General features: G+C 38.9%; 3 protein-coding genes and 1 pseudogene across 3 annotated transcripts; 3 read left to right on the forward strand and 1 right to left on the reverse strand.

Moving 5' to 3' along the window:
* Positions 1 to 20,075: 20,075 nt before the first annotated feature.
* Positions 20,076 to 49,197, forward strand: AKNAD1 (AKNA domain containing 1). The gene is given in 11 exon segments (XM_024742131.1): positions 20,076 to 20,251; positions 20,253 to 21,048; positions 23,094 to 23,133; positions 23,654 to 23,802; positions 23,899 to 23,961; positions 28,515 to 28,648; positions 36,392 to 36,548; positions 42,121 to 42,206; positions 45,788 to 45,885; positions 48,828 to 48,950; positions 49,046 to 49,197. Coding segments are annotated over 11 exon segments (1,974 nt in total).
* An 862-nt stretch (positions 49,198 to 50,059) lies between these two features.
* Positions 50,060 to 53,561, forward strand: LOC112397829 (protein AKNAD1-like). Its single transcript, XM_024742107.1, has 4 exons — positions 50,060 to 50,063; positions 51,433 to 51,514; positions 52,564 to 52,663; positions 53,402 to 53,561. The coding sequence occupies exons 1-4, from the start codon at positions 50,060 to 50,062 to the stop codon at positions 53,531 to 53,533; spliced, it is 318 nt and encodes a 105-aa protein (XP_024597875.1). The 3' UTR covers positions 53,534 to 53,561.
* A 3,362-nt stretch (positions 53,562 to 56,923) lies between these two features.
* On the reverse strand, positions 56,924 to 112,587 carry STXBP3 (syntaxin binding protein 3). Its single transcript, XM_024742095.1, has 19 exons — positions 112,444 to 112,587; positions 101,766 to 101,815; positions 101,066 to 101,147; positions 97,327 to 97,403; positions 94,643 to 94,721; positions 93,301 to 93,401; positions 88,481 to 88,635; positions 84,882 to 84,972; positions 81,951 to 82,075; positions 79,313 to 79,408; positions 79,120 to 79,177; positions 72,953 to 73,018; positions 71,798 to 71,878; positions 70,768 to 70,906; positions 70,370 to 70,476; positions 69,725 to 69,817; positions 67,058 to 67,143; positions 59,180 to 59,328; positions 56,924 to 58,280 (listed from the first exon to the last, which is right to left on the reverse strand). The coding sequence occupies exons 1-19, from the start codon at positions 112,490 to 112,492 to the stop codon at positions 58,186 to 58,188; spliced, it is 1,779 nt and encodes a 592-aa protein (XP_024597863.1). The 5' UTR covers positions 112,493 to 112,587; the 3' UTR covers positions 56,924 to 58,185.
* On the forward strand, positions 59,983 to 61,548 carry LOC112397815 (60S ribosomal protein L37 pseudogene; annotated as a pseudogene).
* Positions 112,588 to 117,383: the final 4,796 nt, after the last annotated feature.

Raw genomic sequence — 117,383 nt, forward strand, 5'->3', positions numbered from 1 at the left:
TTAAACATAGAAATAAGTTTATCTGTTTATATATTTTTAAAAAGCACTGTGAAATAAATGCAGAATTTGAGACATTCTATTAGCCAACTAGCCCAGACTCTTCATAAACATCGTCAGGAAAAACTAACCAAAAAAAGTACGTGAATCTTGATGGAGTTCTAAATGAGAGGGAGACAGGGGAAAGAGAAGAGAGAAAGAGAGAGAGAAGGGAGAGACTATAAAAGACATTTAAGAAACAATTGGGGAAATTTGAATATAGGCTGTGTATTAGATGATATTATGGAATTACTGTTATTTTTCTCAGATATGGAATTATGGCTATATAAGGGAATTTATTTTTAGAAGATGCAAGCTGAAATATTTAAGGGTAAAGAGCCATGACTTCTGAAACTTATATTCAAATGGCTCAGCAAAAGACAGAGAGAAATACAAACCAAATATTAACAGTTGGATCTCGGTGAGGATGTATGGGGATATATATATGTATATATATACTATTCTACTATTCTTGTACTCTACTATTCATGTATTATTATTTTACCTTTTCTAGAAATTTGGAATTTTTCAGAATAAAAAGTAGGGAAGAAAATCACTCTGTAGACTTCCATTTCTGACAGTTAATGAAATAGATACCTTGTCCAACTCAGACTGAAAGCAACTTAAAATGCTTTTAAATATTAAAAAAAAAAAAGAAAATGTATCAATGAACTAGCATGAAAATAGGATTGATTACTCAGAAGCTAAGAACTAGTAAAAGAGATAAGTAGAACCCTGAAGTCAAGCTTTTTCTTGGCTAAATCAGATGAATTTGAGTTTTAGCTGTCATGGTCTCATGAGGCATGGAAAGAAGGGACAAAGGCCAGGTTCCTGCCAACGTGAGGAATCTCATAAGACACTCCACACATAAAGCCAGGATCCCCCAAAACGCCTCTTCAGCCTCTTTCCAGAAGACTACAAAAGGAAATTGCCTATAATCAGCCTTAACATAGGATGGAGGGGGAAATATCTCCTCTGAGATTTTTTTTTTTTAACCAAAGGCAATAATCTTCTCTACCTGAGTTGTCTGAAAAACTCAAGCACATAATTTACCTTAAAGTGGTTTCAGGTTGGTGATGCCCGCAGGCAGCTGGCAAAGGTAAACCAGGTCACGTTTAGAGAAATCCAAATGCTATAGGCTGAATGTTTGTTTCCCTCCCCCAAATTCATATGTTTAAACCTAATCCCCAGTGTGATGGTATCTGGAGATAAGGGCTTTGGGTGGTGATTAGGTCATAAGAGTGGAGCCCTCATGAATGAGATTAGTGCCTTTATAAAGGAAACCCCAGAGAGCAACTTCACCCCTTCCACCATGTGAGAACACAGTGAGATGATAGCCCTCTATGAACCAGAAAAGGCACACTCACCAGACACTGAATCTGCCAGCACCTTGATCTTGGGTTTCCAGGCTTCAGAACTGTGAGGAATAGATGTTTTAAGCAATGATATTTTACTTTACAGTATTTTGTCAACCCAAGTTGACTATGACACCAACTTAAGCCAGACCCCAAACATTTCCACAGAAAAACTTCCAAGAAATATGAACTCTCAATCAAATCAGAAATCATACAAAGAGAGAAGGCGTCTTGTACAAGAATTAGCAGGAAAAAAAAAAACCCCAAACAAACAAAAAAACAGATAACAGAATCAAACACATAAAGACTTTAAAACTGGAATAGATCACAGTCATAGATTATAAATAGTCATAGACTATAAATAAGTATGTTTAATATAAAAGAAATAAAAGATTGAAAATATAAATAATGAAGTTCTGTAAAAAATGAATGGGCAGGTTTAAAAACAATCTAGACTTTAAAAAAATCCACAATAATTAGAATTTAAAATTCAATGGGCAGGTTTACCAGTAGATTAGACATTCTGAAGAGAGAATGAGCAAATTGGAAGATAGAACTGAACTAAATTTTTTATATAAAAGAGAATCAGAGGATAGACTGAGAAGATCTAACATGTGTCTGATTGAAATTCTAAGATGAGAAGAGAAACAGACAACACTTTCAGCAAGATTTTTTTAAAGAATAAAAGAAAAATATTTACACCTAGACATGAGATAATGAAAATGCAGAGCACTGAAAACAAAGTAAAACCAGCGAGAGAGGGCTCCCCTGGTGGTGCGGTGGTTAAGAATCCACCTGCCAATGAAGGGGACACGGGTTCCAGCCCTGGTCTGGGAAGATCCCACATACCGCGGAGCAACTAAGCCTGTGCGCCACAACTACTGAATCCTGCGCACCTAGACCCCATGCTCTGCCACAGAGAAGCCACCGCGGTGACACGCCCGCGCACCACAACGAACAGTAGCTGAATATCTTTGATATTACAGTCAGAGAAAATGACTGTCAACCTAGAGTTATTTAACCAGTTGAAATATCTTTCAAAAATGAGGATGAAATAAAGGCATTTTCAAGTAAACAAAAACTGATTTTGCCATCACAGACCCTCACTGACAGAAGCTATATGGGTTCTCCTTCGAGAAGGAAAATGATCTTGGATGGTTAAAGATGCAGGAAGGAAATGGCGACCATATTAAGTGGTAAATAAATAGATACATATAAACAACTATTAACTGATGTCATTGCTCTATCTTGCCTTGTAAACTCATTCAGTCATCTATTCAATAACACATATGTTGAAATGCCTATGGTGTGCCAAACATTACTAGATGAATGCCCTGGTGTTGACATAGGCTGACTTGACCATTTTCCAGTGCCTTGAAGAAGGGAGAGAGCAATGAGTGTGCATAACCTTAAACCTGCTGGGTTGTTAGGATAGATCAAGCTTAGCTTCTTTTTTGAAAAGCTGAAGCTGGGCGGCTGGACTTTTCTCTGAGTTATAAATGACACCATTGAGTCAAGACAAATTTGAATAACCCGGTGGATGATGCTTGTGGCTTCCTTTTCCAACAATTCTATCAGAGAATAACACTGCTCCCTTGACTGAAAGAAAGTCAGAATGTTGGGTGTGATAAAAAGGAACGAAACTGAGTTATTTGTAGTGAGGTGGATGGACCTAGAGACTGTCATACAGAATGAAGTAAGTCAGAAAGAGAAAAACAAATACCGTATGCTAACACATATATATGGAATCTAAAAAAAAAAGGAACAAAATGGTCAGAAGAACCTAGGGGCAAGACGGGAATAAAGATGCAGACCTACTAGAGAATGGACTTGAGGATACGGGGAGGGGGAAGGGTAAGCTGGGACAAAGTGAGAGAGTGGCATGGACATATATACACTACCAAACGTAAAATAGATAGCTAGTGGGAAGCAGCCACATAGCACAGGGAGATCAGCTCGGTGCTTTGTGACCACCTAGAGGGGTGGGATAGGGAGGGAGGGAGGGAGGGAGATGCAAGAGGGAAGAGATATGGGGACATATGTATATGTATAACTGATTCACTTTGTTATAAAGCAGAAACTAACACACCATTGTAAAGCAATTATACTCCAATAAAGATGTTAAAAGAAAAAAAGAATGTTGGGTGTGGAGGTTCCTCAGCAAGAATATAGACTTGGCAGCTCTACCTTTTGGAGTAAAAGAGAAAAAAATGAAGGGGAAGGAGGTTTCCAAAGGAATACCTAAGAAAAGGGGCATGGGAAGGAGACCTCAAAATGCAGGGGAAACAACCTATTAACAGGCTTAATCTTTGATTTGAAATGGAGAATGAATCAATCAGTAATAATAGATAAGATTAATTGATGCTAAATATGCACCAGGCATGGTTCTAAGCACTTTACTTGTTTAAGGATTATACCTGGACCCTGACTGATATAAGGACTAAATGAATTAATACATGTAAATTGCTTAGGACAATGCCTAGTGCATAATAAATGCTAGATAATTTTTGCTATTACTATTATTTTAATCAATATTTCATCTCTACAACAACCCTATGAAGTAGGTACTAATATTATCCCCATTTTACAGACTCTTAGATTGGCTTCCCTAGAACCAGATCCTGAGACAGACATTTAGATCCACATGATTTATTGAGGGAGAGATCTACAGGAGGCACCTGTAAGGAAAGGAGTGAAACAGAATAGGGAACAGAAAAGAGCTGAGCAAGAATAACTCCAAGGAAATCTTAGCCTTGGTCTGATTCATAGACAGAGGGCTCTAGAGTCTAGAGCATAAACCTCACCCACTTTAGAGAAGGGTGCTAGCTTTTAGTTCCCCTGTATCGGGATGGGCTGAAATGTAACTTCCCCAGGTATGGCAGCTCCCTCTAGGGCAAACTCTAGAGAGAGGAGGGCAGCTGTAATCCTTAGTAGCCAACCTCACAGCAGCTGGGAGATGTGTATTCAGTAAAGGGCCTCTGAACAGGGCATCTAAACAGCATCCACCACAGCTGGTAAATAGCCGAGCCAGTGTGTCTCTCCCTATACTGCCTCTTGTGAAGTCAAAAGGAAAATGATAAATGGAGACATATGTGACTGACAAAGGGTTAGTACTAAATACTTATTATTTAAAGAGCTCTTACAATGAAACAACCCAACAGAAAAAAAGGCAACAACCTGATAGAGAGGCAAAGGACAGGGACCAACACTTTACAATGGAAATTCAAGGAACCACAATGAGCCCACATGTGAACTTCAGCTTCACTAGTGTTTCAATAAATGCAAATTAAAACAATGGGACACCTTTTTTGCCTATCATATTGCAGATTTTAAAGAACAATAATACTGTCGGTGAGGGTATGTGAAATTAGTCCTTTCACGTGCTGCTTTTGGGGCGGGAAATTGGTATTACCATTGTGGAAGATTTTGTAATACATATCAAAAACTTCAGTACCTCTTGACCAACCAATTCCATTTTTTAGGACTTTACCTACATAAATGATCGGACAAGTACACAAAATAAATGAACCAGATGTTCATCACATTCATCAGAGTCATTTGTAAATGGAAATATTAGAGACAACTTACATGTCCAGAGGATTGGTGAAAACAGTTCTTGTTAATCCATATGATAGAACATTATGCAGCCATTAAAAATGATGGCTTAGGGACTTCCCTCCATGCTCCCAATGCAGGAGGCCCGGGTTTGATCCCTGGTCAGGGAACTAGATCCCACACACATGCCGCAACTAAGAGTTCTCATGCCACAACTAAAAGATCTCACATGCTACAACGAAGATCCTGCACGTGGCAATGAAGAACACACGTGCCACAAGTAAGATCCAGTGCAGCCAAATAAAAATAAATAAATAAATAAATATTGTTTTTAAAAGTTGTTTGTTTAAAAAAAATGATGGCTTGGGCTTCCCTGGTGGCACAGTGGTTGAGAGTCTGCCTGCTGATGCAGGGGACACGGGTTCGTGTCCTGGTCCGGGAAGATCCCACATGCCGCGGAGCAGCTGGGCCCGTGAGCCATGGCCACTGAGCCTGCGCGTCCGGAGCCTGTGCTCCGCAACGGGAGAGGCCACAGCAGTGAGAGGCCCGCGTACCGCAAAAAAAAAAAAAAGTAAAAGAAAAATGATGGCTTAGATATACACTGGTTGACATAGAAAGATATTCTCAATGTATTGGATTGAGTTATTTAAAGAGCACGTTATAAAACACTATAAATATTCAAATGTTCTAATCCATTTTACAATGTGTTCATTACTTTTTAGTTACTTTTGTAATAAAATAACTAGTCGTATTGTGGATAATAGATAAATGAGCAAAGTACTGAGATAATTCACAAATGAAGAAATAAAAATGGCCAATAGGGACTTCCTTGGTGGCACAGTGGTTAAGAATCCACCTGCCAATTCAGGGGACACGGGTTTGAGCCCTGGTCTGGGAAGATCCCACATGCCGCGGAGCAAGTAGGCCTGTGCGTCGCAACTACTGATCCTGAGCTCTAGAGCCCGCAAGCCACAACTACTGAGCCCACACACCACAGCTACTGAAGCCCGTGCGCCTAGAGCCAGTGCTCTGCAACAAAGAGAAGCCACTGCAATGAGAAGCCCGCACACTGCAGCAAAGAGTAGCCCCCGCTCGTGGCAACTAGAGAAAGCCCGCACGCAGCAACGAAGACCCAGTGCAGCCAAAAATAAATTTAAAAAAAAGTCAGTAAACATGAAAAATGTCTAACCACACCAGTTATCAAAGTACTTCAAATTAGAACAACACTGAAATTATTATTATTATTTAAATTGTTGGCTGCACTGCACAGCTTGCGGGATCTTAGGTCTCTGACCAGGGATCTAACTCATGCCCTTAGCAGTGAAAGCATGCAGTCCTAACCGCTGGACGGCCAAGGAATTCCCCGAAATTATTTTTTAATTGACAAAGATTTTTAAAATGTTACTGTTTAGTGTTACAGAGTATATATCAGTATATCACTCCCAGGTTGCTAATGAGAATATATGCCTTTCGAAACTAATTTGGTATACATGTTAAAAGCATTAAAATATTTACACTCTGTCCTAATACTTTCCCACATAAGACTCTATCCAGAGTAAATAATTTAAAATACAAGGAAGAATGTTTACTGTTATGCTATTTTAAAACATTGAAAAATTGGATACAACGTAAATGTCTGTCATTAGGGAAATGATAAATTACAGTATAGCTATAGGGTGGATATAACCATTTTAAAAAGGTACTTATTTCAAAGTTTTTAATAACATGGGGAAATCAATGTTCAATGAAAAAAACATGTTGCAAAATTGTATATTATGACCCCAACTATGTAAAAAATGTTTAATAAACACTAGAAAGAATTATCCTGAAGCATTCTCTTTACACTTTTCTCTACTTTTCACATTTTCTATAGTAAGTAGAAAAACATAAAGGAATTTTTTAAAGTTTAAAAACTAAGAAAAGTTACCGTGGATTTGCATATCCCCATCCCCCCATAAGCGTGCCTCTCTGTCATTTCTTTCTGGTGGCTTTGTATAAAAAATACTTAGGGGGCTTCCCTGGTGGCGCAGTGGTTGAGAGTCCGCCTGCCGATGCAGGGGACATGGGTTTGTGCCCTGGTCTGGGAAGATCCCACATGCCGCAGAGTGGCTGGGCCCGTGAGCCATGGCCGCTGAGCTTGCGTGTCCGGAGCCTGTGCTCCGCAATGGGAGAGGCCACAACAGTGAGAGGCCCGCGTACTGCAAAAAACAAAAAACAAAAAAAACTTAGATATGAAATGGGATTAAGTGATTAGGAGTAAAGGGATAACAGAGAGGTTAGGAATTTGGTGGGGTGAGGGAATCCATTCTACATTGGGGTGACTAACCATTCCTGGATTGAGGGGGTCTCAGGATGCAGAACTATCTTAAGTCCAGGACAGGAGTTGGTAAAGGCAGGTGAGCACGGCAACCTTTAGGGCTTGTGGAACAAAGACGGTAGGTGTACGAAGCCTGAGAAAGAGAAGCAAGTAGTTCAGGGCTTTAACCAGGAAACAGCTGTGTTCTTTTACAGGGTTAACTTTTGGGGTTATCTAAAGTTGAGATGGTCGGTATCACAGCTTAACAGCAGATCTGGATGCTGCCTGTTAGCAAAGCAATCAAATGCTCTTAATTCACATGGTGTCACATGTGAAAGAAGTTGCCCAATGACACTTATTTACTACCCTACTATTCCAAAGGTCACTTAGGAGGGTGGATTGCTTAGAAAGGAAGCGAGACTCTCTTTCAACTCCCTAGCAATCTTCCATGTGTCTGACTTCTAAGAGTCTGTCTGCCTCCAGGATAGTATGCATTACTCAGATGTTCTCCTCTGAAGATAATAACCACTGTTTTATGACGTTATTATCAGTTTTAATTATGGGATTGCAAATGTGCCCAGAGGTTCCCTTTGAAGACAGAATCATGCAAATCTAAACGATATCTGCTTAGAACTCTTTCTACCTTAGTAGCTAGACTCCAACTCAGATAGGTGTCACTGACCCTTCCCAAAGCATTGTTTTGTTTTGCATCAGTAGGACCTTGATAGGACCCAGAACTCACAGTCACAAGGGACTAAGTTACTTTTTAGAGGTGCCCTACTTCCCAGCTAGCTCAGATTCCTCCCAAGAAGTCAGGTGTTGTCATCCTACGGATACTTGCCAGCTTGCTTGCTGGAGGGATTGTGCAGAAAAGAGCAGATCTTTTAAGAATATTGAGCAACACCACCACGTCAGCGTCTACGAATTCTCTTCATTGCTTTTTACTCACCATCAGTTACAATTGACCACAGGCTTTCTTTAAGATGTTCATGAGTTCTCAGAGTCCCTCAAACCCATTTAGATGGCTTATTCATGTCTCCTCTCTATCCAACTAGGTATAAAGGCTAATTTTTAAGTCCAGTTTTCTTAATTAAACTTCTATACTTGTATATCCTTCCACTAGGGAAGAGGAGGAAGAGGGAAGAAAGACTGGACAATCATTGAGTACCCCCCCCCCTGCCGTGTCAGACACTGAGCAAGCCACTCTATATACTTATCTCATTTAATCCCCACAAATGCCCTTTATCTGCATATTGTGGATGAGGAAACTGAGGTTCAAATCACTTTGAAAAGTTAATCAAGGTCCTCATTTAACAAGGAGCAGAGCTAAGAGTCTGGTTTTTTTTTTAAACACGTGTGCTCTTTCCCCTCTCGTCATACAGCCAAATAGGTCTTTCTCCCTCTCTCCCCTCTCCTTTCCTTTCTTCTCCTGGTCCCCTTCTCTCCCCACCTTCCTTCCACCGATATTTTATAATTGTGATAAATGCCATTAAAGATACACAGAATGCTCTGAGGGCTTATATCACGAGAACCAGAACTAGTATAGGAGATGAGGGAAGGTTCTGCAGGAAGAGATATGCTAAGAGATGGGTAAGAAATAAGCAGGTAGAAAGCAGGAAGGTGGGTCAGACACTTTAGGCAGAGTGAACAGCATGAGGGGAGGGCCCCAAGGTGGGAAGGAGACAGGGTATCCGAGGAACAAAAGAAATGAAGTGGGCTTCCCTGGTGGCGCAGTGGTTGAGAATCTGCCTGCCAATGCAGGGGACACGGGTTCGAGCCCTGGTCTGGGAGGATCCCACATGCTGCGGAGCAACTGGGCCCGTGAGCCACAATTACTGAGCCTGCGCGTCTGGAGGCTGTGCTCCGCAACAAGAGAGGTCGCGATAGTGAGAGGCCTGCCCCCCGCGATGAAGAGGTGCCTCCGCTTGCCACAACTAGAGAAAGCCCTCGCACAGAAACGAAGACCCAACACAGCCATAAATAAATTAATTAATTAAAAAAATTTAAAAAATAAATGAAGTGCAGAGAGTAGGAGGGCTGAGTGAAACTTGGTGGTCGGCGAGGCAGATGGGGCCAAGGGGCGTGAATGCTTGTAGCTGGGGGAGAGGACTCTGGTCCTTCACTGAATGTACCTCACACTCACCTATCTGAAGCACTAAGGAAGAGGAGTATTTTCAGTCTTTGTTGAGAAAGCACTTTCTGTCTTTAGAGTAGTGTTTCTTAATGAAAGCCCTATCGGCACTAGATGTGATTAATCTTCTATGTACAGGACTGGTTGTACTTTGCTTCCAGGCTGGTCTCCAAGTAGTAAATGCCAGCAGCAACTTCCTCCCCCCTAGTCCAGGCACTGTGATGACCCCAAACACCCCACAGATTTCTGGAATCCTCTGGATTCCAGAGGAGTAGTCCTGCCTCCTACTGAGAACCATTGCTCTAGTTTGGGCTGCAAGAGTCACTGCCACCAACTTCATGACCATGATTTATCCCTTCGCCCATCAACATCCAAACTTCTCTTTTGCTGGATGTCCTTCCTACAGACACCCTAATGGCTCTGAGGTTTGTCTCCATGACATACTGTGAGCATTTTAATTCCATGCAGTAACTGTTGACTCTGTTATATGCCAAGGTCGGGAGTACAGACAGGCTAGTGACATAGACAGACGGGAAACAATTACTTACCATACGGTGGGGAAAGTGCAACTAAGGAAGCTTGCACAAGGGACGGGGTTGGCAGAGGAGGAAGTGATGACCTCTCCTGGACCAAGAGGCCAGGGAGGAAGGGCATTCTACAGGTGGAGAGGGCAGCAGCACATTTTATGGAGACATAGAACACCTGGTGAGCTTGGCAGCTATAAAGAGCTTGGCATAGTTGAAGCATGAATTTCAAGTCAAGGTGTGGCAGGAAGACAGGTTGAAGAGGGAGGAAGCCACAGCTCACCAGGGGTCTCATGCGCCATGCTAAGGAGCTCAGATAACATGCAGAAGAAACTCCCCAATGTGTTATACTTGCAAATCTTCAATCATCCTGAAATGATAACATCTGAATGCGGTGTTTGAGAATTTTCTGAAGAGCTATATAGATAAGGTCACAGCAGTGTGGTGCAGTTTCTCTCTGGCTCTATAACCTCATTTACGAAGTTCTTGTGTGCCTTGGTAGATTTTGAAGTTTCTTTTCATGGAGTTTTTAAAAACAGCTTTATTGAGCTACAACTGGCAAATAATGAACAGCACATACTTGAAGTGCATAATTTGTTAAGTTTGATGTTTAAATGGCATACGTACGCATCTGTGAAACTATCACCTCAATCATCATATCCATCCATAAAAATTTCCTCATGCTCCTTGGAAACCCCTCCCCTAACCTCCATCTCAACTCCAGGCAACCACTGATCTGTTTTTTGTCACTATATATTAGTTTGCTTTTTTTAGAATTTTATATAAATATGTGCTCCTTTTTTTTTTTTTTTGGTCTGGCTTCTTTCAAAGAGCATAATTATTTTCAGATTCATCCACATAGTTGCATGTATCAATAGTTATCATTTTTCATTTTTAAAAAACTTTCCACTTTTGAGGTATGCCCTCCTACAGTATTTACTATATCTCAACAAATTTGCTCCATGGAATAACAAAGCTCCACATTAGGAGGGGCTTTGGGGATAATAATCCCCCCTGGAGGTACAAGATACTGCTTGGGGAAGAAATGATGAGGCATAGATTCTAGTTTTCTAAGAATTCTCCAAAATGTAAGAGTACTGTGATAAGCAAAATAATGGTACCCATAGATGTCCACATCCTCGTCCCTGGAACCTGTGAATGTACTACTTTACATGTCAAAGGGAACTTTATAAATGTGATTAAGTTAGGGATCTTGAGATGAGGAGACTATCTTGGATTATCTGAGTGGAACCACTTTTGTAATCACAGGGGTCCTTGTAAGTGAAGAGGGAAGCAGGAGAGTCAGAGTCAAAATGAGATTTGAAGATGCTGTCATGTTGGCTTTGAAGATGGAAGAAGGGGTCACAGGCCAAGGAATGCAGATAGTCTTTAGAAGCCGGGAAAGGCAAGGGAATGGATTCCCCCCTAGAGCCTCTAGAAGGAATGCAGCCTGCTGACACCTTGATTTTAGCTTGGTGAAACCCATTTTTGGACTTCTGATCTCCAGAACTGAAAGATAAGAAGTTCGTGCTGTTTTAAGCCACAAGTTTGTGAAAATTTGTTAAAGCAGCAGTAGGAAACTGATACAATCACCAATACTGTTAAAAAAAAAATAGAGTCTGACCACTTCTATTTCCTCTTCCATTCTGTGACATGTGGTCTGATAGGAGAGGAAGCAAGTTGGATTTGGAATCAGACTGACCTATCCTAGCTGCTCCTCTGAGCTCATTTCCTCATCCTAAAGGAGGGATGATACAGTATTTATCTTTGTGGGGGGGGCCTGGAGAAAACTGATGAGAGGATATATACAAAGGGCCCAGCACATAGTATGCCCTCAATAAACATTCACTTTCTTTACTTCCCACCTAGTACTTGAATCCAAGGAACTAAATTCTCACTGCTAGTGACCTGCTGCATAATTCTGGCTAAACTGCTTCTTCTCCTTCAACCGACTCCATGAGGTTAAAGGGAGATACTTATTAAATCTCCGAGAGTGTTTTTATTAAGTCTCAGTGTTTATTAAGTCTCTTAGAGTTTGTAATGTGGCTAGATACTCCTGGTTAAAAAGCATTATTTAGATGCAAAGTGCTGTTATCTTTTGAGCAGGTAATTATTTCCGGTCCTAAATTGTTTAGCACTGTACTGAGGTTCCATCTGAGATGATGATATTGCTTGCGAGGGTGAAGAGATACCTCACCTGAGTGTTGTGAGTCTTAATTAATGGTTGTTTATTAAGCCTACACAAGCCTATCATAAAAGGCTAAATGTTGAGTATTATTTACTTTTTATATGTTTACCACTACCAGTATTTTAATATAGCAGCTAAAACTGTCCAATAAAAGTTGGCATTCTGGTGTTGGATTAGGTAATATTCATTTTACTTGGGGGGAGTCTAATTGATTACTATTTAAAGAGCTTTGTGCTTTTTATAAGAAAGGGGTTAGGGGGCTTCCCTGGCGGCGCAGTGGTTGAGAGTCTGCCTGCCGATGCAGGGGACACGGGTTCGTGCCCCGGTCCGGGAAGATCCCACATGCCGCGGAGCGGCTGGGCCCGTGAGCCATGGCCGCTGAGCCTGCGCGTCCGGAGCCTGTGCTCCGCAACGGGAGAGGCCACAGCAGTGAGAGGCCCGCGTACCGCAAAAAAACAAAAACAAAAACAAACAAACAAAAAAATATGTCCTGCTGTCCCCAGAGCATGAAGTGTCTGTATGAGGTATAGAGAACTATTGTTAAGTACTCAGTAAATGTTATTTGACTACAAGTATGTTTAAACCATAGAACAAGGGCGATTATTTTTCTACATGTTTAGATTATCATCTTTTCATAGTTTTCAATGCCATGTATATTTCCTTTTCTGTTAATTCATGTCCTTTGCTCTTTGGGGTCATTTCCTTATTGATTCAAATGATCTGTATTATAAAATACTTGGAAGTACAAGAAAGCATGACCAAGGAGTCATGATTAATTCCTGCCTTATCCTCACCTACCTTCACAAACACAGTGCCAGATTCTGTTGATTTTTCCTCCAAAGTATGCCTTATGTCTTGAAGACATACATTTCTTTCATCTTCACTTCCATCACCCATGCTAGCTCCCTTTAGCTTCCCCGGTACACAGAGGTTTTTTTCATCTTCCAGTCTTTGCATACATTTTCCCTGTGCCCAGAACACTCTGCCCCAACTCTTTGCATGGCTGGTTTTACATCCTTCGGGCTCCATCTTGAAAAGTATGTCCTCAGAAAGCTCTTTCCTGCCTATCCTATCTCAGGAAAGATTTCCTTCCTTTCTCACATTCTTTTCCTATCTTTCATAGTAATTATCACCATTTATAATACACAATATTCTAAATCCTTTGTACATAATTAATGAATTAATATTTGTAAAGTGCTTAGAACAGTGTAAGGCACATAGTAAGTACTATATAAGTGATGATTTTAAAAAACAACTCCTATGATCTTCACAACCCTATCTGTGCTATTAATGTCACCTTTTTACAGCTGGACAAACTGAAGAACAGAGAAGTTAAGCAACTTGTCCAAAGTTGCACAGCTAATAACAGAGTCTAGCTACAAACTCAGTCTGGCACCAAAATCTACACGCCTAACCATTTTCTATATTTCCTTTTCAGTCCACGACCTAGCACAGTGTTTTGTACCCACTAGGTATTTTCAATAAATATCTGTTTAATAAATGAAGGGACAGCTCTAATAATAAAATAAAATTTACCTGTAATCCTACCACACAGAGATTTGGGGATTTATCCTTTAGATTTTTTTTCTAATGCAAGGTTAGACTTTTTATCAAAATCATAACTTTCAGAAACCACTTTGAGGAGCATAGATCAGGCATTGGTGTACAATATATTTGACATTTTATTCATTTCCTAAAATATTCTGGCCCTTCTTATCTCTAGGCAGAGGTTGCCAAACTCAAGCTAGAAAGTTTAGGGAAAGGATGAGGTATTATACTTCTTTAAATCAAGCGTGTTTTGAAATTTGTGGTAAGAATTATTTTTAGAAAATCAACTGGCAGGAGTTTTCTAAATGTTCCCAAAGCACAGCAAAGGTCCATTGTTTACCATACAAATCCAACAATCTATGATGATTACCTGGCTATGTCAGTGGGAAAATTGGATAAAAGGACAGCACTGACCACCAAAGGGCAAGAAAAGTAAGCAAAGGCTGCTGGTAAAACACCAAGAGGAAGCTTCTCCATACACTAGTTTACTCAGTCTCAAAAAATTTTTTTGTTCTTTTAAAACAGTTTCAGGATAGATAACTTGTAGCAGCTGGTCATCAAATTTGCGTACACTCATGGAAGGCCTACATTGCTAAGACTGACTATGAATAATACATCTATCGGCTCTCCAGGGAGGATTGGATTGGTTTATTCTCCTTCACAGTGTCTTCCTACTGCCACTCAACAATAGCTGGATGAAGCCAGACCGTCGCCCTGAATGGTGTGTGGTTACAGTCACAGACACTGCATTTGTGGGCACCCTACATTTCTGAGATAGAGTTAGCTGATAGAATTACCAGAGTGTAATCAAATGCAGTCATTGCAGAGGGAGCCTTCTATCACATTACCTCTGAACATATTTTAATCTAGAAACACCATACACTGGATACAAAATCCATGACTACCTGACCTCTGGGCGTGGCCTAGGATATACTACTCTAAGCCATCTCCTATTTGCTTTCATGGGTAAATAGAAATCTTGAGCTAGGAACAGAGGGAGAGAATTTGAAAATTAAAACAGAGTCAAAGTCAGTATTTTTGAAAGCTCTTAAAAGAACAACAACAGCAACAAAAAAAAGACAAGTTTAGATCACATCAGAGGTTCCCTATGTAGTCTTCAAAGCTGATTTCTTACAGTCAAAGCTACCCAGAAGAAGCAGGCACAGCATGATCAGGTTTTGCTCTATTATTCAATTGCAGCCAACTTCCAACTATTAAAAAAAAAAAAAAGAAAGATGATTTAGAATGACAGGATTGCTCATCTGTATTTCAAGGTCCTTCAACCAGTTTACTCCTTGATGTCCAGAGACCCCAAGATGGAGGTGAGTTTCTATTGCTACCATTGTCGTTTTATCTCTTCGTGTTGACTGCAGCATGTGTTGGTTGAAGACTTAGAGCATATTGATTTATGGGCACGAAATATCATTGGATCATGTACTTGAAGTTCCTCACTGTAATCTAGTCACATTCTTAATGACACACACAAAAAGGAGTAAGAAGATTTTGGATTGTTGAATCACTGTTTCCAACAGTCAACTCCTATCTATTATCATTACAGAAGGTAGGGTTGATCTTAGAAGAGTGGGGTTCAGGACCTGAGTGTTAAGTTCTTTAGTGGAAGGAGGCAGGGAAGCGTTGGTGGCAACAACGCCTGTTTTCTCCTCTGCCTTGGGGCCAGGTGCACCCTGTTGGAGGCTAGCAGAGATCTAAACACAGAAGAGAGGGTATTGGGGATGAGGCTAAGAGACTGTCACAGGCACACAGCCCCACAGTTTTCCTTTGAAGATGGAAACAGTCCTCTGATACATAACATCATATATACCATCTGTATTACCACTAAATGGGCCTGGTAGATAGAACAAACATCACCTACCAGCCAGAAACAATGATTCGCTGACCATCTTTGGTCTCCAACCACCAAGGAGTTTTGGTTTATCCATCTATAGACATTCTTAGTTGAATCCATCAGATTTGCAGTCATCCCAGCCGTGGTTATTTTCTTCTCTTAAACTAGGCATATTAGCGAGGTTAGGCCAGTACCTCAGCACCAAATTTGGACTTCATAATAAAGTAAACCACACAGGGGATAGAGGTCAGCATGGTGAGCACTTTGCTGTTCATCCCTATTCGGGGCCCAGACTGAACTGTTTCCACAGGGCCAGGTCGCTGTGATGTGCTGACCTCTTTTGCTCAAAGTATTCACTCTCAGGGTGATTTGTGAGCTGCTGCTGAGCGCGTAATGGTCAGGACAGCTGCAAAAGCAGTCATGGCCCCAAATATGTTCACCTGAACTCAGTAAATCAAATTGGGTTCTATAGAAAAGTTCTGTTGGGTTCTGACTGGAACCTCTTAGGATTCACCTTTGGATTCTAAGATGGAGCTGAGTATTGATATGGGAAGATGGTCTAGTTGCTTCCAGCTACCTGTAAGGGGCCCATGATGATTCTAAGGATGTAGCTTGTCCTTTGGCAGAAAAAATCCTTTTAATATCTTGCAATCACACACAAAAATAACTATAATAATAACAGAAGCTGTTTTCCTGTGTGTAATGAGAGCGTTCTTCAAGCTTCTACCTTGTCTTGGTGGTTGCTCTTTTTTCTTTTTCTTAAGAGTCATGGCAAAAATTAAATTTTATCAGTTTAAACAGAATGATATTTTAGAAATTAAAATCTGGCTAACAAAGGGTCTTTTCTTCCATAGCAAGAATTGCTCCACAATGAATATCTCAAGATACAAAGAAGGCATGAGGATGAGTTTCAGGCTATAGCTCGGGTCGTTAAAAGTCCTGCAAAACTAGAATTCATCTTTCTTTTCTCTTTTCTCTGTAGGCATTTAAAGATGCTTTTTCCCCTCAAAAATTAGACAGCTTTAAAAAATTAAAATATATTTGACATACAACAAGGTGTAATTTCAAGGTATACAACATGTTAATTTGATCCATTTACATATTGTAATATGATTACCATTTTAGTGATAATTAGACCTCTATCATGTTACATAATTATCATTTTTTTTAGTGGTTGGGATACTTAAGCTCTAGTCTCTTAGAATGTTTGATGATTATAATACAATATTGTTGTCTATACTCATCATGCTGTGCTTTAGATCTCTAGGGTTTATTCACCGCTCCCTGCAAGTCTGTACCCTTAAACAACATCTGTCTTATCCCCCCACCCTCCATCCCCTGGTAACCACTATTCTACTCTCTGTTTTTATGCGTTTAGCTTTTTTTAGATTCCACATATAAGTTATACCATACAGTACTTGTCTTTCTCTGACTTATTTCACTTAGCACAATGTGCTCAAGGTCCATTAATGTTATGGTAAATGGCAGGATGTCCTTCTTTCTCATAATATATATATGATATCTTCCATACCTGCACCCCAATGTTCATTGCAGCACTATTTACAATAGCCATGACATGGAAACAACCTAAATGTCCGTTGACAGATGAATGGGTAAAGAAGATGTGGTACATGTATACAGTGGAATACTACTCAGCCATAAAAAAGAATGAAACAATGTCATTTGCAGTGACATGGATGGCCCTAGAGATGATCATACTAAGTGAAGTAAGTCAGAAAGAGTAAGACAAATACCATACGATACCACTTATGTGTGAAATCTAAAATATGACACCAATGAACTTATCTATGAAACAGAAACAGGCACACAGACATGGAGAACAGACTTGTGCTGCCAAGGGGGAGGTGGGGGAGGAATGAATTGGGAGTTTGGGATTAGCAGATGTAAACTATTACATGTGGAATGGATAAACAACAAGGTCCTACTGTATAGCACAGGGAACTATGTTCAATATTCTGTGATAAACCATAATGGAAAACAATATGAATAAGAATGTATATATATGACATCTTCTTTATCCATTCATCCATTGATGGGCACTTAGGTTGTTTCCATGCCTTGGCTATTGTGAACAATGATGCAATAAACATGGGAGAGCAGGTATCTTATTGATATCCTGTTTTCATTTCATTTGGGTATATATCCAGAAGTGGAATTGCTGGATCATATGGTAAATCTATTTTTAATTTTCTGAAGAACTTTCATATTGTTTTCCATAGTGGCTGCACCAACAGTGTACAAGGGTTCCCTTTTCTCCACATCCTCGCCAACATTTGTTGTCTCTTTTCTTCTTGATGATGGCCATTCTAACAGGTGTGAGGTGATAGCTCATTATAGTTTCAATCTGCATTTCCCTGATGATTAGCAATGTTGAGTATCTTTTCATGTACCTGTTGGCCATTTGGACGACCTAGATAATGTTCTTTGTTTTGTTTTGTTTTGTTTTTGCGGTACGCGGGCCTCTCACTGCTGTGGCCTCTCCCGTTGCAGGGCACAGGCTCCGGACGCGCAGGCTCAGCGGCCATGGCTCACGGGTCCAACCGCTCCGCGGCACGTGGGATCTTCCCGGACCGGGGCACGAACCCACGTCCCCTGCATCGGCAGGCGGACTCCCAACCACTGCGCCACCAGGGAAGCCCAGACAATGTTTTATCTAAAATTATTTGGTGATAGTTTTCACGATCAAACAATAAATTCATTTCCAGGTAGATTTTTAAAGTAGTTTTAAGGCTCCTATAGAGATCATGTCTCATATATGCCATTTATTCCTTTATCCTGTAAATATCCCACAGATAAAGAGTACCTAGCCTTGACACCTGGGCATTCTTCAGCACTCCAACACTGAGACTGTTTTTCTCATTTTTAAGCTACCATAATTGTTTGCTCACTCTGTGCTGAGCACTGTGCCAAGAGCTTTAGATCGCTTATCTCATGTTCATCTAGCAATCCTGTGAGCTAGGTATTATTATTCCTATTTTTCAGAAGAGGAAACTAAGACTCCGAAAAGTTAAGGAACTTGCCTGATGGCACAGAGCTAAAGAGTGGAAAAGCCGGAATTCAAATCCAGGTCTCCCAACGCCTGCTTCCCCTCTGCGCTTTTGACTTTCCTGGGAAGCATTTCCCTTGTTCTTCACATTCAGCTGGAGTAGCCTGTAATTTTGTTCATGTACCTCACTTTACAGTAAATATTAGACTAGTAAAGTTATCCTGCAGTGATGATGATGACGATAATTCTTCTTTTTCTTCTCTCTTTCTCCCTCTCACTTTAAACAAAATATTTTTATTTGAGTTCTCTAACATTGGCATATATCTATAAATTCAAATTTTTGTACAATGTTTTATAGATATCTTTACCACATTTAGTGTTTACTCTTTTTTTTGCTTGGAGAATTAATCTTACTTTTTTGTCAAACATATTGCTTTAGCATTTTAGGTTATATAATAAAGCAGAAGTCCACAGACTCATAAAAATTTAGATGGGGAAGAGGCCCTCAGAGATCTGTTCATCCAACCCCATCATTATATGGGCAAGGGAGGCCAGCCAGTGGTTGTGGGTCCCTTGGTTGAGTCAGAGCCTCAGTTACTCCCTTAAAACTGGAGGTAATTATACTACTTCTAAAAAGTTGTCCCAAAAGTTTGCAAATCAAGAAGTGATATCTAAATGGATGCTTTAAATTTTATTTAAAAGAATAAAAGACTCATACCAGATGGCAGCTGGTTTTGCTCTGAACATTTTCAGGAGTATTGCTGAGACACGCTGCTACCACCAGACTGTGGCAGCTTGACAGGACTGCTCAGAGCAAGGCAGCCTCTTGAACTGGGTTCTGCCTGGGTTCTAATCAGAAGAGGGATGCTTGATGGCAGATTGGCCTCTGGGTGTTCAAAAGACCTTTTGGTTCCTTGTTCATATTTCTGTCAGTCCTTCTCTGCCTTTCTCCAATATACAAGGGAAAATCAGAAGAAGGGGATCAGAATGTCTGGGAGGACAAATGAAAAAGCGCCAGAACAGAGTAGGCTGGTGGTTTGTTTGAGTTGAGTCTGCTTTCAGTGCCACACAGAGGCCCATCAGTGATGTGCGGACAAGTGACAGCCGTGGTACTTTAAAAAAATCAATCCTTTACTTGCATTCCAAGCTCCTATTTGGGGAGAACAAATTTCAAATAGTACTTCCTAAGAGAAGTTGGTAAATATTTGGTCATTAACTAGAGACCAATGTCTCCCTCAAATATTAATGAATAAAAAATTTAGCCCCCCTCCTTTCTAATTCCTTGCTTATATACCACTGATTATGTTCATGTAGGCTTTAGGATGAGTTACTCTTGGCTGTGCTTCCTGCCTTCATGTTTATAACTGCATTTCTCTAAACGAAAAGCATCCATTTTGTTCCGGCATAGACACTAGGATAAGCATGTTTTCATACGTTAAATAAATTATATTTAATAATGAGGCTCTTTTTGTTTTGCACAGACTAAGACACACAACGAAGACAATCAATGAAAACCAGAAGGTCTGCTGCTACAATTAAGAACATCAAGACCAGGCAGCAACCGATAAAGGAGGTCAAGCTGCACATACATGGATGAAGCCGATTTCCCAGAAGATGCAACTTCTAAGAAACAGGAGGATTTGCCTTATGATGGGGACTTCTCCCAAATTCAGATGTACAACGATTACAATTTTAGCTCAAAATATGACATCCTTGATGTCTCAAATCAAATGAATTTAACAGAAGAGGACCTTCAAGAAAAGGCCACACAGAGAGACTTGCAGAAAGGCAGATAAGGCCATGACTTTGGATAAAACAACTGAAAATGCTGTCAGCAAAAAATATAATAAAGAGAATCAATGCACCATAAATCTTCATATTCCATCTAACCAAGGAGACCCTTCAAAGTCAAACATTCCTGATATTTTACTCTATCATCTTTGCAAAGAGGAATTCTCAAAAGGTCAAGGCATTAATTGTGAAACTCTCCCAGAGATCTCTAATGCTGACAGTTTTGACAGAGCTATTATTAAAAACATTATTTTGCAGCATGTTACGAATTCTTGACCAACAGAGCAAACCTCAGAACTCACTGACCAACTCAACTCCAAAAGCGATGGTGAAAACAGCAATAAGCCCAGGTGTTTTCCAACTATGACAGAAGAAAACACCTCTGATTTAGAAGATCCAGTCGCTGCTGGAGAAAGCAACTATCAGGAAAATTCAAATTTTTTAACTAAAATCAAGAGTCCAGGTGATAAAGAAAAAAGTTGCTAAGGGCAGACACCCCAGAAACAGCAGGCTGAAAAAGCAAGTTCAGGCAACAGGTTCAAATATGGCCAAGGTCAAGTTCATTACTGGTTCTCTGATTCCTCTAAGGTTGCTCCTAAAAATAACATAATTGACAAACCACTTACAACTGATAAACAAGCCAGCTTTTCTCCTAAATTGAGAGATAAGTCAGCTATTGTGCAAGATGTTTCAGAAAGCATGTCTAGATCAAACGGTGTTGAAAAACAAGAGCAGAAATGGAAAACTCCTGAAACTTCACAACAGATAGAGGTAAGTGAAAGCTGTCTCCAGCAAACATATAAGCAGGGCCGCTGCTCATCTATGTCAGTGTGGGTCTCTGGAGGGTGCATAGAACTGAGTTGTAGGTCTGAGGTTCTGGGTTCCAGTTCTGGCCCAATACCTTGACCTCTCAGAATCTCAGTGGGTCTTCTCCTGAGAAGAATCAGGGGCTGAACTAACAACAACACATAATAGAATAAAATCCAAGTTCTTCAACCTGGAATTTGCGTTTCCCCGTTTTTCATGTCATCCTACCCTTCTAAACTAAACTCCCCCCTCCCACCCCAGGAGTCATCCTTAGGTACCTGGCTGGCCCTGCCCTCTCTGAAATCCTGCCTTACGTGGAACATCCCACTTCTGCTTACCAAAGACCTGCTCATTTTCATGGTCTCCTTCAATTCCCCACTGGCCACAAGACTTTTCAGAACCCCCTAGTCACCGTCTTTCCCAACCTTGTTTGTTTAATATTCTGTCAGAGCATTTATCTCAGCCCGCTTCGGACCCTAACGATTTAGAAACATCTGTTCCTTCCACTAGATTTGAAGACTCTGGAGGCAGCCACCTCATCTTCATCTTTCCTTTGCCCAAGTTCCCCCAGAGGCCTAGCGTTCTGTTTGTACATATTATGTCCTTGGTTATGAATGCTCAATTGGACTGAATTAAGATCTTTAATAACACGCTTCAAGATTGTTATATTGGTGACTATTTAGTACAAAATTTTGCTAATGTTTACTTTATACTATTTCCCCTTTCCCCATCTTCCCATCCTTTCACCCACCTTCCCAGCGTGCTGACGCTCAGGATCTCATTGATTGTTTGAGGTTCAATAGTTAGGGAAGTTCACAGTAATGGTCAAAGTAAACACTGTAGCTCTCTGGCACTTTGCCAGGACTGTATGATCTTTCCTTTAAGCATTCTATGAAGGGCCCCCTGACTGAACGTTCTCTGCCTATTTCCATTTCCACCTCTTTATGCTTCAGCTGCCTTCCCTTTCAGCTGAACGTTCTGGGGAGTTTGAGCAGAAGCCCCCACCCCTGACACACACACACATACACACACACTGGGAGCCAGCAGCCCACCTGGCCTCGACTGGGACGCTTCTCTCAGTCATGGAGAAATCTGCACCCCTGTGACACTGGGAAGTCTCCACATTCCTCATTCTGCTTGCAGGAGAACGCCCCTCGGTGGGCACAGTTCTCAGTGCCCTGTGGTTAGTAGGGGCAGAATGAATATCAAGTTCATCTGTCTCTGGCAATAGGAGCCTGAAGCCAGGTGTCTGATTTTCTCTCATCCTGTCAATTCAGGTTGGAGAACTGGACTCTATAGGTTCCACAGCCACCATATAATTGAGATATTCATAATAACCACAGTCCAGTTTGACCACTACAGTAGCTCTCTGGCACTAGCGTGTTTGTGAGCTGTGCATGTTGGGAACAATGGGAAGACCCTCAAGGTGAATCACTCCGGAATCTGAACTCTTATCCAGTTAGCCTGTGGTGAGTAGAAAAGGACTGTGAGAACAATCACTATCTTGACACATCTTGGAACTTAACGCTTACTGTTATTATTCTCTGGAGTGTGGCTACCATGCGTCTAAGTGTTAGTGAGAGCGCCAGCAATAGAGCCGGTGATGAGATCAACAATGGTCCTTTGTGGAACCTATGGTCTAGCTGTAGGAGAAATATGCGAGTATTCCTCGTAATAGTAACAAACATGATAGTAGTAACAGCTAACATAAACGCTTACCATATGACAGATACTATGGTAACATTTAATTCTCATCACAGCACTATGAGGTAGGTTCTATTACTATCCCCATTTTACTGTTGAGGGATTTGAGGTTTACAATGATGAAGTAATTGCTCTGGGTCACCTGGCAGATAAGTGTCGGAGTGGAATTTAACCTTGGCATCAGGGCCCCAGCTCTTGACACAACTGGGTGGCCTCCATGAGGACCAGAGCACATCGAGTCATCCTGAGTAATGGCGTCATGATCACTATCAACAGTCACGTTTTCTTATCCTTTAAATATGCAGATGGAGCCCATGGTACATATCCACCAAGAACATCTTGCAGGTACTAGCATTTTAGAAAATATTTATTTATTTAATTTTTGGCTGCATTGGGACTTCCTTGCTGTGCGTGGGCTTTCTCTAGTTGTGGTGAGCGGGGGCTACCCTTCGCTGTGGTGCTTGGGCTTCTCATTGTGATGGCTTTTCTTGTTGTGGAGCACAGGCTCTAGGCGCACAGGCTTCAGTAGTTGCAGCACGCGGGCTCAGTAGTTGCAGCTCGCAGGCTCTAGAGCACAGGCTCAGTAGTTGTGGCACACACTCTTAGTTCCTCCAAGGCATGTGGGATCCTCCAGGACCAGGGATCCAACCCACGTCCCCTGCACTGGCAGGCAGATTCTTAACCACTGGTCCACCAGGGCAGTCCCAGTACCAGCATTTTTAAACCTCTTTGATTTAGATATACATTTTGAAAAAAAAAATTTTTTAAATAGTGATTGGTAGTGATTGCCACAGACTTCTGTACTTCATAAAACTGCAGTGCAGCTGAGATGAATGGTAACCAAAACTTATTCTTTCTTACATAGGAATAGAATCTGAGACAAGTCTCTCTAAGATGCCATTGACTTCTCAGAAAGGCCCTTCCTCAACTTCTTCTTACACATTTCACACGATATCCCAAGGGAAACAGATGTGTCAAAAGTTAAAAGAACAGACTGATCAACTGAAGACTAAAGTAATACTTTTAAACCTTATTATGAAAGATAGAAATAACCAAATTCAAACGTAAGACACTATGCCCTTAACGAAATATTGCATTTTTTCACTGCAGGTACAAGAATTTTCCAAAAGCATCACACGGGATTCTCCCTATCATTTGCAAGATAGGAGGCTGGTAATAAATTTTATCAAGTTTAAAAAATCTTCTTAGGGAATTTGACATGGGAAAATACAAATGACTTTATAGTATCATGTTTTCTCTACATTGATGGGGATAGAAATGCTCTGGTAAGAAATGCTTTGCTGAAGATGAAACTATCTTTATGTTACAGGGACTAAAAGAGCTTAGAGCTTTCTGTTTCTATATGTATTTAGCCCTTTCTCCTTCTCAGGGGATCTATTACTTATGGCTGTTTTTCCTCAGCAGTCATCCCATAATAAATATGAGACCATGGTAAGTTCAAGAGAATAATATGTTAGCTGTTGTAAAGGGCAAGCACATCCAGATTTGATGGGTCCTGGGGGATACAGGCTATAAAAATCGCCAGTATCTGGCAACTCAATATGTAAAACTTTGAAAACTTAAAATTAATCTTGAAGCCATGCTCTTCAGATCAAAACCTTTGACTTTCGCATCCTTGCTTGTTGTTGCATTTAATCAAATCATTAATTTATGTTGTAACCATAGCCTTGTTCATCAGCGTCAGGGTCGTGGGAAGTGGGGGTGAAGCATGGCAGTGGGGCAAAAAGCTGAGACTACTAGAACCAGGGGTGTGTGAAGTTGAAGATGTAGTTTAGGCCATTGGGTCAGCAGCAGGACAGATGGCCAGAAGTCCTGATATAAAGGACACGAGTAAAGCTCAGGGCAGTCTGTGCTTCAGAAACCAAACAGTATAGACAAAAACTAGGAGGAGGCAAATGTTGAGACACAGTTCATTATTCTTTCACCATAGTAATTAAATAACTCATACATTCATTCGACAGCATTTGTGGGGTACTTCCTATGACTCAGACTCTGTATCAGGCATTACGAATTTGGAGATGAAGAAACATTTCTTTTTCAAGCCACTTATCGTCTCCTAGGAACAGACCAGTAAATCAACAAGTAACATGCTGCTTGGGAAAGGTTACATATGATACTAATGGCAGCACTGAAGAGGCTCACCCTTGCCAGTGAGACGGTACTTTAGAAGGCTTCCTGGAAGGGACTTCTGAGCTGGGCATGTAGGAAGAATATGGCAGAGTAAGGGCAAAGGTGTATTCCAGGAAAAGGAATCAGCAGGTGCAGTGGCACAGGGACAAGAAAGTGCTGAGAGTGTGAGGAACTGTGTGGCAGTGTAATTGACCAGATGGAGCTCAGGGGGAAGGGAGGAGACTGGAGAGGTAGATAAGGACTACATCATGAAAAGCCTTTACACCACGCTAAGGAGCTTAGATTAATTTCATCTTGAGGTGGAGCGATGGGGCAACACTGGAGGATTCAAAGCTGAGAAACAGCAAGCACCATGGGGGCAAGACTGTAGGGACAGAGATCGGCTAGAAAGCCATAATCCAGGTAACAAGTTATATGAAGTCCTAAAGCAAGGCTGGCAGTGAGGATGGAGAGGGCACAAATCCAAGAGTTTAAGGAAGTGGTGGCAGATTGAACCAGGTAAATAAGAGAGGAGGCTTGGATGCATTCCAGATTTCTAGCTTGGGTAACCAAGGTCAGGAATAAAAGTGGAGGATCCAGTTCAGAATGGGTGTGCCAGGTAGGCAGGAGGCCAGATGTCACGTTCAGTTTGGGACATTTTGAGGTACCCATAAGACATCCAGTTGGAGAGGTCCAGTAGGCAATTAGAGCAATGGATCTGAAGCTCAGAGGAGTTGTTTGGGCCAGAAATGTCAATTTGGGTATAGTTTTATGTTGAAGCTGTGGGGTATGGGCGATTGCTCAGGCAAACACGCAGAGTAAGCAGTGAAGAAATCCAAAGATAGGATCATAGGAAGCAGAACCAGGGGCAGGTAAAAGAAGAGGGGTCCTCAAAGGAGATCGATGAGGAGAGACTCAAATGGTCGAGGCAGACCTGGAAGGGGCAGAGCTATAGAAGCCAAGAGAAAAGAGGGTTTTGAGAAAGAGGGAGTGGGTCACACCATCAAATCTTCAAGTAAGGAAGGTAAGCAAGATGTGCATTGGATTTGGCAACTGAGAGGTCATGAGGGAGCTTGGCAACCCTGATTTCAATGAAGTGGTGGTTCTACAGAAGCCAGATTGCAGGAGTTAAGGAGTGAATGATAAAGGAGATCTCCTAAAACCCAGGCTTTCAGAAACTGGGGGAACATAAAGTTTTAAAAGGCCAAGCAAAGCAGAGGAAACTGGTTCAAGGCATTACCCTTCTTGAGGAAGTTTCAGGAAGTTTCTTCCTATGTTAGAGAGTATGTGGGGATTCGTGTCGGGACTGAGAGAAGAGGAGAGAGGTGACTCCTTAGGAAGGTGACTCCTTAATTCCGGGCCCATCTGGTTCAGTGAAGGAAGGCCAGACAGGGCTAAAACTAACTTTCTCAGGGTGAGCAGCACACGGAGAAAGCATTTGGATTTTGCAGCAAACATCCTGGTTCTATGTGTTGATTGTACAAGCTTAGACATGTAGCATGTCTTCCTATCTTAGTTAAGAGAGTTAAAGGAGGTACATTTATGGCAAGAAAACTATGCCCTATCTTCTTCTGAACACAATTAAAATTCCAAGATCCCAAATTATAATTAATAATTGGCTTGCTTCACTTTTCTCTTTCCTTTGAATACCTAATTCCTTCTCATGGCTTTAACCACCATTTTCATGCTACCAATTCCTAAATTACTAGTCCTCACTTCTCATCTGGAGCTCCAAATGTTTGTGTTGATCTTCCTTTGGATCTCCCACTCTTACCAAAAATTCTACCTTGCCCAACATTGACATCTTCATTCAAACTTGTTAGCCTTTCCAAATTCCTCAGTTTCATCAGGGGGTTCACATTCTTCCCACCTCCCACAGTAGAAACCTTTCAGTTTTGTCTGTGATATTTATAGTATCAGTCAGGGTCCTGGCAAGAACAAGAAGGCTTACTCCAGTGGAGTTACTGAGGAGAGTTTAGTAAGGCATTATTTTACAAAAGCATGGGCAAGGTTAAGGGAAACCAATAAGGGATAGAAAGCATCTCATGGAAGGAACAGTGGGGCAGAGGGATGGAGGAAGAGCAGATAATGGAGCATAATAAGAGGAGCAGTAGCTGTAGGGGTAGCTGACAAGTTCTGCAGCTTTTGATAGAGACACAGCCAATCCATGATGATACAGACAGGAGGAAATCAAGGAAATAAAGACCCTACCTCATCCTTCTTCAGTTCCTCTCTCCTGCTGTTGTCTTCCATTGGCTGAAATCAACCAAAGCCAGAGGCATGGGAGCCTATTGATACAGTCCATTGAAGGCCAGCCTCCTGGCTGGGGCACAGAGAAAGTTGGAGGGTGGATCTGGGGTGAGGAGAAATGGAAAACATCTACCACACTTGCCATTTTTTATACCCGTATAGCCAGTATGCTTCTAAACTTGTTTGTTTATTTTAATAATAGAACTAATAACAATGAAGATGAGAGCTACCATCTATTGAGGGTGTACTATGCTCCTGGCACTAAGCATTATCTCATTTAATTTTTACAATATGAGGTGAGGGCTATTATCTCGAATCAGAAAACTGAAACTTAGAGTTCAAGGTGACTAAAATCATACAATTAGTAGGTGACAGTCTGAACTTGAACCCTGGTGTGTCCGATTCTGTAATCCCATGATGCAGTATTCTTGCCCTTGGCAATCTCTCTCCAATTCATCCTTTCCTCTCCATTTTCACGGATACTGCCTGATCCAAGCCCTCTTGAGTCCTTTAAGCCTGACTTAAGTCTCACTTCTTCCATTGAGCCATAGCAAAGTATTCCATCCCACAGTCTGTTTTCCCAACTGGAATAAAATCCCTGAGACCAGGGACTGTGCCTGATACAGCTTTTGTGTCTCTCACACTTTTGGCCCAGGACCAAACATGGGCAGTGCTCATGGAATGTTTAGTGACTGGGGCTGCAGGGCTGCAGCCTCTGTGCATCGAGATAAGACCCTGACCTGTACAGTTTAAACATTCATCTGCATGAGGCTACATCTGGAAGACCCATTTGAAGCTTTTGACTAAACTTCCCGATGTTCCGTCCCCATTTCATCCCCCAAGCGCCATAGATTCAATCCCAGGTCCTCTAATCCCAGGTCTTTTCTAATATCTATGTGACTTCTGACATACTTCCTAGAGCCCCAATTTCCTCCTCTATAAAACTGGGATAATAAATCTACTTTGCCACATTTACAACATTGATGCGTGGATTAAATAAGATAATGAATGGAAAAGTGCTCTATGAGCTAAAAATTATTCTGCAAATATGTAGGAGTATGAATGTCCCATTAACAAAAATTTAAACACCTCCAAGTGGGTTCTAGGAGAGAAATCAGAAGTGACCATATTTTTCAGCTATGTGCTATGAGGTGTCATAAATGCTGAGATGGGTCTTGGGTTGTCTATATTTTAGATGTCAGACTCTGAAACAAAACAATTGCCAGGAGAAGGATGATGGCTTTGTTTTGACACTACTGTGGGGTACATCCTCATTGTGTTTTGAGGAAAAACAACTACACACACAGGCTTACCTGTGAATGATTCCAGTGACTCCACTGTTACAGGTCCTCGAGAAAATGCAGGGACACCTCGAACTGCTGGAATAGGAGTTTCTGGCCAATAAGGAGAAGCATCTGACTTTGAAACAGCAAGTCCACAAGCATGAATCCCCAGCTGTCGATGAATTTGATCCAGAAAGGTGAGGCTTAAACTGTGTAAGGTGGAAGGGTCAGAGGTAATCTCCTTCAGGTGGGATTCTGTTGCGGCTGATGGCTTAGTGCTTGGAGAGCCATTGGTCTTGGGTCAGCAAAAACTGTGCTCCCATTGAATAAGTGTCACCCCATGCAACAAGCAGTACGGAATTCCTGCTATGTGTAAGGTCCTGTGCAGGGCACTGACACAGATAGAGTGCCCCAAATGAACAATGGTCTCCTGGAGGAGAGACATTGTGCCACCACCTTGCATTTTGTTGGATGTCATTATAATTGGTTCTGAGACTCAGAAGAGTACAAGAAACTCTAGAAAGGCTCACGTGTTAACCCCAGAGGACCCTCTCCTCTCCAAGCTCCTCCTGTCCTGTCCTCTCCTTCACCCCACTCTTGCCTTTATTTCCCCTGCCTGGTTCTTCTTTTCTGTCCCTCTTTTTCCTCATGCACAGACAATTCCAAAGAGACAGCAGGCAGGAATGAATCATTGTTACATTGGTTAGTGTTGGAGTAAGGGACACACAAGTCCTGATAAAGGCAAAATGTTAAGGCTTGAAGTCAAATGATTCCTGAATTAATTCACATTAGAAACTTGGGTGCATAGTCATATTGAATGAAGATTCCAGCTGGCCATTCTGATGGCACCATGCCCCTCTCTTTCCAATCTAAATAATTTTAAGATGTAGTCCAGGACTCAAGGCTAGGATTGTTTCCATATAATTTCCTGGGATGAATTTAAAGAACCCATTTAGTAGGCTTAATATTTGTAAGTTCAGCTCTTTCTATTCATAGCATTTTAACACGAATTCATTCTTGATGCCAAAATATTTTAATGGTTTATATTTTGGCACTAGCGTCCTGAGATATTACTTCTTCAAAATGAATGAAATCTCTGTCTATTGTTATTTCAATACTGAGTAATTAGACAGCAAGGATGAGGTTTTAATATTGATTTTTTTTCCCCAAAAGGCTTTTTTTTTCTTGGAAAAAAGGATCTCCACATGCTTTCACTATTTGTTTAAAAACTAATAGAGTAAGGATATTTATTTTCCAAGAAATCCCACTTGTTTTGGCAGTCGTCTTAAAGACAGGCCTCTGTGCGCATTAAGACCAAAGTTATGCAATGCCTTATTTATATCCTAGTTACACCCACACTGTGCCTGGCCCCAGTATAAATCAAAAGAGTTTCAACTGCAATTATATCCCATATACAGGAGAAGCTGTCAGCACTGGGGCAAGGGAAGGACTCAGCCCCTCCCAAAACTCACCTCAGAACTGCCTCAGAGCAAAGTGTGCTCAGCTCCTCTTGTTCTCAAATGGGCAAAATGTGGCAAAGAGCAGAACCTAATCCAACCCTTGAGGTCGTGGTGTGTCGAGAACCTTCTAAATGATGGGTCCAAAGGCTATTGTTGATGGCTTTCTGTAAAGGAAAGAATTGTGCAAATTAATTGGCTAATTGCTTAAGTCAGCTATTGTGCTCTTATTAAAACCTTCTTATTATTGCCTTTGAAAGGTAATATTCAAAAACATTGTTTGGATTTCATGTATCTTGTTTGTCAGAATGTAGTCTGATGGTCATTTGATTCTTTCACACACTAGCACCAGAAGCCAAGGAGTCAAGGAATGGGGTTCTGCCTCCATCAATCCCTCCTCCCTGATACTATCAGCATACACTCTTGTCTTCTATTTTACAGAAAAGATCACAAATTCCCTCAAGAAATGTCTTTTCTCCACCTCCAGTTCTGCATGTTTTCACCTCCTCTTTCTTCCTTCACTCACCTTCCAACCTCTCCAGCCTTGGTCCTTGAGCCTATTTCTTCCTGCTACCTTGAGGCCTCGCTCCATCATTTCACCTCCTTTAAATTTTCAGTCTCTCCTTGTCACCTGATGAATGCCCTTCTGCCTGCCAGACTAGAACATATTTTCCTATATTTTACTTATCAGTCTGGTTTTCCAGGTTTAGATCTTTGTCCCACCACTCACTGAATAGGGCAGCCTTTCCCCACTGGTAAAAAGCCACTTTTATCATATACAAAACCCCCATGTGTACATGGGATTGGATCTATCCTCCCCATCGTTCTGTTTCTATTTCTACATTAACCACATAGTTCTAAATTACTATAGGTTAGTGTATATTTTTAAATGTTTCTTCTTTTAAACTTTCTTTAGCTATTCTTGTACACTCTTCTTACTAATAAACTTTATAATCAGCTCAGCAAATTTCTTTTTTTTTTAATTGATAGAGTCACTTTTATTGAGAAACATAGTTTTAGGAGCCAAATTTCTTTAATAAAATTCCATTTGAATTTTGTTTAGGATTTTTTTAAATTTACAGATCAGTTCAGGAAAAATTAAAATCTTTGCAATGAGTATTCCCATCCCATTCCCATGGAAACATCCCCAGCATGTTTTCTTCATGTAGATTTTACATGTTTTGTCTAATTTGTTCTTAGCTATTTTATACTTTTTCTGTGTTTTTTTTTTAAGAGTCAAGATTATACACATACCTTTTAAAAAATATTTATTTGGCTGCATCAGGTCTTAGCTGCAGCACGTGTGATCTTCCTTGCGGTATGCGGGATCTTTCCCTGTGGTGCATGGGCTCTTTGTTGTGGCACACGGGCTTCTCTCTAGTTGTGGCATGGACTCTAGGGAACGCGGGCTCAGTAGCTGTGGCATGTGGGCTCTCTAGTTGTGATGCATGGGCTCCAGACCGTGGCAGGCTCAGTAGTTGTGGCACGCAGGCTTAGTTGCCCCACAGCATGTGGGATCTTAGTTCCCAGACCAGGGATCGAACCTGCGTCCCCTGCATTGGAAGGCAGATCCTTGACCACTGGACCACCAGGGAAGTCCCTCTGTGCGTTGTTAATAGATGTTTTCTCTAATCCATATACAGGAAATAAAGAAAATTGTATGTTTAACTTATACGGGGCTACCTGACACAATCTTGTTCTTACTATTTCATTGATTTTCAGTTGACTGTCTTAGTTTTTAGGTATGACAATCAGAAACAAATAATAGTTCCCCTCAACTTCGCTTTTCCCCTTAAATATTCATACATTATATCTTTTCTTCAAACCAACTTTTCTATATCACATTTCTTTTTATTGCTTTATTTCATTTGCTAGGTTTTCCCAAAAAACATTGAATAATACTAGTGAAAATAATCATTCTTGTCATGTTCCTAATGGTATTGGGAATTCTTCCAAGTATAATGACTGCTGTAGGTTCAAGTAGATAAGCTTTTATCGAGAAAGTTTCCATCTATTCCTAGCTTACTAGAATTAGATATTTTTAAATTTAGGAAAAAGATTAATCAAATGGGGTTTAGAAATCTATTTAATCTCCTTTATGAATCTAGTGAAATATATTAATAAATATCCTAATGTTTATCAATAGAATCAGTTGGGAAAATTTCCCCTTTCTTTTTATGTTCCGGAAGAGTTACTTAAGGTCTTTGGTAAACTTACCCATAATCCCACTTGGATTTGGTGCTTTTGGGGGGGCAAAACCATAAAACCCCTAGAACATAACATAGTAGAATACCTAGATGACCTTTGTTATGGTGATGGTTTTTGAGATGCAACATCAAAGGTACCACCCATGAAAGAAATAATTGATAAGCTAGACTTCAAATTAAAAACTTCTGCTCTGCAAAAGACAATGTAAAGAGAATGAGAAGATGAGACACTTCTTGTAAAGGACTGTTATCCAAAATATGCAAAGAACTCTTACAACTCAACAGTAAGAAAAAAACCCAATTAAAAAATGTACTAAAGATCTTAACAGACACCTCACCAAAAGAAAATATACAGATGGCAAATAAGCATATGAAAAGATGCTCCGCATCATATATCATCAGGGAAATGGCAAATTGAAACAACAATGAGATACCACTACACACTATTAGAATGCCCCAAATCTGGAATGCTAAAAACACCAAATGCTGGTGAGGATGTAGAGCAATAGGAACTCTGCTTTATTGCTGGTGGGAATGCAAAATGCTACAGCCAGTTTGGAAGATAGTTTGGCAGCTTCTTTCAAAACTAAATATACTCTTACCATATGATCCATCAATCATGCTCCTTGGTATTTACACAAAGGAGATGAAAACTTATGTCCAAAAACATGCACATGGATATTTCAAGCAGCTATATTCAGAACCATCAAAACTTGGAAGCAACCAATATGTCCTTCAGTAGACGAACTGCACTAATTAACTGTGGTCTATCCAGACAATGGAATATTATTTGTGCTAAAAAGAAATGAGCTATCAAGTCATGAAAAGACATGGATGAAACTTAAATGCATATTACTAAGAAAGAAGCCAATCTGAAAAGGCTACATGTTGCATGATTCCAATTATGTGACATTCTGTAAAAGGCAAAACGGGCAAAAACAAAAAGATCAGTGGTTGCTAGGGGTTAGGGTGGGGGAAGGTTGAACAGGCAGAGTACAAAGGATTTTTAGGGCAGTGGAAATACTCTGTATGATATCATAAAGGTGGACACATGTCATTATACATTTGTTCAAACCTATAGAATGTACAATACTAAAAGTAAATCCCAATGTAAACTATAGACTTTGGGTGATTATGATGTGTCAATATAAGTTCATTAATTATAACAAATGTACCACTCTGGTGGAGATGTTGATAATGCGGGAGGTTATGTATGTGTGGAGGCAGGGGGTATATGGGAAATCTCTGTATCTTCCTGTCAGTTTTGCTGAGAAGCTAAAACTTCTCTAAAAAAAGGTATTAAAAAATTATACCACTCACATTCTCTGATCACTGGAAATTAATAATAAAAAGATAGTAAAAATCTAATCAGAAAATTTTAACACTCATCTAAATAATTCTTGTGTTAAATAGGAAATAAAAATGGAGGTTAGGAATAATCTACAAGTCAATAATAAATGAGAAATTAACATGAAAACCAATGTAATGTAGCTAAAGCAGTACTCTGAAGAAAATTTATAGTTTTAAAATGCTTTTATTAGGGGTGAAATTTCAAAACCAATAAACTAAGTATTCAAACCAGGAAGGCAGAAAAATAACTGCAAAATAAACCCCCAAAAAGGAAGAGATTCATAAAAGGAAGGAGAAATAAATGAAATTTAAAATAATTTGATCAATAAAACATTTTCTTTGAAAATATCTATAAAATAAACCACTGGAAAGTCTGACTGAAAAGCATAAATAACATAAAGAATGAGAAAGGAAAAATATCAGAATAAAAATTTTAGATCAAATGGGATTGGACAACTTCATATCAACACAGTTTAAAATGTAGATGAAATGGACAAATCTCTAGGAAAATATAAATGATTAAACTCTACTCAAAAAGAGGTAGGAAATCTGAAAAGACTAATAACCAGACAAAAATAGAAAAGATTGTAAACAGTCAAACCCCCAAAAGGTACCAAATCCAAGTTGGACTATGGGTGAGTTCAACAAAGACTTTAAATAACTCTTATGGAACATAAAAAGAAAAGGGAAAATTTCCCAACTCATTCTATACATAAACATGATCCTTCTATTCCCAGTCTATGATCCATTTTGGGCTGATTTTTGTGAAGAGTGTAAGGTCTGTGTCTAGATTCATTTTTTTTTTTTGCACATGGATGTCCAGTTGTTCCAGCACCATTTGTTGAACAGATTATCTTTGTTCCGTTGTATCACCTTTACTCCTTTGTCAAATAACAGTTGACTAATTTTGTGTAGGTCTATTTGTAGGCTGTCTAGTCTGCTCTTTGGTCTCTCCACATAAACTTTATTTTTTAAAACATTTATTTTATTCTCTTGGTTGCGTCAGGTCTTAGTTGCGGCATGTGGGATCTTTCATTGTGGCACAGGCTTCTCTCTAGTTGTGGCATGTGGGTTTTCTCTCTCTAGTTGTGGCATGTGGGCTCTCTAGTTGAGGCATGTGGGCTCAGTAGTTGTGGTGGGCTTAGTTGCCCCACATCATGTGGGATCTTAGTTCCCTGACCAGGGATCGAACCCAAGTCCCCTGCATTGGAAGGCAGATTCTTTACCACTGGACCACCAGGGAAGTCCCCATATAAACTTTAGAGTCAGTTTGTCAATAGCCACAAAAGAAGTTGCTGGGATTTTTACTAGGTTTGCACTGGATCTATAGATCAAGTTGGGAAGAACAGATATTTTGATAATATTGCATCTTCCTATCCATGAACATGGACTATCTCTCCATTTATTTAGTCCTTTGATTTCACTCATCAGAGTTTTGTAATTTTCTTCATAGAGACCTTGTGCATATTTTTTTAGATTTATACCTACATATTTAAGTTTTTTTGATCTTAATGTAAATGGTACTATGTTTTTAACTTCAAATTCCACTTGTTCATTAAAAGAATATAGGAGGGCTTCCCTGGTGGTGCAGTGGTTGAGAGTCCACCTGCCGATGCAGGGGACACGGGTTTGTGCCCTGGTCTGGGAAGATCCTGCGTGCTGTGGAGCGGCTGGGCCCGTGAGCCATGGCCGCTGAAACTGTGCATCTGGAGCCTGTGCTCCGCAACGGGAGAGGCCACAACAGTGAGAGGCCCACGTACCACACACACAAAAAAAGATTATAGGAAAGTGATTGACTTTCATATATTAACCTTGTACCCTGCAACCTCACTATAATTGCTTATTAGTTCCAGAAGTTTTTTTGTTGATTCTAATTTTCTACACAGATGATCATGTCATCTGTGGAGAAAGACAATTTTATTTCTTCCTTTCCGATGTGTATACCTTCTCTTTCCTTTTCTTGTCTTGTTGCTTTAGCTAGGACTTCAAGTACAATGTTGAATAGGAGTGGTGAGAAGGAATATTTTTGCCTTGTTCCTGATCTTAGTGGGAAAGAACTGGTATAATTTTTAATGTTTTGGAATTTGTTGAGATTTTTCTTTGTGGAGTAATATGAGGTAATTTTTTATAAATTTAATGAATTTGAGGATAATTAATTCTTTGGGGGCAAAATATATATTTATATATGCATGTACATATATACACATATACCTATATGTACATATACCTATGGATCAAGCTTGTTAATTAAGTTATTCAGATTTTTCATATCATTCTTTTTCAGTTGATATAAATCACTATTTTCCTAGAATCATAGCTCTTAGAACTGTAAGGGACTTCAAAATAATCAGATCCAGATAAGCAAAGTATTGTTATCTCATGTTATAGTTGAGACATTGGAGGCACAGAAAGATTAAGTGATTTGCCAAAGGATACACAGCTAATGAATAACAAAATGAGAATTAGAAATATAGAACATGATAAATATAATTAGCACTACTGTACGTTATATATGAGAGTTGTTGAGAGTAAATCCTAAGAGTTCTCATCACAAGGAAAAAATTTTTTCTTATTTCTTTAATATTTTATCTATATGAGATGATGGATGTTCACTAAATTGTTGTGATAATCGTTTCGTGTTGTATGTAAGTCACGTCATTATGCTGTATACCTTAAACTTGTCCAGTGCTGTATGTCAATTATATCTCAATAAAACTGGAAGAGAAAATTGAGTATTAGAGCCCAGGCCTTTGCAGTGAAACTATAAACAGGATGCCTGTCAGGGAAGGTGTCCATTATCCTTCCTGTCTGAAGATAGACGGCATTAAAAATGTAGATCGATGTTATTATATTCAAGAACTGTTGTTACTAATTAGAATGTTGACTGCATACTCAATAAGATGCCTGTGTGTTTATATTTACCTAGAAAAGTAGAAGGTGAAATCTTCACGTTGGAGATGCTACTTGAAGATTTTAAAGAGAAAGTTAATAAAGGCAAATATACTTCAGCTGTCTCTCTTCCCGTGAGTTCTCAAATCAACCTGGATGACTTGTCATCCACATCCTCTCCATCCTCAAATGAGGTAATATAGCAGCCTACAGCCTAATTTCATGCCAAGAAAAATGGTTTTTATGTATTTATAGAATCCTAATTAATGGAATCACTGAACTCTATCTTAACATTTCATGAAAATTTAACTTTCCAAAGGCCTATGAATCATATTATTTAAAGTAGAACCAGCTTTTAAGAATTAGAAGCTATTTCAAGTGTTGGTTTTTGAAATATCTTATTGGTTTAGGATGTAACAATGCAGCTTAAACTGATGAACTGCTAAAGAGCTATTTCTTCTGGATGAATAGTAACATTTTTTGTAGATCTTCCATGCCTGGAAGAAATAATTTTTCTTCTTAATAGTTTTGTACTATTTCTGCTACATAAAGAATAACACACTCAGTGAAAGAACCATTTCTCATGAGTCCACTTCTACATTTTCTTTCTCTCAAGTTAAATTCTTTTGGATTGTCTACATATGCAAAACCAGGAATTCAAATCAATTACCAGTGTCTTTCTATAGTACTTTTTGTAACCTCAACTATCAGAACATTTCAGAATACATGAAAATTCTGACAAATGGAATCATCTGGATAATTGCCTTAAATTGACTGTATTTGAAGACACAGCCCATGGTGTTATTCAAAACTTGAATAGGTTTTTGTCAGAGTTTAGGACAGGATATTGAAGATTATATAAATGTTAGCCCTTCCAAACAAGTATGTTTGCCTCCTCAAAACCCTTACCTGCCTGGCAAAATCCCATTCATTCAAGGCCCATCTTCAGAGTTAGCCCACTAACTCTGAAGGTTAGTTATATAACCTTGATGCATAGCTGCCCACTCCAGGCAGGATTCTTCATCCCAGCCTCTGTGCCCCCATAGCATCATGTCTCATTTGTCCTTGTGCCTTTGTACCCATCTTTGTAGCCCGAACAACTGACTGAATGCCTGGTATAGAGTGAGTACTCAGTATAGTAAACTCTGCACAACTGTGGATTTAACAAATGATCCCCAAGGTTCGCAGCTGGTTCTCTCTCTAGTCCTGAACCGAAATTAGCTTCAACATGGTGTGAGTGAGCCTAGCGAGGCAGCCCAGGCTCCTGCTCAGCACTCCCCTCAGATCTGGGTTTGCTCTTCTTAACTGGCCCCAAGTGTATAGCAACTGTTTTGAGATGATGAGGACTCTATAACTTCGTGATAAATAGCCCTGAAAAGAGAGTCTACCTCTAGTATTAACCATTCATTCAGTAAATATTTCTTGCTAAATGCTAGGCTCTTTTCTTGGTATTGGGGATACAATATAAACAAGGTAGACAAACCACCTGCCCTCAAGATGCTTACATTTCCATGAGGGACACATACAACAAACAGATAAAATTAACGTGGAATTACAGAATGTTAAAAGTGCTATGTAGGTGCAAGTAATAATGCATTCCTTAGGACTGTGAAGCCAGACTGCCTGGGTTCAAATATCAATATGAGCTCTGTCATTAATCAGCTTTGTGACCTTAAGAAAGTTATATAAACTCTCTGTGCCTCAGTTTCCTCCTGTATAAAGTGAGGATAATAATATCTGCCTAAGCTTCCAACTCCTTTAGCAAAAAGTCTTTGCAAACTGTAAAGGTCTGAGCCAACGGAACTATTATGTCTACTATAATTTTGTCATTATCATTTTAGACTCAGGGGTTTTTAATTCCATTATTTCTAATTCCTTTATAATGAAATATCTCAAAGCTGGCCCCCAGACCAGCAGCATTGGCTTCACCTGGGAGCTTCTTAGAAATTTTAATGATATTATTAGGATGTTTAAATGAGCTAATATACGTACTTAAAACAGGGCCTGGCTCACAGTAAGCACATTACCTGGGTGTTAGGTACTGTGACAATTAGGTGATGGGATATGACCAAAAGTAACTCACAGTGGGAGGGTAGGGTCAGAGGTGAGATCTGAATGGAGTACTGGGGGATAGGAATGAGGTAGCTAGGTGAGGAGTCTGGGGAAAGGGACTCCAGGCAGGATGTGACGGTGCCTTAGGGGTGATGTGGAAATGCAGAACCCATTTTGAGTCACCTCCTGTGCAACAGCAGCCCTAATGGCAAGTCCCTCTATGCAGCTCCCCAGTTACCCAAGGAGCACCCTGGCCGTCCTGCGTGGCGCCGGGGCCATGTGGGTGAGAGGGGACAGGGCGCCGCCCCCCCCACCCCCACCGGCACAGACACAGGAGGCCCCCTCTTCCGAGGAACTTGACAGGCTGGTCCCACAGCCCAGCAAAGAGGGCAGCGACGGGCCCCTCCCGAGGGTCCGAGAAGGGAGACGTGGACTTGGACCACCGCTTCCACCTCCGGGAGCCTGGCTTCCTTGGGGGCCCTCTCTCCGTAGAGACGCCCAGGGGAGGGAGGGTGGGAAAAGGGCAAGTGGTCACTTGGTCCCACTGTCCCAGGAGTGCTGAAATTAAATTCCCAGTGACTCTTTACCAGATTAAACAAAACCCAAATAATCCCCCAAAGTGGGGCGCCCAGGTAGCTCAAGAACTGACTCTAAAATTCAAACTGCTTTTTTAAAAAAAAAAAAACTAGACTAACCAGATCAAATGACCATGAGGTTGTCTTCGGCTTCCGGAGTAACGTCCTGCAGCCCCGTCCTGGCCCTGCTCAGTTCATTGCCTTGGCTCTTTAACCAACCAGTATGGCTGAACGTGACTCTGAAATTGGCATAATTAAGATCACTTGGCTCTTATACTAACCGGCGCCCTGGGTGTTAGTGCTGGTGAGAGCTGCCTGTATTGCTAACCCTCTCCACTCTTTCAGAACTCAGGAGAAACCTGCCTGAGGTACCTGTTCTAGATCAGGGCTTCTGCAACTGCAGTCTGCCGTGGACTCACCTGCAGATCTTACTGAAACGCTGGCTTTGATTCAGTAGGTCTGGGGTGAGCCTGCAATTCTGCATTTCTAACAAGCTCCCAGGTGATGTCAATGCTGCTGGTCTGGGGACCACACTTTGAGATGATTTCATTATAAAGGAATTGGAAATACTGGGATTAAAAGCCCTGGGTCTAAAATAATAATGACAAAATTATAATAAGCAATAAACAGTAATAATTCTGTTGGTTTGGAGTTTTGCTGTTTGCATAGACTTTTTGCAGAAGAAAAATTGGAAGCTTAGGTGAAGAGATTTGCCCAGTGCAAATGACAGGAGACACTGGATCCCAGGTCTCCCAGTTCAGGCGGAGGGCACCCCCCCTACATTCTGCTAATGTAAATCTGCCTTAACTGTGAAGTGCGGAGATACTCCCTGAAGGCCCAGAAGTAATAAAAGGAAACACAGGGGAAAAATGAAGCAAAAAAAAAACCTCATTATTTTTTAAATTATAAAAGTGATACAGGCTTATTGCAAAAAAATCAGAAAATAGAGAAACGTATACAGAGGAACATTTCACTGACAGAAAAGCCATTGCCAATATTTTAGGGTATATCTGGTCTTTTTTTTTCTCTGATACACATAAACATTTTTACAAAAATGGGATCATACATGTATTGGGGGCTTTTTAAAGAATTTTTGATGTGGACCGTTTTTAAAGCCTTTACTGAATTTGTTACAATATTGCTTCTGTTTTACGTTTTGGTTTTTTGGCCGAGAGGCATGTGGGATCTTAGCTCCCCGACCAGGGATTGAACCTGCGCCCCCTGCATTAGAAGGTGAAGTGTTAACCACCGGACCGCCAGGGAAGTCCCCATACATGTATTGTTTTAGGATATGCTTTTTACATTTAACATTATATCGTGGGCCTCTCAAAAGTTATTGAATAAACCTACAGCTTCATTTTTAAGGACTGCATTGTATTTCATTGTATGGGTGTACCCTGATTCATTAAACCAATCCCTTATTGATGGACATTTAGTTTTTTCCACTTCTTTGATATTAGAAACACTGCTTCAGTAAAATCATTTTATATGCAAACCTTTGGCCATAGTTGATTAGTTCCTTTGAATAAAAACCTAGGATTGCAGTTAATGGTTCAAAAGATACACAGTGAAAATTTGGATAAACTGGCCTTTAGCAAAGTGGTGCCCACAACAGTGCCTGGGAGTGAAGGTGACTTCCAACCTGAGCCAAACCAGGGTATCTGTTTTCTTTTTCTCTCCAACCTTTGCTAAAGTGATAAATGAAAACTGATGCCTCATTGTGTTAATTTGTATTGCTTTGACTATTTGTGAAATTTACCCATTTTCTTATGTTTCTTGGCCATTTCCACCACCTCTTTGACAATGTCAACATTTCAACTAATGTTTGCAAAACTGAAACCACAGTAAATCTTTTTAAGAAAGGCAGACAACTTGGAAAATAGTAAGAGCAAACACTGTTCAGGATTAAGATTTTTATCATACAAAGTTGCTCGGACAAGGGCACGAAGGAGCAGTAGCTCTGTGGTTAAGGACACAAGTGTATGGGGAAAGGCTCAAATGCCAGCTCTGCCACTCACTCTGTGTGACCTTGACGAGCTGCTTAAATTCTCTGAGCCTCAGATTATTCATCACTAAAATGGGGACGACATGCCAGGATGGTGGTAAGGGATAAAGGAGGTGATATGAGAGGTACTTGGCACAAGGAGCAATCAACAAATGGTGGTTTTTATGAATAAGAAAAACACTGAAACCCTCCAAAAAATTAATGGATAAAAGATTAGAACTAAAAGTCACAAGCAGGATATACAACCAATAAATAAACATATGTGGAAATGTTTATCTCCTTTAATAACAGAGGAAATGTTAACACAGGGAGCCACCCCTACTTTTTAAATTAACAAGAACATCTTCAAGGGATAACTCCTGATGCAGAGGAAGGTGTAGACAAACGAGCCACCAACGTTGATGGCGGCTCTGTAATTCGTACAGCTTTGGTGGAAAGCAATTAGGCCACACGTATCATCACACAAGCGCTTTCACAACCTCCAACCCAGACATTTCCTAAGGAAGTAATTCAAAATATAGAAAAAGCTGTCTGTACAATGCTGCTTATTTCTCACTATTGTTTATAATGGTGAGAAAAGTACGTTTATTTTCTGTTTACATAAAGGGTAAAACCATAGTAAGGGTGGTGTCAGCCTTTTCAGTTCCACAGTGTGATTTTTGTGTGTGTGTTAAACAGGGACATGTAAACAATCATTTAGGCCTCTAGATAGTCCCTAAACCTTGTTTTAATTCATAGTTGAATACATTGCTTTGGAAAGGCTTTTAGATTCTGCTAACCAGTGGTCAGATTGAAGGATTTAAAAATCATCTTAAATTGGTTCATCCTCTGGTGGAGCTTGGTGTAATTTGAAACTAAAGGAAAGAGAAAACAGGGTGGGGAGAGTATTCTCTCATCTGTACTAGATTTTTAAATGTCTGGAGAAGGAAGGAAGTCAAGGCAGGGTGGAAACTTTCTTTCTCTAAGCCCCAGGCCGTTACAGCACAGGCCCCACTGAGCCAGAAATTAGAGTGGAGGAGTCCTGAGATGGTGAGTTTGGCGGGGTCCGCGCGGCTGGCTGGGCCGTGCCTGTGCAGCCGAGGGGTGAGTCACTTCCTCGGTCGCATCCACATCTGTGTGTGCTCTGTGGTGCAGGAGGAGCCTAACAATGCTTCGGGGAGGCAGGACAGCGCAGAGACGACCGGTGCAAGCTGTGCCTTCTGCCACCGGGTCCTTGAATGGTGAGGGCTTCCAGCTGCTAAATTCCCAGGGTGGGTGGGAGCCGGTCTTGGGATAGTAACTCCAGTGAGGATGGGCATCAACTAACTGAACAGGTGCAAGCAGCCACGGGCCAAGTTATAGAATCGCAGCTCTCAGGGCTGGACACGCAGCCCGGTCTCCCTCCCAACTGACAAATCCCCGTAGCAGCGGCTCTCAACTGCAGAGAGCATCAGCCTTACCAGGGGACTTGAAAATAATGCACATGCCTCAGCCCCACCTACTGTATCAGCCTCCCCGGGGTGAAGCCCTGGTGGGAATCTTTTTTTAATATTTATCTATTTGTTTGTTTGTTTGTTTTGGCTGCGTTGGGTCTTCGTTGCTGCGCACGGGCTTTCTCTAGTTGCGGTGAGCAGGGGCTACTCTTCATTGTGGTGCATAGGCTTCTCATTGCGGCGGCTTCTCTTGTTGCGGAGCACGGGCTCTAGGCGCGCGGGCTTCAGTAGTTGTGGCGCACGGGCTTCAGTAGTTGTGGCGCACGGGCTTAGTTGCTCTGCAGCGTGTGGGATCTTCCCGGACCAGGGCACGAACCCGTGTCTCCTACACTGGCAGGCGGATTCTTAACCACTGAGCCACCAGGGAAGCCTGGGTATCTTTCTTTTAAATCTGCCCCAGATGATTCTGATAGGCCTCTTGGTTAAGAATCACGACCACAGCGTATGGAGAGTGGTTTGGCCTTTAGGCTCCCTTTGAACCTTGCCCACGTGGGAGATTATTATACACCATTGTGTACCAGCTCGCAGCCTCACTACTCTCTCCTCACAATGAATGAAAACTTACCCTGTTGGGTCCCACCTCTGCCCCCCAATCCCACCGGAAATAAGCCTAATCCTGTGTCCCAGGGTTTACTTCTCCACATCCCTCAGCAAGAAATCTTCCAGAGGTGACAAGCTGTAAATCGGGTAAAAAGCTGTAGATGTGAAATCCTAAGGAGAAATTCTTAATGGTTTTGAAACACTCTTTGGTCAGCTGTTAGCCCACATGGATTCAGAATCATTTATTTGAAGCTTCTATCAGTCAGCAAGAGGTGCCTCCTCCAAGCTTGAGAGGCACTGTGGACTGGAGCCAAAGCTTGGCTAATTGACCTTAGGAAGGTGGAGAGGCAAGGAGGGAGGGGCTGTTTAGCCACCACTATTACCTGAACATAATGGATTCTAATAGAGGCAGATGACAAGGTCTGAAAGACTGAAGTTCCCTGTTGGAAAGCATGCCAGCACGGAATGGCACTTGTCATAAGGGTCCTATTGAGTTTCTGCCCTCTAAAAAAAGAAACAGCATGGTTTTGTGGTTAAATATCTGTGTGTCATCTGGTGTGGACCATTATTTTAAACCAACATGTCCATCATCAGCTTTGACTCTCCTTTCAATACAAAGGTCACAAATGATGCCAAATCCCTGAGTCATCCCAGACCCACTATTTTTTTTTTTATTGAATTAAAACCTATGTTTTGGGCTTCCCTGGTGGCGCAGTGGTTGAGAATCTGCCTGCTAATGCGGGGGACACGGGTTCGAGCCCTGGTCTGGGAGGATCCCACATGCCGCGGAGCAACGAGGCCCGTGAGCCACAACTACTGAGCCTGCGCGTCTGGAGCCTGTGCTCCGCAACAAGAGAGGTCGCGATAGTGAGAGGCCCGCGCACCGCGATGAAGAGTGGCCCCCGCTTGCCACAACTAGAGAAAGCCCTCGCACGGAAACGAAGACCCAACACAGCAAAAATAAATTGATTAATTAATAAACTCCTACCCCAAACGTCTTCTTAAAAAAAAAAGTCTTTAATAATAATAAAAACAACAATAATAAAGGCATTTTAAAAAAAAAAACCTATGTTTTGACTTTTTTTTTTAGGTTTTAGTAAGTATAATAAGAATAGTTTGACATTAAAAAAACGTTTTGATTAAGCTTTCAAGGTACTAAAGATTTCTCTTCCAAATTCGTAGTCTAGACCTCACAGAACTACTAAAGTAGCAAGACAGGGACTGGTGTTCTAGACTACATTTTCTCTTTTATAATGAACAAGATGGAAGGCAAAACACAACCAAGTGTAAAATCAGATCTAACAGTAAATCAGCTGCTGGGGTGTGATGTGGCGATATGCATGATTTATAAATTGAAATCTTGGTAAACTATATCATCCCTGAGGAATTAACTGAACAGAGGGCTATATATACTCTTTACTCTTTTAGAAGATTAGCTCTCTCTCAGATGGGATGTGTTCTTTATTTAGCCTACTGATGTACGTACTGTTTGAAGGATATTTATATATATGCAGATAAATAACATATATACTACGTGTAAAATGCTTATCCCTTTATGTCTGATGCAGAATTTTGGATTTAAGAGTACACTTCAGCTACTTGGTCTTGTTGAAAAACTGTCTTCTCAAGTAGAACCACCCTTAACTGTTTTTGGCAAGAAGATTTTAGTGCACAAAGAAGTTTAAAAGAGGCAGAAAAAGAAAGTCATGTGTTGGACTAAACTCACTTGAGTGCCATCCAAGTTTTCCACTTTGGAGAGCAGATGTTCAAATGCCCCAGAGGAGGAGGGTGGAGACAGAAAATGAGGTGTGAGAAAATATGTGACTCATGAGGAGAGCATATTTTTCCAAGAAGAGGGAAAGGGCCTGGCTTCTCAGCCCCCAGCCTCACAAACTCCAAGAACGGCACCTCTCTCCACCAGCAGCAGGCCCAGGCACAGTGGGACATGCACATATTTGCAAGCAAGGCCTGAGGCTCAAACTCCATCCCCGGGAATCAGTCTCATTCCTGACTCACTGGCTACATCCAGGACATCTTGGGCTACATCCAGGACGTCTTGGGCACGGTGCCCTCCAGGCTAAGAATGAGCAGCGTTCCCTAGGGGCTATTATAGTATTCTAGGGGCTGAGCTAGAGCTTTCTTAAGAATTGCTATCAACAAAAATTCCTTTGGAGGAGTTAGAATTTCTGTGAAGGAGGGAGACAGAAGCTACAGACAAGTTGGAGGAAGTGTCCCGGTAAATGACAATCGAAGGGCATCTTTCTGATGCCCCCTGGTGGCCTTGCACAGCTAAAATTAACCCCACATGCTCTCATAGCCTTTAGCCCCGTAGACACTGGACAAAATCCACCTTGCTGGAATTTTCGGATCACTCAGCTTGTGCTTATGGATCCAAAGCCACGTGATCTGGTATTGACATGTAGTACAGCTTCTTCCCGTGATAAGAACTGATTTTGAGACAATGAATTAAACTCCAAATTTTATAATTCCATACTTCAAATTTCTATATTGTTTATGTGTATCATGACTAGATATTATCCTCAGGGAAACAAAACAGATTTACTTTTAATGTTTGGTATGCATGTTCTTTTCAGGCCAAATTGTGCTGGGTGCACTTTCTCATGGGGAAGCTCTCAAACAGGCAGGCAGAGGGATAGCTGTGTTGAGGATGACATGCATGCATCCTCCATCATTCCAGGCTCTGACATAAGAAATTTCACATTTCAGTTTTACCAGACCTCTCACTATCGCTATTAGCAGTATACTAAAAGTTTATACACCTTTTTTAGGAAGCAAAAAATGGAGAAAAAAGGCCACAGAGGAATCAACCGTGGAAGGTATCCTGTTGCCATTCAAGACAAGGCACGGCACCCAGACTCAGTTCTCGGTAAGTTGAGGGGTCTGGGGCCAGTCGTCATGATCCCTCTCCTTGGGGTCCACTCACTGCCAGCAGACCATGTGCCACGTCAAATAGCTTTACTTAGGCTAGGGTGTTGCACGTTGGTTATTATTGTTGCAAAATGTAAAGAATAATGAATTGATTCAAATGAGATGTGGTCAAGCAGGGTGAAAGTGCCCACACCTGTCTCTGCCTGGAGTCACAGGACTCCGTGACTCAGTCACGAGGCGGCCTCAGTTCTGCGTGGCAGCCCCCCAGCATGACCCATAATCTGCACCTTGGGAGCTCCCCCGCCACGGGACAGTTGCTGCTGACTTGTCCATACACATTTCATAGGAGCAAAGAAAGTTAGAGTGGGGAGCAGACCCAGAGAGCACCAGTGCATGGAATCCAATGAGATTTAGTCATAGGGGCCCTTCTCCAAAGATAATTTAAGCAGAAAAACATCCCCTGGCAGGACTGCCCTGGGTGAGGAAGAGGTGGAGTTGAGGCCTGCTGGCTTAGGTAGCTCCTGAGAAGAAAATCAGCGGCCGAGCCTAATCTACCCAGTTTATACAGCAGGAAGCTGGGGGCCAGAGAGCTAACCAGGCTTGCTTTTTCCTTCAACTCAGTATTCTTCCTGTTATGTCACATTTGGTTCTATTTCTTCTCTGTAGATGACACATTTTCTAATAATAATAGTAGGTTTAATCGATCGAACACTTACTGTATACCAGACACCAGAGCAGAGTAGAGATTTTCAAAGTGCGGTCAGAGGGCCCCCGGGGGGCCGGGAGGTCCTCTCTTTTCTGTGCACGAACAATATTTCAACAGACTGAATGGAGATACAGCTATAAAGTCCAGCTGCCTTCTGTTAAGCTAGATGTTTTAGAAATTTGCCAAAACGTAAAACACTGCCATTTTACTCACAGACTTTTTTTCAAAAATAGCTATTTTTCATAAAAAATGTTATTTTGTGAACATGAAGTGATTATTACTGTTTTTAAATGACAAAGTATTTTTTAAGTGCTTCAGTTTAAAATTCTAAAAAAAAAAAAAGCTTTGAGACTGCCCATTTAGTCTTAGGAAAATCTGAATGATTCTACACAGCAAAAATGACTTGAAATTTATAAATACCTCTCTACCAAGCCACATTCAGTTGACTGAATGTTGTATGACAGCTCTTCTCCAATGCAAGGGGAGGGTGGATTTTTACTACAGGTATAAAAAATTTCATATATGATAAAAACTATAATAAGCAAAAGCTCTTTAGGGTTCTCAATTTTAAGAGTGTAAGTAAGAGTGTTCTGAAATTAAAGAACTGAGAACGGTTGACATATAGTGTACATCACTTGGCTATCATAATACCCCTGTAAGGTAGGAATTATTATCTTTATTTTATAGATAAGTAAATGGAGGCTTGGAGAAATTAAGTGACTTGCCAGGGTCAAAGAGCCTGGTGTGTTATTTATTGCTGTGTAATGATGTATCACAAACCTTAATGGCTCAAAACAACAAACATTTGCTATCTCATAGTTTCTGCAGGTCAGGAATTTGGGAGCCATTTAGCTGGGTGGTTCAGGTTCAAGGTCTCTCATGAAGCTGCAGTCAAGATGTTGGCCAATACTGCCATCATCTGAAGGCTTGACTAGGGCTAGAGAATCTGCTTCCAAGATTGTTCACACACATGGCCACTGGCAGGAGGTCTCAGTTCCTCACCATGTGGACCAAAAGGCTGCTTGAGTGTCATTAAGACAGGGCAGCCAGCTTCCCCCAGGCAAGTGATCCAAGAGAAAGACTGAGATGGAAGTTTCAATGTCTCTTATGACCTAATTTTGGAAGCTATACACCATTGTTACCACTTTATTCTATTTGTTAGAAGCAAGTCACTAAATTGTGAGTTGTCACAATCAAGGAGAGAGGAATTAGGCTCTATCCTTTGAAAAGCATGTTAAAGAATTTGTGGACATACTGTCAACCAACATAGCCAATAAGTGGCAGAGCCAGGCTGCAAATCAGGCCTATCTGAACCCATGTCCTTTCCCCTGTACAACACAACCTTCCCAGGGTGTAGCTCCTTCTTCCTCTATTTGTAATTTCCTTGACTTCTGGATTAGAAGGCATTCAATGACCATTGACTGAGATTTGGGAAAGAAAACATCCTCCCTAGAGCTCATTCCATTTGTGATTTACACTTTGGAAGTTAATGTTACAAATGAGTGTAATCATGAGTGCAGCAAGGCAGGTAGCATTGGCAGAAGCTTTGTCCCCAAGCCTCGCCTCTCCTGGAGCTAAGACGTTGCTTGGACACCCAGGTGTGATGTGCTCACCTGCCGGGCCCACGCTCCCATACTCTGGCCTAACCTGGAGAACTCCACTGCCCACAGCCTACCGAATAAGACTCAGACCTGCACCGGACACACATGCTCTCTACTGCTAGCCTCTCTGTGGTACTGATGAGGGCAAAGCTATGATTCAAGTTCCCATATGGACTTACGAATGTGATGTGAGGAAAACCGTCTTTCCAATTGCCTGGATGACAAAACACAAGCTCTTGGCCACCACAGGGTCTAAGAAGAGAATGTGGATGTATCAGGGCTAATCTGGAAAAATAACTACAAATGCAAGATCGTCTGATAATTCAATGGACGAAATTCTCACAGATTCAGACATTCAGAGGACCTTTACTAAACACCTACATGTGCTAGGCAAATCTTAAGACTTTCCTATCAGAACTGTTATCTATCAAAACATCTCTCAGTTGTCATAAGGGGAGTCCAAATGTCACCCCTAGGATGGCAACCCCCCTTGGTAAATTTCCCCTTGGGGAAATTGAACACTCTGGGGCCTAATGCATACCTTGCACGATCAGAGCTCTACTCTCCAGAGCATATTTTAGGACTATAATAAAAAAAACTCACACTTCCTTTGTGTAACTTGGGCTTTTTCAGGTTCTGATACAGGACTCAGCTGCTATTCTGCTTCTGGGACTGGACTGCAGAGTAATAAATGTGAGAACTGCAGCACTAAGATTCATAACTCCCAGAGAGTCTGCGGTAAAGCATTATCTAAAGGTGAGAGTGACTGGGCCGCATCAGAAAACAAGGCATAAATGGGGTCAGCTGTCGCTCCCAGGCAATGAGTTGTATTTTTAATCTTTTTTTTTTAGAATTTCATTACATATTCAACACCCCGGGACAAAATTTCTTTAATCACAGCAAAAGAAGTGCCTTTGCCCAGCTCCGCTATTTAAATGAAAATAAAAATTCTTCACCTTGTAAGTACATCTCCTGCAAGATCCCATCTTTGTACACAACCTAATCTCCCTGCATGGGAGACCCACATCATACCAGCCACTGCTTCCATATGGGGAGCCCCTGCCCTGTTTAGTCTGCCGCCAGGTCTCTAGCACTCATCTGACACTTGCACATCCAGTCCGACACCTGGATGGCAAGAGGCTGGGCTGGGACTGGGAGATACGCAATCCTAGCAATAAAGGACTTTGAAAGTTACTAAGTGCTATACCAGTGTAAGTTGGTAACAAGTCATAAATATTTGCTGAACAAGTAACTGACTGAATAACTGCCACTATTGTTATTATTCAGAAGGGGCAAAAGCTTTAGATCTATCCCCACTAAAATTCAGCACATAAATAGACTATTTTACACTCCTTAAACATCATATTGCTAATTTCAATGCAAAATTTTGCTGCCTTTGGAACTAAGTAAAATCCCACAAACATTTATTTATAAAGATGAATAAAACATGGCTCCTTGGGCTTCCCTGGTGACGCAGTGGTTGAGAGTCCGCCTGCCAATGCAGGGGACACGGGTTCATGCCCCGGTCCGGGAAGATCCCACATGCCGCGGAGCGGCTGGGCCCGTGAGCCATGGCCGCTGAGCCTGCGTGTCCGGAGCCTCTGCTCCGCAGCGGGAGAGGCCACAACGGTGAGAGGCCCATGTACCGCAAAAACAAACAAACAAAAAAACATGGCTCCTTCCTCCCAAGGAGTTTACAACCTATTGAGAGAAAGGAACTCCTACCCAAATAAGGAAAGTTCATGGAAAAATGTGATAAGAGCTAAGAGCACAGAGTGTACTAAGGGAACACAAAGGAGGGAAGGGAACACCCTTGTCTTGCTTCTGAACGACAGCTGTGTCTGGTTCTCTGACATCCTTTCCTCATGGGTGAGTTCATACCCTCAGAGTGCTTTCTCTCCATCACTGGGGACAGGGCACCAGAGAGAATGTTTCTGATCTTTTACAACTGCCAATGTCTAAGACTAAAGAATGGTGTTTATCTGGCTGACCTCAGCTATGTCTCCCCTACTCACCCCCGGCTGCCAGATCCTCCAGTTGGATGTGTTCTGTTGAGACGACAGTCCCTGCAGAAGCAACAGGCAGATTTCTTTACTATCGCCTTGGTTTTGGGGTCTACAGCCCACGAGACCTCTTATTCCAATATACAAATGAAGAAAGCAACTGAGTCACTTGAAATGTGATCTTGAACTCCATTAGTAAACATATAGTGGCCAAGAGGGTAGAAGTCCCAGGGAAGCTTTTGCTCGGTGTTAGACAGGAACCTCCAGAACGGACAGAAAATGGAGCGGGCTATTGCAGGAGGTTGTGAGTCCCACCCGTAGACTGAGAGACAATGTACTTTGTCAGGATGTTGTAATCTGTAGACTATGAGAACTGGACCAGATGACCCTATGACCCTTTCCAACTCTGAATTTCTATGTTTCAAATAAAATCCACAACTATATTTGGAGGTGAGCAAGGGGTTAAGACTGAGCTCATTAGTGCCTCTGTTCGTCATGACTTAAGTCTGGGTACAGCATGACTAAATTTGGACTTTCTGACTTCTGCCCTGCCCTCTGTGTCTCTCCCTGTTCCTTTGTCAAATAGGACCCTCCTGAGGGGGAGTGAAGCCAAGCTACTAGAGAGCAGTGGATATGACAGGAGAATGAAGGAGAAAGAGGGGAAGATAGAGAAGAGAGGAGGAGAGGCAAGAGAAGGGGGAGAAGAGAGCCTCAGCGACAGAGAAGGCAGATTTGTTGGCTACTGACTTTCTTCTCTTCCTTCCCCTGGTGTTCTTCTTGTCTTCCATGGTGACATTTATCTTCTCTGTTTAGTCTCTATTTTCTGGAATTGTCTTAGTAACATAATTTAGTTTCTGACTCCTAGAATCCTTGCTCCTAAAGTGGAGAGGACTTCAGAAATCCACTCAGTTCAAACTCTTGGAAAATATTATCCCTCCATTTGCCAGATGAAGAAGTTGAGCCCGTAGACATGCCCAGGTCACACAGCTAGCACCAAGGGAACCTAGAGTCCTGGTCTCTTGTCTGCTAATAAAACTCCTTTTAAATGTTGAATTTCTTTTCTTGAATTCAGAATACTCGATGGCTATTTTCCATGTTCCCTAGTTTTATTTACTTAGTAAAATTTTATGAAAGATTTCATTCATATAGAAAAGTTCAGGGAATGATACCCATATATCCACCATTTGGAGATCATTTTTGATGCTCTGAATCTGATCACAGCTAACATTTTTCAGCTCATTCAAAACGAAAATGGATCTGTTTCCAGAGTGCAAATTCAAAATCCTCTCATGATGAATGTGAACTCATACCAGGAGAGTAAGTATGATTAACAAAATTGCTACCCATTGTTTGCATGCATGCAATACACTTAGTGCATTAGATCACCTGCCCAAGATCACCTAGATCATAAGTAGTAAAGCCAGGATTCAAACCTAAGTCTGGCTAATATTTCAATCATTCAGTTATTCATTCAACAAATACTTGAGTGTCAATAGCAGGACACTGCGCAGGTGCTGAGGACACAGTGACAAAGTCAACTTCTGTCCCTGCCCTTACTTTTTTGGTAGAGGAAAAGGGGGCATACAGAGTGCTATTACCTAATTTGGGGGTTTAGGGAAGCTGACTTCCAAAGGATAAGTATGAGTGAAGTAGCAAGGGGATGGGGGAGTAAGAGAGAAGAACATGCCAGTCTAAGAGAGCCTTCTGGTGTGGAAAAGCCCTTGGCAAGTTCAGGAACAATGTAGCTGGAGCCTAAAAGAGGGAGAGGCGGTGGGGGAAAGATGGGGCAGTGAGATGAGCAGGGCCAGGCTGTGCAGGGGCTTGTCAGCTGCATGAAGGATTTCAGACTCTTAGGTATAATGGGAAGCCAATGAGATTTTTTAACCAGAGTGTTTTTTTAAAGTTTTCCAGTGTTTTAAAAATCACTCTAACTACTAAGGGAGAGGGAATGGATTAGAGGAGTCAAGGATTGGAGCACAGAGACCAAGTAAGAGGCTAGTACAGTAATCCAGGTGGAATGATGGCAGCTTAGCCAAGGGTGGTAGAAAAGGAAAGAGAGAAGTCTAGTATTCAAGAGCTACTTAGGAGGCAGAATCGACAGTGTAGCTGAGTGGCCAGAGTTCAGGCTGTGTGGAGTCACACTCACTCAGTCTGAACCCCACTACTCACTACCATAGTGCAGTGCAGTGTGTATGAATGTAGCCACTGGGGAGTTCTTGGGTTTGTGTCTTGGTTGTGTGTCCTTGGGCAGAGGGAGAACAAACTCCTCGCCCCCCCCACGCCCACACACACACAGCCACTACTGAACCACAGAGTTGAGGATGGCACTTTATACAAGTATCAATGTGCTTTTGCCTTTTTTACAGTTCAGACCTTGCTACACCCTCACCCCATTCCCACTCCTGCAGGATTTCTGAAAGCACATTCTCAAGCAACTTTACCGGTATCGAAGAAACAGAATCTGAGGTGAGGACTTAGAAAAAAACACTCTGGAATCTTTGCAGCTTCTAAGTTTGGTCTTGATGACCACAAAACTGATGGCTTTTAAATTATTATGAGAGCATCAGAAAATGCTCTGCTAAAACAACTTGTGCTCAGCACTAACATAAAGACAGCCTGAGCAGCCACATGGTTTGTATTATTCCTAAATTGGTTCCAAGGGATATTTCCTGGAGAAAATGTTTTTTGGGTGGTGCCTCAGCTACAGGATTCCCCGGCGCAGACCTGAAGGCATGCCGCTCACAAGTTTGTTCCAGGGACACTGGGGTTAGAGCTATCAGTAGATTCCTATTTTCAATCAGGTTACTTTCAAATGCTGCCACAGCATGTGCTGCATCCCTGGGTGCCCTCTCAGTGGTTATGGCCCCTAAATCTCCTTCAATGCCCCTCCCCCCAAGAGCTTTTCTTCTTTGTCACGGATCTCTTTTTCCACAGCAGGGAAACAGCCCAGCAGGTTGCTGACTTCACCCTCTGATTCATGCTCGTCAGTCACGTGTTGGTCTTTTTTCTGTCCCTTTCTCTACAAAATATATTCCATCTCAGACTGGTTTCCTAGGAAACCAAGCCTCAAAAACAGAAATAGACTGGGTGGAAAACAGAATACTCCAAAAATTCCACTTTGCAATGTTCAATAATGAGGGAACCCAATTAACAGAAGCAGTAGTAAATGTATGTAACTAAAACGTGTGGACTTTTCCTCTGTAGATTTTAAACTCGTCTTTGGATCATGCCTTAAGGACAGCAACCATTTTGAAACAAACTACTGATCAAATGATTAGAACTATTGCAGAAGATCTTGCCAAAGTAGAGAGATGGAGGAACAGACTGAAATACTAGTTTGACTCAAGGCAACCAAGGATTAAAAAAAAATGCAGAGAAAACTTGGTCTTCACCCCAAAAGTATTTTACTTATTACACAAACTTATGAAGATGACTTTCTAGAGAAAACACCAAAACTGCAAGAAATGGGGGACACAATGTGCTAAAATGAAACAAAAAATGGACCTCTGATTCTTAAAAATCAAAATCAACACATATTTGCTTAAAAATAAATGTGTTATTCCTAATTCATAATAAAAGAAATCAAAATAATGAAATATACTTTTACCTATTAGTGTGGCAAAAACTAAAGTTTGAAAGGAAGTAAAAATGTGCTTCAGAGATAGTAAATCGTTTCAGTTAGGAGGAACAACGAAAAAAGTCTTTTTCAGGGTCTTGATACCAGAATCTGTAACTGCTCATTCTACCGAGGGTGGAGTGGGGTAGGGAATCAGCTTATAGTAGGAATTTATGTGTGATGACCTCTTATGTCTTCAAATCCAGTAAGAAATTTAGGAAACAAAGGGTCTCTCCAACTCTAAGCCTAAAATGTATGTGAAATTTGAGGCCTAAAATGTAGGCCTCAAAGGATCTCCTATCAGTGTGATAGGGCAGAGTGATCACTGAGGTGTGAAGTGACTGAATGAATGGACCAATGTTTGCTGTCATCACACTCTTAGCTCCATTTGTCACAGGGCATTGGATTACTATGAATCTCTGTTCCACACATGTACTAACCCTGGACAGATAGTTACCAAGGCATACAAAGATCTCAGATAAAATGCAGACACCAAAAAATTAACCCTCTCACTGGCAATGTACTATTCTCATGCTCAGTCTCAAAGAGAGCTGTTTGTTAGACTGGTGGTTGCCAAGGGGCAGGGGGTTGGGGGAGGGATGCAGTGGAAGGTTGAGGTTAGCAGACGTAAGCTTTTACATATAGAATGGATAAACAACAAGTTCCTACTGTATAGCGAAGAGAACTATATTCACTATCCTATGATAAACCATAATGGAAAAGAATACATTAAAAGAAAAGCATATATATGTATAACTGAATCACTTTGCTGTACAGCAGTAATTAACACAACATTGTAAATCAACTATACTTCAATTAAAAAAAAACAGAGAGCTGTTTATTAATGTCACCTTTCCTCTCCACATATACATGTCATCCAGGTTAAATTGTATTACCTCTCTGTGCCTTTTGTTTTTCTCAGCTTTAAAATGGAGATGATAATAGTGCCTATCCTCACAGGATTAAATGAGAAGACTGAATGAGGTAATATAAACACTTAAAAACAGTGTCTCACATATAAAGCACAAAGTAAGCATTTGCACATTATTATTTTACTATCATTACTTAGTAAAATATCAAGTTCTAAAATTAAGATATCAAAAACAGAAACTTTCCTATATATAAAAAAATCCAGGGCTTCCCTGGTGGCGCAGTGGTTAGGAATCCGCCTGCCAATGCAGGGAACACGGGTTTGATCCCTGGTCCGGGAAGATCCCATATGCTGCAGAGCAACTATGCCCGTGCGCCGCAACTATTGAGCCTGCACTCTAGAGCCCGCGAGCCACAACTACTGAAGCCCGCGCGCCTAGAGCCCGTGCTCCGCAACAAGAGAAGCCACCGCAATGACAAGCCCGCACACTGCAACGAAGAGTAGCCCCGGCTCGCCGCAACTAAAAGGAAAGCCTGCGCGCAGCAATGAAGACCAAACGCAGCCAAAAAAATAAATTAATTAATTAAAAAATATCTGTTTGAAAAGCATAATAGAAGATCCAATTCACATGGAACCACGAAAAATATTATGGTGATATGCAGGATCTATATAAAGAAAATAATGATTCTTAAGGTCATATTTTCCCTAAATTAACCTATAAATTTACTGTACACCTAATGAAAATATCAAAATAACTTTTGGTATTAACGAGACTAACGTTCATTTTTAAAAAATGTAATACCCAGGGAATTCTGAAAAATAACGGTAATTTTGGTATGGGTGGAATAGAGATTACGTCCACATATTAACATACCATGAATCAAAATAGGAAATAAACTGGGAGCCTGGGACTGACATATACACACAACTCTATATTAAATACATAATAAGGACCTACTGTATAGCACAGGGAACTCTACTCAATAGTCTGTAATGCCTTATATGGGAAAAGAATGGTATATGTATAACTGATTCACTTTGCTGCACACCTGAAACTAATACATTGTACATCAACTATATTCCAATAAAAATTTAAAAAAAATAGAGAAAAAGAGATACAAACTATAAGTCAATAAAACAGAATCCAGAAATAGACCAAAATACAAACTTAGTTTATGAGAAAGGTAGTATTTCAGTTCAGTTGGGGAAAGAGAGATTACCCAAAAAAATCTGGTATAGTATCTGACTATTTAGAGAGAAATAAGGATGGATCTCTGTTAAATACTGTATCAGTCAGGGTTCACGGGAGAACAGAAACTCCTCTAGATATTTCAAGAAGTGTTTTAACACATAGAGAATTAAGTCCTTAAAAATCATGGAAAAAGCTGTAAGGGCAGAAACTAGGGGCCATATTTTCAGATTCAAGGTCATATCACCATCTGATCCAGAGAACAGGAAGTTAATGCCACCAGTTGCCACCAGCATTGCCTCATACCCATGAAGCAGGTGAGAGACACTAAAATGTGGAGTCTGGTTGCTACAAACAACTCCTGTCGGCAGCAACTTGCTTGTCCATTGGCACAGCTGCAGCAGATGGCCTCTGCCTCCCTTCTAACTTCAAAACTTGACCAAATGCAAGTCGTTGGCAGAATCTAACCTGTTCAGAACCCCACTTACCTTTGAGTCTGCAAAACTTCCTTTTTAGCTTTCATCCCCTGTGGTATGGAATGGGGAGGCATGGGACATAATGCCAAGTGCTAAGAGACAATATCTAGCACACATTCTCATACTAAAACCAATTCCAGATGGATAAAAGAGTTACCTGTAAAAAATAAAATGAACCTATCAAAATGCTCTAGAAGATCGATGGGTGAATTTACAATCTCAGGTGCAAAGATATTTCTAAGTACAACATAAATTTGCAAGCCACACAGGAAAAGTGATGGATTGATCTACATAAAAATTTTATTTTTTTAGTATTTATTTATTTAATTAATTTATTTATTTGGCTCCATCAGGTCTTAGTTGTGGCACGCGGGATCTTTAGTTGCTGTGTGCGGGGTCTTTTTAGTTGTGGTGTGGGGGATCTTTTAGTTGCGGCATGCCAACACTTAGTTGCAGCATGGCAGCATGTAGGATCTAGTTCCCTGACCAGGGATCGAACCCAGGAGCCCTGCATTGAGAGCGTGGAGTCTTAGCCCCTGGACCACCAGGGATGTCCCTACTCAAAAATTTTAAATGGTGATATCTATCAGTATTTTAAATGCACAAATACTTTAGACAGCTATGTCCTTGCTAGAAATTTATATTATAGAAATATTTATGTAAGTTTGCACAGGTAGGTACCCAAACAATGCCGCATTATTTGTAAGAGCAAAACTCTGAAGATGAGTGATATATAAATTACAGCCCACTCTATGATAGAACACTATGAGGCCAGGTAAAAGGAGAGATTTGAAATGAAGATGTTCCCTTTGTGTAACACATGTGCACACATATCCTTACATTATCCAACCATATACAAAGATTACATTATTATTTTCCTAGGTCAAAGAGAGTTATCTTGGTGGGAAGATTATGATGCATTCTTTTTCTTCTTTGTAATTCTCTGACTTAGAACTTTAAAATTTCCTAATTTCCCCTTCCTCCCTGCCAAAAAAGAGAGATAATTTTTGTAAGTATATATTTATTTTCTCTTAGAATGTTCATGATTATTTTTGTTTGCTAATTTAAACATACATTATTCAGAATTCACAAAATTGTGTTCTTCAGAAGTATCTAGCAACAGTATATGCTGTGAAATCATTCTATTCCTATTAATGACTAAATTACTTTACATATAAAAGAAGTTATGAATTTCAGTTGAAAGAAAAACTGCACTTATAGGAAATCATTCTATCATACATACAAGTTCACAGTTTTTACTTTTACAACCTTTTAAAATCATTCTTTCCCAAAAAACTATACTTCAGCATTAGACAGATAAGTATCTAATAAGTAATTAGTATGTACATAGGTGGCTGTGAAAAATTACCCATAACTGTAATATATTCTGTTCCAAAGCTGAAAATATTTCCTTTTAGAAAGCATTTTAACATTTCTTCTCATCATCTATAAAGCAGCAACAATATTTAAATTAAAAATGGCAAATCCAGGGCTTCCCTGGTGGCGCGGCGGTTGAGAGTCTGCCTGCCGATGCAGGGGACACGGGTTCGTGCCCCGGTCCGGGAAGATCCCACATGCCGCGGAGCGGCTGGGCCCGTGAGCCATGGCTGCTGAGCCTGCGCATCGGGAGAGGCCACCACAGTGAGAGGCCTGCGTATCACAAAAAGGCAAATCCAATGATATGCAATCATAAACAGTCCCTTAAGAAATATATTTGAAAAGTCATTATTCCTTAAAATATTTACATTTTTTAAATTACATGACAGCCACAATGTCTTGATCTACTTTAGTTGATCAAATTAATAAGAATCTCCAAATCCCTCCCCCGCTAAAATGTTATTCATCTTTAATAAAGGAGGCTTTATCCTTGGGTTTATTCAGCATCTTTATATCATCCAACAGCTTTTTGGGTGTTAAAATATGCGTGGAACCTGGTAGAGGAAAAGAGAAATTTTCAGAGGCCAGCAGTTAAATCAATTTTCCTTGGCTAATTATATTGTCCTGTCCTTCAAATATGCAAAGGGCAGTAGCTTGGGGCAACTTAAAATTTCTATAGGATGCCTTCCTGAAATCTGCCTAAACTACAGTATTTCAATCCTTCCTCTTCATTGAGCACACTCAGTAACCCTTCAAAAACACTGCCCACTCCTAGAGCTTTGTCCACTTTGTGCTATATATTGATAAACTGAAGACAAAAACTGGAGGTTAGTCTGTCCTCCTGACAAAACAGCAACAGGCACTGTGAGTTCAGTCACAGAGAACTGTTAAGCAGTGCCGCAGATGGAGGCTTGGTGTATAAACGCGGCACCTCCATGGGTCAGGAGAGTTTCAGTATCAGTGGCTTTGACTGAAATTCTTAAAACTAAATTCCATACAGGCCTGGCCAATGTCAGGTCCACAGACAGAAAAAATTTCAAAATATTTCTGTAATAGAAATGTATGTTTCAAAAATTATTTAATCATGAGGGCAAGAAAAGGATAGGATGTAATATTTTAAAGGATATATTCTTTATGTAATATTTAGAATATTATAAAGAATATATATAATATATAATACATTATATAATATATATTATAAAGATTATAAAGAATATAATATTTCTGAAGCTCATTCTCTCAAAATCAGAATTTTAATAAAAAAAAAAATCAAAAAAGTCAACCAGGAAAAAACTCTGGTATATCAGATAAAACACACTATGATTTAAAAAATACTTTTTTGCACTCAACAATTTAGTCCTAAATGTAAATTACAAGATAAAGTTTTACATATATATTTTTGCATTTAGAGTTTGTTTTAAAAAAACAGAAAAGAGGAAAACACAAGTCTTACCAATAATAACTTCACAGGATTTATGTGCCTGAGATACTTCGTAAGCACAACGCATTTCAGAGTATGTAATTCCTCCGATTACAAAAACAATCAGCTTAGACCCATTTTTTCGATCCTCTAAATAATTAGCTCTGGGTTTCTGCCGAGCACTAAAAAATAAACACAAACACATTAAAAGTATTTCCAAAGCCATACTGCTTTTAGTCTTTTAAAAGAGTCCAACTCAAACAAACTCAAATTTGGCACCAGCTGCATTGATTTTAAGGAAATGACTTAACTATGGTATGACTGGAGCATCAAGGGCCAGGCAGGACAGCCCCGCTTTAAGTTCAATTTTGATCTACAGAGTTTGAACAAATGACTCATAATCTAGCTCAGCACTTTTACCTATAAAATAGAGCTAAGGCCCTGTCTTATTTATTTCAGATAAAGACACAGTATACCTGAAAAGTCTATGACTTCCTGAAGTTAAAAAAGCGGGGGGTGGCATTGAGACAACAGGGTTTTAAAGACATAGAGGGGGTGAGGGAGGCACAGGTGCTGCTTTGGAGCTGAAGTGGTACCAGAACGTCCCTTGCTGGAACTCTACTAGTAAAGTATGATTATAGGAGATATCGAACACATATCTGCACTCCTGTGGTCACTGCAGTATTATTCACAATAGTCAAGATATGAAAACAACCTAAATGTCCATCAATGGATTTAAAAAATGGTATATATAGAGTGGAATATCATTCAGGCTTAAAAAAGAAGCAAATTCTTCCATTTGCAACAACATGAATGAACCTGAAGGATATTATGCTAAGTGAAAAAGGACAGACTCAGAAAGACTGCATGATCTCACTTATATGTGGAATCTAAAATAGTCAAACTGCTCTTTGGTCTTGGCGGCAGAAGCGAGATGATGAAGGGAACGTCATCGTTTGGAAAGCGTCGGAATAAGACGCACATGTTGTGCCGCTGCTGTGGCTCTACGGCCTACCACCTTCAGAAGTCGACCTGTGGCAAATGTGGCTATCTTGCCAAGCGGAAGAGAAAGTATAACTGGAGTGCTAAAGCTAAAAGACGAAGTACCACCCGGACTGGTCGAATGAGGAGCCTAAAATTTGTATACCGCAGATTCAGACATGGGTTCCGTGAAGGAAAAACACCTACGTCCAAGAGGGCAGCTGTTGCAGCAACCAGTTCATCTTAAGGACTTCAATGACTAGTCGCGCAATAAATGTTCTGGTTTTAAATAAAAAAATAAAATAAAATAAAAAAGCCAAATTGATGCAAGTGGAGGATACAATGTTGGTTGCCAGGGAATGGGTGGAGAGGAAAAAGAGGCAATGTTGCTCAAAGGGCACAAAGTTTCAACTATGCAAGATGAGTAAGTTCTAGAGACCTAATGTACAGCATGGTGACTACAGTTAACAAAACTGTACTGTATATGTGAAATATGCTAAGAGGATAGATCTTAAATTAAGTCTTTATGCCACAAAAGAAGGAAAAGAAAAAAAAGGAAATTATGGATATATTAACTAGTTTGTGGTGATTTCCCAATGTATATGTATCAAAACATCAAGTTGTATACCTTAAAAATATACGTTATGAAGTCAATTGTAACTCAATAATGCTGTTAAAAAAAAAAAGAGAGCCACCTGGGTTTCAACTCTGATTCTGCTTCTTTTTAATTCTCTATGATTTTTAGCAAGTTACTTAACCTCTCTCTAAACCTAAAGGGTTGTTTTCAAGATTAAGTGAAATAATGTACAGAATACACCAAGTATGGAATCCAGTACTAGGAAAGCACTAAACAAATAGAACTACAATTTCTACTACTTCCCCCCTTAGATTGCCCTAGATCTGCGCACTGGCCAAGATAGTAGCCACGAGCCACATGAGGCTATTTAAATTTAAATTAACTAAAATTAAAAATTCAGTTTCTCGGTCATGATATGTGGCTAGTGGTTATCATATAGGACAGTGCAGATATAGGACATTTCAATCACTGCAAGAAAGTTGTATTGGGTAGCACTGCCCTAGGTCATAGAAACCACTGTTTTTGTTCCCATACCCCACTGGTAAAAATTCTGAGCTTTTATTTGAAAAGTAAATAAATATTTTAAAATAAACACGTACATCTATTAAAAATATATATTAGTTTATGAATTATATATGTGTACTAGTATATACTAATAAAGCTTAATTTCTCCTTTTTCTAGTATAAAAATAATACCCAATAGATCACCTTATTACCCACTTTGGAAACCATATACTAGATGACCTCTAATACCCTGCAATGTAGGATATCACGGTAAACTTTTTTAAAAAATAAATTCATTTATTTATTTTTGGCTGCACTGGGTCTTTGTTGCTGCACGTGGGCTTTCTCTAGTTGTGGCGAGTAGGGACTACTCTTCATTGCGGTGCATGGGCTTCTCATTGCAGTGGCTTCTCTTGTGAAGCACAGGCTGTAGGCACACGGGCTTCAGTAGTTGTGGCTCGTGGGCTCTAGAGCATAGGCTCAGTAGTTGTGGTGCATGGGCTTAGCTGCTCCATGGGATGTGGGATCTTCCCAGACCAGGGCTTGAACCCATGTCCCCTGCATTGGCAGGGGGGTTCTTTTTTTTAAATAAATTTATTTATTTATTTATTTATTGGCTGCATTGGATCTTTGTTGCTGTGTGAGAGCTTTCTCTAGTTGCAGCGAGTGGGGGCTACTTTTTGTTGCGGTGCGCGGGCTTCTCATTGTGGTGGCTTCTCTTTGCTGTGGAGCACAGGCTCTAGGCACACGGGCTGAAGTAGTTGTGGCACACGGGCTCAGTAGCTCCACAGCATGTGGGATCTTCCAGGACCAGGGCTCGAACCCGTGTCCCCTGAATTGGCAGGCAGATTCTTAATCACTGTGCCACCAAGGAAGTCCCGGCAGGCAGATTCTTAACCAGTGTGCCACCAGGGAAGTCCATGGTAAACTTTTAATAATGTTCTCAGTCTAGCCTTTGGATGGTAATTTCCATCTGCCATCTTAAGGAACGACGAGGTAGTAAACAACAGAAATAGTAAAGACACTTAGTAGCTTGCTTTGAAAGATGAAACAGGAACAAGATACACCCTTGGTTCCCATACAGAATAAATCAAGGACATACTAAAAGTACAACCTTGGTTTAAAAACTTTCCAAAGAGAGTGAAATAAAGTAAGAAAGCAAAAGAAAAGGAATTAATATTGCTCAAAATGATTATGTGATTGTAACGATTTTTAAATTTCTGAATAGCAATTTTAGGACAATAGGATTACATTTAATTTGTTTCACATAAATGTGTAAGACACTGTGCTAGTGTTTTACACTCTGAAAGACACATAAATAATGATTAAATCCCTGTATCCTGAAAATCTCACTCTAGAAAGCACCTAGAGGCATTGGTTTAAATAAGAGCAAACATCTTTTTAAAAGCATAGCTGAAAGTAAACAAGTACGAGCAATCTTCAAGGGCCAGCAGCAGTACAAAGGAAACTAAAAGCTAGAGTGGTAAACTGAGTTGAGGCTTGCTCTGCCTTATAGTGTTAGTCTAATCTTAGCAAACAAGGGGTCTGGGTGTTTCCCTGTTTAATGAACACAGAAGACAAAGTCTTGGATATTGTGCAAGGTAGAGATGGGAAGGTGACACCCCAGCATAAGGTCGGGACACACTCAAAAGCAAGGGGAGATGACAAAGAAGCTTCTTGCCTGATAATTCAACACAGGCCTGTCTCGTGAGAGCTCTAATTTACACTACCTTCATAGGCTGGGGAACCCCAACTGAGAAATTAACACACAAAAGAAAAAAGTCTCTAACCTTGACAGAAGCAAATGCAAAACCTCTCTGAAGGTACCCACTCTCAATCCTGGCTACTGAAATAAGTTCAGAATCCAAAATTATGAAGCACATGAGGAAATAAGCAAGCATAAGTGTCTGTGGAAATGAAAAAGCAGTAAAATTAGACCCCAAAGAATGTCAGATGTTGAATTTAGTAAAAAATAGTCTAAAATTAAGTATGTTGAAAATGATAAATGATAATAAAGTAGAACAGAAAGCATGACAAAATAACAAAGAAGTCCAAGCATATTTGAAAAAGAAACAAGGAGAACTTCTAAAATAAAGGAAAAGTAAAGTCAATGAACATAGAAGCTCAAAAAATATATATATATATACAGTTCACTCTGCAGATTAGGCACAAATTTAAGAAAGAACTAAAGAATTGAAAACTAAATCTAAAGAAAAATTTCCAAAAGGAAACACAAAAAGTAAAACAAATATTAAAACTTGAGAGATTATGAGGCATGAATATAAAATGAGATGTTTGAATAAAACCAAGACTGCAGAAGTGGCAATATTTGAAGAATTTATGGAAGATATGAAACTTCAGATTTTAGGAAACACACTGAATCCCAAGGAAAGAAATAAAAATAAACCCTCAGGTAGACACAGCACAGGAAATGTACAGAATACCAAACACAAAAAGCACCAGAGAGAAAAGGCAAATTACCTATAAAAGTATGACAAAACTGTCTGAAAACACCCCATCCCCATACACACACCTTCCCAAGAGCTAAAATGGAAACCAAGAAACAGGAGAATAACATTTCAAAGTGTTGAGTGAAAATTAACATGAGCCTAGAAATTCAAAGCTATTATGTAAGAACAATGACAAAATGAAGACATTTTCAGACAGACAAAACCACAGAGACCCTACCACCAACAGACCCACACTGAAGAAACTTCTAAAGGATAGGATATATTTCAGAAAAGAAAACAAATGAGCCCAAAAAACAGGATGCAAGGGACTCCCCTGGTGGTGCAGTGGTTAAGAATCCACCTGACAATGCAGGGGACACAAGTTTGATCCCTGGTCCGGGAAGATCCTACATGCCATGGAGCAACTAAGCCCGTGCGCCACAACTACTGAGCCTGTGCTCTAGAGCCCATGAGCCACAATTACTGAGCCTGCATGCCACAACTAGTGAAGCCCACGCACCTAGAGCCCATGCTCCACAACGAGAGAAGCCACTGCAATGAGAAGCCTGCGCACCACAACAAAGAGTAGCCCCTGCTCACCGCAACTCCTGCGTGCAGCAACAAAGACCCAACGCAGCCAAAAGTAAAATAAAATTAATTTTTTAAAAAAGGGATGAAAGCAGAAGTGGTGCACAATATAACTGGTTAGTATGCACACACAACTAAAAAAATAATAATGCTCATTATTAATTTGGGAAATAAAAAAGATATAAGGTGAAAACATTTAAAGGGTGCGTAGTTTGAATTAAGTTGTTCTAAAGTTCTGTATTGTTCATGAGAAGGGCAAAGATAACTAATCTCAGACTTTGTTGAGTCAAAGAAGTGTACTAAAATTCTAAGGATAATAGCTACAAAAGTACAAAAAGGCTATATAACTTCCAAACTAGGAGAAAAGGGAAAAATAAAACTAAAGACGAAGTCCTCAGACCAAGAGAATCACCCTAGAGAAATACTCAAACACACGTAAATGTACAAGAATGCTCAGTGCATATTGTTTGTAATGCTGCCAGTTTTGACACAGCCTAAATTTCCTTTGTGTGGAAAATACATGAATAAACTGTGATACTCACATAAGAATACACCAACCAGCAGTGAAAATTTATGCATGTTATCAATTTGGGATAAATTTCACAAACATAATGTTGAGGGAAATTTAAAAAGGAAGTTGCAGGAGGACACATACAAGATGACACCATGTATATTAAGATTAAAAACACAGTCAAAGACAACTTGTGGTCATGGTGGAATAAGATGGTCAGAAGATTGCCCTCCAAGAAAACAAGTATAAACCTGGATGAAGTTGTGGGGGGCAAAACCAGTTCAGGTCACTTGGAAATCAACCACAGGCAAACAGCAATTTGAGAAGTAAATACTCTTAAAAAATGTGTTAGCATATTGGTAAGAATGGTGGTAGTGACTACGTAACCTTCTGGCCTGAGGCTACACTCAACCCGCACTGTTCTTCCAACTCAGTCAGCAAAAACTATAGCTTTACTGACCTGGGGCTGGCTGAGAAAACCACCAACTTTACTGCCTGAGGTGGAAGACCTGATTCAAGGTAGGGAGCGAAGAGAGTACAAAATCCTGCAGCTTTGCTAGTTAAAAACGGCAGACCTGGTTTAGAACAGGAAGACCTGCAGCTCTGGTAGCACAACATCTTGGTCCCAGTATGGGATAGGTGGCACATCAGCCAGAAATTTAATGGGGAAATCCTGAATGTACGAAAGCCAAAGAAGACAAAGACAAACTCTCCCCACATCCTTAGCTGACTGCCAAATTATGCTTGCGCCAGGACAAGCCAGAGAAAGCCCAGGGAAAGAATAGGAAAAAAAAGAAGGGTGGTGGTGGTGGTGGGGAAGACTCAAGAACTGACTCTGACTTGTAATGCAGTTCTTAACCCACACTCGGATTGATCAGCAGATGATGGAAGGCGTGAGGTGTCTAAACACAACCTCTGCCCAGATAACTGGCTGACCTCTCAACTATTCAGACATAGGGCAACCACTAGGAACCAAGCAAAAAAATTAAATTTAAAATTAAAAACCCCTGCAATGACATCAGTGGCTAAACTGCAGGGGGCAGTGATCCCACAGCTTAAGTCCATACAAGTTACTAAAACAAAAACAATTTAGAGTTGCTACAGTACAGTATCTAAAAGATCCAACTTTCAAGCAAAAATTAGTAGTTATGTAAGAAAACAGTAAAGTGTGTCCCACACGTTGGAAAAAAGCCATCAACAGAAACTGACCCTGAGTGAATCCAGATGTTGGATTAGCAGACTTTGAAGAATCTATTATAAATATGATCAAATAATTAAAGAAAACCATGTGGATACTATGTTAATCAATGGGGAATTTCAAAAGAGAAATGGAAACTAAAAAAGCAGCAAATGGAAATTCAAAATGTGAAAAGCACAATAACTGAAATGAAAAATTCACCAGATGGGCTCAATAGCAGATTAGAGATGTCAGAAGAAAGAATCAAAGAATTGAAGATGGATCAATAGATATTAGCGTATCTGAAGAACAGAAAGAAAAAAGGTGGAAGAAAGGTAAACAGCCTCAGTGACCCATGAGACAAAGTCAAACTTTCCAACACATGAGTAATGGAGTTTCAAAAGAAGAGGGAGAGAGAAACAGGCAGAAAAAAAATTTTAAGAAACAGCAACTGAACACTTCCCAAAATTTGATGAAAAATATTAACTTGTAGATCCAAGAAAACTCAACTACTCCAGGTAGAATAAACACAAAAAGAACTCCGCCTAGACACATCACAGTTAAACTGCTAAAAGCCAAAGACCAAGAGAAAAATCCTGCAAAACACAACTCTATACATAATTTAGAATACAGATATATGTAGGAAATGTATAAAGATGCACAGGTGAACGGTAAACACCAAATTCAGGATAGTGAAGAAAGGGAAAATAAAAATCAGAGAGTGATATATAGGAAGCTTGAACTGTATGATTCATTTGTTAAGCTGGGCACTGAGTATAGGGTATGCATTATAATATTGTCTACAGCTTTCTGAATGTCTCAAATATTTTATCACCAAAAAAATCATCAAAAAGGATTATGTCCTCTGCTAATGTGAAGAAAAAAAAAGATGAGTGGAGAAATTCTTCTTTAGTTTCATGAAAGTTTTTTTTATAATAAGGCACATTTTCATATTGCTTATCTGGACTCATCTAAAACAGGTTACAGTTAAAGAAAAACTGCCTTTTAAGTGACTATATGCTTCAAGAAGAGTTACCAATATAGGAATACCTGTGTACCTTTTCAGTTATTAGTCTGTAATTTCATAGTGACAATTTCACTGGCTTTCATTTATAGGTTTTACCTTACAGCTCCTGAGCCATTCCATACTGCTGGACACTGGGAACAATATGGCCACTCTTTTGAATCTAATCTATTATCAATGGCATCCTAGGAAAGAAAAGAATTAAAACCATCAAGAAAATATTGTAAATTCCAGGATTTTGTTTGTTTTACATAAAACTCAAAACTTGTGTTTACAATTAAGGAACATAAGGATATATATTTAATAAAATAAGGTTAGCCCTCTTTTTGAAACTCACAAATCTTAATTGCTACAAAAATTAATGAAATCATTTACTTATTAAACTAATATTTATTGCATGCCTGTATTTCTTCATCTGGAGGGTTCCCACTTCGGTGTGAGAATTCCAGGTACCTTATAAGGATCTTTCTCTTTAGAGTGCTAGGGGTTCCTTTTTTAAAAAATAAATTTATTTATTTTATTATTTATTTATTTATTTAGGCTGTGTTGGGTCTTTTGTTGCTGTGCACGGGCTTTCTCTAGTTGCGGTGAGCGGGGGCTACTCTTCGTTGCAGTGCACGGGCTTCTCATTGCGATGGCTTCTCTCGTTGCAGAGCACGGGCTCTAGGCACATGGGCTTCAGTAGCTGTGGCACACGGGCTCTAGAGCACAGGCTCAGTAGTTGTTGCGTACTGGCTTAGCTGCTCCGCAGCATGTGGGATCTTCCCAGACCAGGGCTTGAACCCGTGTCTCCTGGATTGGCAGGCGGATTCTTAACCACTGCGCCACCAGGGAAGCCCAGTGCTAGGGGTTTCTAAATACCATCTTAATCCTGACAGACCTCTTAGGCTACTGGACTCCAGGCCTTGCCCTTCATAGCGGTGGCTCTAAAACAGAATGTGGCCTAGGTGTATTCAAGACAAGCCAATGGGATGAGCGAGGCTTTCCTTTTCATTTCATTTTAAAAATTTTCCTTCTTTTTAGGGTTAATATTTTATTATATATTTATGTGTAATTGTATATACTGTACACATAATATTTTATCAATACAGAATTTATATAGTTTATAAATAAATAATCATATACTCTAGGCTCCTGATCACATCTATTATGATTAAGTATGCATGATCAAGAAAGTTTAGAGACCACTGCATTAGAGCATGGTTGTACAAATGGTATCAATAAGTAGGAATGGACACAAGGAATGGGCACAAGGTACTCAGTAGTCCTAGAATATTTCAATAAGACTGCAAGATGTGAAGAAACCAAGTTTCAGGAGAAACCCTGAAGGCCGTAGACTGCCACTGAGGTAAAAGTGGGTTTTCTGAATTTAATATGCAAATCCTTGTTAAAGGGTTTGAGAAGGTCAATTCTTATTTTTAAAATACTAGCAAAGAAAAACTACTTAGTTCTATATCCTTGTTATGGATCAGAAAAAAAAACAAAACAACTTATGCTGCAGAAAAAAAGTCTAAACTCTTTAAACTTTTCATCTATATTAAGCATGTGTGAATGACATAGAATTAGTCAAGTAAAACAGAAAAATCATAGGAATAAATTGTACACAATTAGTTTCCATAGGAAAGTAGAAATTAAAGTTTAATAAGTTAAAGGCAAATTGGAATAAGTAGAACTATCTGATTATGACTGAAGAATCAATGTCATGACTTTATTGAGCTCATAATGTGATTTTTATTAGTTCATTTTCTTATTTCCTATAATTGAATATTATTTTCTAAAAGTAAACAGTACTAAAGGCATCAGCCATCTGTTGACTATAAAAGCAAACTTTAGTGAGGCTTACATTTTTTTCTTAACATCTTTACTGAAGTATAATTGCTTTACAATGGTGTGTTAGTTTCTGCTTTATAATAAAGTGAATCAGCTATACATATACATATATCTCCATATCTCCTCCCTCTTGTGTTTCCCTCCCACCCTCCCTATCCCACCCCTCTAGGTGGTCACAAAGCACCGAGCTGATCTCCCTGTGCTATGAAGCTGCTTCCCACTAGCTATCTATTTTATATCTGGTAGTATATATAAGTCCATGCCACTCTCTCACTTCGTCTCAGCTTACCCTTCCCCCTCCCCGTGTCCTCAAGTCCATTCTCTACATCTGCGTCTTTATTCCTGTCCTGCCCCAGTTTCTTCAGAACCATTTTTTTTTAAGATTCCATATATATGTGTTAGCATATGGTATTTTTCTCTTTCTGACTTACTTCACTCTGTACAACAGTCTCTAGGTCCATCCACCTCACTACAAATAACTCAATTTTGTTTCTTTGTATGGCTGAGTAATATTCCATTGGAGGTTTACATTTTAATCACAAATACATTTCCAAGAATACTGGAGTCTAACACTTTCTAATAGTGGTCATAAACAAATGTTATTTTGTTGAACTTTCATTCAACTAAATTATTTATATTTCTGCTACATATAGTTATTTCAAACAGAGTTTTTTTCATAAAGCATGTGTGTGCTTTTTTTTTTTTTAATTTATTTTGAGTCAGTCAGTGGTATGAATTTGCAGTCTTTAAGGAGAGAATCTTCAAGAGTTTCCTTTCCTCCCTTAACACCAGATACAGCCTTCTTTTGTGAACTCTCCCAGTACTGCAGATAATTCCTGACCCATAGATATGCTCAGACTGACAGATAAATATACAAAGAGTAAAAAATATTGTACAGAAGGGCACTCGATATAAATAAAATTTAATTAATTTTACCTCCAAAATATCTTTGATAAAAGGTGTCCATCGAGAGAGCTGAAACGTTTCTTCTGCAGACCGATCCTTTCTTAATGGTTTGCCTTGTTGAGACTAATATAATTAGAGGAAAAAAATTTTAAATCAGTAATTTTATTTAGTGATATTCTCTTAAGTTTTCTAACAAGATGTTTAATTTACAACAAACACTATGGTGCAGTTGACTTAAAACTAAGAGTGGAAAAGCCTACTCAAAAAATCTGAATAGGTGTGGTCACGTAACTTCACAGTATTTTGTGCATTAATGATAAAATTTATGATAGTATCAGAAAATATGTTTACTCCAAAGTGCTTATATAAAACTCGATGGGAAAGAGTGAGATTCTATACAGAGTTCTTCAAATTCTGCTATAAATGAATCATAAAAAGAAAAGCATAAATAGCAAATTACAACAGAAGCTGTAAGATATAAATTCACTAGAAAAATGTACTTGTCCAAATTACTCATATATGGAAAAAAATGAAATTATTAATATTTTACTTACCAAATCAACAGAGTAAAATTAAGAAGACTGTCCACATGGATTCCCACATAAGAAAACATATTTAATGCAAATGACCACACATGCGTATTTATAAGTATATACAGAATGTAAAATTTCTTACGGGAGGGACAATGGGAACACCAAGGTAACTCCAGTTACGAATCATGTCACTCTCATTTTCTATCTTTACATTCTGGATCAACCTGTCCAAGTTTTCTTCCGTAGTTCCTTAGATAAGTAAAATATGAGTGCACAGTCAAATAATTGCTACCATAATCATTTCCAGGTTTTAGGTATCCAAGAATAAAGCTTTTTAAAAAAAAGCAAACATTTAAATTATATACCCTTCAGTATGCTCCCAATTTCACATTTTTCCTTTTATTTATCTTAACCAACTGTAGCCACTACTTTTGAATTTTCTAAGATTTTCTTATGATCAAATAGTAAACCACTTATTGTAAAATGATTTTAGAGCTGGGTATTTTAATATATTCAAGAAAATAAAACAGTCTGCATTACCATTAATACTGAATATATAAAGTAGGATTGCTCTTATTTTATCATAATTATCATGATTTTTGCTGAGTAGAACTGGAAGGAGTACTCGCATAGCATCTTTGACTTTCTGTCCTTCTGCGTCAGTTCCAAGTGCCAGATCCTTAACAAAAATGAAATATAGTCAGTGGTCTATGATCCAAATTCATTTTTCAGTTAAAGAAAACCTATTACTAACACTTGCCAAATTTTAATGGAACACTGATGCCTTTTCACAGGAAAATGTGAGTATCACTTGTAAACTAATACTGTACAAAATGTAAAAAGTCAAAAAATAATTCAGAGAAGAAAATCATTAATCTATACCTTTGCTAATATGGTAGACATGAGCCGCATGTGGCTACTGAGCACTTGAAATGTGTCTAAGTCTGAGTTAAGATGTGCTCTAAGTTAAAACACCAGATTCTGAGGACTTGTTTGTGAAAAAAAGAATGTAAAATATTTCAATAACTGTTTTATATTGATTACATGTTGAAATAATATTTTGGATGTACTGGGTTAAATCAAATATATTAAAGTTAACCACACTCATTTCTTTTTACCTTTTTAATGTGACTACTAGAATATTTAAAATTATACATGACTTGCAATCTATTTCTATTAGACAGCACTGATCTAAATAGTTTTGGCATTATAGAGGAGACTTTAATTAAATGTGCCTACACAGTACTCTGCAGGATGCTGCCTTAAATGCTGCACCCACTGAAAAAGGGCTGCCAACAGTGCTACCCTGAATTAATGCTCCAAACACTTAAATCATCCCATTCAACCAAAAATGCATAATCACAGATTAGGAGGGACTGCTTACTATGATACTGTATAGCTACTTGTTAGCGTTGGTAAGGAATGACGTATCAAACCAAGTGGGTGAGTCTCCTTCTAAAAGAGGTTCTGTGATCTAGTGCACTGTATTGAACAAAAAGTTAGGTTTTACCTTACAAAGTGAATTCTGGAAATCTATCCTGAACATAGGTATTTCTGGCTCTGCACCTACCTGTTCAGTTTTGCAGAGCTTTTCTATATTAGGCTTGAACTTATTCATGCAATCTTCTGCTAAATTAAGATGAACAACTTGCTGAAAAACAGAAGAAATCAATCATTTAAAGCATTTTCATTTCTTTCTGTGTAACTGATAATATTAAACTTTTGAGATGGGCCTGAAGGAAAGCATGGGCTTTGGTGGGAAGGAGGTACCATGTAAATCAAGGGAAACATCTCGAGAACGGAAAAAAGTGAAAATTACCATGATCTACAGGGGATAATCTACAGACCACAAAAAACAGAATGGAAGGGTTGAATTTGTGTTGGGCTTATAAGTAGTGAAAAATAAGGTGAGAAAAAAATAGTGAAGTCCTTAAAGTCAAGCAGAAAAAGTTTGAATTTATGTTATTGATTCTTGATTAGGGAGCAATATGATAAAAAATATGTAAATATTATTCTGATAAATACTTGTAAGAAGGACTAGAACAGCAAAAAAACAAAACTTTACTTGCCCACACAGCTTTGATTGCTCTTAAATCTACTGATATATAACTATTAATTCAGACATCCCTGGTGGCGCAGTGGTTAAGAATCCGCCTGTCAATGCAGGGGACACGGGTTTGAGCCCTGGTCCAGGAAGATCCCACATGCCACGGAGCAACTAAGCCTGTGCGCCACCGCTACTGAAGCCAGCATGCCTACAGCCCATGCTCCACAACAAGAGAAGCCACCACAGTAAGAAGTCCGCACACCGCAATGAAGAGTAGCCCCTGCTTACCACAACTAGAGAAAGCCGGCATGCAGCAATGAAGACCCAATGCAACCAAAAATAAATAAATAAATAAAAATTTAAAAATAACTATTAATTCAACGAACCAAGTATAACAACAACCACTTGTCAATCCAATGTTGAATTTTCTTATTAAGTTGATAAATATTAAGCTTTTTCTGTTTGGCTATTCAAAATAAAGATATAAATCAGGAGTATACATAGAGAGAACTCCATTGGGGAGCTTAGATATTTGGGGTATTTCTCAGACCTAAAGTAAGGTTTTAGAAGACAACTAACACCAAGTATTCCATGACACCCACTGCTAAACCTGACTACAGAACTGGATGGACTAATAAACTAAAAATGATAACATATCTTATGTACGATACTGCTTACCTTAGTAATCTGTTTACGGAAATGGGGCATCTTTTTCATCAGTTGGGCAAGAGCACTAAGTGATGTCTAGGAAAAATAAAACAGTTTTTAAAACAAACTTATGATTCAGTTATTTTTATATAACAACTTTAAAATCCTGCAGTTTTAAATATTTATTAATTTACTAAATATTTGGCAATTTTAAAAAGAAAACAAATTCAAGGTTTCCAGTTGCAGCCATGATAAAGTAACTGATATAAAAATTATTCTCCGGGGGGTTCCCTGGTGGCGCAGTGGTTGAGAGTCCGCCTGCCGATAAAGGGGACACGGGTTCATGCCCAGTTCCGGGAGGATACCACATGCCGCGGAGCAACTGGGCCCGTGAGCCATGGCCACTGAGCCTGTGCGTCTGGAGCCTGTGCTCCACAACAGGAGAAGCCACACAGTGAGAGGCCTGCGTACCGCAAAAGAAAAAAGAAAAATATTCTCCCTCCATAAACAAAAACAAAATTGGACAAAATAAAAAAGACAACAGCTTTCAGGCAAAGGAGTTTTCAAAAATAGCTCAAAGCTAGGTTACTTGAGCAAAGGAAAGCATAGACGGTGATTCCTGCACTCATCCTGGCTCTTCCCTGAAACATTTTCCAAAACACAGTGAAAGGAAGTAGAGTTTAAGTAGAAAGCAAGTCTTTCTGGGCAGAGGAAAAAGAGATCAGAGTTTGGGGCTACTGAGGTAGGGTTTGGGGTCCAGGGTTAATAGAAAAAAGAGCCAGTCACAACATAACTCAAAGACGTGTAGAAGGGTTGCCTTAGCATCCCTGGCCAAATACTAAGCTGCACATATACAGGGCATAACTCTTAAAGGCCTAGCAGAGAACAACTGCAGAGATTTCAGAGGGGTCTTAATGCAAGACAATATTGGCATTCTCTGATCCAGACAAAGTAGACAGTTCTAAATGAACATCCCAGACATTTAGTCCTGGAAGGACTATATCTTCAGACTAAATGCAAAAGTGAAATACACTCAACATAACAAAAGCCTGACATGAAGTCTCAACAGAATCAAGGTTATTCACTAACAAATTAACTGCCTGCCAGAACAGAACTCAATACTCTTAGTAAAGAGAACATCATCAAGAGCCTTTGCAACATAGCATCCACAATGTCTAACATACAGTAATATATTACTGGACATGTAAAACAGGAAAAAGTGATCGATACTCAAGTGATGAAACAGTCAATAAAAGTAGACCCAAGAAAATCCAGACGCTGGAGTTAGCAGACAAGGACTTTAAAATATCACACTTATGTTAAAGAAAACAGGTGAAAAGATGAACTAAATGGATGAAAAGATGGAGTATTTCAATACAGAATTATAGACTTTATTAAAATAAAATTCAATGGGGCTTCCCTGGTGGTGCAGTGGTTGAGAGTCTGCCTGCTGATGCAGGGGACATGGGTTCGTGCCCCAGTCTGGAGGATCCCACATGCCGCGGAGCGGTTGGGCCCATGAGCCATGGCCGCTGAGCCTGCGCGTCCGGAGCCTGTGCTCCGCAGCGGGAGAGGCCACATTGAGAGGCCCGCGTACCACAAAAAAAAAAAAAAAATCAGTGGATGTCCTAGAATTAAATGCACCTTTGAAATTAAAAACACAACGAATGACTCATACATTGTTGGTGAGACTGTAAAATGGTACAGCAAATTAGGAAAACAGTTCGGAAGTTTCCTAGAAAATTAAATATACATTTACCATATGACCCAGCAAACTTACACTTATTTATTCAAGTGAATGAAAACATTTGTTCACACAAAACCTGAATGTTCACAGTGGCTTTATTTGTAATTGTCAACAACCTGGAAAAAACCTAAATGTTCTGCAACTTGTGAACAGATAAAATGTAGTATATCCATACAATGGAATACTACTCAGCAATAAAAAGTGTTGAAGCTCCTGTTACATGTCACATGGATGAATGTCAAGTGCGTTATATTAAATGAAAAAGCCATATTGTATTATTCTATTTAGCTGTCATTCTGGAAAAGGCAAAACTATAGGAAAGAAAAGAGATCAGTGGTTCTGAGGGGATCAGAGTTGAGTGGAAAGGTTGCCTACAAAGTGGCACAAGGCAATTGCGGGGGGAGGTGTTGATGGAATTGTTCTATATCTTGGTTGTGGTTATATGAGAGTATATATTTGTCAAAACTCATACAATTTTATACTATAAAGGGGGAACTTTACTTTCTAATGCAGTTTAAGAAACAATATGTTGAATGGGTTTAACTGCAGACTGGATACAACAGACAAAAGTAGGGGACTCGGGCTTCCCTGGTAGCGCAGTGGTTGAGAGTCTGCCTGCCGATGCAGGGGACACGGGTTCATGCCCCGGTCTGGGAAGATCCCACATGCCGCGGAGCGGCTAGGCCCATGAGCCATGGCCGCTGGGCCTGCGCATCTGGAGCCTGTGCTCTGCAACGGGACAGGCCACAACAGTGCGAGGCCCGTGTACCGCAAAAAAAAAAAAAGTAGGGGACTGAAAGTCAGGTTAATAGAAGATATTTAATTAAAGCACAGAGGAGGAAAAAAGTGGGAAAATAAGGAACAGGATAGAAGAGATGTAGAATATAGTCCAAAAACCTAAAACACAAGTGAATGGAATCCTAGAAGGAGAGGAAAGACAGACTAGGACAAAATCAAGATGTGAGGAAATAAGAGCCAAGAATTTTACAAATATGAAGAAAGTTACCAACCCAGTGATTCAAGAAGCTCAATAAACCCAAGGAGGATAAATACCAACAATAACACATCATAGTAAGGCATATTACGGTCACATTGCTAAAACTAAAAGATAAAGACAAAAATCTTTAAAAAGACACTTTATCTTCAGGAAATTAACAGTAACATGACAGCTGGCTTCTTTAACAGAAATCATGATAGCCAAAAGGTGACATATTTAAATCTTTAAATTGCTGAAAGAAAAAGAACTGCCAACTTTGAATTCTAAATACAGTAAGTATCTCTGTAAAACCCATAAAACACAGATATCCTTAGATAAAAACAAAAGTTGAGAGAAATCATCCAGCCCAGATGGAAACACTGAAGAGCAATAAGGAATAAATAACAACAGATTTCAAATTTATGTGGACAATATAAAAGTCTATTGAGAATTTAAAACAAAAATAACATCCTGACTTTATAACACATGTTAAAGTAAAATATATGACAACAATAGCACAAAAGAGGAAGGGAGGTAAATGGAGTTAAACTATTATAAGGTTCTTGAATTCTTTAGGACATGGCAAAAGTATACTTTAAGGTACACTGTGATAATATAAGGATACATTTTGTACTACCCAACATGATGACTACAGGAAGGATACCAAAAGGTAAAACAAAAGTTTATTTTGGAGACAAAATGGAATAGTTTAAAGAAAAAAAAAAAGGCCTATATATATAAAGAAGGCAGAAAAGGAAAAGGATAAAATAAAGAGAAAACAAATAAGATGGTAACAAATTCAACTATATCAATAATTACATGAAATACAGATGGACTTAAACATTCTAATTAAAAGATAAGGATCATCAGATTGAATAAATAAACAAACCTCAACTATCAATACAAACTCTTTTTAAGAAGCACACTTTAAACATAAAGGCACAAATTGGTGAAAATAAAGGATGAGAAAAGATATACCATGTAAACACTAGCCAAAATAAAGCAGGTATGGCTATATTAAAATCAGACAAAGTAGAGCTTAAGTCAAGAAATATTGCAAATGAAAAACAAAATGACATTTTGTATTGATAAAAGATAAATTCAACAGAAAGGTAACTATCTTAAATTTATAAAGACTATAATTAACATGGCTTTATCAGTTGATATAGCTTTGTAAGTTGACAAGTCTAAAAAAAATAGACTAGTTCATAGCCATAAGCGATACCATTCTCAGTAACTGATATAAAAAGCAGATAAAAAATGAGTAAAGAAATAGAATATTTGAATAACATGATGAACCAACTTGATTTAATTGACACACATAGAATTTGTATTCTTTTCAAGTACACATTGGGTACTTAACCACAATAGGTCGTATGATAGGTCACAAGTCAAGTCTGAACAAATTTCAGACTTGAAGTTTGTTCAGATGGCACATTCTCTGACCACTATATAGTTAAATTACAATTCAATAACAGAAAGACAAGTATAAAATTCCCAAACTCTTTGAAATTAAAAAACATATTCCTATATAACACATAAGTCAAAGAAGAAATCACAGTGAGAGTTAGAAAACATTTTGAGCTGAATCGAAATAAAAATAGGTTATTCCAAAACTTGGGGAATGCAGCTACAACAATGTTAAGAAGGAAATAAATAAATATATATAGTAAGAGAAAAAAGGTTGAAAATCAGTGCTGTAAACATCCAACTCAAGAAATTAGAAAAAGAAAGACAAGCCAAAGAAAACTGAAGGTAGGAAATAAAAATGAGTAGAAATCAATTCAACATAAAACTAACATACAGTAGCGAAATCAGCAAAGCCAAAAGTTGGTTCTTTGAAATACTAATTATATATATAGGGATATTAATAGTATGTAGGCTAAAACACAAATTAACAATATTAGGATTAAATAAATAGCACACAGCTATAGGTTCTACAGACACTGAAAAGATAATAAGAGGATATTTGAAAATGAAGATATAATAGACAAATCCCTTAAAAATGAACATCCCAAAACTGATATAAAAAAATTAAAAATCTGAATAGTTCTGTAACTATTAAAGAATTTGTAAGTAAAGACTTCCCCATAAAAATGGAAAACTCCATGCCCAGACTGCTTCAGTTGTGAAGTCTTCCAAGCAATGATGAGACAAGTAATAACAATCTTACACAAACACTTCCAGAGAATGAGAGGGAAAACATTACAACTCATTTAAAGACCAATATAATTTTGCTGCCAAAACCTGACAAGATTATCTCACTCACACACACACACACACACACACACACACACACACACAAGAATTATTGCAGGGAAATACTATAGTTCATAAACCTAGAAGTAAACATTCTAAGCAAAATATTAGCAAATAGAATCCAGTGACATAGGAAAAGGATAAAGTATCATGACTAAGTGGAGCTAATTCCAAGAATGCATGGTTGGTTTAATGTTAGAGAATCAATGAATTTAACTTATCACATTAAAAGAATAAAAGAGGGAAAAAAATTTCAATAGGTGCTGATACAGCATTTGATGAAATCCAACACCTACTGCTGATTTAAAAAACAAAACCAAAAAAAACCTGTTGGCAAATATGGAATAGAAGGGAACTTCTTAATCTGACAAAGGATGTATCTAAAATAATCTAAAACTACCATAATACTCAATGATGAAATATCAAACACGTTTCCCCTTAGGTTGGAAATGAGACAAGGATATCCTGTCACCAGTTCTATTCTACATTATACAGCTAGGAGGTATTAACTACTAAGAAAACTAGTTTAAAAGGTATACAGATTCGAAAGGATCAGGCTAAATTTTCTTTATTCACAGATATTATTGTGCAACTTTCTGAAATGATAGAAATGTCCTATATCTTAATTTAGGTGGTAGTTCCACAGGTATGTGTGTGTATGAATACATATATATGTATGTAAAAAATTATTCAGTATACACTTAAGATTTGTGCACTTTACTTAGGTAAATTATACCTCAATATAAAAAATCTAACAAGAATGCATTAATGCAATTGGCTAAATGGCCTTTTAAAAATAAATTTTAGGGCTTCCCTGGTGGCGCAGTGGTTGGGAGTCCGCCTGCCGATGCAGGGGATGCGGGTTCGTGCCCCGGTCCGGGAGGATCCCGCATGCCGCGGAGCGGCTGGGCCCGTGAGCCGTGGCCGCTGGGCCTGCGCGGCCGGAGCCTGTGCTCCGCAACGGGAGAGGCCACGGCGGTGAGAGGCCCACGTACCGAAAAAAAAAAATAAATAAATAAATAAATTTTAATGGAGCAAGACAGAGAAACTGTTGCTAACTGTTGAGGCTAGGTAATGGGTACATGAAAGTTTATTTTCTCTACTTTTGTGTATGTTAGAAATTTCCCAAAATGGAAAGTTAAATAGATAAAAAATTTTACACAGACTTTAAAATTCACCTTCATCGTTATCTTGAAAGTTAAATAACACTCTTACCTTTCCTTCCGTTGCTTTCTTTGTTGATGAAATTTCTTTCATAAGCTTGGGAATTTCCCTGTCAAATTGTAAGAGAATTCTTTAAATTTCTAAGGTGTAATTCTTTACAAAAATATTTTAAGATTACAAAATGTACTATCATGTATTTAGTATTTTAAAAATGTGGAACAAAAATTAAAATGAGTTCACATACTCTAATACAACTGCAATATGCCGATGTCGAATTCTGACCCAGAGGTCATCATCTTCTTCAAGGATTGCCTCCTTTTCTTTCCCATCGGTTTTATATCTACAAGTAGAGAGAAGTATGAACTTTTTGATTATTTTCCCACCCAAAAAGTGAAACATTTTTATAAACAATAATTTTAAGATACAGCTCAAGAAACTGAAGAATACATCTACTATTTTGGGGGATAATGAATACATACTCAAAACTAAGGCATATTGCTATCCATACAATAAAAATCAAAGTGCTTTGTCTACCAAGACCTTTTTACTTTCGTTAGGTTTAGCTGTCATTATTATAGAGTTTTATCTCAGCAAAGTGGTATCTTAGAAACAAAAATTCAACGTTCCACAATCAACTTTAAGAACAAGAGTGAATACACTAACAATCTGTATTCCAGTTGCTCAAAACACTACTTTGACATACTAATAACCATCAACTCAACTATCAAACATCCATTAAGAAAAGAAATGTCACCCCCTAATGTAGCCTATTAAGTACTGCAGGTGTTTCAGAGTTGGTACAAAATTCACAAACATATATCATCTGTTTCTATATTCTTCCCTAACCCTACAACCACATCTCCTTTAAAGAATGGGAAAGGAAATGAGAGAAAAACTAGTGTAGCCATTAAAAACCTTGATTGCTTTAATGAGTTCTACTGAACTGAGAGGCAATTCAAGAGGTTCATGGAATTACTCAAAATGGGCTTCCTGACTGCTTCCCCAAAAGTAATTCCTCGCTTCTCTTTTTATGCAAATAGCCAGCCTCCTTCCATTCGTGGAGCTGGAAAATTCAATCATCCCTGGGACTGTCAACGTCCTCAAGATCAGAATGGACAGCATTGAGCTTTCCTAGCACTGGATAGCAGACAATAAATGGAGATTTCTGCTGCATAAATATAATCATTTCTACAATCCCCCAAATTTCAGGCCCCATCTATAAAACCATCTACCTATTTGGTCTTAATTACAGATGCCCAAAGGCAGAACGACTGTGCTTAATTACAAGACTGCACTAAGGACAGAGGCCTTTTTGTCATTTAAAATGCCACTTTGTACTTCTTTAACCTTTGATTTATAAACAAAGATTAAGGTAGTAGGCCTGACAATACTAAAAGATGATGACAATCCTAAGAGTACATTTAAAGAGGTCACCAAGATGAAGAACACAGTCTGGATACTTAGAAGTTTCTGCTCTGCATTATTTCCATTAAAAATTGGGATGGAGCACAACCCACAGGGAGTTCGTGCTTCCACCTAGTCTTATCCCTGGACTTTTTCGATTCATTCAAAAAATCTCTGACTTCTTTGTTTTTGTTTTTAAATAAGTCTCTCTATTACTCTTAAAAAATTAAACCTTGCTTTGCTTGCCAGCAAACCTAGGGAGATAATTTTTTTAAAGAAGTACTAGGTTAGAAATGTCTGAAACTTATGTCAATAGTCTGGAACCAAATTCTTAAGTGTCCATCAGTTTAAGTCGTTTCTAAGTCTCTTGAGCAACGTAGGTTTAGAGACCTAAAGGATAAGAGAGGTAAACAACATGCTTTCTGAAAATTCTGAAAAAATTGCTTAAAACTACTTTTATATTAGAATAACTACTTTTATATTAGAAAAACTACTTTTATATTAGAAAAATGTTGATCTACGTCATCTAACATTAATACAAATAAAGAAAAACTCAGAAGCCAGGATCTGACCAGAATGCAAATAAAAATACAATAGAAAATACAAAATTAGTTTAACAATATTTGGTTTAAGAAAAAATATTAAGTATTATAATTAGCACAAGTTTTTAGATCTTTTTAATCTATTAAAATTACTAAATTAATTTAAACATAAAATTTCAGAAAACTAATTTTCTTTTTTATTACTATGCTCAAAGCAGTAAATCTTAGCTAAAATATGCCAATTTGGATTTAGAAATTATGATATCAAACAACATGTTATATATTTATGTGTATATATATATGTATGTGTGTGTATATATATACACACACTCATAAATGATGCACAAAGGTACAATAAAATGGTTCCTTAACAGAAAAGTGATTTCATTTTTCATTTAGCTACTTGATATTACTTTTAAAGTTAATATGCTTATATCAGAGTTAAGTCAATAATAGGTACCAAATTGGTAAACTTGTATCTATTCTCAATAACCATCCTAATGAGGTTCCTAGTCTTCTAATCTTTTTAAATACACTATGTTGACAAGACACACATATAGATAACTTTTGGATGTGTGATTCAGAATAATCACAGCCTAACCAATTTGAATATGGTTTTCACTTCAATAAATATAGTAGTGAGCCTGGTATTTACTGAAAAGTACAAATTCCAGCTGTTTCAAATCTATTTTTGTTGTAGACACAGTTAAGGAAGCAAATACACCGAAAAAGCTTCAAAGCAGTTAAATTACCCATTAACTAACAAGGTCAAGATATTTTTAACAGATTATGATTATAGGGGTAAGAGAAGGATAAAGTCTCTGAATGAAAAAGGTTACAGGGGCTTTAGATTTCTGGTGTCTGCGCGAATCATTAAATGCTAATATCCTATCCTGTTTGTATATGCCCTATATATTCCCTTCAAGTTATACTTGCTTGTATGTATCATTCTCAATCGGCAGTAGATCATATGCCATTGCCTGAAAGGTCAGTTCATGCAGGACAGTGGACACAGGATCAAAGCCACGATCAATTATTATGAGCTGGGAATGAGTTTTACCCTGGAATAACAAAATAAAATTATCTTAAGAAACTTCAATTTCTTTGTGTGAACATATTTTTAGTATCTTAGAAAACAAAAGCAGACTTTTCCTAAGTTCTGCCCCATTCCTAAGAATGTGAAGTTATATTAAAACAGAAAAATCTGAGTGGTATAACAGGGGAAAAAAATAAGACTACAAAACCAAAAGCTTTCATAATTAGAGTAAGAGGCTATACTCAATAATACGATATTGTGAAAATTCCTTTAAAAAAAGTAACATTTGGCCTGCACTAAATCTATTTCCTTAGGAATTTAGCTCCATAAACACTAAAACTGATATAAATTATGAATAGTAGTTATTACTTGAACTCTTTATGCTATACACTGTGCTAAGCAAGAAATATCCATATTATTTAATTCTTATAGCAACCCTGTGAGACAGGGATTATTAACTCCATTTGACAATGGGGGCATTAAGGCTTAAAATTAAGTAACTTGCCCAAATCACACAGCTAGCTAGTATGTGGTAGAATGGAGATTCAAACCCAGGTCAGCTTCACTCCATGGCCTGTACTCTTAACCATTACGCATTTTAAAAGATTACATTGATGCCAGCTAAGATGGTAAATTACAATGAAAGCTTTGCTATCATTAACTCACAAACAGCACTAATCATTAAACAGTGAATAATAGTGCTGGGAAAAATCATTGTTAATATCAGTATCTTCCATACTTCATTTTAAAAAGTAATAAATTCTCTGGATTATTATTTGGAGCAGTAAGAGATAACTACAACTCAGACAAACATTTCTTATTTATTTACTTCCAGCAGACAAAGGTAAACTACATAGAATAGATCTTTAAAATTTTTTTTAGTTAACCATTCACTCATTTAAATAAACCTTGAGATAGTATGGTATAGTGATTAAGAGCACAGCCTCTGGAATCAGGTAGATCTGGGTGTGAATCCAGCCTTGACCACTTTCTCTCTTTCATTTTTTTTTTTTTAATTTTTTGGCCACGCCACGCAGCTTATGGGATTTTAGTTCCTGACCAGGGATCGAACATGGGCCCTCAGCAGTGACAGCATGGAGTCCTAACCACTGAACCTCCAGGGAATTCCCAGCCTTGACCACTTTCTTGTTGTACAACTTTGGACAAATTGCTTAACTTGTTAATATCTCAGTATTCTCATTAAAAAACAAACAAAATATATATATTTAATCAGAACCTCTGCCCTACAAGATTACTGTAAAGATTAAATGTAATAATACCATGAACACTTATCACAGTGCCTGGCACTTAGTAAGCCCTCAATACATGTAAGTTATGAGTCTTCAGAAATATGAATAGGAAAAAGACTGTGCAATATAAGTGCTATATCAGGGCTTGGGGCTATGAAAGTATGTGAGAGGAAGAATCGCTTGACCTGAAGAGTGAGGAAAGACTTCAAAAAGGAGGTGACTCTCAGGTCCTTGAATGAAGAAAAGGTATCAAGCATTTGAAAGGTGTATAATTTCTGAGGCAGAAAGAATGGAAAGGACAAGTTTGGTTTTTGTGGATTTTCCTTTTTATCATTGAAATCATGAAGGACTAAAGGGATATTAACTAATATAATGATCGTTTATCTCTTTCCTCATTCAACAAACATTTATTGACTACCTACTATACTATGTATACCGAGCCATTACATTCATAACTACAACCAGGACAACAGATTTCACTAGTCCTCCCAACCAAAAACTAGTAACTTTTAAAGTTCTGAACCAACATTACATCTAATCTTACACCCTCCATTCTAGCCAAGTTGTTTGTGAATTTTGCCTTTTTCTCTATGCTTCTGCCCAAAGAACCCTGTTATCCAAGAAAAAATCTCCCTCTTCTGTTATACTCATTCTTCAAGCTCAAGGGCCTCTTCCTCTAGGATGCTTTCCAAGACTCCAGTTACAATAAGATTAAGCCCCAGCCTATGTTCCCACTACATTTCATGTATTCTTCTCTCATTCCTCTTACTACATGCATTGTAATTGGTGGTTTCCTTGCCCATCTCCTCTTCTAAACTATCAACAGTTCCTTCTTTTTATTTTTCAGCTACTGTAATATGGCTTCCTAGCCCTGTGGCACCACCTCTGTCAGTCTACTCAAGCTCTTCACTCTCCAACCCAAGCTCAAATGCTAGAATTCCCCAGGTTCTAATCTTAGTCTTAGACTACTTTATATTATCTTGATAAGATAGTAATAGCTATCATTCATTAAACTCCTATTATATGCCAAACACAAGCTAATCTGCCTAATCTTCATACCAACCAAGTAAGGTACATATCATCTGATCCATTTTATAGACGAAAACACAACTCAGAGTAAATAATATGTCCAAGAACACAAAGCTGGTGATAACAGGAAAAATTATGTTTATCAACCGTTTACTCAGTTGCAAGCACTATTCTAAAAACTTTTTATGTATTAACTCATTTAATCCTCTATTTTATAATATAGGTATTCTCTTATTATTCCCATTTTATAGATAAGAAAACTTAGGCACAGAGAAGTTACATCATTTGCTAATTGACATATCTATGAATTAAATGGCATAGCCCGGATATAGACAAAATGCTCATTTCAAAACCCTTATCTTCTCCTCTAAGCCACACTGTCTATTAAGACTTCTACTACCACTTATATCAGTGATTCCCAAATCAAAATTGGGGATCTGTGTTAATGATTCTCAAATCAATACTGGAAAATGAATGAACAACAGTTTCCTTGGTTTAGAAAGAAATAAGACAGACTTTATGCATAACCACTATTTATCTTTTATATGTTACCTTTATTAGGCTCTTTTCATCAATCTTGTAGTAGTTTTCAAGTTTTTTTTCAACAAGCTGAGCAAGCTTACTGGCATTATCCAGAGGTTTACTAGAAATGGAAAAAATGTTCGAACAATTATCTTTCTTTCAAGACACACTTTACAATATCAAGTTGAATTCCAAAATTAAACCATAAATTTATTAATTTAAACGATTTTATAAACATGGAGAAGTTCAGATAATACATCAAATAGAATGCTATATCAATTTGTCTGGATTTTATCAATGTAAACCTTATCATATGTGCTTCAGATTTTTTTTCATATGAAGGAAATATCATAAATAAAACCGCAGCTCCTTTATTCCCCTCCCAATTCCCGGTCTTCTCCCCAACCCCTAGCTACCCCCACTCCAAGGCAATACTATCATGAATTTGATGTGTATTCTTCCTGTCATTACTATTATACATATGTTTACTGTTTTATATGTGTTTTAACTGTATGTTTTTACTGTTATATATATGTGTGAGATCTATGTTGACACATATCAAATTTAATCATTTTAGTTCAATATAGTATTCCATCATATGATTTATACTGGATTCTATACATTCATTCCCCTAAAGATGGACATTTAAGTCATTCTCAATTTTATACCATTCCAAAAACATTGAAACAAATATCTTTGTACATACATCTCCATGTACATGTTTCTCTAGATATATTATTTCTAAAAGTATAATTGCTAGATTATATGGTATGTACATTTTCAACTTTTCCAGATATTACCATATTACTCTCCAAATTACTCGACCAATTATCTCTCCCACTAGCAGTATGAGATCTCCCTTCATGCTCTCTAACATTCAGTCAACTTTCCAATATAGTCTTTTGCATAAAATCTTATACACCACTGTCTTCTAAAATGATAAAATCATACTCTAAATTGTAACTTCATGACCAGTGACATTAGTATAACTTCTGAGTCTACAAGAAATTGTAAGAAAAGGCTCTTCAATTAGCAAACCAACCTCAAAAATGGGGGCTCTCCTTGTAAAGGGCTTCAAAGTGTTAAAGGACCTTTAGGTTTTATACCTCAAAAGTAAATAAAGAAGCAACTATAAAGAATAATTTATTACACATTTTGCTTTAAAATATTTTCAAAAGGAAATAATTTCATGTTAGAATTACACTTGAAAAGTCCATGAGGCATAAAAGAATACTTTGTGAAAGAACAGGTAGGATTCTAAAAGCCTGATTATTTAACTATTACAATAACTCCAAACAGGTCCAAAGGTGAGCTATTAAATTATAAATTGGCCTCAGTTATCCCTCAGTATCCACAGGGGATTGGCTCCAGGACCTCACTCAGATTTCAAAATCTATGGATGCTTAAGCCCCTTTTATAAAATGGCGTAGTATTTGCATATAAACTATGCATATCCCCCATATACTTTAAATCACCTCTAGATTACTTATAACACTAATACAGTGTAAATGCTATGTAAATAGTCATAAATACAATGTAAATGTTATGTAAATAGTTCTCTGCATGTAGCAAATTCAAGTTTTGCTTTCTGGAACTTCCTGGAATTTTGTTTTCTTAATATTTTCAATCCACGATTGGTTGAATCTGAGGATGCCGAACCTGTGGATACATATGGCTGACAATATTACATACTCATTTCCCTGAACAGAGCCAAACACCAAGAGTAGAAGCTTGAACAGAGACTGAACTCTAGCAGGAGATAAACCATTTAATTCAGAATGTAATTAGCATATCACCTATAAGAAAAAGAATGTTTCCAACACCTGAGGTATGAGTGAAGAGCTTGTTTGGTCACATCTGAATTAAGGAGATTTACTATATACTTTCTAAGTAATTAACAGAAGATTTTTTAAATGGTCAAGAATAATGACACTTAAATATAAAGTACTACATGAATTTGAAATTAAACAATTCATCCAACTACCCTGACAAATGTCAATGTTTAAGTTAAAGAAACTTTTAAAACAGAAACAAGTGACATAACTTATTAGTAGTAGTACAGTATATTTACGTCTACTAGTTTATTAGTGTCATACACTACTTTGAGTTCTTTACAGATATTAACTCATTTAATTCTAAAAACAACCTTATAAGGTGAGTACTATGATTGTTCCCATTTCATAGATAAAGAAACTGAGAGCAGAAGGATCACACAGCCAGATCTGTGTCTGGCTACACAGAACAACATGAATGTCTAAGAACATAATACTGAACAAAGCCAGAAATAAAAAACATCAACCCCATTTATACCAAGTTCAAAATCAGGCAAAACTAAAATATGTGTTAGAAGTCAAGATAGTAGTTACCTCTGGGGAGGAGACAGGGGGTGATGACTAGAGAGGATCATGAGGGGGGGGCCTCTGAGACACTGTTAGTATTCTATTTCTTGACCTTGGTGAAGTTAGATAGGTATGTTCTCTTTGGAATGATTTATCAAGCCATATAAATATAATTTATGTACTTTACAGTAAACTTTACTTTTAATAAGAAACAAATAAATAAAGGTACATAGTACTAAAGTCAAACTTTAACTTTTAAAAAACTCCAAAAATCGGGCTTCCCTGGTGGTGCAGTGGGTAAGAATCCACCTGCCAATGCAGGGGACACGGGTCCGAGCCCTGGTCCAGGAAGATCCCACATGCCGCAGAGCAACTAAGCCCGTGTGCCACAACTACTGAGCCTGCGCTCCAGAGCTCGCGAGCCATAACTACTGAGCCCATGTGCCACAACTACTGAAGCCTGCACGCCAAGAGCCAGTGCTCCACAACAAGAGAAGCCAGCACAATGAGAAGCCCGCGCACCACAGCGAGGAGCAGGCCCCGCTTGCCACAACTAGAGAAAGCCTGCGCGCAGCAATGAAGACCCAATGCAGCCAAAAATAAAATAAAAGCTGTGACAAAGTGAGAGAGAGGCAGAGACATATATACACTACCAAATGTAAAATAGCTAGTGGGAAGCAGCCACATAGCACAGGGAGATCAGCTCGGTGCTTTGTGCCGAGTGGGATAGGGAGGGTGTGAGGGAGGGAGACGCAAGAGGGAAGAGATATGGGAATATATGTATATGTACAACTGATTCACTTTGTTATAAAGCAGAAACTAAAACACCATTGTAAAGCAATTATACTCCAATAAAGATGTAAAAAAACAAAAAAACCTCCAAAAATCTATTTAAAATGGCTACTGGAATTAAATACCATAGATATTTAGATACTATAACCAGTATCCAGATACTATGACTATTTAAATTTGGTGGAAATTCAATAAAACATTAAATGTAAGATGGTATTCCCCATAGGACAACAAAGACATTCTTCTAAGCATTCCTTAAAATCATGAAAAATATACATGTAAACCATACCAAATTTAAGCTCTGAAATTCAGTAATAGAGGCTATTAGTTACTCTGAAACTTAAGCCTTAAACTTTAAATCTCCTATATGTACAGCATAATTTTATAAAGAAAATAAATTCTGCAAACCAACACACAAAAGCAAGGAGACATTACTTACCTGTACACCAAAGAGCAAATAGACAGCATAACATATAAAGGCACCACTGAGTGTCTTACCTTTTATATCTTACTCCAGGATTTTCATCCAGGGTAGCACATACTGTAACTATCTGCTCAGCCATCGCTTCCATGGTGGTATCTTTTCCATTTGCATTACTAGGGTCTGGACTGTAACAGTAATAGAATGCATCTGGTACATCAAGAGTATATACCTAAGTTAGGCCAAAAAAAGTCACACTGTCAATTTAGAAACTTGACTAAAAATATGTACCTAGAAAAACACAGCTATTCCTTGGGATTCTAAAAAAAAAAATACTTGCACCAACCATGCTGTTTCCTGAAACAACTGTGTCTTTACCTTAATCAAATCTCATATTCTCTGTCATCTTGATTTCATCCCTTATTTCTTTTCTCATTCTCCTTTCCTGCTTAGTCTACCTCTCTCCTTCAATTCTTGTTTCATATAAAGATTGTACTCTTTGATTTTCTCTACCTGTGCAGCAGATGAAGAAATCTGAGGTAGTCAAATAAAAATAAAAATCTAAAACCTGGCACAAAGAAATAAAACAAAGCCAAAATTGGTCTATATATTTGACATACATTAAAATCTTAACCCATTAGAGAATAACCTAGAAATTTTCCAAAGTTGATATATATTTCAACTCTTTAGCTGATACTCTTAATGTCCTTAAAATAGAGACATACTTCCCCCAAAGACACAGCATTGTGCCAGACATAGTACTGGTCTTACGATATATACAATGAAACCTCACAGACATTTTTCAACTAACAAAAGCATTTACTTACATGCAAAGAATTGGATTAGAGATTTACTATTATTGTGTTACTTGAAGAATACAAAAGAAAAAGCTCTCTAATTGAGTTGAGATTTTCCCATTAATTTTAATTTTGTTTTTTAAACAATGATAGTAATCTCCCTTAGCCTAGGATAATGTATTGAGTGTAAAAGTAGACATGTAATAAACATTATAGGTTAACTAATGAATTATGAAAAAACTTCCCTGCATTTCCTTTCACACAAAGTAATTCGTTTCTCTGAACATAACCCAACACTAACAGCAGCAGCCTGAACACAGACTGAGATTTAGCTGAAGCTACCACTTATGTCTGTGTTGCTGTATTAACAAAGTCTGAGTTGCTGTATTAACTGCCAACAAGCACCCTACAGCTGGACTGTGGCTTTCTCATAGCATTCTACCCCATTGCAGTAGATAATATCTGTTCAAAAATATTTATTGCCCTCCTTACAGGGCCTCTCCCTATGGGAGTATACTTCCCACTCATTGATATCAGGCTTGCTATGGTCACTGGAATGTGAGTAGAAGTGACATGTGCCACTTCCCTACAGAAGCTTTAAAAGCCATTGTATGGCTCCACCATTTCTCTTTTCCTTCTGCTATGTCCCAGACAGGGGCTACTCCTTCAGCCTAAGTCCCAGAATGAAGAGGATGTAGAGCAAAGCCCCAGTCAAACCAAAATGGACACTAACGTGAAGGAGAAATAAACTTTGTTGTTGTAATGCACTGTGATTTGGGGAGTTGTTACCACAGCTTAAATTAATCTTAGCTATTATCTAATACTCTAATGAACCAAATACAATTTTGGAGCTGGTTTTCATTCTACACTCACATCTTCCTTTTCCTTCCTTCTCCTTCCCCCACTTTCCATCACCACCATGACATGTTCCCTTAGACTATTACTAAATGCTTTCTTCATCTCCATGACCCACAATCAGCTCCTTAAATATAGGAACTCTCCCCCCACAACCTCCATCTACTTTTCTTCCTAAATTATAGCCAGCTTAGCTCTGTTTCTACCTAGATACAATCCAGCACCCTCTCCACTAACTATACCAGACTTTTTGTACTCCCTGAGGTCAACTGTAAACAAACTCCCTTATATTCTTTAATGCTTTCCATCTAATTGCCCTAACGTATATGTGACAGCATTAATTACCTTAAACCCTTTGAAAGGGAAAGAGAGCTTTCTTTAATCCCTTTGACTCATGGATTCAGAAGGAGTCAACTACTTTCCTCCCCATGAAACTTCAAAATATGATGAATGTCCAACTTCTCTTCTTCGGAAGACTATCATTTCTGACTTTACCAATTTCTCCTCAACGATCACCCAACTTCTACTTAAAGACTTTAGGACTTTTCTGTACCAGCCCATTTTCTGCTATCACTCTTGATGGAACCTGGTGCCTCCTACAACCTAGTCCCAACCTACCTACAGACACAGCCTTATCTATCATACCATCACCCATTATAATCCTTATTCCTGCTGCTCCCCTGCACTTTCCTGCTTCTGTATCTTTGCACTCACGCTATTCTCACTTCTTAGAATATTTCTTCCCTCTTCATTACTACCTTACGAAATTCTATTTTTCAAGTGTTTTCTCATTTTCCTAGTAAGAATTAATCTCCTTTTTTGGCAGACTATGAGTTGCCTCCTAAAAAACCATTGTTCCCTTACTTTTCAGTAATTATACCAATTATTTGGGGTAAGCAGCCATACGCTCAGCTAAAAGACTACATTTCCATTTTCCATGCACTTGGGGATTGCCATGTGACTAAATTTTAGCTAATAAGATATAAATGAAAATGTACTTTCTTCATTCTCTCCTTCATCCTCCTTCCTCAAATGAGAACGCAATAATTCTACAGACATCTTGGATCATGAGGGCCATCCCTAAGAGACCAGGCCCCTGACAATTTTGTACAGCCAGCATACTGGACTTATATAGCCCACTTCTTGACTTTTTGTATATTAGCAAGAAATAAATTTCCAACTTGGTTAAACACTGAAAGTTTAAGTTGTCCTGTTATATGCAGTTGAACCTAATCTTAACTGATGTTGTTCTGAAGATGCGTAATACTTTGTATCTCTTTCACAGCTCTCGGATGAGGGTGGGGCACATATCTTGATCATCTTTCCACAGCATACTCTTTGCATCTAGAAGACAATGTCCACTGCACATGCTCTTGATAAACGCTCACATAGGCCTTTGCTTATAGCTCAAAGCAGTTGGCAGTATTTCATTTATATCTTCACTTGCAAACAAACAGAAGGTCACAATACAAAACTGAGAAAATTACAATTTTCACTGTAATTTCCCCATAACAGTTAAATTTATTAAGTAAACTCCCTTAAGATATTTATCAAGGAAGTAAATTAAAAGAAAAAACTTCTTAGGGGAAAAACATAGCCAACAGATAGGACCTTAAATAATCATAACATTTTGCAAAGACTGGTAAGTAGAAGAGTCTCATGAGATTTGTCTATACACACAAAGACAAGTTATTTCCATCAGCCATCAAATTAGTCAGATATATACACAAACCTCTCCTCCAAATACAGCAATTACTGAAATTTACTGAATTCTGAGGCTAAAACCATATTTATCTTCTGTGTGGCAAGATGCTCTGGACACAATTGTAATATTTTTCACACCGCTATTTAATCCCACAACATTTTAGGATGCCCATTTTCACTGTACACTGAACTTACATATCATATGAAAAAGAATAAATCTAAAGGTAACCTTTGGAAAACAGCTTAATGTTAAGCAGATATCTTAAAATTTTACAAACTTGATTATGGTCTTTCTTTGTCAAAAACAGCAACAGCTTAGGGACTTCCCTGGTGGTCCAGTTGTAAAGAATCTGCCTTCCGATGCAGGGGACGCAGGTTTGATCCCTGGTCGGGGAACTAAGATCCCACATGCCACGGGGCAACTAAGCCCACACCACAACTAGAGAAGAGAAAACCCGCATGCCACAACTAGAGAGAGAACAACCCACATGCCACAACTAGAGAGAAGCCTGGGCACCGCAAAGAAAGATCACGTGTGCCTCAACGAAGATTCCACGTGCCACAACCAAGACCCGATGCAGCCAAATAAATAAATAATATTAAAAACACACACACACACACAAAAACCCAAAAAAAACCAGCAACAGCTTAAAAGAAAAATTCATTATCCAGGACCATTCTATTTCTTAAAATATTGACCTTAGAGTTCCAAACAACAGTAAACTATTTCAATTCTATGAAATGTTGGAATCCAAACACAGAGAAGAGAGCTAAACAATACACTAGCTGTGTGATTACAGCAAGTTACTTAACCTCTTTGATTCCCCCATCTTTAAAATGTAGATAGAATTATCATCTGTTCATAGGGCTATTGTGAAGATTACATGCATACATTTATGTAAAGCATTTAGGAAAGTGACACAGAGAAAGTACTATGTGTTTGCAATTATTAATTGAAGGCTCATTAACTATTCCAAAGGCAAAACAAATCTACAGAAATCCTTCATTTTATAAATTAAATAATAGTTTATATAACATTATGTAAAAAGTTTACTAAAGAACTTTGTTTTAATATCACAAATGGTTACAGAAGCTAGAAGTATTTATCTCTCTGGAGTCATTTAACAAACATTATGCTAAAAATCTTTTGGTTTCATAATCTGATAGGTCTGTAAACCTTGACACACACAGGACTTAGCAGGAGACATGAAATTTAAGTCCACTTTCATTATTAATGTTATATTCCAATTTAGTACTCATGTTCCTCCCTTCATCAGAGGAAATGTTTATTTGTGGATTGTTCAAACTTCACCAAATATATAATATATAAAACATCTTTAGGATAAACCTTATTAACAAATAAGTTCATAAAACTGAATTTTAAAATCCATTATAAACTAAACTTAAAAATAAAAGGCATTTGGGTCTTCTGAGCACAAGTTGCCCATTCACCTTGCTTGACCCTTGTAACAAACCTTTCTCTGCTCAAAAAAAAAATTGTTTTAATAAAAAATAATTTAAAAAATAAAAATAGAAAGTACCTGAGATTCAAGTGGAATGAAGGAAATATTTATTTCTTTACATCTTCTTATTGTCTTGGAGCAAGAAGCCTTAATTTTGTTAAAGAGACTATCAGGGCAAACTGAGAGGGAAAAAAAACAAAATCAAAGCATATAGCTGCATCTAAATTTTCCTTCTTTTGAGTAAATCATTCCAACATCCAAGAATATTTATTTTTATATATAATTACTGACTTTCACAAAGTAATTTTACTATGAGGACAGAGATAATATGTAAATACTGTACTTTCACTTTATAGAACAGATGCATTCTAGTAATGAGGGCTGTAATAGAAATTCCACTTTCCCCATTCATATCCACTGTAACCTAAGATATATTTCCTTAGAGAGCTGCTAACACAGCAAACTAAAATTGTTAGGAAGGAAAATCAAGTCCAAACTAAGGACTTAATAAACTTTCACAGGACTTTCAGAACTTCTTAGGAATTTATACTACTTTTCTAAATCTGCCACTAAGTGCAGCCACACCACACAAATTTTTAATTTTTCCTTGAATTACAGGATATCCTCTAGTGTCAGGAAATTCTAAACCTCTAAACTAGTAAGTTCTGAACCTTAGAACCTTTCTTTTCCCCCCTTTTACCTAACTGCTTATATAGTTTCACTAAAACTAGGTTGGAGTATCAACCACTGGCTTCTGCTGTCTTATAACATGTTGTTCTTTATCCTCAAAATGCCTTAAATTAAAAGAGGCTTCATACTCATTAAATTTTATCAATTCCATAAACATGAATTTCTGTATAATATAAGGTTACTTAAATGACAAATACTTATGATATGGCCTTTTAAAAATTGCAAGCTACTACTAGGTATGAGATAAATAAAAATTTACAGGAAAAATAATATAGAAAGCTGCTTTTTATTTGAATGTACAGCATAGAAAAAGAAATGTGATAGGTTTTCTCGCTTAATATTAGCAAACAGATGGCAGTTTCTTCAGTGCATCTCCCAAAGGGTCTTATTTTTTTATTATATAATCAAATCCCCAGTTGAAACTTTTATTTAAAGAAGAATTCTTCCTGTTATTGGCACAGAATTTGAGGGGTAGCCCTCTCCATCAACCCCCTCACCCCTGTATACCAGCAAAAATGACTATCTTTTGAAACTAGTTTGGAATATTTAATTTTCTATCACCTTACCATGAATTAGCATAGAAATAATCTTATATTTTTAGATTCCTTCTAACCTAATTAGAACAAACAATAACTAGAAAGTCACTAGTACTAAAATAGCATTACAAGAAATACTTCATAATTAATAGGATTTGAAATAATGAAGCAATAACTTTTACAAAGCTACTTACAGTCAGTAAAGTAGATATACGCTGCTTTGTATTTGTTCTCCGATTTACTTCCGAAATCACGTAAAAAACAGTCTACAGACTTAAAAAAGGTTAGATGTTAATATACGTTTTATCAAATACTAATTTAAATATGCTATCTTTTGAAATAACTAAGATTATTTTGATGATGAAGTAAAACCTTAACTGTCAAAAGATTAATTTATAAACTGATTTTTTAAGATGCTATGTTGTCTAGCCAGTTATAGCTAGAAGCATAGTAAGTAGTAAGGTAAAATGTATGAACAGAGTGCTGTTTTGGTGACGAGGAGCACTAGGAATGGTCAAGTGACTGAGAAGCTGAAGCAACATAAAAGACAAGACTACTGGAAGATAACAGATCAAGGAATTGAGAAGTCAATGAACATACTGAAAGTATTACCTACAGGGAAAATGAAACCATCCAGACTATGACTGGTGAACTGCTGAACAGACTGACAGTGAGCTAGGAGCTAAAATTGTCAAGGGGGATTAGAATGAAAAAGCCAAAGGTTGGCAGACTGCGAAGAGGAGGGAGAGCAGGTAATATAGTCTAATAGTATTTGACTCTATGCTGGTAGTTTTAAAGATACAGTAGCCTGAAAGCAAAAATGAAGAACAAACAATTTAATTCTCTCTCATCCATCTGTTCCTTTTTCTCCTCCTGCAACTCCTAGAACTAGTATATTTCTGTTAGAGTTCATGAATCTATCCTGCAAGTCTCTTATCCTTCCCCTCATGATTTCAATGATTGTTTTTTTGCTTTGAGATACTCCTTTTTTATCTTTTAGACTATTAATTCAAATTTCCATAGTGATTATCCTCTTCAATTAACTATTTAACTGAGAAAATACACTTCTGAGCTTCAGAAAGTTTATGTGCTACACCAGACTCTTCTTAAGTGTACTATTTTTCTGTTCTGGTTATCATTCTTCCCTCCAAGCCCCTATACGTTGCTAGATGTGCCCTTTTTTTCATTCTTACTAAACTGTCTCTCTCTGGCCACCTGACCTACTTAGATGTGTGGTTGCTTCTCTTTGTCAGCTCACTTGAAGCTTAGGTTTAGTTGTTGGAGTATCCTAAATAGAGGCAGTACCATAAGAAGAGGAAGGCGAAGAGGAAGGCAAAGAAGTTTCTCCTCCTGAGGGCTGTAAGTATAAAAGCAAAAATCCACCCAACTGACCTTTTCCCTAGGGTTCACAGATCTCTTATACACAAACTCTTCCTGAAATCTGTCATTTTATGACCCTTGCTTGGGAACTCTCTGATGCTGGTCTCCACATGCTCACCCAACCCCTGAGGAAGGAAATCTCACACCAAGTTTCTCTACAAGTACCCAAGGAGCCCAAGGCCTCACATATACCCAGAGGCCTATAGAACCCAAGAGCTAATTGATTCAGGACAGGAAGAGAAACTGGAGTTGGTTGTGGTAGATAAAGGAGTCACATTCAGGTATTATTTTCTTTAAATCCTTTGATACTTTATTGAATACATAATTTTGTATCCTGCTTTTGTCACTAACATTAAAAATGAACATTTATATAGATCATTAAAATTTTCTAGAAACCTCATTTTCAATGGTCACATGGTATTTCATACCAGTATTTGTTAATGCTAAGAATTTATCTGGATATCTTTATTGCTTTTGAAATTTAGCTTGACAATTTATTTGATTTTTGTTTTACAATAAACTCCAAGATTCAGAACGTTTCAAGGTTCTTGATACAGTGAATTATTTTCCAAAAAGGTTATATTAATCTATACTCCCACTAGCAGTATATAGTAGTTTCTACTCCATTAACCATTGATAATGGGTATTGACAGCTAGAATAGGATACATAGATAGATAAATAAATGTCTACATATACACACTTTTTTTTAATCCCTCTGCCTATTTCGTAGGTGAAAATGGTGCTTCTTTCATTTTTTCCAATCATGAATTTTATCTTATAAAATTATATTATGGATAAGATATAAAACGTCATTAAAATCCACCAGCAGCCAATATGTAGAGACCATATAGTAAATGTCTGGGTTTTTCCCTACTGTCTGCTCTGCTAGAGTTAGAAGAAATGAAATTGGAATTGCCAAATTAACATTCTTATTCTAAGAATAAGCCAAAGGATGTGTTGGAATATGCATTCTCAGATACTATACAGAATAAGGAATTTGATACTTTATGGCTCTAAAGTTTTGGCTTTAAGTATGAATTAAATCATGGTTAGATTATAAAGAAATACCTTTCCCATAAAAAAAATATATATACATACATATACGCATATACATATATGTGTGTACACCCATACATATATGTATACTATAGGGAAGTCACTAAGATAAATGAAAGATTAATCCAAGACCATTTCTTTTACATACATTTCCATCCTCCTAAAAATTATGGTTGAATAGAAACTGCATGGGTACAAATTATTGAAAGAAACTCTATCATTTTATATAATTAAAATCTGCTTTAATAGATGGGGAGAAAGGAATTCTTTCACTTAAATATTCTCATTGAGAAGAATGCAAATGAAACAGTCTTCTAACACAGGGAGACTCTCCTAAGCATCTAATAAAGGACATTTTATTACTTTGAATTTTCTAAGAGAAAATCATGTCAATGGTGAAAATTTTGAAGAACATACTTTTTAAAGATTCAAAACACTCACCTTTGATGTTGGAGAGATAAAATAAAGAGCTTTCATTTGTCTGACAGGTTCTCGATTCTTATAAATATTCTCCACAACTAACCAAAAAAAAAAAAGTCATTTTATATAACCAAATATTTCTAAACTTGAAACAATTTTTAAATGAAATTCACTGTACTTCTTTATTTATAATAATATAGAAACACAACTGTATATCCTGGGCTTAACATTTTCTTTGTCTTCACTTGAAAAATTAAAAAGTCCTGAAAATGTGTCTTCCCTAAACTCTGGGCTAAGTGCTCATCATGAGAAAAAAAGATAAAGCAGCTACTTGATAGCTAGGTCTACCAGCATAAGCAATCAACATGCCATGAAGAAACCAAGAAAATGCATTTAAAATTAAAATATGTATTTCTTTGGGCTTCCCTGGTGGCGCAGTGGTTGAGAGTCCGCCTGCCGATGCAGGGGACACGAGTTCGTGCCCCAGTCCGGGAAGATCCCACATGCTGCGGAGCGGCTGGTCCCATGAGCCATGGGCCCATGAGCCTGCGCGTCCGGAGCCTGTGCTCCGCAACGGGAGAGGCCACAATAGGGAGAGGCCCGTGTATTGAAAAAAAAAACATGTATTTCTTTAAAAAAATATTCTACTATAATAATAGAAAATATAATATCAGAAATCAGGCTAAGCATGAATTATCTGTTAAACCTCATAATAACCCTTTATGTATTTTACAAATGAGGTAACTGAGGCTTAAAAAAGTTAAGAAACTTATCCAAGTTACACAGTAAGAAAGAAGAGACAGGATTCCAACCCACATCTGTCCAACTCTAGAGTCTAAGTTTTTAACTGCTATAACATTCTTTAAATAAATTGCCAATTAACTTTTTCTTTTAAAACCACACATTAATATAAATCATTTTTCAACAATGAAGTATCACCATAATTTAATCAATTATATTTTTATTATTGAAATTAAGAACTTTATAAATAACTAATATAAAACAAAGTGAATTTAAAACTAGTAAGCCCTAAATTGTCAAATTAACTATGAAGGCTATATTAAAACAATACTAACTTAAAGTTTCATTCTACAAATCAAGAGAACCATCTTTCAAGATTCACGCTGGCAAAGGACCTAGAAAGAATTTAAAACATTAATCTGACATGCAAGGAAGGCTACTGTTGGACTTCTCTTTTAAATACGATGATTCATTTTCTCATCCCTAAATTTATACTAGTATAGTATAGGTTTATCATAGCTTCTGTTAGAGAGGATATCAAATAAGATTTCCGAGGAAATAGTTAATTTTATTTTTATCTCCACTCCCAACAATTGTAATTTCACCTTTAAAAGATTATGGTTAAATCTGTGTTAATTTACTTTTATTGCTTAGTGCCCAAAATAAAGTATCTTACAGTCATCTTATGCTGTACATACTATGTATTATGTTTGGAGAGTAACGTACATGTTAAAATGTTGTAATATGATTTAGAACACAGACTTTGAAAAGATTCTGAAATGTCTGGTTATCAATAGCAGAAAGTGCCACTTCTCCAATTCACTGAAAAGTGGATATCTCATATATATGGAATTTAAGAAAAAAAAAATGTCATGAAGAACCTAGGGGTAAGACAGGAATAAAGACGCAGACCTACTGGAGAACGGACTTGAGGATATGGGGAGGGGGAAGGGTGAGCTGTGACAGGGCGAGAGAGAGTCATGGACATATACACACTAACAAACGTAAGGTAGATAGCTAGTGGGAAGCAGCCACATGGCACAGGGATATTGGCTCGGTGCTTTGTGACAGCCTGGAGGGGTGGGATAGGGAGGGTGGGAGGGAGGGAGACGCAAGAGGGAAGACATATGGGAACATATGTATATGTATAACTGATTCACTTTGTTATAAAGCAGAAACTAACACACCATTGTAAAGCAATTATACCCCAATAAAGATGCTAAAAAAAAACAGTGGATATCTATTAAATGATAAAAAGGAAAGGTTTTTATGATTATTCCTATAATAGTGACAAAGGAATAATCTAATTCCAAGTCTATTTTTTTTAAAGGTTTTTACTTGACTTTAGTGGAGACACTGAGGTCGCATCACACGTGTATTTTTTTCTCATGTTTTTTAAAAGTTCCAAGACACACTGAATATTTTCACAAATGACCTGAACGCAGACAGAAAGTCTGATCACTGAACGGCCAATGCAGGTGAGCTGATGTGGAACTCAAAAGAAATGTGCCATGTTCAAGTTAGTAGATATGATTATGATTAAATCAGAGCAAACCTAGGTGACTGGAGGATATTGAGAACAATCCACAGCAATACGCTCCATGATATACAGTCCTATGGATACTTCCCAAAAAAGGCTTCTGTGGTCAAATAAGTTTAGAAAACTGAATACTATACCTATTCACAGGGGATCCACATTATCTGCTAGCATATAAAAAACTCCAAAAAAAGTCCTAAAGAAAACTGGTTAGCTTTGTTAATGCTGTTTCCCAAACTAATGTGGCCACAGAGTCCTTTCCTTGAACAATATCAATCAACACTGAACACACAGTAAGAAACAATGGTCTATAAAAATTCAATAAAACCTCCTTACAGTGCAAAATGGTTCTGTAGCTTCATAGTGCTGTACACATATTATCAAATGGTTCTCTAACTGCACGTCAGAGAGACTCTGGGAACGTAACAAAACTTAAGTGGCTTAATCAATATTACACTTATCTAGTTAGTAGAAAAATCAAGGCTTTAATCTTCTAATTTCTAGTTCAGAGCTTAATTTTCTACTGAAGGTCATAAAGACCACAAACTGAATATGTAATCAACAATAAAAGATTATTTTATTAATAAATATCAAAAAGTAAACATTGCTAAATTTTTTAGGTAATCCTCTCATTCTACACAATGCTCACACTTTCTTGAATACTGGGTGTACTTTTGAACCTCACAAGTTAGGAGTGACAGAGGATACAGATATTATACTAGAATCCAAAATATAAAAGAATTATATTTGACTTTGAGTCCCAGTTTTCACTTTACAAATCGGGGTATTAATATCTGTCTTTAAAGGGCTGTTATGAAGGCAAATTTAAATAGATGAGTTAAAGGATGATGAGTTATATAGATGATGATATGATTATGAATGGTACAAGATATTGGTATTCTCTCCAAAATGAAAGAGAAATTAAAATCTCATTAACACAATCCTGCCCAGTGGAAGATAGCAACTGTGGTAGTGTGATTTTTTTCCCATAATCCCACACTAAAGCTGATTTAAATTTACAATTAATAGTCTCATTTCTAGGTAATAAAGAGAAACTTATACACTTGTAAATATGTACAAAAGTTGATTTTATGACATAAATCTTACTATTCATTTAAAAACAATACATGAAAACCACAAACATTCATCAAAATACTAAGGTAAACCTAGTGCATCAGCATACAAAACTGTAACAAATACATAAGAATAAAAAATTTGAAGAACAAACTCAGTAAGGCAACTTAGTCTTGGTTAGGGGTGCTTAATTATATGTCTCAGCTGAGGGAAAAAACTCTGACTTACAGAGGTTATTCTGAAGATTCACAAAGAAAAGAATGTCCAGTGTAATTATTATGGCTAGAATTACTAAAAAAATAAAACATAACCCCCTGAGAAACACAATTACTAAAATTTATTAATACTTCAAACTCTCCCAATCATAATAAGAAAAGTTTTTCCATGATGAGTATTTGTAACACTTACCTGTTATACCCTCTGCTAGAAGATCTGTCATTTTGCAACACGATGCCAAAAGCTTAGTGGTAAATTCATCTAGAAGCATTATCTTAAAATGAATATAAATTAAGAAATATTATCAGCATTTGACTGCCAAGAATTCACAAAAGACAGAATTTAATGCATTAAACCTACTCAAACTTATAAACTTTTTATAATATAAAATTAAAATATTAGGAGAGTGGGCAAAATTATCTCAATTCATTTAACTTGCATGACCTAGAAATTTATTTCCTCAATGTACAGACATATGATATTATACATAAATAAGCAAATAGAAATATTTTCATTTTGAAGCAGAGAACTTGCTCATTTTAAATGTATGTTAACATCAAATTTTCTTAAAATTATAAAATGCCACTTGTAGAATTATAATTGTTCTAGGCACCATTTTAAGCATTTTACATGGATTAATTCATTTAATATTTACAACTACCCTATGAGGTACTTCCATCCCCATTTTATCGATAAGGAAACAGAGGCACAGAGATGTCAAGTAATTTGTTCAAGAAGCCACAGCTAATAGGAGGTAAAGCTAGGATGTGAACACAAGCAGTATGGTTCTAGACCCTATACTTTTATAGAAGTACAATAAGTAAAATATATAGAAGTCTTCAATAAAGGCTTCTAGCTTCATGCAAATTCTATGTGAGTATGCAAATTCTACCTTCCATTCGCCTTCTTTCTTGCAGTCATCAAACACTGTTGCTTTTATCTCTGCAAAGAAAAAGGGAACTATTTAGGAATTTTAATCAACAGTCAGAATAACTACTCAAAAGGTCCAAGATGGCTGGGGAAATATCAACTGGAATTGCTCAGCTACATAAAAAGCACATTCACATGTTAAACTCGAAGTAAAAATCCAGTTCTCTTTAATACATAACCTATATGGTACATTTAAACTGTAATATATTTTTAATCTTTGAGAATAAGAATATTATTAAAAAGGCTAGGGACTTCCCTGGTGGCGCAGTGGTTAAGAATCCACCTGCCAATGGCAGGCCACACGGGTTTGAGCCCTGGTCTGGGAAGATCCCACATGCTGTGGAGCAACAAAGCCCGTGCGCCACAACTACTGAGCCTGCGCTCTAGAGTCCACGAGCCACAACTACTGAAGCCAGTGCACCTAAAGCTCGCGCTCCTTAACAAGAGAAGCCACCACAATGAGAAGCCTGCGCACCACAATGAAGAGTAGCCCCCACTCAACGCAACTAGAGAAAAGCCTGCACGCAGCAGCAAAGACCCAACGCAGCCATAAATAAATAAATAAAATTTTTTAAAAGGCTAACATTTAATTATATAAACATATCTGGAAAATATTTCTGAAAGTAATATCTCACTTGGTTTTTCCTATTTACTTAAATCCTAAGTAAACAAGATGAAAACAAGAAACTGGGACTTCCCTGGTGGTCCAGTGGTTAAGACTCTGCACTTCCACTGTTATGGGGCAAGGTTCGATCCCTGGCTGGGGAACTAAGATCCCACATGCCACCATGGCCTGGACAAAACAAAAACAAAAAACCCACAGGAATAGCCCTAACTGGCCCATTGCTAAATTACATCTGACAATCAAAACTAGATAAGTAAGTTTCTTCCTGATTTACTACAATTTTCAAAAATGTGTCACAGCATTAGGATACAAATATTCAGAATTTATTTATAATCAGTAAATATTTATTAATGCGTTCCTTGCAATGATTTTCAAAATTAATGTAAACATATATTTTAAATTACTAAATAAAATACACAGAGGCAATTCACACAAATACCTGTTATTCTACTTTGTAAGATAAAAATTTCCCACACTTAATGTTTTATTAATTCTCAGTTAATTTTGGAAACTGTAGTAATGTAACACATAAAATAAAATTAAATGTAAATTACAGTAACTCTTGTTTTTCATTAATTCTTTTTTTAAAATTTATTTATTTTGTTTACTTTTATTTTTGGCTGTGTTGGGTCTTTGTTGCTGCACGCGGGCTTTCTCTAGTTGCGGCGAGCTGGGGCTACTCTTCGTTGCAGTGCGCGGGCTTCTCATTGCATTGGCTTCTTGTTGTGGAGCACGGGCTCAGTAGTTGTGGTGCGTGGGCTTAGTTGCTCTGCGGCCTGTGGGATCTTCCCGGACCAGCGCTCGAACCTGTGTCCCCTGCACTGGCAGGTGGATTCTTAACAACTGCACCACCAGGGAAGCCCCATTAATTCTTGATAATGAGATACTTATATAATTCATTTAAACTTTTCTATTTCTTAATTTATATTTAAGTTAATGCTTTTGGAAATTTACCAACAAGTTTTTGGCACCATGTTAAAAAATGACATGTCCAAGAAGAGGGTATATTTAATAAGGGTTACTGACACTCATCATAAGAATTGTGATCTGAAAGGTTTTATTGTGATTGAGAAGGTGTGGAAGTGTTAAGATATTAAGAGGCTTATATATGTTTCTGGGAAGATTATGATGTTATATAGATTTATGGCAAAAGCCTGAAGTATTTAACCATAATTTAAGCCTAAAGTAGTGGATTCTGGTATTCTACAGGCAAAGAGGAAGGATTTCCTCAAGTAGCACTGAGGCACTGAAACATTACGGTACTTCCCTTTCTAAGCTTGCTTTATTCCTGTATACCTAAAACAAGCTGAAAATCAAAGACATTTTGCTAATTTTTGCCAAATTTATGTCTTTCTCTTAGAAATGAATGCTCATGGAATTTATGATGGAGCAGACTGAACAGCTCCCTAGCCGAACTCATTCCAGTCTTTACCACCTTAGAAACTGCACTGTCATATATGGCAGAAACTAGTCACATGTGGCTACTGAGCACTTGAAATGTGGTTAGCCTGAACTGGGATGTCCTGCAAGTACAAAATACACACCAGATTTCAAAGACTTGGTACAAAAAGAAATTTAAAATATCATTTTGTATGTTATTTACATGCTTCAATGATAACATTTTGGATAGATCAAGTTAAACAAAATATATTTTAAAATTTAATTTCATGTTTTTTACCTGTTTTTTTTGATTTGGCTATCAGAAAACTTTAAGTAACATATGTGGCTTGCCGTTATTTCTAACTAGAATCTGAGGATACCTTAGAATCTGAGGATACCAAGCCAGTCAGTGTTAGCATCTCAAAAATGATAAAGAGATAACTAGTTTTGTGGACAGAGATTAGGGGCATCCATGAAAAGTGATGTGGTTACAGGTAAATTGTGTTTGGAAGAGTCAAAGGAAATCACATCAACTAATATGACAGAACTAAAATGGTATTTCCTCTAATTATTAATGAGAATTATTTAACCTTATAATCCATTTCTCTTGCACCCTAAATATGGATACATCCCAAGAGTCAATTCTCTTACTTTTGCTCTGCTTGCTCTATACTCTTCCTCAGAGACCATACTCATCATCAAAGTATCCTCTAACAGATCTATCCTTTAATTTTTCCCCCAACTTTATTGAGATATAATTAACATATAACATTTTGTAACTTTAAGGTATATAATGTGTTGATCTGATACACATATACTGCAATATAATTACCTCTGTAGTGTTAGTTTACACCTCCATCACCTCACATAATTACCATTTCTTTTTTGGGGTGAGAACGTTTAAGATCTACTCTCTTAGCAACTTGCAATTATATAGTACAGTACTGTTATCTATAATCACAATGCTGTGCATTAGATCCCCAGAACTTACTCATCTTCTAACTGGATGTTTGTACTCTTTGACTAACTTCTCCCTATTTCCCTCAACCCCCAGGAATCCTTCAATTTTCCACAAATCCTCATCTCTCCTTGTGCCTCAAATTAAGATTAAATGCCCTAAAAACTGCTCTAGACTTCTCCATTTCTATGAGTTTTATTGTCATTTTCTTTTTCTTTTTTTTTTTTTTTTGCGGTACGCGGGCTTCTCACTATTGTGGCCTCTCCCGTTGCGGAGCACAGGCTCCGGACGCGCAGGCTCAGCAGCCATGGCTCACGGGCCCAGCCGCTCCGCGGCACGTGGGATCTTCCTGGACCGCGGCACGAACCCGTGTCCCCTGCATCGGCAGGCGGACTCTCAACCACTGCACCACCAGGGAAGCCCTATTGTCATTTTCTTAGTCATAGTCATCAGCTATTTCCTCTTTCCTCCATTTTCTAATCATTAGGCTGTACTGATTGTTCTTTCTGGTGACTGCCGCTGTCACCAGCATTGCCTTGATTCTCATCATCTCTCACTGAACTACTGCAATAATCTCCTGTTTGGATTTCCTGCTTTCCACCTCCAACCCCTTTAACTTTTCCAATCCATTTTTCACACTGTTGTCAGAGTCATCTTCCTGAAGCACAGCCCTGTTATATCAATACGTACCTCAACATTCTCTCAAATGCTCACTGTTACCTACCTAGAATAAAATCTAGACTCTTACTATTCAACATCCTCCATCAACTGGCCTCCACCTAATCTCTAAATTAATCTTCCACCAGTCCAGATGGCCCCCAATTAATGACCTATTAATACCAATTACTCTATCTTTGCTCCTTCTGTTTCTCCTATATATAAAAGGAAATGTATTTAAAACTGTAACACCAAAGAGGATGTGAAAACACTGAAAGGAAAAATAAAAGAACTAACAAAGTAGCGTATAGCATCAGCAATGCCAACGTGTACTTGTACAACTATCTTTAATCACAGAGAAACTAATAAACCTGATAAATATGCAAGAAAAACTGATTTGTCTGGAAAACAGGAAATGAACAGGTAAGAATCTTTAGAAAGGTAATCCCAGGGGCCTGGGGCAGAGGTAAAAGTAATACTCATTACTAGTTGAATAAAAACAGATTGACCTGCGCTTCCCTGGTAGCGCAGTGGTTAAGAATCCACTTGCCAATGCAGGGGACACATGTTTGAGCCCTGGTCCGGGAAGATCCCACATGCCACGGAGCAACTAAGCCAGTGTGCCACAACTACTGAGCCTGCACTCTAGACCCCACGCGAGCCACAACTACTGAAGCCCGCACGCCTAGAACCCATGCTCCACAACAAGAGAAGACACCGCAATAAGAAGCCTGAGCACCGCAAAAAAGAGTAGCCTCCGCTCGCCACAACTAGAGAAAGCCGGCGCACAGCAACGAACACCCAACTCAACCAAAAATAAAAATAAATAAATTAAAAACAAAAAACAGATTGACCCGTTCATGGGAAAGACCACTTAGACCTTTCAAGGTTTATTGTTTTAAAATTTTATGAAACGGGACTTCCCTGGTGGTCCAGTGGTTAAAACTTTGCCTTCCAATGCAGGGGGTGTGGGTTCGATCCCTGGGTGGGGAGCTAAGATCCCACATGCCTGGTGCCAAAAAACATAAAACAGAAGCAATATTGTAACAAATTCAATAAAGACTTTAAAAAAAATGCTCCACATCAAAAAAATCTTTAAAAAAATGTATGAAATATGAACAATATGAAAACTGAGGACTAGTATAAGACCACCTAAATATATACAAAGGCAAATATTAAAGCAATTATTTCTAGGTAGAAATTTAGTAAATTCTATATTTATTCTTCAAGCAAATACTTTACAATTAAAAGTCTGAAGGGGGACTTCCCTTGTGGTCCAGTGGTTAAGAATCCATGCTCCCAATGCAGGGGGCCTGGGTTCCATCCCTGGTCAGGGAACTAGATTCCACATGCTGCAACTAAAAAAGATCCCGCATGTGGCAACAGAGACCCCGAGTGCCACAACCAAGACCCGGCACAGCCAAATAAATATTTTTTAAAAACCCGACAAGCAGCCTGAAGTATTCCTTTCTTAAACATAAGGGTGGAATGGTAAAAAGCCACTGCTATAAAATTGCTTGATGGCAATGTAAGTCAGAACAGTAGTTACTCTGGGGTAAAGGGTGGAATTTGGCGTTGGAAGAGTTATGGGGTGCTTGGAAACATTCCATACCTCAATCTAGGTGGTAGTTACATGAATAATAATTTATCCATCTAGGACTTCCCTGGTGGCACAATGGTTAAGAATCTGCCTGCCAATGCAGGGGATACGGGTTCGAGCCCTGGTCCAGGAAGATCCCACATGCCGTGGAGCAACTAAGCCCATGTGCCACAACTACTGAGCCTGTGCTCTAGAGCCTGTGAGCCACATCTACTGAAGCCTGTGCACCTAGAGCCTGTGCTCCACAAGAGAAGCCACCACAATGAGAAGCCCGTGCACCAAAACAAAGAGTAAGTAGCCCCTACTCACCACAACTAGAGAAACCCCGTGCGCAGCAACGAAGATCCAATGCAGCCAAAACTAAATAAGGACTAATAACTAACTAATAAGGCCCTACTGTATAGCACAGGGAACTCTACTCAATATTCTGTAATGACCTATATGGGAAAAAGGATCTAAAAAAAAAAAGAGTGTATATACATATATGTACAACCGATTCACTTTGCTGTACGCCTGAAACTAACACAGTATTGTAAATCAACTATACCTCAATTAAAAAAAATTTTTTTTAATGTATCCATCTGCACATTTAGCATTAGTGCACTTTACACTAGCATTATACTTAATGAAAACTTTAGGAACAAGAAAATGACTTCCTTTCAGCACTGTTCTAGTAAGTCCCCAAAATGCTGATGACTGCTGTTTGAGAAGGAGGAAAAAAAGCCTTTCAGCTTTAGTAGCTCACCACTGCTACAGCATGTCTGAACAATTTAGCTCCAACCTACCTTTCAGTCTTCATCCCCCTATTTCTTGCAACAAATACTCTGTACTCAGACAAAAGGAATTATTCCCTCTTCCATAAACAATCACATACTTTCACATCTTTGGGTCTTGGCTCAGATTTCCCTGTCTGGCAAAATCCTACTACCTTTCACTGTTACCTCCTATTTGGAGTCTCCCCTGATCCACTCGCAGAGAGGAAATAATTCCTTTTTCGTCTCTTCTCCCATGAAACTTCTTCATGCTGCTAATATAGCACTTAGTACCTATGTACCTGTCTCCTCCCACTGAATTGTAAACTCCAGGAGGTCAAGGAGTATGCACCTAGAATAGTGGGCAGCACAGGGTAGTCAATAAATACTGATTTAAAAGAATACATGACTCTGCAAATATCCAAAAAGTAAAAGAAGAGAATTTTTCTCAACAAGATAAACTTAAAGAAGTGACCAGAATGAAAAAAGACATAAAACAAAGAAAATTGATTAAAACAAAAAACAAAAAAATATATTTTATACATGCCTATATTGGCATAAATAAGTTCTCAAGGAATTTATAAGAAACCTGAGTGGTTGTCTCTGGCAAAGGAGTCTGGGGTCTGGGTAGGGATGAAGATTAATTTTATTTTACAGTCTTTTCTGTTATCAAACTTTTTTGCCACATCAAGGTATTTAAGAATGATTAGGGCTTCCCTGGTGGCACAGTGGTTGAGAGTCTGCCTGCCGATGCAGGGGCCACGGGTTCGTGCCCCGGTCAGGGAAGATCCCACATGCTGCGGAGCGGCTAGGCCCATGAGCCATGGCCGCTGAGCCTGCGTGTGCTCCGCAACAGGAGAGGCCACAACAGTGAGAGGCCCGCGTACCGAAAAAAAAAGAACGATTAAAATTGTTAATTACAAAGATTTCGAAGGAGGAGGAAAAAGTTATGTTAATGTTAACTGTTTAAAAAAAGGAAGTCACAAAATGACAAATAATAAAAAATATATCTGAAGCTATATAAGAACTAGAAGAAAAATGTGAAAAAAACCCAAAAAGCTTATGATTTAATGTGCAAAGAATTGGCTCAGATAAATACATTCTGATTACTTTTATTTGTAATTTTACTCAGTTCATTTTCTCTAACATTTCCTGTAAAATATACAAGGTGAATTACAGACATTAGACTATTGTTTATAGACAAGAAAGAAAATAGGCTATACTGAATAAGGAAAAAAATGTCATAGGTGGCTTCAACTTGCTTTACGGTCGATTTAATTACTATTGTTTTGCTGTGTTTTTCAAATAAAGTTCATCAAATTTTTATTTAAAATCTTTTATCAGTGATATTTTTATTACCATTCCCCCCTGTAGCAAAAAGTGGCAAATGAGCAATACCAAACACTAGAAACCTTTACTGATTTTAAGTATGGGAATTAGTTTTGTAAATAAATGTAGCCCTTTGCATTCAAATATTAAATTTTTAAAAGATGTTATAATGTGGTCCCTAAAGGCTGATTCCTTCTCATGTTTTAGGCCTCAGCTCAAATGTCACCTACTCAGAGAAACTTTTCCTGATCCACCTACCTACAACAGTCCCTTTCTATATATAGATATCACAGACTGAAATAATGTTTATTCTTTGTTTATATACTTATCTTCTATTATTCCACACTTGAATGCAAGATTCAAGAAGGCTGGGAACCTGTCTGCCTTCTATTGCTGTATTCCCCTAGGAATTCAATAATATTTATTGAATAATGGGGGAAAATTACAAAACTGATCTACTGTTTTCTTCTCCCCACTGTTTACTTTTCACAAGCATTATTATCCATTGCATTCTGCCAGGGCCTGTTTGGAGTTTAAAGCTCTAGAAGAAGGCTTCCCTGGTGGTGCAGTGGTTAAGAATCCTTCTGCCGGGCTCCCCTGGTGGCACAGTGGTTGAGAGTCCGCTTGCCGATGCAGGGCACGCGGGTTCGTGCCCCAGTCCGGGAAGATCCCACATGCCGCGGAGCGGCTGGTGCTGTGAGCCATGGCTGCTGAGCCTGCGCATCCGGAGCCTGTGCTCCGCAACGGGAGAGGCCACAACAGTGAGGGGCCCGCGTACCGCAAAAAAAAAAAAAGTCCTCTCTTGCCAATTCAGGGTACACGGGTTTGAGCCCTCGTCCGAGAGGATCCCACATGTCGCGGAGCAACTAGACCCGAGTGTCACAACTACTGAGCCCATGCACCACAACTACTGAAGCCCGTGCGCCTAGAGCCCGTGTTCCGCAACAAGAGAAGCCACTCCAACAAGAAGCCCTCGCATGGCAACCAAGAGTAGCCCCCGCTCACTGCAACTAGAGAAAGCCCACACACAGCAATGAAGACCCAACGCAGCCAAAATTAAATAGATTAAAAAAAAAACCCACTAATCTATTTTCTACTAATCTCTATAGATTTGCCTAATCTGGACATTTAATATGAATGGAGTCATACAATATGTGGTTCTTTACAACTGGCTTCTTTTCGTTTGGCATGTTTCCAAGGGCACCGTTCGTGCCCCGGTCTGGGAAGATCCCACATGCCCTGGAGCGGCTGGGCCTGTGAGCCATGGCTGCTGAGCCTGCGCGTCCGGAACCTGTGCTCTACAACGGGAGAGGCCACAACAGAGAGAGGCCCGCGTACGGCAAAAAAAAAAAAAAAAAAACCGTAGCATGTTTCAGTACTTCCTTCTTTTTTATTGCCCAATAATATCCCATTGTATGGACATAACCACATGTTATTTATCCATTCACCAGTCCATGGACATTTGGGTTGTTTTTGACTTTTTGTCTATTAAGAATTATGCAGCTATGATAATAGGTGTATCAGCTTTAACATCTGTTAAAGAGATAATAATTCTTATTGTTTTGATATTTGTAAAGAATAGTGCCTGGCACAGAGTTATGTTCAAAAAATATTAGTTCCTTTCTCCCTACTTTACAGGTAAATTGAAGGTTAAGTTATTTATCTTTCTAACCTGACCTAACTATACTACCTTCAACCTAGCAAAACCTTTTCCCAAATATATGATTCTCCCTGAGGAGATTCCTCCATCATTTCTTTCAGACTTTCTCACCTTTTGCTAACAGAACTCAGAGGCTCCCACTTCTCTTTCTCTCTCTACTTTAATTAAACTAAGTGCTGAATGAATATCATCTTATCTTTTAGTTATGTTCCTATTTCCACAAAATTTCGAAGAACTGTTTTTTTTAATCTGTACAACATTTCCTTCCATTCAGTGTCCCCTCTTCTTTATCTCACGCTCCATGTAGGTATCCTGGTGCTACCTCAAGTTAACAGCACAAGATGGAAATTTTGTTACCTGTAAACGCTCCCTCTTGCCTAGTTTCCATGCTATCAATACCGAGGTTACTATCATTAACCTTTTTTTTCTGATAAATGCTGATGTTAAGGACCATCTTGGAAATTATACAACACAATTCATTATCCATTTTCAAATAAATGTATTTAAATGCCACTGTGATTTTAAAACATTACCAAACCTTAAAAGGGACCCATGTAAATTCTGAAAAACAAAATGCTAACCTTATAATTATCCAATTAAAAAAATTTTCATAACTTTTTTCCCCTTCTATTTATACCCTTGTTTTTAGTATGTTATGCAGTATGCCAGTTACCGATTTGGAGTTTTAATTTTACACAGGAACTCTATGACTCCCATAATTTTGTTAACTCAGTCACTATTTCTGTTCCTTGCTCAACAAGCTGGAGCCAGAAATACTAATTAGATGTTACCCCCTTCCACTACTAGACCATAATTACTTTGAGCCCAGCAATGCCAAACAATGATGGTTCTTCCTGTTTGGTTCTTGGCGGTTTCATTCCTTCTCTAAGCTGGCAGACCTAGGTGTGGAGTGATATTTATGAAAGTCCTAGATGATACAGCACAATGGCAGAATATCAGTAACCAATACGTATTATATATAATACAGTCCTAGCAGAAGGGAGTGGCTCCGAGAGTGGAAAGGAAGAGGTGAAGGTGCAGATTTGCCCCGAGATTTAATCATTCCAATGGTCCCTTCTCAAGAACTCTTTAGAAAGTGGGTTCTTCTAGAAGGGAAGAAGGGTTTGTTTAACAGTGAGGTTTTCTTTTTGTTTTTTTAAAGGACAAGCATTGTAAAGTACGGTTAGTAAAACTCTGCTGATACTAAGACGAATAAGCAGAGTAAGCAGTCTTGGAAAACTCAAGCGTGGGGAGAAGGGGAGGAGCGGGATAGAGAAACACAGCGCTCAGACTGTCTCGGGTGGAGAGACATCGCCGACTGGTGGGGCCCCGGAGGCAGCGCAAGCGAGGAACCGCGCAGGGGCCGCGGGCGGAAAAGCCGGGCCCAGGGCCGCTCACGCAGGGCGGGGTTTCGGGGCCAGAGCCCGGCCGAGCCAGCCCAGAGGGTGCCGGACGCCTGCGAGAAGGCCGCGTCCTCCCGCACCCCGCCCATCGTTGGTGCTGCCAGAACGAGGGCTGGGAAGGAAAGAAAGAAGAAGTGCTAACATGGACGTGGGAGCCAAAGCAACGAGTGCCCGTGGCGGCTCCCCAAGACACTGCTGGTCTGGGGCAGGAAAGCAGGGCCCGGCGCCGCGGCCTCCTGGCCTTCCCTCTCTCAGCCCCTGTCCCACCGCACTCACTCTGCCACACGATGCTCTTCAGCCCCCGGTCCGTCACCGGAGGCGCCATCTTCCCAAACACCGCTGAGGACCAGCCGCCGCCTCCCACTCGCAACCCACTTCAGCTGTTAGAGGGGGTTCGGCTGGGCCCCGCCCGTCGCTGAGGGGAAGGCCCCGCCCACACCCACGGGCCGCGCCCTCCTGTGACGTCACGGGCGTCCGTAAGGGGATTCCCGCCCATCCCTGGACTGAGGCTGCGCAGTGCGGGTGGAATCTCCGTTGGCAGTTGCGCGCCCTCTAGCGGGAGGCTGTCAACCGAATTTCGACGTCCTGGGACGTCAGAAAGCGAAAGCGTACTGACGGATTGTGAGCTAATACCATCTTAAGAAATCCGAATTCACGCATACGATTCATGAAAAAGGAAGGGATCCTTCGCTTTACAAAAGAGTTCTTCACTTTGCGAAGTGGTTTGTAATAGACTCTTCACTCAGTCAGCTACCGATTAGAAAATTTAGCCTCCAAAAAGTTTATTTTATTCATTTTTCAAGGACATAATCATTGTATAGAACTGAGGTGCCGTCCACTGTGACCAGAACTCTGCAGGACTTTCAGGAAAATCAAAATAAGAAGACCCACTAATGAAGAATATAAAATCTAATTAGCTCAATTACTGGCATGCCGAAGGTAGTCAAAAACTGGTTGAAGTAGCGAATGCCTTAATGGTGACAATATACATAAATGAACCAATAAAATAATAATTATTCAACAAACATAAATTCATGTGGGAGGGGCTATCAATGTTTTAGGATTTAAAAGAAGGAAATTATTGCTGATTCACAAAGGAGGTGATTGGAGCTCAGACTTAGAAAGTTTAGGCAGAGATCTATTTCCTGAGATGGTTCTTTTGAGACTTGAAATCAAAGCAATCATAGGGGAATTCCTGGCCGGTCCATTCCCGGACTCCCCACTTTCACTGCTGAGGGAGTGGGTTCAATCCCTGGTTCGGGAACTAAGATGCCGCAAGCTGCGTGATAAAAACAAAAACAAGTAGTCAATCACGAATTAAAAGAGTTTAGTTGCTGAGAACCGCCCCCCCGCAACTGTAACATAACCATCGTATACTGGTGGAAAGTAGACTTTCCCACACCCATTTGCAAAGAACCAGTGGTTCAAGTTGGTCACATAGGGAAGCACAAATGGTTAGTCACTACTAGTAATAACAATGGCTAACATTTACTGAGGGCTTACTATATGCCAGGCACCATGCTAAGTGGATTATCTCATTGATCCTCAAAGCAACCCTTACAGACAAGGAACCTAAGGCTTAGTGAAGTTAAGTAACTTGCCAAGGATGCACAGCTAGTGGGCAGTGGGAACAAGAAATCAGGCTTGAGCTACACAGAAAGCAACAAGGCAGTCTGTGGGATAACTGGCAATTTTTGTTTTTTAGCTTTTTAGGATAGAGAAGGAGAATGAAGAATAAAAACAGCCATAAAATGGGTTCAAGCAAAACCTATGGCATGAATGGTTTTTCCATGCAAGTCTTGTATGGGCCAAGCTGGAGCTCTGGCCTGTTTCAAACGTATTTTGAATGCACTTAGGTGGTCAGAATTTTAAACAAATGCACACATTACATTCCTCTCCCTTTTCAATTTTAAATCAGATTCTACTTAGTATACCCGGGTTGAGGCCCCAGGGATAAGAAAAAAACAAGGTACAGACTCACCCTTCTAAAATGGAGCTCTTTGTCCTAGAGGGTCAAACCAAGACAGAAGAGTGATGTGGGTGGAAGTGCCTCCATCCTCTACCCTTGAGGAGAATGACCAGGTGCCACTGGATAACATAGAAAGGCCTTTCTGGGTTGGAAGTTTGACTTGGGTCACATGGGGTATAGCTGTGACTCATGCCTCTGAAGGCCAGATTCCAAGGTGGCAGTGTGAAATAGTGGAGCAAATGTGGGTGTTAGCAGCATATAGACATGGATCCACAAACCCTGGCTTTGCCTTTAATTAGTAGTGTGACTTGAAACACTCCAGTGTCATTGCATTTATTTGTTGAATAGAGTATAATATCTCAAACTTCACAATAACCCAACAAGATGATAATCTTTATTGCCATTTTACAGATGTGGAAACAGATTCAGAGAAGTTAAATCACGTAAGACCTCAAGATGGCTCCAAAACCATTGCCCTTTCCATTGTACCACATTGCCTAACCTCACTTGCTCCCCTAGTTTCACATAACCTTCCTGAGCTGTCTCTCTAGTCTCCTTTAGTTGGTTTGCCTAAACAGATTGAACAGGAATTTGAATTCCCTGAACACGACACAGCAGAATGGAAGGTAAAATCCACCAACGCTTGTCAGAGATGAAAAGTCTGCTTTACATAATTTGTAGAGCTGATAAACCGCTACCATGATCGAGGGCTGAATGTAAAATCTCTTGAGTTAGGGCAGTTCACTCTCTCACCATCCTATTCCCAGGTCTTCTCCTCTAATAATTTATCACTTAATCATGATAACCCAGAGAAATATTTTCCATAAAAATATCATGGATTAGCAGGTCTGATCAATGGCCCCCTGATAATTTGTGTTTCAACTGGTTAGCTGTGAGAACATGGATGAATTCCTTGACCTTTCTGGGTCTCATTTTTGTTATATATAGAAAGGAATAATATTATTATCTAGCTCACAGGGTTTTTATGAGAACGAAATGAGTATGTGAAAAGCACTTAGAAGCATGTAGTATGTGCTACGTCCATGTTTTGATTTTATGTTCACCCAGTGGGGACCACATTGTCTTCTGCAAAATTCTGACCAAAGCAGCCCAGACTTAGATGCCTAGCTAAGTAGACAGGCCATTTCATTTTCTGTGTTCTGGTATTTATAGGGTATGAGTGTACCGGTCCCAGCCCCCTAGTGTCCTAGAACCAGGGATCCTGGCCTTCCATTTGGCCTTTGCCCTCGGCTCTTTGGCTGTTCCAGTCAGCCATGGACACAACTCTTTTCAGAGGGCACACCCTGCCAGCAACCGGGCTCAGCACGCAGTCTCACATGGGCTCTGAACCACAGCCCAGAACGCTGCCTCAGTTCATGGTTGACCTCACAGGGCATGGACCCACTCTGAACCCTCCAGATCTACTCACCAATCTTTCCTCACATGCCACAGCCCTCTATCTTCTGTTAAGTTAATTAAACAAGGAGGCCATTAGACTGAGGTCGTTCTCATACCTTAGCGGCCTTCCTAAGCAAACAAAAACCTAAGTCTGTAAGGGTCTCGAGGTTAAGAAATCAAAATCTAAGGACAACCAATCACAAACAGCCAACTAGGGTTTCCCAAATAAGGCAACCACTATAGCTATATAGCTATTGGCCATAGCTTTAGAGCTAATCAAATAATATCCTTGCTTTGCTTCTGCCTCTTCTCAATAAAAGCCCCATCACCACCAACACCCGCCCCCAGCACCTGTCCGTGGAGCGCTCCTAACCATTTCTGTTTTGGTGCTGCTGAATTTGAATCAATTTCTGCTCAAATGAACTCTTAAAATTTTTAATATGCCTCAGTTTATCTTTTAACAGGTCTCAGCTTCCCATCATTGAAATGTTGCTTCAAGGAAGAACTCACCAAGGCAAGCCTTTTAAGGTTCCCAAACCTGGCTGCATGTCAGAATCACTTGGTGAGTTTGTTAAAAATATACATTCCCAGGCCTGGTCCCAAACCTGCTGGGTTAGAAACTCCATGGGTGGTACCCGGAAATCTATATTAGGTAATGGGTTCCCCAATTGATGTCGATACACCTAGCCTGACTCCTGTTCAGACACTGGTATTTAGGAACAAAAGTGAACTAAAACTTGGCCCTCCTCTGTGTGTGCTCTCTGATACAGCAAATTCCATTTTTCGGGATCCGTGTCTTCGTCTATGTCCTTTTCAAGTGCAGTTGCTCTGGGGAGTATCTCTCATCAGTCTTACACAGAAAGGGAAAGCAGACATAGAAAAGGAAGTGTGCTGCTCCCTCCTAGTGTACCTGAAGCCTAATTCCACGCTCCAGTTCCCTCTGGGCAGAGTTTTATGGCTGTTCCTAACAACAGACGTTCGTAGTTCCACAGCTATGCTTCTGGGGAGTAAACACTTTAGTTACGTGTGTGTTATACAAGTCCTACTTGCACTATCTTTTAATAAGGTTACTGGCACTTGAAGGACAAAATTATTTTAGGTACAACAGATTTATATTATATATCATTGCCTTTTCTCTCCAAAGATTAAAAAAAAAGCAGTTAGAGTGTAACCGGGGGCTACAGCCAGCAAGACTGATGGTCCTTCCCTATGTCACTCTGCCACCATTTGAGGCTCTGGTTCTGGCTGTCCCTCCATCTGAAATCTTTGCTCATTCAAAAACATGACCACAGTCCTTCCAGCAACAGGCCAACAGCTCTGCTTTCCCAGACACACAGAGGTCTCATCACACAATGCTTTGGCTTGGTGAAGGCTGCAAGTGGCTCAGCTTCCTCCTAACTTGAGCTGAGGGTGTTTGTTACTACAGGTGGCCCTGGCAGCTGCTGCTATCCAACCTTGGCCAAAGTCCTGGTGGAGGTTCGTCTTGGGTGAGCGCTGTCTTATGTGTGGTGGCTTGATTTTGACTTCTCTGGGGGTGGACGTGTCCAACCCTTGAATGGCCAGAGGGCCACAGGGCAAGTGCTGGGGTCGATGAAATGCTTATGAAGTGGGTGTGCTGAAGTCCGTAGTATGTCTGAATGTGAAATAAAGAATTTCTGCTAAGCAGAACTTTCACATTTCCAGGACTTTCCCAGTGTGCTGGCTCACTCTGGCAGCCTTCCAGAGGACTTTCTGGATTCATTTCTCTACTGAGTTCTCTCCGCAGCTGATCTTGAACTCCCGTGCAGGTGAGGTCACACCTTCCTGCAGGAAATGGAGCTAGAGTGGTTCTCTAAAGGCCAAAAGGGCT

This window comes from Neophocaena asiaeorientalis, unplaced genomic scaffold (genome assembly GCF_003031525.2).
Source record: "Neophocaena asiaeorientalis asiaeorientalis breed wild unplaced genomic scaffold, Neophocaena_asiaeorientalis_V1.1 scaffold35, whole genome shotgun sequence".
NCBI lineage: Eukaryota > Metazoa > Chordata > Mammalia > Artiodactyla > Phocoenidae > Neophocaena > Neophocaena asiaeorientalis.

Excerpts from the sequence above, each read along its gene's own strand:
- STXBP3 (XM_024742095.1), bottom strand. The coding sequence starts at position 112,492 with ATGGCGCCTCCGGTGACGGACCGGGGGCTGAAGAGCATCGTGTGGCAG. Across the intron at positions 97,404-101,065 it reads TCTAGCAGAGGGTATAACAG|TTGTGGAGAATATTTATAAG; the intron begins GTAAGTGTTACA and ends TTTTTTGGTTAG. Across the intron at positions 82,076-84,881 it reads ATGAAAAGAGCCTAATAAAG|GGTAAAACTCATTCCCAGCT; the intron begins GTAACATATAAA and ends TTGTTATTCCAG.
- LOC112397829 (XM_024742107.1), top strand. Across the intron at positions 51,515-52,563 it reads TGTGAACTCATACCAGGAGA|TTCAGACCTTGCTACACCCT; the intron begins GTAAGTATGATT and ends CCTTTTTTACAG. Across the intron at positions 52,664-53,401 it reads TCGAAGAAACAGAATCTGAG|ATTTTAAACTCGTCTTTGGA; the intron begins GTGAGGACTTAG and ends TTTCCTCTGTAG.